This window comes from Thalassophryne amazonica, chromosome 18 (assembly GCF_902500255.1).
Source record: "Thalassophryne amazonica chromosome 18, fThaAma1.1, whole genome shotgun sequence".
In the NCBI taxonomy this organism is placed as follows: domain Eukaryota; kingdom Metazoa; phylum Chordata; class Actinopteri; order Batrachoidiformes; family Batrachoididae; genus Thalassophryne; species Thalassophryne amazonica.
The window spans coordinates 11,044,541-11,188,719 of NC_047120.1; the positions used below are offsets into that span (position 1 = coordinate 11,044,541).

General features: G+C 42.6%; 3 protein-coding genes and 1 long non-coding RNA gene across 4 annotated transcripts; 2 read left to right on the forward strand and 2 right to left on the reverse strand.

Annotated features, from left to right (window-relative positions):
* The first annotated feature begins 26,305 nt into the window (after positions 1 to 26,305).
* Positions 26,306 to 45,001, forward strand: LOC117531155. The gene is made up of 4 exons (XR_004566540.1): positions 26,306 to 26,318; positions 26,531 to 26,535; positions 29,993 to 29,999; positions 44,677 to 45,001. It is a non-coding gene; the product is annotated as an uncharacterized LOC117531155 (long non-coding RNA).
* A 14,351-nt stretch (positions 45,002 to 59,352) lies between these two features.
* On the reverse strand, positions 59,353 to 74,520 carry LOC117531546. Its single transcript, XM_034194667.1, has 2 exons — positions 74,510 to 74,520; positions 59,353 to 62,410 (listed from the first exon to the last, which is right to left on the reverse strand). The coding sequence occupies exon 2, from the start codon at positions 61,657 to 61,659 to the stop codon at positions 59,461 to 59,463; it is 2,199 nt and encodes a 732-aa protein (XP_034050558.1). The 5' UTR covers positions 61,660 to 62,410; positions 74,510 to 74,520; the 3' UTR covers positions 59,353 to 59,460.
* On the forward strand, positions 73,778 to 75,139 carry LOC117531561 (putative nuclease HARBI1). The gene is made up of 2 exons (XM_034194682.1): positions 73,778 to 74,814; positions 74,896 to 75,139. Exons 1-2 carry the CDS (start codon positions 73,778 to 73,780, stop codon positions 75,137 to 75,139), a joined length of 1,281 nt encoding a protein of 426 aa, XP_034050573.1.
* Positions 75,140 to 75,804: 665 nt separating this feature from the next.
* On the reverse strand, positions 75,805 to 78,489 carry LOC117531078. The gene is made up of 4 exons (XM_034194114.1): positions 77,709 to 78,489; positions 77,366 to 77,600; positions 77,075 to 77,272; positions 75,805 to 76,533 (listed from the first exon to the last, which is right to left on the reverse strand). Exons 1-4 carry the CDS (start codon positions 78,065 to 78,067, stop codon positions 75,880 to 75,882), a joined length of 1,446 nt encoding a protein of 481 aa, XP_034050005.1. The 5' UTR covers positions 78,068 to 78,489; the 3' UTR covers positions 75,805 to 75,879.
* Positions 78,490 to 144,179: the final 65,690 nt, after the last annotated feature.

Consider the following 144,179-nt stretch of genomic DNA (forward strand, 5'->3'; position numbering starts at 1 on the left):
TCAATAAAGTTGTCTGAAGTCTGAAATACTAGTTTAGTGATTCACAGGATTGCTAAAAAAGCAGTTTGAACATAATAGTTTTGAGTTTGTCGCGTCAACAGCAGATGCTACTATTATTGTGAACACCCCCTTTCTACTTTTTTTTTTTATTTTATTTTTTTTTTTTATACTTTTTTCCTGATTCTCTCCCTTCAGCCCCAACCAGTCCCAGCAGAAGACTGCCCCTCCCTGAGCCTGTTTCTGCTGGAGGTTTCTTCCTGTTAAAAGGGAGTTTTTCCTTCCCACTGTCGCCAAGTGCTTGCTCACAGGGGGTCGTTTTGACCTTTGGGGTTTTTCTGTAATTATTGTATGGCTTTGCCTTACAATATAAAGCGCCTTGGGCCAACTGTTTGTTGTGATTTGGCGCTATATAAATAAAATTGATTTGATTTAATGGCCCAATTTCATAGCCTTAAGAGTGTACATATCATGAATGCTTGGTCTTGTTGGATAATTTCATAGCCTTAAGAGTGTGCATATCATGAATGCTTGGTCTTGTTGGATTTGTGAGAATCTACTGAATCTACTGGTACCTTTGTTTCCCATGTAACAATAAGAAATATACTAAAAACCTGGATTAATCTTTTTAGTCACATAGCACTACTATTATTCTGAACACTACTGTACTACACAAACTAAAAAGGGAAAATCAACTGATCACGATAATTTTGATATGCCTTTGATTTAAAAAAAATATAATTGGTTGTGTCATTAAACCTTTAACTTAGATCTGTAATTTGTCATTGACGACTGGGAGATTTCCCTCCAAAATGAAAATAGCTAAAGTGATACTGCTCTTCAAATCTGGTGATAAACATGTCTTTTCCAACTATAGGCCAATCTCACTGCTTCAATTTTCAAAAATTCTGGAAAAAAGTATTCTTTAAGAGGTTAAATGATTTTATATCCAAACATCATATACTAAATGAGCGGCAATATGGATTTAGAAGTCAGACTACTTCAGTGGTGGTAAGTGATTTTGTTGAAAATACAAATGCAACTGAAAACAAACAATATAGCATAGGGGTTTTCTTTGACCAACTGAAAGCATTTGGTACTATAGATCATGCCTTGCTATTGGATAAATTATGGAAGTATGGTGTCAGGGGATTGGCTCATGATTGGATAGCTAGTTCTCTGTCCATCAGGTATCAGTATATTCACTTGGGTGGGATAAACCCAGAATTTTTGAGGTGCACTTGTGGGGTGTCCCAGGGCTCAGATCTTGGGCCTTTGCCGTTTCTTTTATATATCAATGACATGTTTGGTTTCAAAGATTGAAGCTTAAGGAATAGTTCGAGTCCAAGAAATTGTTGATTCACTTTGCCAAAACAAAGTGTATCATATTCTGTAATTAGCCCCGGAACTCATGTTGAAATTTATGTACGCAATGTTGAAATTGAACTCGTAAATGAAACTGAATTTCTGACTGTCTTTATTGACGATAATTTAAGGTGGAAAACATATAAGGGTGATTCTTTAACTACAGGCACTATTGGCCTTGTAAATGTAATTTCCACCACACCATTGCCTTACAATATAAAGCGCCTTGGGGCAACTGTTTGCTGTGATTTGGCACTATATACGTGTGCTCTGATGTCACTGTTTATCTCCATAGAAACTACCCAAACAATCTTTCATACAAACTGTTTAAAGGGACATTACAGTGTTGTGGTGGAAATTACAGCAATAGTGTGGGACAACTACATTTTGTTTTAAAAAATCACAACAGTTGTATGACATTGAATACCCCAATTATGTTTTGATTATTTTACTGATATTTTATTCAGAGATATTTTAAAACATTAGAAAAAACATTTCTTTACCATTCATTTTTATCATTGAAGATCAAAAGTCTGGGTGTGGGACAAGCACAAAACGGCAATATTTGCATATAATGATGCTGAAAAAAGGTGAAAAAGTCATCATAGACTACTAGAACAAATTACTTAACACACTTTCATTGTAAAGATAACTATAAAAGTGTGAAATTTCCCTTTTTCTGTTTTTCATACAGTATGATCAAAGGACATAAGTACCCATAGTCTAAGAATCACCCATAAATTGTTAAATCTAAAATGTCAAAGATCATTGCCATATTGTATAAAGCACAAGACGTCCTCTCCCAACACTCATTAGTTACTTAATATCATTCATTAATTGTTCCATACATGGCCTACTGTATTGAAGTTTGTGGAACTAACTGAAACTAACATAAATCCTATATGTTTACCTCAAAAGAAAGCTATAAGAATCATGAGTAAGAAACCTTATTGTGAGCCAACTAATCCTTTGTTTGTCCATTTGCATATTTTGAAATTTTGGGACTTGGTTGATTAAATCATAATATAAATTATGTTCAAAGTGACAAATAGACTTCTGTGTTTAGAATGAGGGACTCCAGTTATAATTTACAAGGAACATTATTATTTCAGAAATCAAAGATTTGAACTATCGCAAAAAGGCATTGTATTTCTGTTAAAGGTGTAAATATTTGGAATAATTGTCCGGAGAACATAAAATCACTCGGTAGTTTGGTTGCTTTTAAAAGGCTCTATGAAAGCTATTTGATTACTTGCTACAGCATGTTAAATTAGGTCTATTGATTGTTTTGTTTTTTGGTGCACTGCTGCTTGCTTCTAGCTCATGGATCAATTTATACTTTGTAATCGTATGTATAATTTTATGTACATATGTATAATTTTTATTTTTAGTTAAAAGGGTAGGCGTTTACAAGTTTTTGCTTCTGCCAACACCCTTTCGGGTGCATGGGTGCACTGTGGGATTATTTTCTTTCTTTGTAAGTTTTTTGCTGTTCTGCCCTGTGTGTGCCGAATATATTCATTCATTCAATACCAGTTGTGGTGGGGTAACAGGCCCCACCACAGCTGAAATACCTCGAGTCAATGCCTGGTCACTCTAGTGTCCACAAGGTGCAGTTACCAGCAATTAACGAGATGGTCACCATCTTGAAGAGAGCCCTTGGATACAATACCAGCAATGTTTAGGGTGCAACTACAATTTCAACATTCAAACATAATGAGGACCATTGCATTCTAGAAAGAAATCCATCCAATAAACTGAAATTCACCCAAATGCTTTTTCCTTCTTCAGTTCTAAATGGATTTTGATCATCTTGTTTTTGTTTATTTCATCTAAGTGTGATGGAGGCTGGTAGGAGGTGCTGTGCATGTGATAGTTTGATTAATCAAAACACTGTTCACAGTACTTCCATATGGAAATTTGAAATTAAACATTTTACAGAAAAATATGAATTTCTTTGCAGTGAAATTCACCCAAAATATTTCTTCTTTCTTTTTTGATGGATTTCGAGCCAGATTGTTCATTGTTGCTCACACAATTTTGAATTTTATTGTAAATAGACTAGTTGTTTGGAAAATAATAAAATTGACCCAAAATGCTTGTTTTCCTCCAGTTTCTGATCACTTTTATTTGTGATGGTTTTGTTTGATTCATCAAAGCTCTGTTCTTGAATGTAGAATTTTGAAAATTGAAGTTTGTGGAAAAATATTAACTCTTGGTCATTATATTCACCCAAAATTGATCATGTTCCTGAATTTCATGTTTTCTGATAGAAAAAACAAGACAGCATTCAAGAAAATTTACAGATTGTCATTAATTATTTAAAAAAGAACCTCAACTTCCAGCAACAATATTTCCAGAAAATTTCTGTCCCGATACAGATGACACACTGCTGTCAACATTTCAGCTGGTATGTCAGGTTTCATTCAAATATCTATTTACACAATAGTGTAAACACTAAAATTACTCTTAAAAAATTAATAGCAATTGGTAAAGAATTTTATTTGGAGTATGTCATCACTCTGGAGATGTACAGTGAGGAAAATAAGTATTTGAACACCCTGCGATCTGGGGTCTGAAATTTTCATCTTAGGTGCATGTCCACTGTGAGAGACATAATCTAAAAAAAAAATCCGGAAATCACAATGTATGATTTTTAATGATTTATTTGTATGTTACTGCTGCAAATAAGTATTTGAACACCTACAACCCCTGGCAAAAATTATGGAATCACCGGCCTCGGAGGATGTTCATTCAGTTGTTTAATTTTGTAGAAAAAAAGCAGATCAATCAATCAATCAATTTTTTTATATAGCGCCAAATCACAACAAACAGTTGCCCCAAGGCGCTTTATATTGTAAGGCAAGGCCATACAATAATTATGTAAAACCCCAACGGTCAAAACGACCCCCTGTGAGCAAGCACTTGGCTACAGTGGGAAGGAAAAACTCCCTTTTAACAGGAAGAAACCTCCAGCAGAACCAGGCTCAGGGAGGGGCAGTCTTCTGCTGGGACTGGTTGGGGCTGAGGGAGAGAACCAGGAAAAAGACATGCTGTGGGGGGGAGCAGAGATCGATCACTAATGATTAAATGCAGAGTGGTGCATACAGAGCAAAAAGAGAAAGAAACAGTGCATCATGGGAACCCCCCAGCAGTCTACGTCTATAGCAGCATAACTAAGGGATGGTTCAGGGTCACCTGATCCAGCCCTAGCTATAAGCTTTAGCAAAAAGGAAAGTTTTAAGCCTAATCTTAAAAGTAGAGAGGGTGTCTGTCTCCCTGATCTGAATTGGGAGCTGGTTCCACAGGAGAGGAGCCTGAAAGCTGAAGGCTCTGCCTCCCATTCTACTCTTACAAACCCTAGGAACTACAAGTAAGCCTGCAGTCTGAGAGCGAAGCGCTCTATTGGGGTGATATGGTACTACGAGGTCCCTAAGATAAGATGGGACCTGATTATTCAAAACCTTATAAGTAAGAAGAAGAATTTTAAATTCTATTCTAGAATTAACAGGAAGCCAATGAAGAGAGGCCAATATGGGTGAGATATGCTCTCTCCTTCTAGTCCCCGTCAGTACTCTAGCTGCAGCATTTTGAATTAACTGAAGGCTTTTCAGGGAACTTTTAGGACAACCTGATAATAATGAATTACAATAGTCCAGCCTAGAGGAAATAAATGCATGAATTAGTTTTTCAGCATCACTCTGAGACAAGACCTTTCTGATTTTAGAGATATTGCGTAAATGCAAAAAAGCAGTCCTACATATTTGTTTAATATGCGCTTTGAATGACATATCCTGATCAAAAACGACTCCAAGATTTCTCACAGTATTACTAGAGGTCAGGGTAATGCCATCCAGAGTAAGGATCTGGTTAGACACCATGTTTCTAAGATTTGTGGGGCCAAGTACAATAACTTCAGTTTTATCTGAGTTTAAAAGCAGGAAATTAGAGGTCATCCATGTCTTTATGTCTGTAAGACAATCCTGCAGTTTAGCTAATTGGTGTGTGTCCTCTGGCTTCATGGATAGATAAAGCTGGGTATCATCTGCGTAACAATGAAAATTTAAGCAATACCGTCTAATAATACTGCCTAAGGGAAGCATGTATAAAGTGAATAAAATTGGTCCTAGCACAGAACCTTGTGGAACGCCATAATTAATTTTAGTCTGTGAAGAAGATTCCCCATTTACATGAACAAATTGTAATCTATTAGACAAATATGATTCAAACCACCGCAGCGCAGTGCCTTTAATACCTATGGCATGCTCTAATCTCTGTAATAAAATTTTATGGTCAACAGTATCAAAAGCAGCACTGAGGTCTAACAGAACAAGCACAGAGATGAGTCCACTGTCCGAGGCCATAAGAAGATCATTTGTAACCTTCACTAATGCTGTTTCTGTACTATGATGAATTCTAAAACCTGACTGAAACTCTTCAAATAGACCATTCCTCTGCAGATGATCAGTTAGCTGTTTTACAACTACCCTTTCAAGAATTTTTGAGAGAAAAGGAAGGTTGGAGATTGGCCTATAATTAGCTAAGATAGCTGGGTCAAGTGATGGCTTTTTAAGTAATGGTTTAATTACTGCTACCTTAAAAGCCTGTGGTACATAGCCAACTAACAAAGATAGATTGATCATATTTAAGATCGAAGCATTAAATAATGGTAGGGCTTCCTTGAGCAGCCTGGTAGGAATGGGGTCTAATAAACATGTTGATGGTTTGGATGAAGTAACTAATGAAAATAACTCAGACAGAACAATCGGAGAGAAAGAGTCTAACCAAATACCGGCATCACTGAAAGCAGCCAAAGATAACGATACGTCTTTGGGATGGTTATGAGTAATTTTTTCTCTAATAGTTAAAATTTTGTTAGCAAAGAAAGTCACAAAGTCATTACTAGTTAAAGTTAATGGAATACTCAGCTCAATAGAGCTCTGACTCTTTGTCAGCCTGGCTACAGTGCTGAAAAGAAACCTGGGGTTGTTCTTATTTTCTTCAATTAGTGATGAGTAGAAAGATGTCCTAGCTTTACGGAGGGCTTTTTTATAGAGCAACAGACTCTTTTTCCAGGCTAAGTGAAGATCTTCTAAATTAGTGAGACGCCATTTCCTCTCCAACTTACGGGTTATCTGCTTTAAGCTACGAGTTTGTGAGTTATACCACGGAGTCAGGCACTTCTGATTTAAAGCTCTCCTTTTTAGAGGAGCTACAGCATCCAAAGTTGTCTTCAATGAGGATGTAAAACTATTGACGAGATACTCTATCTCACTTACAGAGTTTAGGTAGCTACTCTGCACTGTGTTGGTATATGGCATTAGAGAACATAAAGAAGGAATCATATCCTTAAACCTAGTTACAGCGCTTTCTGAAAGACTTCTAGTGTAATGAAACTTATTCCCCACTGCTGGGTAGTCCATCAGAGTAAATGTAAATGTTATTAAGAAATGATCAGACAGAAGGGAGTTTTCAGGGAATACTGTTAAGTCTTCTATTTCCATACCATAAATCAGAACAAGATCTAAGATATGATTAAAGTGGTGGGTGGACTCATTTACTTTTTGAGCAAAGCCAATAGAGTCTAATAATAGATTAAATGCAGTGTTGAGGCTGTCATTCTCAGCATCTGTGTGGATGTTAAAATCGCCCACTATAATTATCTTATCTGAGCTAAGCACTAAGTCAGACAAAAGGTCTGAAAATTCACAGAGAAACTCACAGTAACGACCAGGTGGACGATAGATAATAAATAAAACTGGTTTTTGGGACTTCCAATTTGGATGGACAAGACTAAGAGTCAAGCTTTCAAATGAATTAAAGCTCTGTCTGGGTTTTTGATTAATTAATAAGCTGGAATGGAAGATTGCTGCTAATCCTCCGCCCCGGCCCGTGCTACGAGCATTCTGACAGTTAGTGTGACTCGGGGGTGTTGACTCATTTAAACTAACATATTCATCCTGCTGTAACCAGGTTTCTGTAAGGCAGAATAAATCAATATGTTGATCAATTATTATATCATTTACCAACAGGGACTTAGAAGAGAGAGACCTAATGTTTAATAGACCACATTTAACTGTTTTAGTCTGTGGTGCAGTTGAAGGTGCTATATTATTTTTTCTTTTTGAATTTTTATGCTTAAATAGATTTTTGCTGGTTATTGGTAGTCTGGGAGCAGGCACCGTCTCTACGGGGATGGGGTAATGAGGGGATGGCAGGGGGAGAGAAGCTGCAGAGAGGTGTGTAAGACTACAACTCTGCTTCCTGGTCCCAACGCTGGATAGTCACGGTTTGGAGGATTTAAGAAAATTGGCCAGATTTCTAGAAATGAGAGCTGCTCCATCCAAAGTGGGATGAATGCCGTCTCTCCTAACAAGACCAGGTTTTCCCCAGAAGCTTTGCCAATTATCTATGAAGCCCACCTCATTTTTTGGACACCACTCAGACAGCCAGCAATTCAAGGAGAACATGCGGCTAAACATGTCACTCCCGGTCTGATTGGGGAGGGGCCCAGAGAAAACTACAGAGTCCGACATTGTTTTTGCAAAGTTACACACCGATTTAATGTTAATTTTAGTGACCTCCGATTGGCGTAACCGGGTGTCATTACTGCCGACGTGAATTACAATCTTACCAAATTTACGCTTAGCCTTAGCCAGCAGTTTCAAATTTCCTTCAATGTCACCTGCTCTGGCCCACGGAAGACAATTGACTATGGTTGCTGGTGTCGCTAACTTCACATTTTGCAAAACAGAGTCGCCAATAACCAGAGTTTGATCCTCGGCGGGTGTGTCGTCGAGTGGGGAAAAACGGTTAGAGATGTGAACGGGTTGGCGGTGTACACGGGGCTTCTGTTTAGGGCTACGCTTCCTCCTCACAGTCACCCAGTCAGCCTGCTTTCCCGGCTGCTCGGGATCTGCCAGGGGGTAACTAACGGCGGCTAAGCTACCTTGGTCCGCACCGACTACAGGGGCCTGGCTAGCTGTAGAATTTTCCACGGTGCAGAGCCGAGTCTCCAATTCGCCCAGCCTGGCCTCCAAAGCTACGAATAAGCTACACTTATTACAAGTACAGTTACTGCTAAAGGAGGCCGAGGAATAACTAAACATTTCACACCCAGAGCAGAAAAGTGCGGGAGAGGAGAAGCCGCCATGCTAAATCGGCTAAGAGCTAGTAGCTACGCTAAGCTAGCGGATTCCTAAAAACACGCAAAGTGAATAATGTGTAAATAATTTAGAGGTGATTCAGCAGAAGGAGTGCTTTAGTTAAGGCACGTAAAGATTACACTGGGAAACAAATCGTAATCTAGATAACTAGATCAATCTAACTGCGCAGATTAAACAGCTAACAGATACAGAAAAACACAGCTGTGCTCCGGAACAGGAAGTGATACAATACCGCAGTGAGAGCCAACCACCAGTAGAGGCAAGCCTATCTGCCTCTACTGGTGGTCACAGACATGACACAAAACTAAAGTCATTTCAAATGGCAACTTTCTGGCTTTAAGAAACACTATAAGAAATCAAGAAAAAAATTGTGGCAGTCAATAGTTACTTTTTTAGACCAAGCAGAGGGAAAAAAATATGGACTCACTCAATTCTGAGGAATAAATTATGGAATCACCCTGTAAATTTTCATCCCCAAAACTAACACCTGCATCAAATCAGATCTGCTCGTTAGTCTGCATCTAAAAAGGAGTGATCACACCTTGGAGAGCTGTTGCACCAAGTGGACTGACATGAATCATGGCTTCAACACGAGAGATGTCAATTGAAACAAAGGAGAGGATTATCAAACTCTTAAAAGAGGGTAAATCATCACGCAATGTTGCAAAAGATGTTGGTTGTTCACAGTCAGCTGTGTCTAAACTCTGGACCAAATAGAAACAACATGGGATGGTTGTTAAAGGCAAACATACTGGTAGACCAAGGAAGACATCAAAGCGTCAAGACAGAAAACTTAAAGCAATATGTCTCAAAAATCGAAAATGCACAACAAAACAAATGAGGAACGAATGGGAGGAAACTGGAGTCAACATCTGTGACCGAACTGTAAGAAACCGCCTAAAGGAAATGGGATTTACATACAGAAAAGCTAAATGAAAGCCATCATTAACACCTAAAGAGAAAAAACAAGGTTACAATGGGCTAAGGAAAAGCAATCGTGGACTGTGGATGACTGGATGAAAGTCATATTCAGTGATGAATCTCGAATCTGCATTGGGCAAGGTGATGATGCTGGAACTTTTGTTTGGTACCGTTCCAATGAGATTTATAAAGATGACTGCCTGAAGAGAACATGTAAATTTCCACAGTCATTGATGATATGGGGCTGCATGTCAGGTAAAGGCACTGGGGAAATGGCTGTCATTACATCATCAATAAATGCACAAGTTTACGTTGATATTTTGGACACTTTTCTTATCCCATCAATTGAAAGGATGTTTGGGGATGATGAAATCATTTTTCAAGATGATAATGCATCTTGCCATAGAGCAAAAACTGTGAAAACACTCCTTGCAAAAAGACACATAGGGTCAATGTCATGGCCTGCAAATAGTCCGGATCTTAATCCAGTTGAAAATCTGCAAAGCTGATCTGGCAACAGCAATCAGAGAAAGTTGGAGCCAGATTGATAAAGAGTACTGTTTGTCACTCATTAAGTCCATGCCTCAGAGACTGCAAGCTGTTATAAAAGCCAGAGGTGGTGCAACAAAATACTAGTGATGTGTTGGAGCGTTCTTTTGTTTTTCATGATTCCATAATTTTTTCCTCAGAATTGAGTGATTCCATATTTTTTTTCCCTCTGCTTGGTCTAAAAAAGTAACCGTTACTGACTGCCACAATTTTTTTTTCCTGATTTCTTATAGTGTTTCTTAAAGCCAGAAAGTTGCCATTTGAAATGACTTTAGTTTTGTGTCATGTCTGTGATCTGCTTTTTTCCTACAAAATTAAACAACTGAATGAACATCCTCCGAGGCCGGTGATTCCATAATTTTTGCCAGGGGTTGTACCAACCAGCAAGAATTCTGGCTCACACAGACCTGTTAATTTTTCTTTAAGAAGCCTTCTTATTCTGCACTCTTTACCTGTATTAATTGCACCTGTTTGAACTTCTTACCTGTATAAAAGACACCTGTTCACACACTCAGTCAATCACGCTCCAACCTGTCAACCATAGTCAAGACCAAAGAGCTGTCTAAGGACACCAGGGACAAAACTGTAGACCTGCGCAAGGCTGGGATGGACTACAGGACAACAGGCAAGCAGCTTGGTAGAAGACCGATAAAATAAGCTCGCATACTTTTTGCGTGCATCTCATATCTCTACAAGTTCACCACATGCCAGATGTCAATTTTTTTTATATAGCACATTTACAACAGCAGCTGCCCAAAGTGCTTCACAGTAAAAACAATATCAAAAACAAAGCATTAAAATTCCAAAATATACAAGGACACATAAGACCAGACACACACAGCTTAAATTGTATTAAAAGCCAAAGCATAAAAATGAGTCTTAAGAACAGATTTAAAAGACTCTAGAGTTGGAGCAACTCTGATGTGCATAGGCAAACTGTTCCAAAGTTTAGGCGCAGCCACCGAAAAAGCCCGATCACCTCGAGTTTTTAATCGAGATCTGGGCACATTTAATAAAAGCTGGCTTTCTGACCTCACTGATCTGACCAGAACATAAGGAGTCTAAAGCTCAGAGAGGTATTCGGGAGCCAAACCATTTAAACACAAGCAGCAGAATCTTAAAATCAATCCTAAATATGACTGGGAGCCAATGGAGTGAGGCTAACACAGGGGTGATGTGCTCTCGCTTCCTCGTCCCTATGAGCAGTCGTGCAGCAGCGTTCTGGACCTGCTGCAGACGCTTTAGAGACAACTGGTCCAGTCCACAGTAGAGTGAATTAGTTAATCTAGCTGAGATTGTTGGGGAAAGTGTAGTGACACGGACCCACAACAGGGGGCGCAAATGAACGGTCAATAGATGAGCCAAAAGGTAACAATTTAATGTTGTGAATGTGCACAACGAATATACAGACAATCTCAGAATCTGATAGCAGTCAATACACAAAGGTGACGTGTGGACAGGCTCGAGGATAGAAGACGTCTGTCCTGAGAAGAGCCGGAACCACACGATTTCCGCCGCCACCGAATCTGGTGAATACTGGAGCCGCCAAGTCCCGAATTCCCAGGTGATCACCGTCCCCGACTGTCGGATCTGGTACTGCTGGCGAGGAGCACAAACAGTGAGATGTGGGTGTGTGCACACCCAGTAACAAAAACAGTCAGAAGGTGGAAAGACACCTCCACCTCTAATCACACACTCATGCAGCTCCTGTTAACCACTTATCTGGTTGGGGTGTGAAGCGAAGCCGTCGCTGATCACACCAAAATGCCAATCCCACAGATAAGGAAACACCCACAGGAAAACGGCTGCAAAGAAGTTCAGACTATAAAGTCAGTGTTAAGTTCAGATACAGCAGAGAATATTACCTTCACAGGTAGATGATATCTCGGCAGCGAGGTGGAGATGACATCCGGCTTTTATGGAGTGATGAAATGATGGGTGACAGCTGTCACTCCTGGTTGTGTCCGTGGCAGCAGCGCCCTCTCGTGCCTGAAGCCCGCACTTCAGGCAGGGCGCCCTCTGGTGGTGGGCCAGCAGTACCTCCTCTTCTGGCGGCCCACACAACAGAGATGTTATAAACAAATGAATAACTCACTCAAAAATACATACTGGGAGGTAAGCCTTCACTTTTCTCAAGATTCTGAGTTGGTGGAAACTGGCCTTTACCACAGAATTAATTTGCTTGTCCATTTTGAAGGAGCTGTCAAAAAAGCTATCAGATGTGCTTCTGACAGCTGAGCCCAGGAAATTGTTCAAAGCCCTGATCTTAGTCCTTAAAAGACTGGGCCAGTCTCCACGAATAGTGCAGCAGATAAGAGAATATTTAGAGCAGAACCCCGCAAATGCTGACAAAAGCATCAAATTCGGCAGAAATACTGCTTAGACATTCCTCTTTTGAAAAAATGATTGGCCACTTGAATTTTCAGTCAGCGTTCAGGTAGAGGTCAATTGAAGAATTACACAAGGCTCAAAATTAAAAGATGCTTCAATCATATTGAAACCTATACCACATTATTTACCTGATCATAAAGATTCCAAAAAGGTATAGTTTGGACAATCTGTGACTGAATTCTATGGAGTTACGGGATAAAAATAGCAAGAATGGTGACAAAGGTCAGTGTCAGTTTGTACAGGGGTCAAAAGTTAAAGTTGCTCCAATTTTGGTAAAAAGTGATGCAAATTATTAGTTGATTTAACAGGGTTTTAAAAAGGAATAGTTTGGACCATGTATCATGCTTAGTTATCACATTACGGGGTAACATATGTCACATGTCATAGAATCTGTTGTGTGTTGGGGGGGCGTGGCTGGATGTTTTGGTGTTCTTTTCTTTTCTTTGCTCTCCAGGTGGCATGAGGGCTGATTTGTCTGTGAAGAAGGTGCTGGCTGAAGAGTCTTCACCCTCATCAACATCATGGAAAGCACCTGTGATTGGTGCTCACGTGCAACCTGGACGACTTGCAGCTGAAGCAGATAATTGGATGGCGTTCTGCATTTAAGTCATGTGTGATTTGAGCAGAACTGCCGGGAACTCGACCTTGTGACGTTCGTTTGTGAGACGCTGAGGACCGCGCCTGGGTTTTGACACATCGAGCCCGTGAAGCAGGGAGGGGTGAGGACACATGCTGTCAGCACACACTAAAGGTAATTAAGTGTTTAAGTAATTGTTGATAGTAACTTGGTGTTTTGTTACACAGTATACTGGAATTGTGAAGAGAATTGTGCAGTTTGCTTCTCATTGCTGTGGCGTGAAGGATAAGTGATCCTCCACTTGTTGTGAGAAGCTGCTCATTTGCATAAAGTAAAAAAAGGACACTGACCTGAGTGTGTTGCTGATAGCGTGTGTTTATTGGAAGATATAGTTGTATCTGTTGACTTACCTCACCTTCTCTTTGCTTCACAGAGAATCAGTTTGTCATGTCCACCTGGGGGGTGTTTGGCGGTGGTAGGAAGTCCAGGAGCGCCGGCTTTAATCCTTGCGGGCGCTGGAGAGCGAGCCACGAATCACTCCACCAGAGGGACGTTGTTTTTATGTTTTTACACTTTTAAGCACAGGTGAATAATAAATAGTTTCTGTTTGGAACCGCTTTCTGGTTATTTTTAGCGCTGGGTCCTGTCTGACGCAGGTCCGCTCCTCAACCCGCGTCGACACATAACAGAATCCAGTGGACGTTGACCTTGTTTGACCTTTAATTTGGAGACCATGCATTCAGCACTGTCAAAAGTACTCCATTTATTAATCCTATTAGCTCAACCAATAATTTGCATCACTTTTTGTAACTTTTGACCCCTGTTCAAACTGAAACTGACCTTTGTCACCATTTTTGCTGTTTTTATCCCGTAACTCCATAGAATTCAGTCACAGAATGTCCAAACTATACCTTTTTGGAATCTTTATGATCAGGTAAATAATGTGGTATAGGTTTCAATATGATTGAAACATCTTTTAATTTTGACCCTTGTGTAATTCTTCAATTGACCTCTACCTGAACGCTGACTGAAAATTCAAGTGGCCAATCATTTTTTCAAAAGAGGAATGTCTTAGGAGTATTTCTGCCGAATTTGATGCTTTTATCACCATTTGCATGATTGTTTCAGTTATCTGCTGCACTAGAAGCATCCCAAGGCTAAAAGTAATAGCTAGTAACGTTATTCTAAGAAAAATCTTAGAATTCCTCGAATTCAAAGGCATTTCTTAGAATTTTCCTTTGGTAAGATAACAGTTATTCATTAAACATTTCAAGAGACCTCGTAAGGTGAAAAACTTAAGAGGAGGGAGGAGGACTTTGAAGAAGCCTAAGAGTGTCTTAAACAGAAAAGACGGCAGAAAGACACAGAGGAAGGAGAGAGATTCTGTGTATGTTGAATGACAGTGATTCAGGAACACATTACCGGCTTGATGGTGCAGAGATGATGTTTATGGTTGACATCAGGAATGAGCTTAGTTTTCCTACCCAGCGTAGTAACGTTATGACGCCTGAGAGGAAGGTGATCACAACATCATGATACCTGGCTACATGAAAAATGTCAATTCTGTAACATTCATACAATTATTAATCTCAAAGTGAGTGATGTCAGCAGCCATAAACTAGACTCACCAGTTTGAGAAGAACTTTGCTTGTGTGCTGCAATCTCCACTCTCACTTTGGATTACAGCACGTACCAGCGCTTCTCACATTCATTGCTTGTGCACACAAGAAGAGTGAAGGACACATGGATTTGTTGGGCGACGTGCCTCTTCCCCTGTGCCATCATCCCAGGACCCAATTAACCTCTTAAAACTTTTATTCTCCTCCACGAGCTGTGCCAGCAGGAGGCGCTGCTCTTCTGTCCAGTTACCGTAAATTGTTGTTTTGGTCATTCTGCCAAATCAAACCACTTTTTATCAGGATGCCAGCAATCACAGGAATTGCTGCCAGCAGAGTCTGCGTCCACCGTTCATATCAAACACATTAAGAAGTAAAAATACCAGCATGGAGAGTAAATATAGCAATAAGATAATCAGTGTAATAATTGACGTGAATGAGGTACAGTCAAACATTTTGAAGCTGTGTAACAATTCATTTAATTTTGCTGAGTTTCATCATCATGACATTAAATGGACTGCATTTATTTTGCGCTTTTCCATCTGCATCAGACGCTCAAAAGCGCTTTACAATAATGCCTCACATTCACCCCGATGTGAGGGTGCTGCCATACAAGGCGCCCACTACACACCGGGAGCAACTAGGGGATTAAGGGCTTTCCAAGGGCCCTTAGTGATTTTCTGGTCTGGCTGGGATTTGAACCGAGGATCCTCTGGTCTCAAGCTCAATGCGTAACCACTCAACCATCACCTCACCGTTAACCCCTTAACGCCCTAATTTATATAGCTGTATATAAAAAAATTTTTGTGTGTGTTTTTGCCTTTAAGTAGTTGGTAAATAATGTTGAGATTATTAATTTCACTTTTGCACAAAAACTAGATAGTAATATTGGGTATTCTGGTAATGACTTTATGTTATAATGTTATAACAACTCAGCCACATGGGGTGTGCAGCCAGTACATTCTGAGTGCCGGTCCCAAGCCCGGATAAATGAGGAGGGTTGCGTCAGGAAGGGCATCTGGCGTAAAACAAGCCAACCCAACTATGCAGACTCAGAATCGAATTCCCATACCGGATCGGTCGCGGCCCGGGTTAACAACGTCCACCACCGGTGCTATTGCCCAACAGGGTGCCGGTAGAAATTGGGCTACTGCTGGGCGAAGACGACGAAGAAGAGGAGGAAAACGCTGCCACGAACAGCGGGAGAAGAAGAAAACTAGAAGGATGGAAATGAGAGTGGGGACTTTGAATGTTGGTAGTATGACTGGTAAAGGGAAAGAGCTGGCTGATATGATGGAGAGGAGAAAGGTAGACATATTGTGTGTGCAAGAGACCAAGTGGAAGGGAAGTAAGAGCAGGAGCATCAGCGGTGGGTACAAGTTGTTGTACCATGGTGAGGACAGGAAGAGAAATGGTGTTGGGGTCATTTTAAAGGAAGAGTATGTTAAAAGTGTGTTGGAGGTTAAGCAAGTGTCTGACAGGGTGATGAGTGTGAAGTTGGAAATTGAAGGGGTGATGATGAATATCATCAGTGCATATGCCCCACAGGTAGGTTGTGAGATGAAGGAGAAAGAAGATTTCTGGAGTGTGTTAGATGAGGTGGTGGAGAGTGTGCCCAAGCATGAAAGAGTGGTGATAGGAGCAGACTTCAATGGGCATGTTGGTGAAGGGAACAGAGGTGATGAGGAAGTAATGGGTAGATATGGTATCAAGGATAGGAATGGGGAAGGACAGATGGTAGTTGATTTTGCAAAAAGGATGGAAATGGCTGTGGTGAATACCTACTTTAATAAAAGGGAGGAGCACAGGGTAACATATAATCAATCAATCAATTTTTTTATATAGCGCCAAATCACAACAAACAGTTGCCCCAAGGCGCTTTATATTGTAAGGCAAGGCCATACAATAATTATGTAAAACCCCAACGGTCAAAACGACCCCCTGTGAGCAAGCACTTGGCTACAGTAGGAAGGAAAAACTCCCTTTTAACAGGAAGAAACCTCCAGCAGAACCAGGCTCAGGGAGGGGCAGTCTTCTGCTGGGACTGGTTGGGGCTGAGGGAGAGAACCAGGAAAAAGACATGCTGTGGAGGGGAGCAGAGATCGATCACTAATGATTAAATGCAGAGTGGTGCATACAGAGCAAAAAGAGAAAGAAACAGTGCATCATGGGAACCCCCCAGCAGTCTACGTCTATAGCAGCATAACTAAGGGATGGTTCAGGGTCACCTGATCCAGCCCTAACTATAAGTTTTAGCAAAAAGGAAAGTTTTAAGCCTAATCTTAAAAGTAGAGAGGGTGTCTGTCTCCCTGATCTGAATTGGGAGCTGGTTCCACAGGAGAGGAGCCTGAAAGCTGAAGGCTCTGCCTCCCATTCTACTCTTACAAACCCTAGGAACTACAAGTAAGCCTGCAGTCTGAGAGCGAAGCGCTCTATTGGGGTGATATGGTACTACGAGGTCCCTAAGATAAGATGGGACCTGATTATTCAAAACCTTATAAGTAAGAAGAAGAATTTTAAATTCTATTCTAGAATTAACAGGAAGCCAATGAAGAGAGGCCAATATGGGTGAGATATGCTCTCTTCTTCTAGTCCCGTCAGTACTCTAGCTGCAGCATTTTGAATTAACTGAAGGCTTTTTAGGGAACTTTTAGGACAACCTGATAATAATGAATTACAATAGTCCAGCCTAGAGGAAATAAATGCATGAATTAGTTTTTCAGCATCACTCTGAGACAAGACCTTTCTGATTTTAGAGATATTGCGTAAATGCAAAAAAGCAAATGTGGTGTGTGTCCTCTGGCTTCATGGATAGATAAAGCTGGGTATCATCTGCGTAACAATGAAAATTTAAGCAATACCGTCTAATAATACTGCCTAAGGGAAGCATGGGAAGAATGGGGTCTAATAAACATGTTGATGGTTTGGATGAAGTAACTAATGAAAATAACTCAGACAGAACAATCGGAGAGAAAGAGTCTAACCAAATACCGGCATCACTGAAAGCAGCCAAAGATAACGATACGTCTTTGGGATGGTTATGAGTAATTTTTTCTCTAATAGTTAAAATTTTGTTAGCAAAGAAAGTCATGAAGTCATTACTAGTTAAAGTTAATGGAATACTCAGCTCAATAGAGCTCTGACTCTTTGTCAGCCTGGCTACAGTGCTGAAAAGAAACCTGGGGTTGTTCTTATTTTCTTCAATTAGTGATGAGTAGAAAGATGTCCTAGCTTTACGGAGGGCTTTTTTATAGAGCAACAGACTCTTTTTCCAGGCTAAGTGAAGATCTTCTAAATTAGTGAGATGCCATTTCCTCTCCAACTTACGGGTTATCTGCTTTAAGCTACGAGTTTGTGAGTTATACCACGGAGTCAGGCACTTCTGATTTAAAGCTCTCTTTTTTAGAGGAGCTACAGCATCCAAAGTTGTCTTCAATGAGGATGTAAAACTATTGACGAGATACTCTGTCTCACTTACAGAGTTTAGGTAGCTACTCTGCACTGTGTTGGTATATGGCATTAGAGAACATAAAGAAGGAATCATATCCTTAAACCTAGTTACAGCGCTTTCTGAAAGACTTCTAGTGTAATGAAACTTATTCCCCACTGCTGGGTAGTCCATCAGAGTAAATGTAAATGTTATTAAGAAATGATCAGACAGAAGGGAGTTTTCAGGGAATACTGTTAAGTCTTCTATTTCCATACCATAAGTCAGAACAAGATCTAAGATATGATTAAAGTGGTGGGTGGACTCATTTACTTTTTGAGCAAAGCCAATAGAGTCTAATAATAGATTAAATGCAGTGTTGAGGCTGTCATTCTCAGCATCTGTGTGGATGTTAAAATCGCCCACTATAATTATCTTATCTGAGCTAAGCACTAAGTCAGACAAAAGGTCTGAAAATTCACAGAGAAACTCACAGTAACGACCTGGTGGACGATAGATAATAACAAATAAAACTGGTTTTTGGGACTTCCAATTTGGATGGACAAGACTAAGAGTCAAGCTTTCAAATGAATTAAAGCTCTGTCTGGGTTTTTGATTAATTAATAAGCTGGAATGGAAGATTGCTGCTAATCCTCTGCCCCGGCCCATGCTACGAGCATTCTGACAGTTAGTGTGACTCGGGGGTGTTGACTCATTTAAACTAACATATTCATCCTGCTGTAACCAGGTTTCTGTAAGGCAGAATAAATCAATATGTTGATCAATTATTATATAATTTACCAACAGGGACTTAGAAGAGAGAGACCTAATGTTTAATAGACCACATTTAACTGTTTTAGTCTGTGGTGCAGTTGAAGGTGCTATATTATTTTTTCTTTTTGAATTTTTATGCTTAAATAGATTTTTGCTGGTTATTGGTATTCTGGGAACAGGCACCGTCTCTACTGGGATGGGGTAATGAGGGGATGGCAGGGGGAGAGAAGCTGCAGAGAGGTGTGTAAGACTACAACTCTGCTTCCTGGTCCCAACCCTGGATAGTCACGGTTTGGAGGATTTAAGAAAATTGGCCAGATTTCTAGAAATGAGAGCTGCTCCATCCAAAGTGGGATGGATGCCGTCTCTCCTAACAAGACCAGGTTTTTCCCAGAAGCTTTGCCAATTATCTATGAAGCCCACCTCATTTTTTGGACACCACTCAGACAGCCAGCAATTCAAGGAGAACATGCGGCTAAACATGTCACTCCCGGTCTGATTGGGGAGGGGCCCAGAGAAAACTACAGAGTCCGACATTGTTTTTGCAAAGTTACACACCGATTTAATGTTAATTTTAGTGACCTCCGATTGGCGTAACCGGGTGTCATTACTGCCGACGTGAATTACAATCTTACCAAATTTACGCTTAGCCTTAGCCAGCAGTTTCAAATTTCCTTCAATGTCGCCTGCTCTGGCCCCCGGAAGACAATTGACTATGGTTGCTGGTGTCGCTAACTTCACATTTTGCAAAACAGAGTCGCCAATAACCAGAGTTTGATCCTCGGCGGGTGTGTCGTCGAGTGGGGAAAAACGGTTAGAGATGTGAACGGGTTGGCGGTGTACACGGGGCTTCTGTTTAGGGCTACGCTTCCTCCTCACAGTCACCCAGTCAGCCTGCTTTCCCGGCTGCTCGGGATCTGCCAGGGGGTAACTAACGGCGGCTAAGCTACCTTGGTCCACACCGACTACAGGGGCCTGGCTAGCTGTAGAATTTTCCACGGTGCGGAGCCGAGTCTCCAATTCGCCCAGCCTGGCCTCCAAAGCTACGAATAAGCTACACTTATTACAAGTACCGTTACTGCTAAAGGAGGCCGAGGAATAACTAAACATTTCACACCCAGAGCAGAAAAGTGCAGGAGAGACAGGAGAAGCCGCCATGCTAAATCGGCTAAGAGCTAGTAGCTACGCTAAGCTAGCGGATTCCTAAAAACACGCAAAGTGAATAATGTGTAAATAATTTAGAGGTGATTCAGCAGAAGGAGTGCTTTAGTTAAGGCACGTAAAGATTACACTGGGAAACAAATCGTAAGCTAGATAACTAGATCAATCTAACTGCGCAGATTAAACAGCTAACAGATACAGAAAAACACTGCTGTGCTCCGGAACAGGAAGTGATACAATACCGCAGTGAGAGCCAACCACCAGTAGAGGCAATATAAGAGTGGAGGAAGGTGCACACAGGTCAATCAATCAATCAACTTTTTTCTTATATAGCGCCAAATCACAACAAACAGTTGCCCCAAGGCGCTCCATATTGCAAGGCAAGGCCATACAATAACCATGAAAAACCCCAACGGTCAAAACGACCCCCTATGAGCAAGCACTTGGCCACAGTGGGAAGGAAAAACTCCCTTTTAACAGGAAGAAACCTCCAGCAGAACCAGGCTCAGGGAGGGGCAGTCTTCTGCTGAGACTGGTTGGGGCTGAGGGAAAGAACCAGGAAAAAGACATGCTGAGAAGGGGGGCAGAGATCGATCACTAATGATTAAATGCAGGGTGATGCATACGGAGCAAAAAAAGAAAGAAACAGTGCATCATGGGAACCCCCCACAGTCTACGTCTAAAGCAACATAACCAAGGGATGGTCCAGGGTCACCCGATCCAGCCCTAACTATAAGCCTTAGCGAAAAGGAAAGTTTTAAGCCTAATCTTAAAAGTAGAGAGGGTATCTGTCTCCCTGATCTGAATTGGGAGCTGGTTCCACAGGAGAGGAGCCTGAAAGCTGAAGGCTCTGCCTCCCATTCTACTCTTACAAACCCTAGGAACCACAAGTAAGCCCGCAGTCTGAGAGCGAAGCGCTCTAATGGGGTAATATGGTACTACGAGGTCCCTAAGATAAGATGGGACCTGATTATTCAAAACCTTATAAGTAAGAAGAAGAATTTTAAATTCTATTCTAGAATTAACAGGAAGCCAATGAAGAGAGGCCAACACGGGTGAGATATGCTCTCTCCTGCTAGTCCCCGTCAGTACTCTAGCTGCAGCATTTTGAACCAACTGAAGGCTTTTTAGGGAACTTTTAGGACAACCTGATAATAATGAATTACAATAGTCCAGCCTAGAGGAAATAAATGCATGAATTAGTTTTTCAGCATCACTCTGAGACAAGACCTTTCTGATTTTAGAGATATTGCGTAAATGCAAAAAGGCAGTCCTACATATTTGTTTAATATGCGCTTTGAATGACATATCCTGATCAAAAATAACTCCAAGATTTCTCACAGTATTACTAGAGATCAGGGAAATGCCATCCAGAGTAACGATCTGGTTAGACACCATGCTTCTAAGATTTGTGGGGCCAAGTACAATAACTTCAGTTTTATCTGAGTTTAAAAGCAGGAAATTAGAGGTCATCCATGTCTTTATGTCTGTAAGACAATCCTGCAGTTTAGCTAATTGGTGTGTATCCTCTGGCTTCATGGATAGATAAAGCTGGGTATCATCTGCGTAACAATGAAAATTTAAGCAATACCGTCTAATAATACTGCCCAAGGGAAGCATGTATAAAGTGAATAAAATTGGTCCTAGCACAGAACCTTGTGGAACTCCATAATTAACTTTAGTCTGTGAAGAGGATTCCCCATTTACATGAACAAACTGTAATCTATTAGACAAATATGATTCAAACCACCGCAGTGCAGTGCCTTTAATACCTATGACATGCTCTAATCTCTGTAATAAAATTTTATGGTCAACAGTATCAAAAGCAGCACTGAGGTCTAACAGAACAAGCACAGAGATGAGTCCACTGTCCGAGGCCATAAGAAGATCATTTGTAACCTTCACTAATGCTGTTTCTGTACTATGATGAATTCTAAAACCTGACTGAAACTCTTCAAATAGACCATTCCTCTGCAGGTGATCAGTTAGCTGTTTTACAACTACCCTCTCAAGAATCTTTGAGAGAAAAGGAAGGTTGGAGATTGGCCTATAATTAGCTAAGATAGCTGGGTCAAGTGATGGCTTTTTAAGTAATGGTTTAATTACTGCCACCTTAAAGGCCTGTGGTACATAACCAACTAACAAAGATAGATTGATCATATTTAAGATTGAAGCATTAAATAATGGTAGGACTTCCTTGAGCAGCCTGGCAGGAATGGGGTCTAATAAGCATGTTGATGGTTTGGATGAAGTAACTAATGAAAATAACTCAGGCAGAACAATCGGAGAGAAAGAGTCTAACCAAATACCGGCATCACTGAAAGCAGTCAAAGATAACGATACATCTTTGGGATGGTTATGAGTAATTTTTTCTCTCATAGTCAAAATTTTGTTAGCAAAGAAAGTCATGAAGTCATCACTAGTTAAAGTTAATGGAATACTCAGCTCAATAGAGCTCTGACTCTTTGTCAGCCTGGCTACAGTGCTGAAAAGAAACCTGGGGTTGTTCTTATTTTCTTCAATTAGTGATGAGTAGAAAGATGTCCTAGCTTCACGGAGGGCTTTCTTATAGAGCAACAAACTCTTTTTCCAGGCTAAGTGAAGATCTTCTAAATTAGTGAGACGCCATTTCCTCTCCAACTTACGGGTTATCTGCTTTAAGCTACGAGTTTGTGAGTTATACCACGGAGTCAGACACTTCTGATTTAAAGCTCTCTTTTTCAGAGGAGCTACAGCATCCAAAGTTGTCATCAATGAGGATGTAAAACTATTGACGAGATACTCTATCTCCCTTACAGAGTTTAGGTAGCTACTCTGCTCTGTGTTGGTATATGACATTAGAGAACATAAAGAAGGAATCATATCCTTAAACCTAGTTACAGCACTTTCTGAAAGACTTCTAGTGTAATGAAACTTATTCCCCACTGCAGGGTAGTCCATCAGGGTAAATGTAAATGTTATTAAAAAATGATCAGACAGAAGGGAGTTTTCAGGGAATACTGTTAAGTCTTCTATTTCCATACCATAAGTCAGAACAAGATCTAAAATATGATTAAAGTGGTGGGTGGACTCATTTACTTTTTGAGCAAAGCCGATAGAGTCTAATAATAGATTAAATGCAGTGTTGAGGCTGTCATTCTCAGCATCTGTGTGGATGTTAAAATCGCCCACTATAATTATCTTATCTGAGCTAAGCACTAAGTCAGACAAAAGGTCTGAAAATTCACAGAGAAAATCACAGTAACGACCAGGTGGACGATAGATAATAACAAATAAAACTGGTTTTTGGGACTTCCAATTTGGATGGACAAGACTAAGAGACAAGCTTTCAAATGAATTAAAGCTCTGTCTAGGTTTTTGATTAATTAATAAGCTGGAATGGAAGATTGCTGCTAATCCTCCGCCCCGGCCCGTGCTACGAGCATTCTGACAGTTAGTGTGACTCGGGGGTGTTGACTCATTTAAACTAACATATTCATCCTGCTGTAACCAAGTTTCTGTTAGGCAGAATAAATCAATACGTTGATCAATTATTATATCATTTACCAACAGGGACTTAGAAGAAAGAGACCTAATGTTTAATAGACCACATTTAACTGTTTTAGTCTGTGGTGCAATTGAAGGTGCTATATTATTTTTTCTTTTTGAATTTTTATGCTTAAATAGATTTTTGCTAGTTATTGGTGGTCTGGGAGCAGGCACCGTCTCTACGGGGATGGGGTAATAAGGGGATGGCAGGGGGAGAGAAGCTGCAGAGAGGTGTATAAGACCACAGCTCTGCCTCCTGGTCCCAACGCTAGACAGTCACAGTTTGGAGGATCCAAAAAAATTGGCCAGATTTCTAGAAATGAGAGCTGCTCCCTCTAAAGTGGGATGGATGCCGTCTCTCCTAACAAGACCAGGTTTTCCCCAGAAGCTTTGCCAATTATCAATGAAGCCCACCTCATTTTTTGGACACCACTCAGACAGCCAGCAATTCAAGGAGAACATGCGGCTAAACATGTCACTCCCGGTCTGATTGGGGAGGGGCCCAGAGAAAACAACAGAGTCCGACATTGTTTTTGCAAAGTTACACACCGATTTAATGTTAATTTTAGTGACCTCCGATTGGCGTAACCGAGTGTCATTACTGCCGACGTGAATTACAATCTTACCAAATTTACACTTAGCCTTAGCCAGCAATTTCAAATGTCCTTCGATGTCGCCTGCTCTGGCCCCCGGAAGACAATTGACAATGGTTGCTGGTGTCGCTAACTTCACATTTCTCAAAACAGAGTCGCCAATAACCAGAGTTTGATCCTCGGCGGGTGTGTCGTCGAGTGGGGAAAAACGGTTAGAGATGTGAACGGGTTGACGGTGTACACGGGGCTTCTGTTTAGGGCTACGCTTCCTCCTCACAGTCACCCAGTCGGCCTGCCTTCCCGACTGCACGGGATCTGCCAGGGGGGAACTAACGGCGGCTAAGCTACCTTGGTCCGCACCGACTACAGGGGCCTGGCTAGCTGTAGAATTTTCCACGGTGCGGAGCCGAGCCTCCACTTCGCCCAGCCTGGCCTCCAAAGCTACGAATAAGCTGCACTTATTACAAGTACCGTTACTGCTAAAGGAGGCCGAGGAATAACTAAACATTTCACACCCAGAGCAGAAAAGTGCGGGAGAGACAGGAGAAGCCGCCATGCTAAATCGGCTAAGAGCTAGTAGCTACGCTAAGCTAGCGGATTCCCAAAAACACACAAAGTAAATAATGTGCAAATAATCCAAAGGTGATTCAGCAGAAGGAGTGCCCCAATCAAGGCACCAAACAGGCCATGAAGCAGCACAGGCAACGCACGACAACGGTGCTAAAATAAAATAAAAATAAAAAAATAAATAAAAATGAAAGCGTTAGCAAGCTAGTTAGCCTGCCAACGCTAATAAAAGTTAGCTGATAAAAGTGCTCCGTCGCGATGTTTCGACCGTTAGAGGTCTTCCTTAGGCGTTGGAGCACAGTAAAAAGTTAAAAAAAAATTAAAAAATAAAAAAGTAAAAAAAAGTCTTGAAAAAGACTGTTAGTTCAAGTCCAAAGCAGCAGGTAGCAGTCTCTGTGTAAAGTCCCCAACACAACAGGAGATCTACAGGTGGACTACATTCTTTATAAGAGATGCAAGCTAAAAGAAATCACAGACTGTAAGGTGGTAGCAGGAGAGAGTATCACTAGACAGCATAGGATGGTTGTTTGTAGGATGACTTTAGAGGTAAAGAAGAAGAAGAGAGTGAGAGCTCAACAAAGGATCAGATGGTGGAAGCTGAAGGAGGAAGACTGTTGTGTGAAATTTAGCGAGCAGGTGAGAGAAGCACTAGTTGGAGGGGAAGCAATTTTGGACAACTGGAAAAGTACTGCAGATGTGGTGAGGGAGACAGCTAGGGCAGTACTGGGTATGACATCTGGACAGTGGAAGGAAGACAAGGAGACTTGGTGGTGGAATGAAGAGGTCCAGGAAAGCATAAGGAGAAAGAGGTTGGCGAAAAAGTTTTGGGATAGTCGGAGAGATGAAGAAAGTAGACAGGAGTACAAGGAGATGCGGTGTAAGGCGAGAAGAGAAGTGGCAAAAGCAAAGGAAAAGGCATATTGCGAGCTGTACTAGAAGTTGAATAGTAAGGAAGGAGAAAAGGACTTGTACCTATTGGCCAGACAAAGGGACAGCGCTGGAAAGGATGTGCAGCAGGTTAGGGTGGTAAAAGATGCACATGGTAATGTGCTGACAAGAGAGGAGTGTGTGATGAGAAGGTGGAGGGAATATTTTGAAGAGTTGATGAATAAAGAAAATGAGCGAGAGAAAAGGCTGGATGATGTGGTGAGAGTAAATCAGGAAGTAAAAGAGATTAGCAAGGAAGAAGTGAGGGCTGCTATGAAGAGGATGAAGAGTGGAAAGGCAGTTGGTCCAGATGACATTCCAATGGAGGCATGGAAATGTCTAGGAGAGATGGCAGTAGAGTTTCTAACCAGATTGTTTAATAAAATCTTGGAAAGTGAGAGGATGTCTGAGGAGTGGAGATGAAGTGTGCTGGTTCCTATTTTCAAGAACAAGGGTGATGTGCAGAGCTGCAGTAACTACAGAGGCATAAAGCTGATCAGCCACAGCATGAAGTTATGGGAAAGAGTAGTAGAAGCTAGGCTTAGAAAACAGGTGAAGATCTGTGAGCAGCAATATGGTTTCATGCCGAGAAAGAGCACTACAGATGCAATGTTTGCTCTGAGAATACTGTTGGAAAAGTACAGAGAAGGACAGAAAGAGTTACATTGTATGTTTGTGGACTTAGAAAAAGCTTATGATAGGGTGCCAAGAGAAGAGTTGTGGCATTGTATGAGGAAGTCTGGAGTGGCAGAGAAGTATGTTAGGGTAGTGCAGGACATGTACAAGAATAGTGTGACAGCGGTGAGATGCGCAGTCTGAATTACAGACTCATTCAAGGTGGAGGTGGGATTACACCAAGGATCAGCTCTGAGTCCTTTCTTGTTTGCAGTGGTGATGGACAGGTTGACAGATGAGATCAGACAGGAGTCCCCATGGACTATGATGTTTGCAGATGACATTGTGATCTGTAGTGAGAGTAGAGAGCAAGTTGAGTCTAGTCTGGAGAAGTGGAGATATGCTTTGGAGAGAAGGGGAATGAAAGTCAGTAGAAGCAAGACTGAGTACATGTGTGTGAATGAGAGGGAGCCCAGTGGAATAGTGCAGTTACAAGGAGTATAAGTGGTGAAAGTAGATGAGTTTAAATATTTGGGGTCAACTGTTCAAAGTAATGGAGAGTGTGGTAGAGAGGTGAAGAAGAGAGTGCAGGCAGGGTGGAGTGGGTGGAGAAAGGTGGCAGGAGTGATTTGTGACCGAAGAATATCAGCAAGAGTGAAGGGGAAAGTTTACAAAACAGTAGTGAGACCAGCTATGTTGTATGGTTTAGAGACAGTGGCACTAACAAAAAGACAGGAGGCAGAGCTGGAGGTGGCAGAGCTGAAGATGTTGAGATTCTCTTTGGGAGTGACAAGAATGGACAAGATTAGGAATGAATACGAGAGGGACAGCTCAGGTGGGACGGTTTGGAGACAAAGTCAGAAAGGCGAGATTGAGATGGTTTGGACATGTGCAGAGGAGGGACCCAGGGTATATAGGGAGAAGGATGCTGAGGATGGAGCCACCAGGCAGGAGGAGAAGAGGGAGACCAAAGAGGAGGTTCATGGATGTGCTGAGAGAGGACATGTAGGTGGTTGGTGTGACAGAGGAAGATACAGAGGACAGGGTGAGATGGAAACGATTGATCTGCTGTGGCGACCCCTAACGGGAACAGCTGAAAGACAAAGAAGTTATAATGTTATAACAATGATGGTATTTTGCAAATTTGCTACAACGGGCATACAGGTCAATTTGGTAAGTTGAGTCAGAGATTGTAGCATATATGCGACGATGGGCGTTAAGGGGTTAAATTATTTTCACGATTACACATTTTTTTAAATACAGTTCAGGTTATATGATCGGTTCATTTTACTGTTCATTCATTACTTGGAGCGAGGAGAAGATTTGATTTTTCTGATTTTTCCCTTTTTGTGACAACCAATCACAGCTCTTAGAATATTGCATCATACCTAGCAAAGGGGTCAACCCCGCCTCCTCACAAAGATAAAGGTTTATGCCCACTCCTTGCTGACAGTGTCTGTGTGGTCAGATTGGGTTGATGGACAGTGTGGTGTGCGCACCGGTGCTGATTGTGGCCCCGCCATCGTTCACCCTCTGGTGTGATCGGCGGCGGTCGGTTCCATTTGGATGACACAGGATTGCTACCAGCAGCTGAGGGTGATCATGCCTGATTGCTTCATATTTGGACCGGTGTCACCATCCAGGGTCAAGAATCATCAGTGAGAGATCTGCTGACAAATGAAATGAAGTTGACCACACAGCATGAAATATGTTGGGTTCATCCTGAGTGCAATGAAACAGAAGTCAAAGTAAATGTCAGGATCACTGTTTGTTTTCTTGTTTCATCCCAACTTTTAATTATTTGAAGTTTATGAGCTAATATTCTTTTTTTTCTGAATAGAATCACTTGTTTTATATTTAGAAAGTGACGTGTTGCCTGTAGGTAATATGTGATGATGTGATGTGAACATTTCATCTCATCATCTTATTTTTGTCTTTCTCTCTGTCCGTCTGTGATACCACACTGGGACACACTGAGGGACGCTTCTCCTTCACAGACCACCTCGTCAGCTCCATCTTGCTGCAGGGTGAATGGTTTTGTCGAGGACAACCTGGTGTTCCGTGAGGATGCACTGAGCAGCATCTGAAAAGTGAATCCGAAGCTCAGTGTTTAGTCTTATTGACAGCGAGGAAGACTTCAGATCCTGTGGTGGTGCTGTGGATCTGTTTCAGCTGTTCATGGACAACAGACTGTCAGACTCCTAAAGGTCCTCATCACCACACTCATGAGGTCATGGGTGTGGTGATGAGGACCTTTAGGAGTCTGACAGTCTCTTGTGCAGACTTTGCAGAATCTCAGAGGAGCTTCTCAACATTAAAAAAAACCCAAACATTTTGGAGAAACACTGTGACGCAGGAGAGGCTGAATGGACAAAAAGCTGCTGACAGACGACTGACTTCAGTCAGAAAGTCAGTGAAAAGTTTTCCCAGACAAAAAGAAAGGAGGGCAAAGTTCCTGGATTTGTAGTTCAACCTTCCAGCAGCCAGTAAACAAATGTCCCAGTTGTTGTGTTTATTTAAGATTTGTGTTGCCAACGTTGATTTTACATTTCTGTGTGTGTGTTTGGGGGGGGCGTCTGTCCCGTGAAGTTCTTCAGATAGTTTGATTCTGTGCTCAAGCTGGAGAAAAAAGTGTCTGTACTACTTTGTGCCCCTGTTATAGTCCCTGATGAATGTCTGTATTGTAATATGGATTATTGATGACAGAAGCATCATGGATCATCTCTTTTGAATGGGTATTTTAATGTGTTGTGTATCTCAGGTATCTTGATATCAAAGATTTTCTGCTTATTTGTCTCAAAAGATGAGTTGGTGGCCCAGTGGGAGAGGCTTAGCTCCTCCAAAGGTTCCTGTCAAAGCTGAGTCCAGGTTCCTGCTGTGAAGGCTTCATGCTGTGAGACTCGGGCTGAAAATGTAAAGTCACACTGTTTTTCTGTTTGTTTGTTTTGTTACACTCATGGATCTGAACTGGCTTGTCGTCTTTGCACAGTTGAGTTTTAAACCACACAGTCCAGCGTTTTTTCAGCTTTATTCCTCTGACTTGAGGACAGAGTGACACTGACCCTCACATAACCAGACAATAACTCCACATGTTCCATCAGAGTCAATCATATTCCTTGATGATCTTGACTTCCTGGATCATATCAGTTGTTTATCTTGTCTGTTCAAGAGTTTTAACTTGACAGGAGACGATCTGGATCAGGGAGATGAGGTCATGAACCAGTCTCATAGCCCGGTGTTGCTTTGATCTGTGGCAGAAGATCTCAATCGTTGAGATTGGGTGACCAGAAGACAGAAGCGTAATGTGGAAATCTTGATCCAGAATGTGTTTAAAGGCTCCTACTCTGATATTGGCCTCAATCACCTGTATCTTGATATGTTATGCTAAACCTAAACACATGCTATTTATTGATTTGTTTTCTGAAGCTGAATGCAAGTTTAATTAGACTCAGACTCACTTTTATTGTCACTCGACCCTTACAGGCAGAACGAAATGCAGTTTCTCCAGGTCTTGGTGTAGTTAACTGGGACAATTTTTTTTAACCTAGCCTATTGTATAAACTTTTGCAATATAATCTTTTGCATTGTACAATATGCGCACCCCTGTGGCCATAGAATATATATACAAGGCCCAGGGTCGGCAGCAGCAGCAGCAGCAGCAGCGTTATAGTATTAAGAAGGTGACAATGTGCATGTAGTGCAATGTTCACAGTTTGGTGGTGGATGATGAACTGTTCAACAGTCTGACAGCATTCAGGTAGAAGCTGTTTTTCAGTCTGGATGTTTTTGCATGGATGCTGCACAGCCTCCTTCCAGAGGGAAGGGGTGTGAACAGACTCTGCGCAGGGTGGGTGGAGTCTCGGAGCATGCAGGTGGCTTTGTCTCTACATCTGGAGATGTAGATGTTCCCAATGGGTGGTAAGCTGCATATGATGGTCCTCTGTGCAGACTTCACCACCCGCTGCAGCGCTTTCTGCTCTGCCACTGTGCAGCCACCATACCACACAGGGAGGCAGCAGGACAGGACACTCTCCACTGCACATTTGTAGAAGGCCCTGAGGGCCTCGGTGTTCAGTCCAGCCCTTCCCACTTTCCTTAAAAAATAGAGAGGGTGGGCTTTCTTGATGACAGCCGTGGTGTTGGTGTGCCAGGTGAGAGTGTCGGAGAAGTGGACTCCAAGATACCTGATGGAGGAGACGATCTCACCGCTGCTCCGTTGATGTAGAGGGGGGGCTGACCTGCGGAAGTCAACAACTATCTCCTTGGTCTTCTGGGTGTTGAGGATGAGGTTGTTGTCTCCGCACCACCATGTCAGGTTCTCCACTTCTCGCCTGTACGCTGTCTCATCACCTTGGCTAATGAGCCCGATCACTGCTGTATCGTCTGCAGACTTAACAAGATTATTCTTGTGCTGAACCCTCTGATCCAGCAGGTGGCAGTATACATCTTGAATCCTTCATGAAGCCAAAGATACAGTGCCCTCTCTGGGAAAAAAAAGTAAAGTATACAATAACAGCAAACCACTGACTCAAAATGAACAAAACAATGCTGAGTGATTGGTTTTCACGTTTCTGTAAAAATAAGAAAAATTCATATTTTATTGAACAAATTCATTTTCTCATAATAGTGTGCTTAAATTTTTTATGACCTTTGAAATAAAATCAAACTTTTCACTTGTGTCCTTGTTAATTATGATGTGAATTAACAAACGTATCCAAGTCACTGGTTTCGACAATGCAACACCCAGTCTGTGTACGCATTGAACAGATGTATGCAGTGCAAAGAAATTCTTATTTAATGTCTTCTTCACAGACAAGATGATTAACAAGCTGCACAGCATCACAATAAGGTCAATGAAATTCTGTCTGCTGGCATCAAAGTGACCATAAAAGTGAAAATGTGGAGTGCAGAGGGATTGTGCAGACTGCAGCAAGTTTGTTGTGTGTTTGAGGGAAGCAAAGTAAAAAAGCAATATTGCATATAATTGTGTGAAATACATTGTACACCGTACTGGCTTTACTTAATTTTAAATATTTAATTTCTCAAAGTGATTCACAGACATGAACTTTCTGCAACTGTTGTCATGAAAAATCAGTTATAGTTATTTCAGCACTTTTGATAATGTAAATTAAAATTTTGAGGAGTAATTTAACATCCTAGCAGAAATGGAGACTTCAGATTATAATTGATGTATATCTGAGGTCTGTTTATTTTGCAAAGTGTGTTTATAAACGCTTCAATCTTTACCAAAGAACTCAATTACATTTGTAAATATGAATGAATTTGGCTTTGGGTTTGTTTTATATATCTGTCTATATATATTTGTGTATGTGTTCCACCTGAACAATATGGCGTCACAGCACGACCCATTTCCCTTACCAATATGGCCGCCAATCTCGCGCTAGCTCTCCTGCGATCCCTCGCTTTAAAAAACAAGCGCTCTTACGTCATGACGTCGTATCATAGCAACAGCGCCACATCGTGTTTGGATCAACGAGCTGCAGCCGTTAGTTGAGGGCAAGCTGGTCTGAAAGGCAGTCTGAAATACTTTTTCTCTGAGAAATAGACAGCTTTATTTCTGTGAACCGATCTGGTAAGAACCATTTTTGTATGTTTTTTTTTTAAATGTATTTTAAGCTAGCATCACTTGTCAGTTAATCTTTAAAGTTAAGAAAACAGAAAATATATTGACTTCACTTTGTCCAAATCATGGCTTTGCTAAACTAATAAATGTTTTTAAAGCAGTTTATTGTAGATCTGCATGCTAAATGTCTGTGGCAAACTGTTTAACAATAGTTAGCAGAAGTGTTTGTTTTAATATAGTTGTTTTTGTAAAGAATAAATGTAAATATATGCTAATTTACTCATAATTTGCTTTGCATGCTAACAATGCTTTTCTATTTATTTTGTAATATTAATATATTGGAACATTTAAGGTTTTTCTTAAAGCTTATTTGCTGTTGTTAAAGAATAAGAATCATTTTAAAAAAATCCTGGCTTGATTTTAATTAGTCTTTAGTCCTGAAGATGTGTAGTATTTTATGCCCAAAATATTCAGTTTCTCCACATGAAAAAATTACATTTGGACAATGTTGGCAGGCAGTTGTTGTAAAAAACACATTTGATCCAGAGCTTCTGAAAATACATTCATTTTGTGATTCAAGAGATTCCCAGAAAGCAATGTGTTTATTTGATGATGTAAACCAAATCTCTGTCTCTGATTCTGTAAAATAAAGTAATCTGGCAAAGATTTTACTGTGACAGAGGTCGGGGATAAATTCGACCACTGGAAAAATTCACTCAGTCATAAATGGGACAAATTCTGGGAGGTCTGGAAACCAAAAAGCACAAACAAAGTCGTTATGGATAATTTGTGTATTTATATGTAAAGACACGTTACTTTCTCAAAGGCCCAGGATTACAGCTATATTTAAAAGACAAAAACTCTTAAGTAGCATGAAAATGTCTTCATCACAGACACAACATCACTTTAATTAAAGTGATAAACATTTTTGAAAACTCTCTTTGTATTTATACAATAAGTCACGCTCAGTGTGTTCCTGAAGCAGCATTTTGTAATGTTCAGAGATTGCAGCACTTTATTTTTATACATTAAATAATTTCTGCAATTGCTTTTAATAATAAATAAAGAAATAATAACATTTTGTTGTTCACTGTTTTTTACATTTCTGATATTTGCACGCTGTTTGCACCTTGCGATTTGAGTCGTGACATTTACAAAAAAACATGCATTGCGATTAATTTAGATAAATTAATCGCAATGCATGTAATTAATGACAATAATTTTAAAATGATATGAATATAATAAATACCTGTGTAACTAATAAAGTTGCCGTTAAGTCAGTGTTTGTGGAAATCATTTCACAGAATGAACTTTTATGTTGATGATAGCTGGGGAGCTTATTATGTTATAATTTCAATATTGTTCTTTTTTACATCGAAGTGATCCACTGACTAATATCATCCCTAAATGTATTGAAACACTTTCTGTCTTTGTCTTTTTCAGCTTCCACAAACAACAGCCTGATCATCACAAGTTCCACGATGACTTCCAGAAACTCTGTCAAAGGCCACGCCTCCTCAGGGAGGAAGCGCCGCAACATGTAACTAATGTTTTTCATTTATTAGCTGTTGTTTCTTTTTTAACCATTAAAATTGTGGGATCTACATAAAAGTAAGCAGCCTGTAGTTAAGCTAACTGGGTTTGTTGGTCATTGTATTGACTGGATGATGCGTTTAACCGTGAAGGGAATAAAGATGAACTACATCAGCTTTAGCTGGAACTAACTGCTGTGCCCCCCCCCCCCCCCCCACCACCACCACCTCAAAGAAAAAAAAGAAGTGAAATGTGAATGTGAGGCATTCAGAACTGAACAGCTAAAGACAACTGATGTGCTCGTTATTTATGCAGTCTCGCTGTATTTCTGCAACATATTTATGATCAGATTGACCTCAATCACTGGTAGGTCTTTATTCTTCAAAGTTTAACTCCAGACACTGTTGTAACCGTGTCCCGGCTAAACGTGGTCCTGCGGAAGACTTGTGACTGAACATTGAAGCAAATTCATGTCAGTTCAGAAGCTCCCCATCAGATTCTAAATATGATGAGGATATTGAACAGTTTTTGGTGAACTCTGAGCAGACTTTAGTGTTTCTCTGTGACTGTTTTAGTGTTTGGATTTTCTGCGTTTGTTTCTTTTATTGATGTTCAGTGTCGACTCTTTAAAACATGGAAAGATTTCCTGATTTGTGTGTTTCAGTGCTAAATAACCATGAAGCCTCTCGGTCATAAATGTTTTCTTTGTTTCAGTGAGAACAGAGAAGCTGAGAAAATCCTGGAACCTCTCGGACCCTTTGAACCAGTACGGAACCAAACCCAGTCCCACCGCACCTTTTTTCCTGCACCACTGCTTATTTGTTAGAATTAGAAGTTGAATATTTGTTTGTTATGAAGTGAACTTTCATGTGTTCTCTTTCAGAAACTGACTGGCGACATGACGGAGGAGGAGAAAATCAAAGCCGTTGTGTCATATTCTTGTTACGGTTCCACACAGTGAGTCACTTCTGTCAAGATTTCACGTCTCCTCCTTCATCCACAGCTGTGTGTCAGAACTCTGTCCCTGCTTTTTCACTTTCACACAACCTGTATATTCATTCTTTCATCTCAGCACCACCCTGGTGGACTAAATTTTGTCACCTTTAATCTTAATTTTGCCACCTGTTTTTAATTTAGTCTTTTATTCTTATGTCAAATATTCTTCTTAGTTTTAGTCATATTTAATGATTCACAAACGTTTTTATTCTATTTGAGAACTGAATGTATTTTTGTGGCAAAGCTCTCGATTTACCGATCGAGCTACGTTCCTATCCTCACCTATGGTCATGAGATTTGGCTCATGACCGAAAGAACAAGATCGCGAGTACAAGCGGCCGAGATGAGTTTCCTCCACAGGGTGGCTGGGCGCTCCTTTAGAGATAGGGTGAGGAGCTCGGTCACTCGGGAGGAGCTCGGAGTCGAGCCGCTGCTCCTCCACGTCGAAAGGAGTCATTTGAGGGGGCTCGGGCATCTTTTCCAGATGCCCCCTGGACGCCTCGCTGGAGAGGTGTTCCGGGCACGTCCCACTGGGAGGAGGCCCCAGGGAAGACCCAGGACACGCTGGAGGGACTACATCTCTCGGCTGGCTTGGGAACGCCTTGGGGTTCCCCCAGAGGAGCTGGGGGAGGTGTGTGTGGATCGGGAGGTCTGGGCGGCTTTGCTTGAGCTGTTGCCCCCGCGACCCGACTCCGGATAAAGTGGAAGAAAATGGATGGATGGATGTATTTTTGTCTCGTTTCACTCATTTCAGACTTTTTGATCAAAAACACAGATTATTTCTGATTACTATTTCATTCAACACAGTGTTTCACACATCTGAAATACTGAACGTCATCATGACCTGCCAGAATACACTTGTTGAATTATTGAAGGTTTGTGGTGTTTTTCCCTGATATTTTAAATCCACAAGGCTTCCCGTCAGATTAGACGGGAAGCTTGTGATTGTGATTCCCGTCACAATTAGACCAGCGTTCATCCTTGACTCAAAATACATCAACACATCAAACGGGAAATATCAGCTCTCCACGTTTTGCAGTGATCAAAGCCGTGCACACGCGCGCACACGTGCGTGCACACACACACACACACACAGATGCCACTTGGTCATTTTAATATAGATATGATGCACACACTTCATATTTCATCATTATTTTTTCTTATTTAATGTCATTTGTTATATATCAACATATGTATTGTTATATGTCATTTGGGAGGTGATGGTCTTGCGGTTAAGTGTTGGGCTTCAGACCAGAGGATCCTTGGTTCAAAACCCAGCCAGACCGGAAAATCACTAAGGGCCCTTGGGTAAGGTTCTTAATCCCTCGTTGCTCCCGGTGCGTCGTGACTGCTTTGCATGACAGCAACCTGACATTGGTGTGTGTTTGTGTTAATGGGTGAATGCGAGACATCATTGTAAAGTGCTTTCAGCTTCTGATGCAGATGGAAAAGTGCTATAGAAACCCATTTACCATATTAGTCATAAATAATGTTAAAAACAAATTCATATTGGATGGATAGCGTTTGCTGCTGTGTTCAAAAATCTACCCAGAGTAACTCAGAGAGCTGATCAGACACTTTAACACCACAAGACAGAGTGTAAATGTAAACTAACACACAGTAACTTTAATCTGAGTCTCAGAGAGCCGATCAGACACTTTAACACCGTGAGACAGAGTGTAAATGTAAACTAACACACAGTAACTTTAATCGTAGCCTCATAGAGCTGATCGGACACTTTAACACCGTGAGACAGAGTGTAAATGTAAACTAACACACAGTAACTTTAATCTGAGCCTCAGAGAGCCGATCGGACACTTTAACACCACGAGACAGAGTGTAAATGCAAACTAACACACAGTAACTTTAATGTGAGTCTCAGAGAGCCGATCAGACACTTTAACACCGTGAGACAGAGTGTAAATGTAAACTAACACACAGTAACTTTAATCTGAGTCTCAGAGAGCCGATCAGACACTTTAACACCGTGAGACAGAGTGTAAATGTAAACTAACACACAGTAACTTTAATCGTAGCCTCATAGAGCTGATCGGACACTTTAACACCGTGAGACAGAGTGTAAATGTAAACTAACACACAGTAACTTTAATCTGAGCCTCAGAGAGCCGATCGGACACTTTAACACCACGAGACAGAGTGTAAATGCAAACTAACACACAGTAACTTTAATGTGAGTCTCAGAGAGCCGATCAGACACTTTAACACCGTGAGACAGAGTGTAAATGTAAACTAACACACAGTAACTTTAATCTTAGCCTCATAGAGCCGATCGGACACTTTAACACCGTGAGACAGAGTGTAAATGTAAACTAACACACAGTAACTTTAATCTGAGTCTCAGAGAGCCGATCAGACACTTTAACACCGTGAGACAGAGTGTAAATGTAAACTAACACACAGTAACTTTAATCAATCAATCAATTCAATCAATTTTTTTATATAGCGCCAAATCACAACAAACAGTTGCCCCAAGGCGCTTTATATTGTAAGGCAAGGCCATACAATAATTATGTAAAACCCCAACGGTCAAAACGACCCCCTGTGAGCAAGCACTTGGCTACAGTGGGAAGGAAAAACTCCCTTTTAACAGGAAGAAACCTCCAGCAGAACCAGGCTCAGGGAGGGGCAGTCTTCTGCTGGGACTGGTTGGGGCTGAGGGAGAGAACCAGGAAAAAGACATGCTGTGGAGGGGAGCAGAGATCGATCACTAATGATTAAATGCAGAGTGGTGCATACAGAGCAAAAAGAGAAAGAAACAGTGCATCATGGGAACCCCCCAGCAGTCTACGTCTATAGCAGCATAACTAAGGGATGGTTCAGGGTCACCTGATCCAGCCCTAACTATAAGCTTTAGCAAAAAGGAAAGTTTTAAGCCTAATCTTAAAAGTAGAGAGGGTGTCTGTCTCCCTGATCTGAATTGGGAGCTGGTTCCACAGGAGAGGAGCCTGAAAGCTGAAGGCTCTGCCTCCCATTCTACTCTTACAAACCCTAGGAACTACAAGTAAGCCTGCAGTCTGAGAGCGAAGCGCTCTATTGGGGTGATATGGTACTACGAGGTCCCTAAGATAAGATGGGACCTGATTATTCAAAACCTTATAAGTAAGAAGAAGAATTTTAAATTCTATTCTAGAATTAACAGGAAGCCAATGAAGAGAGGCCAATATGGGTGAGATATGCTCTCTCCTTATAGTCCCCGTCAGTACTCTAGCTGCAGCATTTTGAATTAACTGAAGGCTTTTTAGGGAACTTTTAGGACAACCTGATAATAATGAATTACAATAGTCCAGCCTAGAGGAAATAAATGCATGAATTAGTTTTTCAGCATCACTCTGAGACAAGACCTTTCTGATTTTAGAGATATTGCGTAAATGCAAAAAGGCAGTCCTACATATTTGTTTAATATGCGCTTTGAATGACATATCCTGATCAAAAATGACTCCAAGATTTCTCACAGTATTACTAGAGGTCAGGGTAATGCCATCCAGAGTAAGGATCTGGTTAGACACCATGTTTCTAAGATTTGTGGGGCCAAGTACAATAACTTCAGTTTTATCTGAGTTTAAAAGCAGGAAATTAGAGGTCATCCATGTCTTTATGTCTGTAAGACAATCCTGCAGTTTAGCTAATTGGTGTGTGTCCTCTGGCTTCATGGATAGATAAAGCTGGGTATCATCTGCGTAACAATGAAAATTTAAGCAATACCGTCTAATAATACTGCCTAAGGGAAGCATGTATAAAATGAATAAAATTGGTCCTAGCACAGAACCTTGTGGAACTCCATAATTAACTTTAGTCTGTGAAGAAGATTCCCCATTTACATGAACAAATTGTAATCTATTAGACAAATATGATTCAAACCACCGCAGCGCAGTGCCTTTAATACCTATGGCATGCTCTAATCTCTGTAATAAAATTTGATGGTCAACAGTATCAAAAGCAGCACTGAGGTCTAACAGAACAAGCACAGAGATGAGTCCACTGTCCGAGGCCATAAGAAGATCATTTGTAACCTTCACTAATGCTGTTTCTGTACTATGATGAATTCTAAAACCTGACTGAAACTCTTCAAATAGACCATTCCTCTGCAGATGATCAGATAATCGTAGCCTCATAGAGCTGATCGGACACTTTAACACCGTGAGACAGAGTGTAAATGTAAACTAACACACAGTAACTTTAATCTGAGCCTCAGAGAGCCGATTGGACACTTTAACACCACGAGACAGAGTGTAAATGCAAACTAACACAGTAACTTTAATGTGAGTCTCAGAGAGCCGATCAGACACTTTAACACAGTGAGACAGAGTGTAAATGTAAACTAACACACAGTAACTTTAATCTTAGCCTCATAGAGCTGATCGGACACTTTAACACCGTGAGACAGAGTGTAAATGTAAACTAACACACAGTAACTTTAATCTGAGCCTCAGAGAGCCGATCAGACACTTTAACACCACGAGACAGAGTGTAAATGTAAAACCCTTTTTTCATTGTTTGTCATTGGCGTTGGATGGATTTACTCTGCAGCAAGTTTATTATTTATTTATTTTTAACAAGTCGCATGGTTTTTTATTTAATTTAAAACATTTTAGTGTTCACCTTTGACCTTTGTTCTTCTCTTCACCTCCATAGTTACCAGTTGGTTGATCATCATCTGCCAGAGAGCTACGTGTGTTTTCGCTGTGGACACGGCGGTCACCACATCAGGGACTGTCCCACCCATCAGGTAAGAACAGAGTCAGCGGCTTCACACAGATTCATCCTCAACTCCACCAAATGTGCAAGTCGTTTATCAGAGAAAAATCAGAACTTTCCAACAATATTCCACAGTAATTCTCATCCTGTGGTCATTCTGATAAGTGGCTCCAAAGTGCTGCTGTGCAGCGACTCATCCAATAAACACACTGTGGATCGATGTTTCACGCATTCACGCTGAGCACTGAAGCCACGCCCTCTTTGTGTTCTCTTGGAGCAGGATGAAAGTTTTCAGCCGCTGAAGAGGATGAAGAGGAGCTCAGGCATCCCTCGTTCCTTCATGGTGGAGGTGGATGATCCCAGCGTGGAAGGAGCCATGGTGACCACCACGGGGGAACTCATGGTTTCCGCCGTACACGCGTGAGTGACAACAAGAGTCAGGATGTGTGTTTGTGTGTGCAAATCACTGTTTCTTCTGTCTGATGGAAAACTTCCTGGAGCTGAGAGAATTTGTCAAAAAACATCAAAACAATCACTGACTGTTTTGTTCATGAATGAAATATTTATTTAGAAATGATTGCAAACAGTTAAATGTTCCTTCATGTGAGTTTTTGTTCATTTGTGTTTGATTTGAACTGCTTGGAGCAGATTGAATCTGTTCACACTGAGGACACAGATTTAAACTCTAAAGCAGCAGCAGAATGTCTTTAATCTGCTCCTTTATCTGCTTTCTGGAGACCAGAGACGATCTTTGGCCCAAATGTTTGTCAGCAGTCAGTAGTTCTGCTCTGATTCTGCACAAACACAGACAGACAGAAATCAGCGAGTTCGTCACATCAAACGTCACGTGTTCGCTCGCCGTCACCTTCAATCAAACCATCATCTGATGCTGTCAGAATGGAACTGATGACGAGTGTGTGTGTGTGTGTGTGTGTGTGTGTGTGTGTGCAGTGAGGCGTACAGCTGTAAGAAGAAGGAGAGGCCCCCGTTCCTTCCACAGGATCCGCCCACCCCCAAAAAGAAGGAGGAGCCGATACCTGAGTTCATGTGTTGTCCCGTCTGTCAGGAGCTGCTCCGAGAGGCTGTGATCAGTCCGTGCTGTGGAAACAGCTTCTGTGACCAGTGTGAGTGTGTGCAGCACCACACACACACACACACACACACGTTCACAGTTAACCACAAACAAGCACCTCGATCTCTGTCTGACAAAGTAGATTTCCTTCGCTCTCTTTGCTGTTATTCCAGTGAACAACACAGTTTTCTTTCTTTAAGTTACTTTCATAATGTACCACGTTCACGTTGTCTGTTTTTTTGTATGAGCCTCCGTCTCTGTGTCATCTTTTTTGTTGTTTTTACCCCTTTATTGGTGTCTTGGTCATGAGGTTTTGTGTCTTGTGTAGCGGGATGAAGGTCCCGGGTCCTGATTGAAAAGATGTTCCCGCTAGCTTGGCTAACGGGGAATTCCCCGTTGGCTGACCTGGTAGAGGAATGGTCTTTAGTGCGAGCCGTCTGGGGTTCGATCCCAGCGCCGTCCCGGCCACAAAGGTCTTACGGTCACACTTGATTCCAACACTGGAGCTCAAACACACACAACTTATGACGTCATCGTCATTTTCTGCTGAGTCATTGTTAACGTCATCAAACCAAAAACAGTTTGCATGAAAATAACGGAGCAGTAAAAGCTGCTGACGTCATGTGTGGTGTGAAAATCAGCACTTTGATGTGTGTTTCACTGCAGACACTCTTTGATCCTCAGTGTACTTTGAGTCGTCACACTTCAGACTTCAGCTGGAACTTTTTCTTTTTTTTCTCCTTCGCAGGTATCACTGACGTTCTCCTGGATTCGGAGCAGAACGAGTGTCCAACCTGTCAGACGTCAGTTGCTCCCGTTGCCGTGGTGACCAACGTGTGCGTGCGAAACGTGAGTGCTCAGTGTGTCCACAAGCACTTTCTGGCTGCATTTACACGATGCTTTTAATGCGATTCTGATTCTGAAATCAGACTTTGGATTTTCCACGGCCTGTGTGCACACATGACAACACGTGTTATTAGTGTGATCGATCTCGTTTGGGAGGTTTTTAATCCACATGATGTGAAAAAAAAGAAGTGAACATTCTCATGCTTTAAAAATGCTGTTTAGTTAAAAAAAAAAAAGTCATTTGAATTCTTATGAATTCGTCTAAAAATATGTCCAAGTGTTTGAGTTAAACATCAACATCTGATGTTTGCAGTTTGACAAACATTAATGATATTAATTTCTCTTGAATAAATGATCATTAATAAGATGCAGGAGTTTGCTGAAGCAAACTGCTCATTCACACTGACAGTGATTCCAGTTTGTCAGTGTGCACACTGAGTCACTTCATCCAGCCTGAGCAGATCAGATGTGACAGATGTGGTGGAACCAGCGCCTGTCAGCGCTTTTTACTGCACCTGATTGTTCATGTGAAGCTTCATGTGTCTGATCAGTGTTTCAGCTTCGTTATAGAAATGCACTGACGCTTTGTTGTCCTTCTGTCTCCTCACAGCTCGTGGACAGTTACGTCAGCGGCACAGGATATTTCAAACGCCACACCTCCCTGCCAACATGAACCATCAAAAAAATATAGTTTTATGATTGTTCTTATATAAATAATATATAAATAAAATGTACATAAAAGAAAAGCACTTTTATAACTTTATTATGATGTGTGTTTCACTGTTTTCAAATAAATTTTAAGAAATAACTAAAATGTGTTTGTTTATTTATATATTCTGATGCTGAGTGGATTTTTTTTTAATAAAATGCCACAGTGACCTTTGACCAGGGCTTAAAGAACATAGATTTGGGCTTCAACAGACGCTGACCAGTAAACTGTCACAAACACAGTGTGTGGAGTTTGGTCAGCTTTGTGCCAGGTGTCATCCTGACACCCACAGACAGCTACAGTCTAACAGAATTCCAGGTTACATGTCTGGAATGTTCAAATGACATCAGTTTAAAAAAAAATCTTAAAGAATGACCTTTAAACTCAGTGAAAACTCATCTCTACAACATGACATAAATGAAATAAAAATATCAAAGCTAAAATGATGGATTGTATAAGTAATCAGACACTTTATTGTAAAAAGTAAATCTTCACTCTGACAGTCAGTTTTCTTCAGGCAAGTGGGAATGGATCCATGAACCTTTCCAAGTCACTGGATGTGTCTTGAACTTCATTTCCCTCAGTCATTAAGAAATACAGTGTGGTACTGTGTGGTAATTCTGTGTTAAGTCGATAGTTCTCAAAAACTGAGTGACTGTGCAGGAAGGAGATGAGTGAGGAAAGCCACCAAGACACTCAGACAACCCTGAACAAGTTCTGGGCTTCTGTCACTGCAACTGGAAAAATTGTGCACAGTGCAAGTTTGCATTTTGCATCAGCAGTGTAAGTCTCCCTCAGTCACATAACGACATCTGGTTTGCACACGGAATGATGTCAGCTGGTGGCCTCAGGGTTTGTCACCAGACATCAAACATTCAGTCCCAACACAACACACTGATCCTCTCTTTGGACCAGACAGATCTCTTCAGGAGAGACAGCCTGATGTTCTGATTGAGTCACTGCATAAAGGGGCAACAGAACCGTGGACCAGCTGAAGTTGGAGTTCTGCACCTCCACAGACTGTACTGTAGCTTGCACTGGTCCAGATGATAAAGTTCTTCCTGTTAAAAGGGAGTTTTTCCTTCCCACTGTTGCCAAGTGCTTGCTCACAGGGGGTCGTTTTGACCGTTGGGGTTTTTCCGTAATTATTGTATGGCTTTGCCTTACAATATAAAGCGCCTTGGGGCAACTGTTTGTTGTGATTTGGCGCTATATAAATCAAATTGATTTGATTTATATAGAAATATAGAAATTTCTATATATAGTTATATAGAAATAACTGTTTCCTGTGAACACCTAGTGGTTCTTAAACCTCCACTTCATCCCTGTTTTATTAAGTTTAATGACAATTTGTTTCGGTCAAACCACATCTAAGCTGTGTTTTTACACAAGAAAAAAATTAAATGCAGTAAACTGCACATTTGTGTCTTTTTTCTTGAAAATATCTTATTAAATATAACATATTACACTTTTGGCAGGCCTTTAAAATACTTTTGTGGACTCTTGCTGTAATATGTTGTCAGTGGTTGAGATTGTTGCTGTAGGCATCTAAAAATGCTCATAATAGGGTGAAACCTGATAGAAATCTCTGTGGTGTGTCCTTCCCACTGTAGCCAAGTGCTTGCTCACAGGGGGTCGTTTTGACCGTTGGGGTTTTACATAATTATTGTATGGCCTTGCCTTACAATATAAAGCGCCTTGGGGCAACTGTTTGTTGTGATTTGGCGCTATATAAAAAAAAAATTGATTGATGTATGTATGTGCAAAATAAAACAAAACACTACTCCAGGTATGTTTTTGACGAGAATATAACATAACTTTGTTACAAGGTCAAACGTTGATGTTGATATTATTAAAAGTCCTTTTAATAATAACTCACTTAAAGAAATAATGGCAAAACTCACATGTAAATAAAAAAAACCCCAAAACGATTAATCGAAAAAATAATCGACCGATGAACTGATTAGTAAAATAATCGTTAGTTGCAGCCCTAGTGTTTAGGCTGAAATAAAATGTCTTTCCTAAAAAAAAATCAAAGTCCGGATTTCAAAAAAGTAGAGAAAAAAGGACGGAAAGAAAACTAAATGAGGGAAAGCAGCTGCTAACCAAATTATTTGAAAAGAGAGGTAAGCTTGAAAGCTAGCTATATTGAGTTGGGGCATCTGAGGGACCAAATTGCACCATTTTCTAGACAAATGGTGCAATTTGGTGCATTCCTGTGCACTTTAACAGATGGGAATGTTGCAATTTGGTGCATTCCTGTGCATTTTAACAGACAGGAATGCACCAAATTACACCATTTTCTAGAAAAATGGTGCAATTTGGTTCCCCAGACCCCCCAACTCAATATTTCTCCCCCAACTTTAAAAAGGGTTCTGACTCCCAGGTGTGATCTAAGGTATACATGATTTAGACCTGGTTTGACTACGCCAGGGGTGACCAAGTTCGGTCCTCGAGAGCCACCTTCCTGACACTCTTAGTTGTCTCCCTGCTCCAGCACACCTGAATCCAATGAAAGGCTCATTAAAAGTCTGCTAATGGAAAAGCGCTATATAAATGCAGTTCATTGACACCAATCAAAGTTGACACCAACAAACAAGATCACAGCCATAAACCAGTTTGCAATACCAGTGGTGACCTGTGGGTTTGGCATCATAGACCGGCCACAGCGTGAGCTTAATAAGTTGGACACGAAAAGCAGGAAGATGCTCACCCTCCACAAGGTTACATACAAAAATCAGTGCATGGACAGAATATATCTCCCTCGCAGAGAAGGCGGTCTCACTAAAATCAACCAGGCCTACAGAGCATCTATTACAAGTATTGGACAGTACTTAAAGAGCTCTGAAGAAGAAATCATGAAAAAGGTTGCCCAACATCACAAGAAGACCTTATCCGAACTGACCTCAGTCATCAAACTGGCAAAAACCTTGGCCGAAGACCTAGAAGAGAGAGGAAAGCAACAATCTGACAACTGCAACAAAATTGGCAAGACAGACCAAGAAAACAATACAGCAAAACAGAACAGATGGAAACAGCACAAAAGGGCTGGACGATTCCAAGAACTGGAAAAGGAATATATTGACGAAGTTGGATCAATACAGTGGGTTAAAAATGGAGAACTTGGTTTTAATGGAGAAAGGATTTTAGTTGGAGCATAAGATCAGGGACGTCTAACAAATGGCTTCAAAAAAAATGGCAGGGATCTCACAAAATGACAAATGCCAATTCTGTGATCCAGCTGTTGAGAGTGTAAACCATCTAACATCAGCATGCCAGATCCTCATGGCAGACAGACATTATACATCCCGACAGAACAAGATCAGTCAATATCTCCACTGGAAAGTTTGCAAGGAACTGGAGATGGAACTGTCTTCTACGACAAAGTGATCCCAGCAGGAAGACACATTGAAGGAGGTGCAATCAAACCTGACATTGTCATCTGGAACAAGCAAGAGAAAACAATCAAAATCATTGATGTGAAAGTCCCCAATGACTATGGCCTGAAACGAGCTGAAAGGAGAAAGATCACGAAATACCAAGACCTCAAAAATTTGATTTTTATTAATCTAAAGACTGGTCACAATTCTTCTTTGTGGAAATATGAAATTATGAAATATGTTTCTTTTCTTTGATTTTTATTTTGATTCAGATTACTTAGTTTGATTCTTCTAAACACTGTTCACAATTCTTCCTCACAAAATTTTGAATTTTTGTTATCATTAAATACTGTTTGGAAAACAATAAAATTCACCTGAAATGCTTTTTGAAACTAGTTTGTGATAAATTTTAATTCTGATAGTTTTGTTTGTTTCATTGAAGTTCTGGTCTTCATTGCGGAAATCTGAAATTGGGCAAAATACCAACTTTTGGTCATGAAAACCATGAAATACACCCAGAATTTACACCCAGAATTGGGTGTAACAGTGGAAACTCCTGTAACAGTGGAATGTGCCGAAAAAGTGGTATGGCCACCTCTTATGCCATTTCTGTAGTAGTCAGACGATGTCCCGGATCAACACAGCATTCAGTTTGGAAATGATCTGGTCGTTTCAGCCTGTCGATCGCCGCTCGGAGCGCAGCGCGCCCTCCGCCATTGTGCGCCATCTTTAAACCGGTTGTAACACTCCTTAATCTGTGTGATCCCCATAGAATCGTCCCTGAAAGCCGTCTGAATCTTCCGAATGGTTTCCACCTGGCTGTCTCTCACAGTTTCTGGAAAAATTTGATGCAGCGAAGCTCCAAATTGTTCAGACATTTTCCTCACAACAAAAAGCCGACAAGGGGTGTGGACCACTGCTCACTCAAAGCGTGCTCACAGGCGAATGACGCAACCGACAGGCGTGAAAAAACTCACGCATGCGCACGAAGGTTCAAGCTTGGCTGATGCAAGCACACGATTCAAATCCATATAGTTTTTGCAAAAAATAAAAAGGTCGAATAGTTTTCTAACAGACCTCGTATATATGCTGTCCATATTCTTGAGCTGCTTGGGTGGGTAGGGAGAGTTCCCATGGGTTAAAAAAGCTTTTCAACCTACCATCCCTGGTTCTCAAGACCAGGCACCGAAGTGGCTGTACTCTTTTTTTTTTTTAAAGATGTTTAGATATACTTTAGTACTGTATACAGTGGTAGAGGTCTACTTTAGATTTGGAATGTATAATAGAAGATATACCTTACTGAATTTTCATGAAGACAATTTGGCAGCAGAAATGCTGGAAGATCAACATGACAGAAGAGACGGACATGGACTGAGGACAACAGGGTGTCCAGATTTACAACGCTGCCGTTCAGCTGCTCTGATCCAGGTTTCTGACAGCTTGTTAGCTGGATGTTGGCTCCTCCTCCTCTGCATGGACATACACGCCCACCGTAATGTGTCAGCTGTGTTCTGTGGTCATTCTGTAAAACACTCCTGCATTATGTTGATGCAACTCTGTGACATCATATTAAAATGTTATCAATCAAACCTCTGTGGGGGCTGCTCACCTTTGCATCATATTTGAAAAATCCAAAAAGAAATTCATGGTGTTCTGGTTCGGCAGTGGTCAGCTTCAATGGGAGAAAAGCAGCTGATCCTCTTTTTGACGATAAACCGTCCAGACACAAACTCTGAATGTGTCTCTGGATGAGTCTCAGACAGTTGGATCGTGTCCTTCACATGGACTGAGAGCCACCTGGCATCATGGGTGTGGTCAAGAGCAAACATCCAAGGCAGAGGCAGAGTCAGCACTTATATATCCAACTCAAAGTCAGCCTGCCTCTATGACCTCACAAAGAGCAGCATGTGAATCTCCAGGGTCAGTGTTTGGAGCCAGTAGTCAAAGTGGACACTTGCTTCAGCTTGTTGGTGACCCCATATTGACCTCTGCAGGTGTTGTACTTATCAGAAATTATTTTCTCAGGTCCAGAAACATGGAAATATGTATTTAGTTTACATTTTTATCACATTTAGAGCCTGTTTCTAATTTCATGGTCAGAAATTTCACATCCCAGAGGTCAATGACCTCTAGCTGACCCCAGAGGTCAAACTGAGAACATCTCCACATCTTAAAGCTTCTATCATCAAGAACAAACCCTGAAAGTTTCAGGTTTTCATTCTGTGCACAATTGACAGATTAACAGCCCAACGAACACACTTTTTTTAAATTGAAGAGCGTCATGTAGAATGAACCTGTTAGTACTCTTATTGTGATGACTTGTTTGTAAAACACACAAACAGAAACCGAGACAAATGACACTTTTAAAGTTTGTTACATTTTACAAATTCATTCATGAACATCAAGGAAATGATTTAAACTTGGATGATCTTGGGAACGCCTTGGGGTTCCCCCGGAGGAGCTGGGGGAGGTGTGTGTGGATGGGGAGGTCTGGGCGGCTTTGCTTGAGCTGCTGCCCCCGCGACCCGACTCCGGATAAAGCGGAAGAAAATGGATGGATGATCTGTAAATTGTGTTGCCAGTCACGTTTCAGTTTGAAGTAAGAGAAGCAGTAAAATTATGAACCGTGCACCATTTTCTCTGAGACACAAACAAACAATTTGAAAAAGCAATTTAAAAACATTTTTTAAAAAGTGATGGGATTAAAATCAAAAATTTGTTTAAAAACATTATTCAGTATCAATGTTCCAAACGTAAAACTTCTCACCCTCATTAAAGTGATGGAGAAATGAAATGCAACATTAGTTCATGAATCTTAATAAAATTCTCTGTCTAACTGCCAAAACCCAAAACTAAATGCACCTGATTCAACAAACACTGGACCAGAACCGAACCAGATGTTTAATGTCCAACTTGTTACATTGATTCTAACTCCTGTTAAAATATGTAGATTTTCAAGCTGGAAGTCAGAAATCCCTAATTCCAGCTTTCCATTGAATGCAGCATGAACTTTGTGTTTATGCGTCCACCTTCATGTTGTCCCCAAGATCTCTCAGAACAAACCCACTTTAATTTCCCTGCAGTCCTGCTTTCAGCCTGAAGTCAATTTAGTCACTTTTTGTGGAAAACTGAAAGTGTCGAAACCTTTAATTATGAAGACGAGACGAGAACAATTTTAATGACAAACCATCCAGTTATCACTCACTTTGCCAAAAATGTGACCTGACTCACCTTTACACATCCTGCTTGTGCGCATGCTGCACGTGAACACCTTTCCAGCACTCACACACTCACCAGGGCTCAGATTTGACATCAGTGTTTGTTTGTTTTGGGGACCAGTGCGCCATCCACCCGCTCAAACTTGTTTTCTGCTCGCACACAGTGAATTCCTGCTTGCTTGAAGTTTATGGCGCTATGGGGGACAGAACCAGGTCGGCATCTAGTTTCTTTTATAGACAAATTAGATTTGTAAATGTTTGGTCGTCCTATATTTTCTTTTATTATTTGTAAATAATATTCAATAAGCCCCTCGTGTTCTTCTATTTGTATTTTCATGTATGCAGCTATTTCAGGATTTTCTAGAGTACCTGTTTTTATTTGGATTTGATTCATAAATAATTTAATTTTTTATTTCTTTCAAGGAGACACCATTGCCTCCTTCAGTGAGGTGGTGGTGTCATGGTTTGCACGTGATTTAAGAGGTTTTAATTTGTCATCTGATGGTTAATAATCACATTATTCCCTTTGATCTGTTTGGCTGTACAGAGTCTGTCTGCAGACATGCCGGTGTCTGGCGATGATTTTTAGGACATTCTGTAATTTATTATGAAATAATGCTGAATTTATGTGGAAGTGAAGTTTTAAGCAGAAACGAGGTGATAATCGCTTACCACCATTGTCTCCGATTGACTTCCGTGTCAGAGAGGAGGGCTGTCCTTCAGAGACAGCCAATCACAGTAGAGCCAGTGCCAACCTGGTTCCCTCCCCCATAGTGCCATAATCCTGAACCCACAGAGCCATAAACTTCAAGCAAGTGAGCAGGAATTCTCTGTGCACGAGCGGGCGGGGGGAGTGCTGGTCCCCGCGTGCAGAGATAATTTGTGCACTCGCAGTTAATAACTACGAGGGAACACATTTTTTCTAAGCACCTCATGATCCAGGAGTGTGGCACGCTGTCAAAATGCCTTTCTGTAGTCAATCCAAGCCATGCTGAGGTTTCTCCTCCTTTTTTTGCAGTCCTCCAGGATAGCTTTGTCTATCAGTAACTGGTCTTTAGCTCCTAAGCTTCTTCTGGAACAACCTTTCTGTTCATTTTCCAAGTAGCCATCAGTGTCTAGATCAGGGGTGGCCAAGTTTGGTCCTCGAGAGCCACATTCCTGACACTCTTAGTTGTCTCCCTGCTCCAACACACCTGAATCCAATGAAAGACTCGTTAGCAGACTTTTAATGAGCCTTTCATTGGAATCAGCTATGATTCCTGTCAGTCATTTGTATGTTGTTAGGCAGCAGATGGGTCTGTACTTGTTGGGAAGCTGTGTTTCCTTGGTCTTTGGAAGTAGGCTTGTGTTCCCAGTCGTTAGCCAGTCTGGAGTGTCCTTTTCGTTCAATATTTCTGTAAAAGCCACAGCATAATGGTGGTGTAATGCTGTCAGTCTTTTCAAACAAAATCTGGCATTTTGTTGATGTCAGGTGCCTTGAAGTTACTGTATTCACTCATTTTCTTTCTGATCTTCTCTTCAGTGATTACAATTGTTGGCATTTGCTGTTTGTTTTTGTTTTTCTGTTTTGTTGGTGTTGTTTTGGGTCTTCAAAGAGTGGTCTCCAGAATTTTTCAATTTCTTCTCTCTTAGGTGGCTGTTGCACTTCTATTGTATCATTTGCCAACTTCCTGTACACTAGCCTGTTTTTTTTTTTTTGCAAATTGTTTATCTGTTTTGCTTGTATTTTCTTGTCTTTGTTCCTAATCTGTGCCGCAAAAGCTTTCACTAAGGCTTGATGTTCAGCCAGCCTCCCACCCAGCTGATTATCTTCAACATTGTATTTTCATTTAATGCGATTTATTTTAAGAAGATTGTTTTTGTGGTTTTGGCTTTCCAAAAATGTTGCCATTTGGGAGATCTCTGCTCTTAGGCGGCTGATTTTTTAGTTGTAATTTCTTTTTCCATTGTGGCATGGAATTCTTTTTCTTAATTGTGGTTACTTTTCTCTCCAAATCTTGTGGGGCTAATTTACTTTGTATGTACCATGCTGCTCCATAATTTACACAGTTTAAATCTGTCAATGTGGTTCCTTTTGGGACCAGTTTAGCCCGTCCCAGGTTAACTTTTTGCAGGACAGTTTTGAATTTTTATTCTCCTTTAGTCAGTTTTGGACGCTCTTTCATGTCCATTTTTCTTGTTTCCTCAATCTTATTTGCCAATTCCTCTTGTAATTCTTGCTGTTCTGTGTCTGGGTGGCACCTATGTATTGTTTTGTGGATGAGCTGGTGAATGGCTTGTTTTTTTTTGGGGGGGGGGGCAAGTGAATGGCTTGCTTTTTCGGGGGCCGGCGCCTGGCTCGTTTTTTGGGGGAGAGGGGGGGGGCAGTACCTGATTCCTTTTTCATTGGGGTTGTGTTTGACTCGTACTTCTTCTGTGGTGTGAGAGGCTGGCTTGGTCTGGTGCTTTTTTGGGATGTATGTTTTCTGAGGACAGTCATTTCTTGGTGGTGTAATGGGTTGTCTCAGAGGGCAGACGCGGTCTGACCATTTGCCCAACCTCGTGTTGCGTCACTTGTATTTCCGCATCCGAGAAATGTTTTTGTGCGATAAAGTTGTATCTTTGGGTTGTGAGTTCCTTTCTTGGGATGCCTTTCTTACTTGGGCAGTGGTGGTGGAATATTCTTTGCCATTTTCTACATCTTTCTCTCTGGCTGTTGGTGTATTTTAGTTTTGCATATTCCATTGCCCACAGCAGTACCCACTCTTCTCTTCTTCTCTTTAATTCTTCTCTTCCAATGACTCCTTTTGAACTCATGTTGTTTCCCTTCTTCCATCGACTGAAGATCCTTTATCGCTTCTTTTTGTGCTTCTTCCTTTATTTTTTTTATGTCTTTGTTTTTTTCATTTATCTTTGTCTTTTTAATAGAATGCAGTGGGCCCCAGACCCAGGATCTAAAGTTGCACCCTAGGCTCTATAGTTATCCTAACCAAAGCTGGCATTGTACAACCCCTGGCAAAAATTATGGGATCATTGGCCTCGGAGGATGTTCATTCAGTTGTTTAATTTTGTAGAAAAAAAGCAGATCACAGACATGACACAAAACTAAAGTCATTTCAAATGGCAACTTCCTGGCTTTAAGAAACACTATAAGAAATCAGGAAAAAAAAATTGTGGCAGTCAGTAACGGTTACTTTTTTAGACCAAGCAGAGGGAAAAAAAATATGGACTCACTCAATTCTGAGGAATAAATTATGGAATCACCCTGTAAATTTTCATCCCCAAAACTAACACCTGCATCAAATCAGATCTGCTCGTTAGCCTGCATCTAAAAAGGAGTGATCACACCTTGGAGAGCTGTTGCATCAAGTGGACTGACATGAATCATGGCTCCAACACGAGAGATGTCAATTGAAACAAAGGAGAGGATTATCAAACTCTTAAAAGAGGGTAAATCATCACGCAATGTTGCAAAAGATGTTGGTTGTTCACAGTCAGCTGTGTCTAAACTCTGGACCAAATAGAAACAACATGGGAAGGTTGTTAAAGGCAAACATACTGGGAGACCAAGGAAGACATCAAAGCGTCAAGACAGAAAACTTAAAGCAATATGTCTCAAAAATCGAAAATGCACAACAAAACAAATGAGGAACGAATGGAAGGAAACTGGAGTCAACGTCTGTGACGGAACTGTAAGAAACCGCCTAAAGGAAATGGGATTTACATACAGAAAAGCTAAACGAAAGCCATCATTAACACCTAAACAGAAAAAACAAGGTTACAATGGGCTAAGGAAAAGCAATCGTGGACTGTGGATGACTGGATGAAAGTCATATTCAGTGATGAATCTGCATTGGGCAAGGTGATGATGCTGGAACTTTTGTTTGGTGCCGTTCCAATAAGATTTATAAAGATGACTGCCTGAAGAGAACATGTAAATTTCCACAGTCATTGATGATATGGGGCTGCATGTCAGGTAAAGGCACTGGGGAGATGGCTGTCATTACATCATCAATAAATGCACAAGTTTACATTGATATTTTGGACACTTTTCTTATCCCATCAATTGAAAGGATGTTTGGGGATGATTAAATCATTTTTCAAGATGATAATGCATCTTGCCATAGAGCAAAAACTGTGAAAACACTCCTTGCAAAAAGACACATAGGGTCAATGTCATGGCCTGCAAATAGTCCGGATCTTAATCCAATTGAAAATCTTTGGTGGAAGTTGAAGAAAATGGTCCATGACAAGGCTCCAACCTGCAAAGCTGATCTGGCAACAGCAATCAGAGAAAGTTGGAGACAGATTGATGAAGAGTACTGTTTGTCACTCATTAAGTCCATGCCTCAGAGACTGCAAGCTGTTATAAAAGCCAGAGGTGGTGCAACAAAATACTAGTGGTGTTGGAGCGTTCTTTTGTTTTTCATGATTCCATAATTTTTTCCTCAGAATTGAGTGATTCCATATTTTTTTCCCCTCTGCTTGGTCTAAAAAAGTAACCGTTACTGACTGCCACAATTTTTTTTCCTGATTTCTTATAGTTCCATAATTATTGCCAGGGGTTGTATCCGAGGGCTCTCTTCAGGATGGTGATTGTTCCCTTAATTGCAGACAACTGCACCTCATGTGCGCTTGGGTGACCGGGGATTGCCTCAAGGTATTTCTTCAGGTTCTTCTTCATCAGGCCTGTTGCCCCCACCACAACTGGGATGATATTGATGTCTTTCAATGACCATGTTATTCGTAGGTCATTTTTCAGGTCTTGGTATTTCGAGATCTTTCCCCTTTCCGCTCATTTCAGGCTGTAGTCATTGGGGAGGATTGTCACATTGATGATTTTGGCTGTTTTCTCTTGCTTGTTCCAGATGACAATATCAGGTTGTATGAATTATCATGTGGTGTTTCAGGTGGCTGTTTTCTCAAAATCTGCATCCACATTCAGAACACTCAAATTGTTTGTGTCTTGTATGAATTTTCATGTGTTGTTTCAGAGTGCCCTTTTGTCTAAATCTTCGTCCACATTCAGAACACTCAAATTGTTTTTGCCCTGTATGAATTATCATGTGTTGTTTCAGATTGCCCTTTAGTCCAAATCTTCGACCACATTCAGAACAGACAAATGCTTTTCGTCCTCTCTGAATTGTCATTCCTTCATTCAGAGTGCCCTCCCGTTTTTGTCTTTTACTCTGATCAGAACAGCTAAATGGTTTTCCACTTGCTTGCTTCCCCTTTTGTTGCTCTGAGTTGTTCATGTGAGCAGATGCTTGTACATGTCTAGAGCCTTTAAACTGTTTCTCGTAAGTGTTGCTTGAACTAACAATATTGCTATTTTTTTGACAGTTAAAACCTGACTGACGTTTTCTGGACTGTTTCCAGTCATAACTGTCATCAGTCTCAGTTCCAGAACTGTCTGAACCTCTGCCACTGGTGTCTGGTTGTAAATGTCTGTTTGGACCTGAGTTGCTGGCTGGTTGTGGTCCTCCATCGTCCTCTCCATCAGCTTCTGTTGTCAGTGTTCTGTGTACAGATGAGCTGCTGGCTACAGGCTCAGCCTCTGTGCTCTCATCACTTCGGCTTTGATGAAGCTGTGATGACTCTGGTTTTTCATCATCATTTTCACTCTTCACAGGGACGGCAGTGAAACCAAACTTGGTGAGATCTGCCTCCTCCAGCTGCTGAAGCTGCTCTCCCTGCTGACTTATCCACAGCTTCTCTTCTTCTTTAATGTCCTCCTGGTCAACACTCAGATTCCATTCCTGGTGTTCAGGGAGAATTTCTTCTTTAATCGCCAACAACGGCTGCATGTCTGCAAATAAACAAATTACCAATAAATGGTACAAACTCATTAAAATAAAGTATCAGAGTGGTGAGTTTGACCTGATGACAGTAAGTTTTTGCAATGATGGAACTGATAAAGTGGAAATGTACATCAGGAGGATTTATTTTACATTTTACACATTTTAATTCAGTCTTTCTCTTCCAGAATTGGCTATTGTAATGTTTTATTTTCTGGACTGTTCCAGAAGACTGAGATGTCTACAGATGATACAGGATACTGCTGCTAGTATTCTGATTAAAACCAGGAGGTTTGATCACAGCTATTCTGGCTTCCCTTCACTGGCTACATGTGACTCGAAGAGCAGATTTCAAGGATTTGTTGCTGATATAAGGCTCTAAATGGTCATAAACCCAAATACAGTGGCTTGTAAAGGTATTCGGCCCCTTGGTATTTCATGCAGTTTAATTTATTTATTGCATTTCAAGTACAAAAAGTAAATCAGGCTTCCCAAAATAATCAAAAAATCTCTTACTTAAACTCAATGTCAAAGCAAATCTCTACAATTTGATATAAACTAATTAATAATATAAAAGCCAAGATGATGGGTTGCATAAGTCATGGGCCTCTTTGGTGTAATGACTGTAAATAATCAGTTTGATTGCCAGTTTTCTTCAGACAGGTCAGGGGATGGATACATAAACATGTTCAAGTCACTGAATATGTCTTGGACTTTCAAATACGAGGAAATACAAACAGCATGGCACGCTATGGTAAATCTGTGTGGAGTAGGCAGGATTCAAAAACTGAAGCATTGCTGTTTTTCTATATACAGTGGGGAGAATAAGTATTTGACCCCCTGTCAGTTTTGCAGGTTTTCCCACCTACAAAGAATGAGAGGTCTGTGATTTTTATCGTAGGTACATTTCAACTGTGAGAGACAGAATCTAAAAATAAAAATCCAGAAAATCACATTGTATGATTTTTAAATATATAATTTGCATATTATTGCATAAAATAAGTATTTGACCCCAACCAACCAGCAAGAATTCTGCCTCTCACAGACGTGTTAATTTTTCTTTAAGAAGCCCTCTTATTCTGCACTCTTTACCTGTATTAATTGCACCTGTTTGAACTTGTTACCTGTATAAAAGACACCTGTTCACACAATCAATCACACTCCAACCTGTCCACCATAGCAAGACCAAAGAGCTGTCTAAGGACACCAGGGACAAAACTGTAGACCTGCACAAGGCTGGGATGGACTACAGGACAACAGGCAAACAGCTTGGTAGAAGACAACAACTGTTATGATAATTTGTTAGAAAGTGGAAGAAACACAAGATGACTGTCAATCTCCCTCGGTCTGGGATTCCAGACAGAGGGAGTGGATTATAATATATAATAATATAAAGTTTGTCCAGCAGAACTATAAGAGATGGACTCCACAAACTAAGTGGAAATACTTGGTTAAAAGACAAAGACATTTGAAGTCCTACATGCAGATTTGTCCATGTCGGCACATGTGTTTATCCTGTTTTTTCTGTCAGTGTCATGTCTGCAAAACTTTCCATCAGTCCATTCCTGAAAATAGTGAATGGTGAAATATGCCAATTTCCAATAATGAAAATCACCAATATCGAGCTACTATCAAGAATGTGAAATAAGGAGATCCTAAACTCTGATCACCTTTATGTTCCTGCCTGACCGCGGCTGTTCCGTCTGTCGTGAATAAATTTTGACGGCCGGCAAAACAGCACAACCCGCCATTTTACTGGTGCCGCGTATGGCGAAATACCGTCCAGTTCAACGTTGCCGAGGGCACCGCCATGTTGAAATAAACTATTCGATGATGTCATTTCAACATGCCAATGAGTGAGGAGATCCGGTCAAATAGCGCTCGGTGCGTATTTGCCGTATCCGGCAAGATATCCACTGCTTTTTTTTTTTTAAACTGTTCCTACAACTCTAATACTTCTGCTACTTTTTCAGTGTAACTGCTGTGAATTTTAATTCATTTATTTACATCTGTGTTAATCCTGTGTGAGCCTTAGGAATGGTTAGCTTATCCATTATTGGTTAGCTTGTGCTTGCTTGGCTATACTCTTGAATTTGTTTGTGCACAAAGTACACTACCTACTTTACACCCTCCGTAAATCCTGCGTGATGTTGGAACATAGGGTGGCTCTCTTAGAGAGCCGTGTCCGTAAGTTAGAGCAGCTTCTTAGCTCAGTGGAGTTAGATGTTACGGGCACTCCAGATGAGGTTAGTGTTGGGCCGGCTAGCGAGCCCATTAGCATTAGCCTAGAAACGTTGGCTGTGGAGGGTGGCTTTCAGACTGTGGCTAGACAGAGGAAGCCCCGTAGAGCTTGGTGCCCAGTAGTGGTACCCCGATCACATTCGCCACTGCGAACTGTGAATCGGTTCTCCCCCTTGGAGTTACTTGATGTGAATTCTCTGAGCCCACAAGTGACTTCCACTCATGTCTCCAGGCCGAAACACCGGACTTTAGTGATAGGGGATTCTATCACCTGCAAAGTCAGGTTACAGACGCCGGCTGACGTTAAATGTATTCCTGGGGCCAGAGCTCCTGACATTGCACCCCATCTTAGGGTGCTGATGCTGCAGAAGGGAAGACAGACTAAGGAACATGACATGAGATATAGTCACATAGTTATTCACATCGGCACCAATAATGTCAGGATGAAGCACTCGGAGGTCACAAAAATGGACATAGAGAGGACTTGTGACCTTGCCAGAAAGATGTGTCAGCATCGATTATACAACCCCTGGCAAAAATGATGGAATCACAGGCCTCGGAGGATGTTCATTCAGTTGTTTAATTTTGTAGAAAAAAAGCAGATCACAGACATGACACAAAACTAAAGTCATTTCAAATGGCAACTTTCTGGCTAAACTCTGGACCATAATTATTGCCAGGGGTTGTATACTCTGCCTCCTGTGCATCATACATCACACTCATGATATTTCTTCTAAGCCGTAATTGTAAAGCTCGGTCTTTTACGTTCCTCAACGCTGAGGCTACTTGCTGTCCAAACAGCTCCTGAGAGTCTGCATTCACTGACAGAGTGTTCTGGACCTGCTGGAGCAGTGAAATTTTTGCCATTTCGAGGCTGTGCTCAGCTGATTTTGGCTTCGGATTTTGGACTCTGTCTTTTTTTAGCAGGCTGACTTGTGACTGGTGGACTGTTTGGAATGTTTTCTTCTTCCACCATCGCTGACACTGGACTGGTGTTGTTTGAAGTACTTAAAACATCTGCTTCGATGTTCACAGTTGACACGTCATCTCCCTCCTCTGCACGTGTCCTCTGACTCTGTGCCAAGCTGTGGGAAACAAAATAGAGAGCAGACAGAGGTAAACTGATTACACAGAAGTGAAGATTTTAATCAGTTTTGCACAGGTCAGATAATGTTGCACTCTTATCACTAGGCCTAGGCTGTCAAGAGTAAGTTACATTGTATTACAGTGGCTAGCAAAAGTCCTCGGCCCCTTGGCATTTGACACATTTAACTACAAAAAGTGAATCGGGTTTCTTAGTATAAAAATTTGGAAAATTATGTTCCTTAAACTCAAACTGAAAATAAATATCTACAACTTGATATAAATTTTTTAAAAATTATAAAAGTGACTTGGGAATGCTCGTATCTATCCCCTGACTTGTCTGAAGAAAACTGGCAATAAAACTGATTATTTACAGGTATTATACCAAAGGGGCTGATTACTTATGCAACCCATCATCTTGGGTTTTATATTTTTTTATTAATTTATATCAAGTTAGAGAGATTTGTTTTCAGTTTGAAAGAACAGAATTTTCCAAATTTTTATATTGAAAGCCTGATTTACTTTTTGTATTTCAAATGACATAAACAAATTAAAAAGTGTGAAATACCAAGGGGCCGAATACTTTTGCAAGCTACTGTATATGTCCATAATTTTGTGGGTTTGCTTTGACTAAATACATTTTTAACTGTGCATTTCTTTGGACGAGAACATAATGGCCATCATTTCATGTTTTTCTCTTCATACTGTGTGAGTAGTGATATGAACTTACTGTCAGAGTGGACTCTGTGTGCCTGTGGATGACATGGGCCTTCAAAAAATCTAGGTGTAGTATCCACTTTTGCTTTGGGGTCAGAGGTTTCTGGGCACTACCGCTGGGCTTGGGTTTCAGTAATTTTCCATATTGCGTCTGGAGTGATGCCACACAGGTTTTAACCTCATTCACTGAAAAAGTAACACGTGTACTTCATGATGTATATTGCTACTCACCACCACAACAACAGCTGTTAGCCACATGTGAACTGTGCTAATTGCTAGTCTGAACAAAAACATGAACCTACCAGTTAGCTGCAGCTGAGCAGCAATCTCCCCCCAACTTTTCTCCCTGTTATTTCGGTCGTGGTAGATCTGGGAGGTAACACCGAATAAGCTCGGGTGAGCCTGCCACAGTTCTACTAGTTGTTCCTCCATAGTTTGGCTCCATGCCACACGTACCACCATGCTGCTCTCTCCCAAACACTGTGTCCACTTCCGCATCAGTGTTTGCACATGCGAGGGCCGACCAAAATATTAAACAGGTTTGATTTTCATCCGACCATACGATTCCTGATCGGGAGGTGGTCGTGAGATGTTAAACGCAGCTCGTTACTCCATGTAGACTGCATGATGCAGGACGCGCGATTAAGCTGAAACTTGGCAGGATCCAAAAAAATTCTCGCACGAGTGAAAAATGGGCTGAAAAAGGGCCAAAACTCGCAGAGTGTAAGCCCAGCTTTAGTCTGGGTGTCATTAACATAAAATCACTCATAGCTGCAAGCAACTGAAAATTTTTTGACTGAACGTTTTCCATGAGTGGACGGACTGTGAGTGCCGCAGGCGTGAAGTCATGTAGGGGGGTCCGGGGGCATGCCCCCCCGGAAATTTTGAAAAAATGGTGCAATTTTGTGCATTCTGAGTGCAATTTGGACAGTTTTCCTTTGCCTAAAACAGTACTTTTTGACTCTTATCATACTGCAAAAAAATGACTAAAGTATTAATTTCATCACAATTTATTTACTATTTTGTATGACAGTATGTGTCCGTAATAAGTTACCATCCACAAATGGAATGACTGTCTGCAATAATTTAACTGACTATAATTTCTGCTTTCATTCTACACAATTAATCAAATCCTAAGTGTGTCTTACAAAATAAATAAATTATTAGAACCTTTGTGCTATGACCTGGTAAAATAAATAATACACTTAAAGACACTTAAAGACATAAGTATTGCCAATAAAAAGTCTTTTGCCACTTGTAAGTCACTTATGCATGAATCTAATGTAACTTGCAAAAAAATCAATTACGTAACTTCTTATTAGAAATGATCAAGTCCATCATTTTTCACCAAGTCAATTTTTATTCACAACTGAGCATGTAACAGGTAGATTGAGGCTCTATGGCGTGCTGTGTATTACTTTTTGAAATATTTGAAAATGGTGCCTGTTTCACTTAATCTTTTCTTATTTGGTTGTTTAGCTGATGTAGTAGAGCCAGTGGAACATCTTGATACACCAGATGGCCTGTTTGCTGCAGAAGAAGGCTGGTTTGCAGGACTATTGGCTGAAGCAGACTGTGTAGGTGAAGGCTCTTGGGCAGGCCTTTTGGCTGAGGAGGAAGGCTGTTGGGATGGCCTGTTTGCTGACTGTTGGGATGGCCTGTTTGCTGACTGTTGGGATGGCCTGTTTGAAGAAGGCTGCTGGGAAGGCCTGCTTGATGATGATTCTGACCTTCTCTCTGCCACATCAGTATTGTGCCACACCTCAAATCTGGCTCTCTTTCTTGGATTTGTTTGTTTGGTGGCCTTATCCTCCAACCAGATCAATGCATTTTCTGCTTTTTCCTTCAGTTCATTTTGTCTCTTTTCTGCCTTTTTCTGAAGGAATGCCTCATTTGTTTTGTAGGCTGTCATGCAGTTTTGCCTCATCTCGGTTGTGACTTGCAGGTCAGTACTGGTGGTTCCTTTCGACCTCAGATAGTACTTCACCCTGGAAACAGCTTTGTAGTTTTCCACTACCATTGAGGTCCTGTCATTTTCGATGATGTCGTCCATAAAGTTGAAGGAACCTTCAACAACAGGACCTGCAAATATGCTGAGAACTGCTTTTACCAGTTTCGTAAGTATGGGGTACCTTCTCTCCTCATCAGTTTTCAGGGCAAATACTTTGGCCCACCAGTCTTTGTCGATTTGTGGGTTTACCTCTGCACTGTACTTTTCTAGCATGTCTTTGACATCACTGTCCACCATGTACCCACGCACCTCCATTGACAGGTGTCCCACCTGATTTTCACCAATGACATTGGGAAGTGCTTCCCCAAGTTCTTGAAAAGCTACTAACGTGGCTGGGGATGTAGAGAGATCAGGTCTAAGGGCTGAGAGGTTGATCAGGTTGCTATTCTGTAGTGGCAACTTCTGCAGGAGGTATCTGGCAGCAAGCTGATATCCTGTCCTCAGATTGGAATAAAACTGGTCTATCCAGTGTTTGTGCTCTGCTTGGTCCCTCAGCTTCCTCATAACTGGGTAGCAGTCTGGCCCAACAGCTAAGTTTCTGTTGCTCACCTGCAGCTGACGGTTTGCAACGTCCAACCTCACAAGATGTGACACCCTCTCCTCGGGGATCTCATCCGCTCTGATGATGAAAGTGAGGAATTTTCGTGTCAGCTCGAACATCTCCTTGTGGAGGGTGTGCACTGTTGGTGAGTCCTGTTGGTACAGCTTATCATATTTCTGGAATTCTGTGAGGATGCCTTTATACAGAGTGAGATGTGCCATGAGCTTGTCATGGTTGTTGAATAGGGCAACGAGAAGGGGATTTTTTCTGTCAGTGTTGCAGTCAGACTTGGCTGCTCTGCCTAGATTTTCCTGGATCTGAATGATCCGTGCTTGGGAGCTCTCCTCTACTGCTCGGCTCTGCATGACAGACTTCAGTTTGGGCTTATATCTTTCTTGCTCCTGTTCTGTCAAGAAGCTGTAGTAGTAGGCCAGCAGAGGATCTATCAGGTCAATGACTCTTGACGTGACATCTATCATCTGTAGAAACCTGCTGGATATTGGTCTGATGAGGCTGAGTGGTCCATCAAGATTTAGTAAAGATGAGATTTCCTGGAAGAGATCCTTTGACTTGGGCTGATTCTGCAAATCATAGTACAGATCTTCACAAATGTTTTCCACATAATGTTCAAAGGGCTTAACTAGTTCTTTTGCTGAATTATTTACAATGTGGACCGTATCTCCGTGGATGTCCATCAGGTTGGGATTCGCTTTTTTAAGATGTGCTATGACCCCAGACTTCTGGCCACGCATGACGTTGCAATTGTCCATCATGCAACTCACCACTTTTGTCCATGCAAGGCCACCTTCCTCCAGTACTGACTCCATTCCAGCAAACAGGTTTTCTGCCGTGGCCTGATTTTCTACATACGACCCAAGGTGCTCTGTCAATACCATTCCGCTTTCATCGTCAAAGTACTTTACAAGCATGTTCACCACTTTGTTTGCGTTGTTCGTGGCTTCATCCATCTTCATAGAAAAGAAACTATCAGTTTCCTCACCAGTTCCTCTTTCATCATCTTCGCTACCCCATGGGTCAGATAGTACGTGCATGCTGTCCATGACAGGGTCAGGTTGCCAAGTGTTTTTTTGTTTTCTGCCATTCTCTGGGCATATTCTACCAGGGCTGGTGCCAAACGGCCCTGAGGTCTTCTTGTCGCACAATAGCTGAGTCTGGTGCACCTACTGTCTCCACCCCTGGCAACGTTTGGGTGTTCCTCTGCTGTGCCACCATCTTCTTGTGGGTGTGGTCTGTTAGGTGTTTAGCAAAGACCTTCTTTCCATTACTTCCATACACAATGGTTTTTTTGCAGAGCAGACACCAGGCAGTGCCAGGTTTGTCCACCTTCCTCAGCCATACTCCATACTGAGTCCCCTGGCTGTCCTTCTCCTCTGTCCACTCCCACCTCCATTTGTTCTTGAGTCCCTTCTCTAGCTCATTGGTGCGATCACCTGGCACTAGGTACCGCATAGCTGAAAGCAAATATGGGAAGCATGAGCTACATCTTACTAAATATATATATTTTTTCTCTAACAGTTTTACATATTTAAGCTTGATTTTAATCACACCACCACAGCAATATGTACCTTTGAAAAAAAAAAAAAAAAAAAAAAAAAAAAAGACCATCACCAGACCAAAACCAGAAATAGTGCCAAATGCTACCACCAGACCCATTAAAAATAAATTGTATCAATGTTATAAAATGCCATCACCTCAATGCTGTGCTTTCAAATACCACCAGATGTAATCCAATAAAAATTAAGACATACAAATATACCTGTTCAGTACTCAGCACACTGCTTTAATTTCACCCTGAAGTGTTTTATTTTACAAAAATATACTTTGTTTTTCTTTTAGCAATATACACCAAGAGAAAAATGTGAGTCCATGACTTAGACTATTTACAAAGTTCATCAAATTGTTTCCGAATGTTTTGCTTAATTACAAGTGTCGAAGTGTCTTATATATACAACATCAATATAAAAATGTCCTTCAATAAAATTCTTCCTCTTCTTCCTCAATCTCAGCCTTGACAACTGCTGCCAGGTGTCGACCCTGGTCTGGAAACAGGCTCATAATATCAAGGCAAAAGGATATTGGATATTCTCTCCTGTACCCAGCCAAGACAACACATTCCCATGAATACAGGTTAGGGTGGCGATACCTGGGGGAAAATCCCAGATTTCGCATACTGCCACATGCTTTTTGCACTAGCTCCTGCGCCAGCTCAGCTGGTACACGTTCATTCCCTGTGCAGTCAAGCCAGTGCAGAAGGGGGCACTGCTCTACTTCCAATATCTGCTCTCTGGCAGACAGAGGTCCTCGTGAGTTGGCACATTCCAGCCAAACCAAGTTTGGTAAGGCTAAATTGGCTGCCAAAGACTGCTGGCCTTGTCCCCATTCACAGTCCCGAATGTTCAGGCAAACCAGCTTGGTCATTCCCGAAAGAAGGTCACTGTTGGGGAATGATGTGGTGTTACAGTACAGTTTCTGCAGATTCGGGAAGCACAACATTTCCCCGTTGTTGAAGCTTATCTCTTCTTCTGCCATGTAGGGCAAATGAAGTTCCTTCAAGTGGCATCCCACTTCCTTGGTCATAAACTCCCACACTTCTGGCAAGTACTGGTCATCAACCCTGTACATCTTCACCTCTCTCCAAAGACTTGGTGTGCGGATGGATGGCATGTGGCCGTAGGCCTTCTCCACATTGAGTAGGTCCACGATACCTACATACTTCAGCACCTCAACCTGCAGTTCTACTGGCAGCAAGTCCATGGCTGTTATTAGATTTAAAAAAAAAGGAAGTCTATGGTGGCATTCTGCATTCATGTTATCTGTGTGGCACTGCTGAGTTTTCTTTTTTAATGTTTTATTTAATTTGGAGATCACTTTTTGGGGGAAATACATTTTTTTCATAAATGAATGGAAACCTATATTTCATAGGTAAAATTCCCTGCCCAGTCCATATGGTGTGTGAATGAAAATATAAATTTCAATTATAATTTGATTCTAACATCCATTTATTTTTCCTCAAACTCATTGCTGATTAATGATCCAATTACTGATCATCACTTAGATGATTGGTTTATGTGAAACCTGGCTTAAACATACAGCTGTCCTCCCTTTAAATGAGGCCTGTCCACCAGCATATATATTTAGTCACATCCCTCGTGATGCGAAACAAGGTGGGGGGTGTTGCTCGGATTTATAAATCTAGGTTTAGCTTATTAGTTGTTGAGGTCGAAAATATACCTCGTTTGAGCATCTGATTCTCCGCTCTCCTCAGGATATTACGCAATGCCAAGGTCAGAAGAATAAAAATCAGCCGTATTACTTTGTCACTGTATACAGGTCTCCTGGCCCATATTCTGAATTCTTAGATGAATTTGGTGCATTAATCTCTAACTTGTCAACTAGTGCAGATAACATTCTGATCATTGGTGACTTTAATGTTGATATAAATAAGCCTTCTGATCCCCTCTGTAAGTCATTTATGGAAATTGTGGATGCATTAGGATTTTGGCAATGCATTCAGGACTTGACGCACATTAGTGGAAATACCCTGGATCTGGTTCTCGCACGTGGTATTGCTGTCACAAATATTGACATCATGCCTCTTACATCACTGGTCTCTGATCACTCACTTATTAAGTTTACAGTTTTGCTCCCGTGTTTAGTGGAACAACAACCTTATGTATCACTACAGTGATGCATCAACTCCTCAACTAAGACTGAACTCGAAGCTGGACTGCCTGATGTCTTAGCTTCACATTTGGCAAATACCCAATCAATAGACAGACTTGTGGATAGTTTAAACTCAGTGCTCAAAACTACACTTGACATGATTGCGCCAACTGTGTTAAAACCACACTCCACCAAATCACAGTCACCTTGGTTCAATGATTACCTGCGAGACCTCAAGCATAAGGCCGGAGGTCTAGAATGGAAAAGGCGTCATTCAAAATTAGAAGTATCCCAGACAGCAAATACATCCGGGCCGGATGTAGTCCAACATCTGGTACCAATCCTGAAAACAGATCCGGTCCAGACAGTTTTTGCACCCTGGCCAAGATCCGGCACGGCTCCGCTTTACAGTTCTGGAACAGATCCGGACCAGATCTGAACTGGATCTGCAAAAGACCAACCGTGTACAGACCATATCTGTCACGGATCTGGGGCAGATGTGGACCACATCACAGCACCGTGGCAGGAACAAGTTTTACAGGGGTAAGTTCCGTGGATCCGAGGAAACTGATTTGTATCTATAACACACAGATCAGTGTCCCTGGACTTATAAAACTTAATTGTCGTAAAGAAACAAACCGCTTTGCAATAAGCATTTAAAAAAGCCTCAGTGACGATCACGATTACAGAGTTTATAACCACTAATGGATAGTTTCTGCCGAGTGCAGATAAAATTGCTTATCGTTATGCCACATGTTCCTGCCACGGTGCTGTGATGCGGACCACATCTGTCCCAGATCCGTGCCAGATATGGTCTGTAAATGGTTTGTGTTTTGCGGTTCCAGTTCAGATTTGGTCCGGATCTGTTCCAGAACTGTAAAGCGGAGCCATGCCGGATCTGGGCCAGGGTGCAAAAACTGTCTGGACCAGATCTGTTTTCATGATTGGTACCAGATGTTGGACTACATCCGGCCCGGATGTATTTGCTGTCTGGGATTCCACCTTGCATGGCGTGATGCTATCTCAGACTATAAGCATGCATTATTGGCTACAAAGTGGGCCTATTACTCTGATTTGATCAACAAAAACAAGCATAACTCAAAGTTCTTGTTTGACACAGTGGAAACACTTATTCATGAACAACCACCTCTAGTTCGCTCTCCATTTATACCACAAGATTTCCTGGACCACTTTGAGAAGAAAATAGAAGACATTAGGTTAAACATATCCCAGCATGCCTTAACCCAGCCACTACACCCTGCTATTGAGGTGGGCGCCATTACTGAGGTACTACCTAGAATTACAGAATTTGATAGTATCTCACTAGGCATGCTGACGTAACTCATAATATCAACAAAAAGCACAACCTGTTTATTTGATCCTATGCCCACTCTTGGGCCGAATGTGCTGGAAATTATAAATCTTTCTTTAACTTCTGGATCTGTTCCTAAAAGTTTCAAATCTGCAGTAATTAAACCATTACTTAAGAAACCTAATCTTGACCGTAGTGTATTGAAAAACTATCATTTTGCTCTAAAATTCTGGAAAAAAGTGGTGTCACAGAAGCTCGTGGACTATCTTACTGAGAATAATCTCTTTGAAACACTGCAGTCTGCTTTTAGAAAATATTCCACAGAGGTGGCTCTCACTAAAGTGGTGAATGATATTCTGCTTTCAATGGGTTCGGACACCACTATGGTTCTGGTGCTATTAGTTTTCAGTGCTGCATTTGATACAGTGGCTCATCATATTCAACTTGATAGGCTGGAAAATCATTTTGGGATTACTGGGAGTGCCCTTGCATGGCTGATGTCATACTTGACCAGTCGGTCTCATTGTGTTTTGTACAGTAACATTACCTCTACCCTCAGTGACATGAAATTTGGGGTTCCACGGGGGTTCGTCTTAGGCCCTCTGCTTTTCTCCCTTTATATAGCACCCCTTGGGCACATATTGCAGCGTTTTGGGATTACCTTTCACTGCTATGCTGATGATACTCAGTTAAACATGCCGATCACTGATGGTAATCTCGTTCACATAAAATCCTTAGAAGATTGCCTTGCATCAGTGAGAAATTGGATGTCTAGAAACTTCCTACTTTTGAACTCTGATAAGACTGAAATGATGTTTTTTGGTCCAGTGCGACATCGGCATCAATTTGACCAGTTAACGCTTAGGCTAGGCTCGTGTGTCATACATCACACTGACAAAGTGAGGAACCTTGGGGTAATTTTTGATCCTACATTGTCCTTTGACCTCCACATTAGAAATATTACGAGGACTGCTTTCTTCCACCTGCGAAATATAGCACAGATTCATTCCATTCTGTCTATGGCTGATGCTGAGACCCTGATCCATGCGTTTATCTCTTCTAGATTGTACTACTGCAATCTTCTATTTTCTGGTTTACCGCAGTCTAGCATTAGGGCTCTCCAATTGGTTCAAAATGCTGCAGCCAGACTTACACGAAGCAGAAAATTCAACCACATTACACCCATTTTGGCATACATTCACTGGCTTCCTGTCCCAGTGAGATCAGATTTTAAGGTTATGCTACTAGTCTATAAAATTGTTCATGGACTGGCACCTCCCTACCATGCTGACCTAATTAAACCTTGCGTACCCTTTGCGTTCTCAGGGTGCAGAACTACTTTGTGTCTCTAGGGTGAATAAGAAGTCTGTGGGTCATAATGCTTTCTCTTATCGTGCCCCTGTTCTGTGGAATGATCTCCCTGCCTCAATAAAACACTCAGATTCTGTGGAGACTTTCAAGTCCAGACTTAAGACGCACTTATTTTCCCTTTCGTATGGCTAGCATACTGGCATAGTTTTGTTTTACGCGTTTTACTCTTTTAATTCATTTTATTAGGAAATGGAGCGTGCCGCGGCCTTAACTTTACCTAAATTCTGTGTCTTTTAGTGAAGCTTAGGGCTAGTGGTCGGCGATCACCTTAGTATTTCTTCTGTTTTCCTTGTTGTTCAATGCTGGCAAATTATTACAGTCTTTCTTGTCTTTCTGATGCCTGATTCTGTTTTTTCTTTCTGTTTAAGGTGCAGCTCCATCTAGAGATGGGAGTTGTATTTGTGCTGGCGAACCTCCTGTCCTGTGCACTAACAGCATTTCCTGTATATTCGTTTTGTGAATTGTTCTGTAGCTTGGCCCAAGCAGAGGGTCACCCCTTTGAGTCTGGTCTGCTTGAGGTTTCTTCCTCAGAGGGAGTTTTTCCTTACCACTGTTGCTCTAGGGGTTAGTAAGGTTAGACCTTTCTTGTGTGAAGCGCCTTGAGGCAACTCTGTTGTGATTTGGCGCTATATAAATGAAAATAAATTGAAATTTTTTTCTGTCACTGCCCCTAGTGACAAGATGTTAGTAGGGTTTTGCTTTTTCTTCTCTCTCAAACAATCAGTCAGTCAAACATGGCCGCTCCACAGTATGGTGCACGGACAGTTTCATCTGTGTTTTTAAGCCTTGGAGTATCTTTGTCCATAAGTTACCAAATGTTATAGTGTAACATTGTTTTAAATGAGAAATATGAGTTTTTCTATGTCAGATTTATGAATATTGTTGTATTCATTGCGACTTACCTTCTGCGTGTTGCTAGCTGTCTACTAGCTATGAGTGCATGCTAGGTTATTACAATTAAAATGCACTGTGGTCAATACATTCCTATTGCCTGTGTTAACACAAATGCAGCCCTATAAGCTAAAAATGCTACATGTTTTGGCTGAATTAACATCCACTTTACGCATTTTCTTTTAATTCATGTATTTACGGAATTTTGAATGCTTTATGTATTTACAAGATGTACATTGATACACATCTTGTGTTGTGTTTAGTTCTCCCACTTAGAAATCATGGAGGGGTCTGAAATTTTCATATGCTGCACTCTTTACCTGTATTAATTGCACCTGTTTGAACTTGTTACCTGTATAAAAGACACCTGTTCACACACACTCAATCAATCACACTCCAACCTGACCACCATAGCCAAGACTAAAGAGCTGTCTAAGAACACCAGGGACAAAACTGTAGACCTGCACAAGGCTGGGATGGACTACAGGACAACAAGCAAGCAGCGTGGTAGATGACAACAACTGTTATGATTATTTATTAGAAAGTGGAAGAAACACAAGAGGACTGTCAATCTCCCTCGGTCTGGGATTCCATGCAAGATCTCACTTTGTGGGGTAAGACACAGACATCATGGATGAGGCAAAAGGCGCAGTCAAAAAACACAAAGCAGGAGCTGGATACACGGCAAATCAAAAACAGGACATGATACAGAGCTGGTAAGTGTACAAGGACAACAAACGAGCAAGGGTGTGGTGGCAGGGAGGAGATTAAATAAGACAGGAGTTAACCAGGAGCATGTGGGGAATAATCTAGGAAGGGGTGTGGCTAGTGAACGAAGATCTAACAGTGCAAGATGGGGAGGAAGAAGAGTACACAAAGTGAAGTGATGTAACAAAGACACGTAAGCGGGTGCCAAGCGTGAGAGTGAAAGAAACGAGGCAGGTGCAGTGAACACAATCAAATATGAATGAGGGACGAAGACATGATGGGAGGTGCAGGGCAAGAGTGCGGTGATCAGAGGGAGACTGTGATATCAGTGAAGCTCGGTGTGAGAACTGAAATGAGTGCAGACAAAGACAGGATGAGACAGACAGGTTAAGTTAGTTATGAAAAGAATTACTGACATGATCAACATATAATTGATAATAATTGATCAACATATTGATTTATTCTGCCTTACAGAAACGTGGTTACAGCAGGATGAATATGTTAGTTTAAATGAGTCAACACCCCCGAGTCACACTAACTGCCAGAATGCTCGTAGCACGGGCCGAGGCGGAGGATTAGCAGCAATCTTCCACTCCAGCTTATTAATTAATCAAAAACCCAGACAGAGCTTTAATTCATTTGAAAGCTTGACTCTTAGTCTTGTCCATCCAAATTGGAAGTCCCAAAAACCAGTTTTATTTGTTATTATCTATCGTCCACCAGGTCGTTACTGTGAGTTTCTCTGTGAATTTTCAGACCTTTTGTCTGACTTAGTGCTTAGCTCAGATAAGATAATTATAGTGGGCGATTTTAACATCCACACAGATGCTGAGAATGACAGCCTCAACACTGCATTTAATCTATTATTAGACTCAATTGGCTTTGCTCAAAATGCAAATGAGTCCACCCACCACTTTAATCATATCTTAGATCTTGTTCTGACTTATGGTATGGAAATTGAAGACTTAACAGTATTCCCTGAAAACTCCCTTCTGTCTGATCATTTCTTAATAACATTTACATTTACTCTGATGGACTACCCAGCAGTGGGGAATACGTTTCATTACACTAGAAGTCTTTCAGAAAGCACTGTAACTAGGTTTAAGGATATGATTCCTTCTTTATGTTCTCTAATGCCATATACCAACACAGTGCAGAGTAGCTACCTAAACTCTGTAAGTAAGATAGAGTATCTCGTCAATAGTTTTACATCCTCATTGAAGACAACTTTGGATGCTGTAGCTCCTCTGGAAAAGAGAGCTTTAAATCAGAAGTGCCTGACTCTGTGGTATAACTCACAAACTCGCAGCTTAAAGCAGATAACCCGTAAGTTGGAGAGGAAATGGCGTCTCACTAATTTAGAAGATCTTCACTTAGCCTGGAAAAAGAGTCTGTTGCTCTATAAAAAAGCCCTCCGTGAAGCTAGGACATCTTTCTACTCATCACTAATTGAAGAAAATAAGAACAACCCCAGGTTTCTTTTCAGCACTGTAGCCAGGCTGACAGAGTCAGAGCTCTATTGAGCCGAGTATTCCTTTAACTTTAACTAGTAATGACTTTATGACTTTCTTTGCTAATAAAATTTTAACTATTAGAGAAAAAAATTACTCATAACCATCCCAAAGACGTATCGTTATCTTTGGCTGCTTTCAGTGATGTCGGCATTTGGTTAGACTCTTTCTCTCCGATTGTTCTGTCTGAGATATTTTCATTAGTTACTTCCTCCAAACCATCAACATGTCTATTAGACCCCATTCCTACCAGGCTGCTCAAGGAAGCCCTACCATTATTTAATGCTTCGATCTTAAATATGATCAATCTATCTTTATTAGTTGGCTATGTACCACAGGCTTTTAAGGTGGCAGTAATTAAACCATTACTTAAAAAGCCATCACTTGACCCAGCTATCTTAGCTAATTATAGGCCAATCTCCAACCTTCCTTTTCTCTCAAAAATTCTTGAAAAGGTATTTGTAAAACAGCTAACTGATCATCTGCAGAGGAATGGTCTATTTGAAGAGTTTCAGTCAGGTTTTAGAATTCATCATAGTACAGAAACAGCATTAGTGAAGGTTACAAATGATCTTCTTATGGCCTCAGACAGTGGACTCATCTCTGTGCTTGTTCTGTTAGACCTCAGTGCTGCTTTTAATACTGTTGACCATAACATTTTATTACAGAGATTAGAGCATGCCATAGGTATTAAAGGCACTGTGCTGCGGTGGTTTGATTCATATTTATCTAATAGATTACAATTTGTTCATGTAAATGGGGAATCTTCTTCACAGACTAAGGTTAATTATGGAGTTCCACAAGGTTCTGTGCTAGGACCAATTTTATTCACTTTATACATGCTTCCCTTAGGCAGTATTATTAGACCGCATTGCTTAAATTTTCATTGTTATGCAGATGATACCCAGCTTTATCTATCCATGAAGCCAGAGGACACACACCAATTAGCTAAACTGCAGGATTGTCTTACAGACATAAAGACATGGATGACCTCTAATTTCCTGCTTTTAAACTCAGATAAAACTGAAGTTATTGTACTTGGCCCCACAAATCTTAGAAACATGGTGTCTAACCAGAGCCTTACACTGGATGGCATTACCCTGACCTCTAGTAATACTGTGAGAAATCTTGGAGTCATTTTTGATCAGGATATGTCATTCAATACGCATATTAAACAAATATGTAGGACTGCTTTTTTGCATTTACGCAATATCTCTAAAATTAGAAAGGTCTTGTCTCAGAGTGATGCTGAAAAACTAATTCATGCATTTATTTCCTCTAGGCTGGACTATTGTAATTCATTATTATCAGGTTGTCCTAAAAGTTCCCTGAAAAGCCTTCAGTTAATTCAAAATGCTGCAGCTAGAGTACTGGCGGGGACTAGAAGGAGAGAGCATATCTCACCCATATTGGCCTCTCTTCATTGGCTTCCTGTTAATTCTAGAATAGAATTTAAAATTCTTCTTCTTACTTATAAGGTTTTGAATAATCAGGTCCCATCTTATCTTAGGGACCTCATAGTACCATATCACCCCAATAGAGCACTTCGCTCTCAGACTGCAGGCTTACTTGTAGTTCCTAGGGTTTGTAAGAGTAGAATGGGAGGCAGAGCCTTCAGCTTTCAGGCTCCTCTCCTGTGGAACCAGCTCCCAATTCAGATCAGGGAGACAGACACCCTCTCTACTTTTGAGATTAGGCTTAAAACTTTCCTTTTTGCTAAAGCTTATAGTTAGGGCTGGATCAGGTGACCCTGAACCATCCCTTAGTTATGCTGCTATAGACTTAGACTGCTGGGGGGTTCCCATGATGCACTGAGTGTTTCTTTCTCCTTTTGCTCTGTATGCACCACTCTGCATTTAATCATTAGTGATTGATCTCTGCTCCCCTCCACAGCATGTCTTTTTCCTGGTTCTCTCCCTCAGCCCCAACCAGTCCCAGCAGAAGACTGCCCCTCCCTGAGCCTGGTTCTGCTGGAGGTTCCTTCCTGTTAAAAGGGAGTTTTTCCTTCCCACTGTCGCCAAGTGCTTGCTCACAGGGGGTCGTTTTGACCGTTTGGGTTTTTACGTAATTATTGTATGGCCTTGCCTTACAATATAAAGCGCCTTGGGGCAACTGTTTGTTGTGATTTGGCGCTATATAAATAAAATTGATTGAATTGATTGATGAACACGTATGATAAAATAAACATGAACTGGCAATACAAACTCAAACAGGACAGAAAAGCAAACCAGAAGATCAACTAGATAAAAACTAAAACTAAACTGAACAGGCAGATATAAACTCTAGGTAGAACAGAAACTAAGTGATAACAAAACCTGACATTAAAGTGCTACAAATAACAGAAATGAAAACAGCAAAAATTAGCTGATGATAACTAAATGATAAATTAATGAACAATAAGTGAAAACAACTAACTGAAGAAAACTGGAACAGAACAAACGACCAAAGAAAAAAGCAACAACATAACAGAGAATAAACCAGCATGAAAATAAGCAACTAATAACAGAACTGGGGTCGAACAAGAACAGAAAGGGGGAAAAAATGGGCACAATGCCCAGATTAGGCCAAAACCATGAGAAAAAGTGCTTAATTCTTTCACCAAAACATCAAATCTAGGGTTTCATCTTAAATACAGCTTCTGGCAAATTGTAGCTGAACTTTCAGGTTTCCTTTTTAAGAAAATCCTCTCATATGGATTGGAAAACTAGAGACTTTTACAAAAATATCTAATCAAGACAACCAGCGTCTCAAAGTACTAGGGGATATTTTAATGGCGGTTCAATCAGCTAAATCACGTGGACAGTTACCAGGTTTAGCCTATCTCAACACAGTGGAGGTGGGGGGGGGGGGTTGTCTCCCTATTGTAGAAAAGCTTCCCTATGGCTTACATAAACCCTGGATTACACAGGACCATAAGTACAAGGAGAAATGTAATGTTCCTTTCCACCCTTTAGCTACTTTGCTTCATATGTAGCCAGGCAAAAACCCATAATGATCCAAGTTTTATGTTCTCTACATCCAGCGCTATGATCCATGTAAAGCCAGAGAAACCTATGAGACACAACAACAATCACATAACAGTGTCAGTGAGGAAAACTGAAGTTGTGGTTACACCTTCAGTCACAAATAGTGTATCAGAAAAGAAATCAGATGACCCAGCTGAGTGGTGCCCTGTGCACATGAAGCCACACCCCTTAGCAAAGTGCTGTGGGTTTAGAGTCACGCACTTAAACCCCGTTTACAGATAGACGGTTTTGTCGGCGGGTAGTACGTAGACCGAAGTTCGCGGTAGTTCCGGCTGTGTTCCCGGTGGAAAGGGGCGAAGCATTTCGCCGGCGTTTCGACCGCCGTACTATCCGCAAATAGGCAGATAAAACGCTGCTAAATCCGTCGAATAAAGCGGCATTTTGATGCCGTAGCATCCGGCACACGTCAGGCAACGGGGGTTAATACCCAGTTCTATCCTTTACAATCGCAGGATAAGTCACGGGTGAGAACGGCGGTGTTCTGCTGCCGCCGATACTGCCCTGTGTACCGCTGGTTAATACCCAGGTTTTTACCCAGGCAAACAGGGTAAATCCTGCGTTACTCCAGGATCATTTGAATATTAGGCACCGCCCCCAGAGTATCCTGTATAATAAGCTGGTTCTGCACACATTGTCATCATTCTGGAGTGGATAGCAGAGCTGGAAAAGGAGCACCATGGACTTCAACTTCGACATGGACATGCCCATGGGCATAGATGAAACTGAGGCCTTGCATGAGGCAACAGGCACGATGCTGCAACTTGGTCGAGGTGTACTCCAGATCGTAGAATTATACAGAGAGCTAATCCAGCCTAGGCAGGCAGCAGCTGAGGAGAGGAGGAGGATGAGGAGAAGGCAGAAGAGATGGTGGGTCAAAACTTGGCTGACAAGAAGGGTGGACCAGGGACATTATGACAATTTGATGAAGGAGCTTGAGCTGGAAGATCCTGCAGCATTCAAGAACTTTATGCAAATGGAGCCTGCAATGTTCCAAGAGATTCTGCAGAGGATCACACCTAGGATAGAGAAGCAAGACACCTTCTGGAGGAAAGCACTGGAACCTGGAGTCAAATTGGCCATCACCATCTGCTTCCTGGCAACAGGCGACTCATACAAGTCCTTGATGTATAACTTCCGAGTGCACACCTCCACCATCTGCAAATTCATCCAGCCAGTCTGTGAGGCCATCATAGCAGAGTATAGCGCCGAACTGGTATGTTGTCCTAAAAGTCCACAAGCGTGGTTGCAAGTAGCTCAGGGGTTTGAATCCAAGTGGAATCTACCTCACTGCATAGGAGCTATTGATGGAAAGCACATTGCCATGAAGTGCCCTAAGAATGGTGGCTCCTCCTTCTACAACTACAAGGGGTTCCACGCCATAGTCCTGAGGGCATTGGTTGATGCTGACTACAAGTTCCTGGCCCTGGACGTTGGTGCTTCAGGTTCTGGATCAGATGGTGGTATCTTCGAGTGTACAGACCTGAAACGGTGCATGGAAGATGGATCCATTGGCCTACCTCCTCCTTCTCCGCTGCCTGGTGGTGACAGACCTGTGGGTTACTACATTGTGGGTGACGATGCATTTCCACTGAAGACATGGCTAATGAAGCCGGTGCCTAGCAGAAACCTCATCATCGAAGACAGGATCTACAACTACAGGCTGTCCAGGGCCCGGCGGGTGGTCGAGAATGCCTTCGGCTTGCTGACTAGCCGGTAAGTTCACATATAGAGAAGCTAAAATGCAATGTACACATGGTTGGGGCCATAAGATTATTTCTAATTCTGTGTTTTCAGATTCAGATGTCTCTTAACCACACTGCCACAAGAGCCCGACAAGCTGGAGTCCATCGTGCTTGCCTGCTGTATTCTTCACAACCTCATGTGCACACGGTATCCTGCCCTGCAGAATGACATGCTGGACAGGGAGGATCCAGAGACCCACAACGTAGTCAACGGGCCTTGGCGAGAATCCACAGCAGCACTGTTGTCCCTGGAGTCTTGGATGGGCAGTCACAACGCTTCACATCAGGCCAGATAACTTAGAATGTACCTCGTACAGTACTGCAACACTTATCGGCAGCGTCCCATGGCAACAGGACAAGATTTAAATATGTATAGGACTAGATATAAGTATTTCTCATTGAATTTCTGCATGCCAGTAAAAAATGTATATATATTTCTGCATGCCAATGAAACTGTATATTCTTCCTGTTGAATGTAATAAAGTTGTCCAGTACAGATGCTGTAGTCGAAATACACATCTTTGTAGTTACATGTCCTTTGAAAGTAGGCGGACAAGAAACTCAAGTATGGCCCCAACAAGTGGTTCTTTTTTCTTGTGAATGTTGTATAATTTTTGCAATTTAGTTTACACGTTATCTGGTGATGTTAATAATGTGTAAATAAAGTATGTGAATCAAGTATGTTCAATGTACTTTTAATACAGTTTTGTGTGTGTGTGTGTGTGTGTGTGTGACAGAGGGAGAGAGTTGTGTGTGTGTGGGTGTGTGATGGGGATGACACTTTTCACAGTATTTCACTGGCCATGACACCATTTCAGAATGTTTTTCCCCCTCTACTTTGTCACTTGGGATGACACTTTTTCACAAACAATTTTTTGTCACATTATTTTGCCATGAATAAATACATATACTTTAATAAGTTATCAAAAATATTTTAATAAACAATCAAGAAAAAGCACCTACAAATACTAGAACAAATATCCCCAAAAACCCAACAAACCCATAACAAATAACATAAATAAACAATGAACAAATGTCACTGAGAGCTGGAACTGATATTCAGCCCCTTGCCGATGTCCTTCAACATGTTTTCAACACCTGAGATGGCAATCTCTGGAATCTCTATAGAGTAATTCGCTGTGCTGGTGGATGCAGCCGGCTCGTTAGATGTCCCAGGCTGGGGCTGGGACGTCGTGGGCCGGTGTGCGGACGACACATTCTGGAGGGTCTGGTACTGGGAGACAGGTACTGGGTGCTGTTGACCGTGGGTGGGTGGTGGTCCGGCGTTCCAGTAGGCCTTGGAAGGGCTGGAGTACATGTAGCTCGGGCCCCCTTGACTCGCGTAGTAGTGAGGGTACGACGTGGGCCCTAAGCCGTATATGGAGCTCACCGAGTGTGGGTGTGGTGCAGTATGTGGCGGTTGTGGTGCCATGGATGACGCCGGTGGTGCTGGTCGTGGTCCCATGGACAGCTGCTGCATCGCCTGCCACCTGCGGAACTTGTGCAGCTCAGCATTCACCACCGCTTCCAAGTCCAGGAACTGTATGTCGTCCATGGTCAGGGACTGCTCATACCAGGACTTGACGACAGCCCACCTCATCCGCGACCTTTGGTCTGCAGGGTTCTGGGGTCCAACTTGGGCATGGGCAGGCTCCAGGGACTCCATTCTGCCGATCATGTGGTCAGTCAGCTGTAACAGAAAGAGAAACCAAGTAAGATAGTATAATATAAAGTACAATATCAATTTAATATTATAATTTACGTTATTATTTACTTTATCTTAAAATTTTCAGAATTTCAAAACTTAGTGGAAGAAGTGCTTCATCAACACATGACAAAGCACAAAGGGAAAGTAGGCGCACAAAAAATGCAAGTATTGCCCCAACGAGTGGTTCTTTTATCTTGTGAATGTTGAATTTTTTTTCTATTGTTTACGCGTTATCTGTTGATGTTATTAATGTGTAAATAACGTATCTAAATCAAGTATGTTTCATGTACCTTTCATAGTGTTGAGAGAGAGAGAGAGAGAGAGAGAGAGAGAGAGAGAGAGAGAGAGAGAGAGAGAGAGAGAGAGAGAGAGAGAGAGAGAGAGAGAGAGAGAGAGTGTTGTGTGTGTGTGTCCGCAAAGGGAAATCGGAAAATGCATTATCGAAATGAAAATGCAACAGGCGGAAAACCAGACGTCCAGGTGGCAAGTGGAGGAAAGAAATGAAGGAATGTTTGATATTTACTTTGCCCAGTAGTTGCTCTGTGTCCGACACCCTCTTCCTTGCCTTGAAGGGCCCTCCCTTGCTGTCCCTCCTGGGCGTGGATGCATTGGACACCTCATCATCGAGGACCAGCACTGGAGCAGACTCGTCATCGCTGGAGATGGGCAAAGGTGGGGTGGCTCGCTTACTGGATGACGAGGCAGAACCAGGGGGTAAATCCTGCAACAGAAGACCAATTGCCATGTAAAAGCTGCAACAATGTAGTAATATCATATGGCAAATGTACAAGGCAAATTTGTGTCAAACATTTACCCCAGCTGTCCTCCCTTGTCGCTTGATCTGCTTCCCACAGCAGCTGAAGTTCCTCAGGATCCATACCTCCTTCTCCGTGACCGCTTTCGGTTGGGCGCCGGACGGAGGGGGCTTGGACAGCTTCCCAAATGCTGTCCTCATGGACTCAAGCCAGGTCTTGAGTTGCAGGGCTGTGCAGGTGGTGGCGAGGGTCCTGGCAAGGTCTCCCAGCATGCGACCCTTCAGCTGGGTGTCCCTGTTGAACAGAAATCAGAAAATGCATTATTGAAAAGTGAAAGTGCAATGGAAAAACATGATAGTAACAACATATGAATAATATGCTGAAATGTTAGCAGACACTCACTTGTACTCTTTGTGGGCTTTGTCCCAGAACATGGGATGGCTGTTGAAGAAGTCTGCTACTAACTGTTCGTCCTCCTTCGTCAGCTGCAGTTTCTCCTTCTTGGCCCGGACATGCACTTCCTCCCCAGCAGACTGCTCTCTGGATCCACCTGGCTCAAGACCTGGAGCGGCTGGAGCAGCAGGAATACATGCCTCTGCATGGGGAGGGAGAGCATCCTCAGCCTTTTCTTCCTCCCTTTCCCCCTCCTCAACATGTTGCTCCTCTGTCTCCACCACAGGCCTCCTCTCTGCTTCTAGCCTCTTGGTTTGCTTCTTCTTGCCTAAAAAGTCCTTGCCGCTGCCAACTTTCTTTGGAGGCATAATAGCCTCTCAAAAATATCTGGAACCTCATGCTTTTCTCTGCAAAAATATCTGGAGGTCCCTTCTGCTAAAATAGCTGGAGCCTCGTTCTTTTCTCTAAAAAACAATCTGGAGGATCGTTCTTTTCTCAACAAAAAATGTGGCGCCTCGTGCAATTCTCAGCAAAAATATCTGGAGCCTCGTTCTTTTCTCTGCAAAAATATCTAAAAAACCTTTTCTATTCAAAAAAAAAAAAACAAAAAAAAAAACCGGAGCCTCATTCTTTTTCCGTCTTCTTCTGGCCGAGAGACCTGCATGCGACACCATTTTTATACTGACCGTCGCCTATCGGCCGTTTAGAACGCCATTTTAACCGGGAGGTGGCGTTTAGAACAGCGTAATGTCCGCTAGCGGCGCCGTTTTGTCTGCCTGTCGCTGGTTAAAACGCCATTGAGGACGCCGATGTGGGCTCAATCGCCTTTTTACACGCCGTTGGTTAGGAATACAATGCCGGCCGCCAATTACGGCGGTGTAAACTGCGGCACTACAGGAAGGGGCAGGATGAACCGGCGATTAAAAAGTATCAAACGCCGTTGTTCGCGTTGTCTCCGTCGTCACGCGAATTCTCCTGGAGCGCTCCCGGAATTATTCGACATGTTGAATAATTTTTTCGACCACTCCCGGTGAAGCCGGAACTAAGCCACGCTCCCATGCACCGGCATTAACAACGGCGGTTGATCCTTAAGACGGCCAAAAACTCTTCCGGGACGCTTCCAGGAGCTCTTACCGTCTATGTGTAAACGGGGCTTTAGATGAAAGAAAAGCTCATCTAAGAGAGAATTTTATTCTTTGGAGGGGAACACAAACAAAAGTGAACGTTTACAAAAAAAAGAGCTAAATAATGGCCACACTTCCTTTCTTGAGCCTTGTCCGAATGCAATCCACGTAAAGGAGAAATTCAGTGCTCCCACACAGCGAACTGTAGACTACACATTCTACAACATACAATCAGCTCCACTCAAACCAACAGACAACTTAATGTATTCCAAAGAAATCCTGATGCTCATGAAACAGCCTCATCTATTGGAGGACAGAGAGGTTCATATGGACAATGATAACCACTGGGTGGCACCTCTACCATTCTGTACACCACATCATCTACTTCCCAACAACAAAGAACAGCCTCTGAAGCACCTCACTGCTCTGCTACGGCCATGACAAGACATGAGAGAACAATTCAGTGAAGTTATGCAGAAAATCTTTCATAATGACCAGGCACAAAAGGCACTCAAACCAGGTAAAGAATGCTGGTACCGGGCCAGGCAAAATACAAGTTGTGTTTGATTGAAGTGCCTCATTCAACGGTATTTCCCGAAATTACATTCAACACACTGCACGGGATTCTCCTGCTCTTTAGGCAAGAACAAATCTGCAAATAATAGAAATTATGGATGTATTAGGATTCCAGCAATACATTCAGGATTCCACGCACATTACTGGAAATACTCTGGATTTGGTTCTCACATGTGGTATTGCTGTCACAAATATTGACATCATGCCTCTTGCATCAGTGGTCTCTAATCATTCATTAGGTTTATATTTTCGCTGCCGTATTTAGTGGAACAACAACCTTATTCATCAGGGTGCCGAAACATTAACTCCTCAACTACAACTGAAAACTCAAAAGCCAGACTGATATCCTCAGCCAGATATCTTAGCTTCATGTTTGGAAAATGCCCAATCAGCAGACAGTCTTGGGGATAGTCAAAACTCAGCGCTCAAAACTACACTCGACATGACTGCACCACCTATATTAAAACCATGCGCCCCCAAAACATAGTCACCTTGGCTCAGTGATTACTTGCATGACCTCAAGCATAAGGCTAGAGGTCTAGAATGAAAATGGTGTAGTTCAGAATTTGAGGTATTCCACCTCGCGTGGCGTGATGCTATCTTCGAATGCACTACTGACTGCATGCACTAGGATGCACTACAAAGCGGACATATTACTCTGACTCTGATCAACAAAAACAAGCATAACTCAAAGTTCTTGTTCGACACGGTGGCAGCACTTACTCATGGACAACCACCTGTAAGTTGCTCTCCTTTTACAGCACAAGATTTCCTGGATCACTCTGAGAAGAAAACAGAAGCCATTAGGTTAAACATATCCCAGCATGCCTTAACCCAGCCATTACACCCTGCTATTGAGGTGGGCACCATTACTGAGGTATTACCTAGATTTACAGAATTTGATAGTATCTCACGAGGCATGCTGCCGAAACTCATAACATCTACAAAAAGCATAGCCTGCTTATTTGATCCTATACCAACAAAACTGTTTAAGGACCTGTGGCCCACTCTTGGGCCGGCTGTGTTGGAAATTATTCATCTCTGATGGGTTACCCTCCTGTGGCTTCACCACCTGCAGAGGGGGCCATGGGAGTCGGATGAAGAGAGGATTGGGTGGCGGTCGAGGGCGGGTGGCCCGGTGGCCGGCCCGGCAGTCCGGTCCATGCTCACAGCCCCTGGCTGTTGGGACGTGGAAAGTCACCTCGCTGGGGGGGGGGGGGGAGGAGCCTGAGCTTGTGCGGGAGGTTGAGATACCGACTAGAGATAGTCGGGCTCACCTCCACGCACAGCTTGGGCTCTGGTACCCAACTCCTGGAGAGGGGCTGGACGCTTCATTTTTCTGGCATTGCCCACGGGGAGAGGCGGAGAGCTGGGGTCACATTGCTTGTTGCTCCCCAGCTCATTCGCCATGTGTTGGAGTTCCAGTGAACAAGAGGGTCGCATCCCTATGCCTTCGGGTCGGGGACAGGTCTCTCACCGTTGTCTCGGCCTACAGGCCGAGCAGCAGTGCAGAGTACCCGACCTTCCTGGAGTCCCTGGGAGCGGTACTAGATAGCGCACCGACTGGGGACTCCATTGTTCTCCTGGGGGACTTCAACGCCCACGTGGGTGGCGACAGTGAGACCTGGAGGGGGGCGATCAGGAAGCGCAGCCTCCCCGATCTGAACCCGAGTGGTGTTCAGTTGTTGGACTTCTGTGCTAGTCACAGTTTGTCCATCACGAACACCATGTTCGAGCACAAGGGTGTCCATAAGTGCACGTGGCACCAGGACACCCTGACCCGGAGGTCGATGATCGACTTTGTAGCCGTAACATCTGACCTTCGGCCACGTGTCTCGGACACTCGAGTGAAGAGAGGGGCAGAGCTGTCAACCGATCACCACCTGGTGGCGAGTTGGATCTGCTGGGAGGGGAGGAAGCCGGTCAGACCTGGCAGGCCCAAACGTATCGTGAAGAGACAGGTTGGAGACATGGAGTCCGAGTGGACCATGTTCTCCACCTCCATTGTCGATGCGGACGCTCGTAGCTGTGGTCACAAAGTCTCTGGTGCCTGTTGCGGCGGCAATCCCCGAACCCGGTGGTGGACGCCAGAAGTAAGGGATGCAGTCAAGCTGAAGAAGGAGTCCTACTTATCTTTGTTGGTAGGTGGGACCCCGGAGGCAGCTGACAGGTACCGGCAGGCCAAGCGTGCCGCAGCCCGTGCGGTCGCAGAGGCAAAAACTCTGGTCTGGGAGAAGTTCGGGGAGGCCATGGAGGAGGACTATCGGTCGGCCTCGAAGAGATTCTGGCAAACCGTCCGACGCCTCAGGGGGTGGAAGCAGTTCTCCACCAGCACTGTTTACGGTGCGGGTGGGGAGCTGTTGACCCTGACTGGGGATGTTGTCGGGCGGTGGAAGGAATGCTTTGAGGATCTCCTCAATCCCATAGTCACGTCTTCCGAAGAGGAAGCAGAGACTGGGGATTCGGAGGCAGACTCATCCATTACCCAGGCTGAAGTCAACGAGGTGGTTAGAAAGCTCCTCGGTGGCAGGGCTCCTGGGGTGGATGAAATCCGTCCTGAGTACCTTAGGTCTCTGGATGTTGTGGGACTGTCTTGGCTGACACGCCTCTGCAACACTGCGTGGTGATCGGGGACAGTGCCTCTGGATTGGCAGACCGGGGTGGTGGTCCCTCTGTTTAAGAAGGGGGACCGGAGGGTGCGTTCCAACTATAGGGGGATCACACTCAGCCTCCCCAGTAAGGTCTATTCCAGAGTACTGGAGAGGAGAATTCGACCGATGGTCGAACCTCGGCTTCAGGAGGAGCAGTGTGGTTTTCGTCTTGGTTGCGGCACACTGGACCAGCTCTACACGCTCCATCGGGTGCTCGAGGGTTCATGGGAGTTCGCCCAACCAGTCCACATGTGTTTTGTGGATCTGGAGAAGGCGTTCGACCGTGTCCCTCGGGGCACCCTGTGGGGGGTGCTCCGGGAGTACGGGGTCCTTTGCTAAGGGCTATCCGGTCCCTGAACGACCGCAGCAGAAGCTTGGTTCGCATTGCCGGTAGTAAGTCAAACCTGTTTCCAGTGCACGTTGGCCTCCGCCAGGGCTGCCCTTTGTCACCGGTTCTGTTCATTATTTTTTATGGACAGAATTTCTGGGCGCAGCCAGGGTGTAGAGGGGGTCTGGTTTGGGAACCACAGAATGTCGTCTCTGCTGTTTGCGGACGATGTGGTTCTGTTGGCTTCGTCAAATCAGGACCTTCAGCGTGCACCGGGGCTGTTTGCAGCCGAGTGTGAAGTGTCCGGGATGAAAATCAGCACCTCCAAATCCGAGGCCATGGTTCTCGACCGGAAAAAGGTGCTTTGCCCTCTTCAGGTCGGTGGAGTGTCCTTGCCTCAAACGGAGGAGTTTAAGTATCTCGGGGTCTTGTTCACGAGTGAGGGACGGATGGAGCGTGAGATCGATAGACGGATTGGTGCAGCGTCTGCAGTGATGCGGTCGCTGTATCGGACCGTCATGGTGAAGAGAGAGCTGAGTAGGGGGTCAAAGCTCTCGATTTACCAATCGATCTACGTTCCGATCCTCACCTATGGTCATGAGATTTGGCTCATGACCGAAAGAACAAGATTGCGAGTACAAGCGGCCGAGATGAGTTTCCTCCGCAGGGTGGCTGGGTATTCCCTTAGAGATAGGGTGAGGAGTTCGGTCACTCGGGAGGGGCTCGGAGTCAAGACGCTGCTCCTCCACGTCGAAAGGAGTCAGTTGATGTGGCTCGGGCATCTTTTCCGGATGCCCCCTGGACGCCTCGCTGGAAAGGTGTTCCGGGCACGTCCCATTGGGAGGAGGCCCCGGGGAAGACCCAGGACATGCTGGAGGGACTAAATCTCTTGACTGGCTTGGGAACGCCTTGGAGTTCCCCCGGAGGAACTAGGGGAGGTGTGTGTGTCGATCGGGAGGTCTAGGTGGCTTTGCTTGAGCTGCCGCCCCCACGACCCGACTCCGGATAAAGCGGAAGACAATGGATGGATGGATGGATGTTGTGCTGACGATACTCAGTTATACATGCTGATAACTGCTGGTAATCTCATCCACATAAAATCCTTAGAAGATTGCCTTGCATCAGTGAAAAGCTGGATATCTAGCAGTTTCCTAATTTTAAACTCTGACAAGACTGAAATGATGGTTCTTGGTCCAGTGAGACATCGCCATCAATCTGACCAGCTAATGCTAAGCCTAGGTTCATGTGTCATAACATCACAATGGCAAAATGAGGAACCCTGGGATAATTTTTGATCCTATGTTGTCCTTTGACCTCCACATTAGAAATATTACAAGGACTGCTTTCTTCCATGAAATAGCAAAGATTCGTCCCATCCTCTCTATGGCTGATGCTGAGACCCTGATTCATGCAGTTGTTGCTTCTAGATTAGACTACTGCAATGTTCCATTTTCTGGTTTACCGCAGTCCAGCATTAGGTGTCTCCAATTGGTACAAAATGCTGCTGCCAGACTTTTGACAGGAAGCAGAAAGTTCAACCACATTACAACCATTTTGGCATCTCTTCACTGGCTTCTGCAGGCCTCCTGTCCTGTGCACCAGCAGGGACTCCCAAAATTTCCTGTATATTCGTATTGTCAATTGTGTTGGTAGCATGGCCCAAACACAGGGTCAAACCTTTGAGTCTGGTCTGCTTGAGGTTTCTTCCCCAAATCATCAGAGGGAGTTTTTCCTTACTACTGTTGCCTTTGTGCTTGCCCAAGGGGTTGGTAAGGTTAGACCTTACTTGTGTAAAGCGCCTTGAGGCAACTTTGTTGTGATTTGGTGGTATATAAATGAAAAAAAAATTGAATTGACACAATCATCCGAATTAAACATTAACATTAAAGCACAATTTGCAGCAAGAGACGGTTTCCTGATGTAAACAGAGCTATTGACTGCCCACATATTGCAATAAATGTTGTGTGGGCCGCTGAAGAGGAGGTACTGCTGGCCCACCACCACCAGTCGGCACCCTGCTTGGAGTGCGGGCTTCAAGCATGAGAGGGCGCCGAGACAGAGAGTGACAGCTGTCACTCATTTACACCAGCTGTCACCAATCACCACCATCTCTACAAAAGCCGGATCATTACTCCACCTCCTCGCCGAGAAATCAACTACCGTCAAAGGTAATTCTCTGCATTTCATACTTTCTGAAGACTAATTATTGTTCTGTGTGCAGCCGTATTCCTGAAGTCTGTAATTGGATTGGCGTGCAGTGAGAGTCTGCGACGTCTTCGCCTCTCACTCCATCCAAGGAGCAACTGTCAGGAGCTGCACAGGTGATTCTGTATCGGAGGTGGAGGTTTTCCCTCCGCGAAGACCTGTAGAAGAAGGATTACTGGGTGTGTGCATACACACTCACCATAACTGTTTTGTCATCTTCTGCCAGCAGTACCAGGGTCTGCAACAGAAGACGGTGACCACCTGGGGACTCAGGACTTGGCGGCTCCGGTGTTCTTCAGGCCGTTGGTGGTGGAAGCTGTGTGGGTCCCGGCTCTCCGATCGCCAGAGGTCTCCTATCTTCGAGCCTGCCCGCACGTCACCTTGTGTACAATTGGCATTATCTGTGTCTGTATTTAGTTGTGCGTTTCACAACATTAAATTGTTACTCTTTGTCTTATCCATTGTCCGTTCATTTGCGCCCCCTGTTGCGGGTCCATGTTACGACCCTTTCCCAACAATAAATGCACCACCACATGATGAATTTGTTTTTGTTAAAAGGAAAATATTCATTCCAGTGGTCAAATCATATGTGATGTACAAATGCATTGGGTTGGGAATAGGCTAGAAGCTGGCACGGTGCACGTTAGGTGGCTGCTTAGTGAGGAAATAGTTTAATCGTGTAAGTGTTCTACATGAAAACCAGTGCAGAGACATTTGGGCATTCAAATAGGTTTTATTATTAGTCTTTTCTTTTTCTTGATGATGAAACTAGAGCTGAGCTCCTGAGCATCGTAACAGGCCCCTGATCATCTCCCTGTGTTCAGTATTTGTCAAACACTTGTAATGTTGTGAATGTCACACTGCCAGTCGGCATACCTAATTTTTTTAATACTTCAATGTGTGTGCGTTGCTCTCAACTCACAGCGGCCACACACACACACACACACACACACACACACACACACACACACACACACACACACACACACACACACACACACACACTTTTTTACCGGTTCACGTTCCCAGGGCCAATTTACATGCATTTGCACATTTAAATAGGGGCGTGAAAAGGGAACGTACTTGGATTCATGCGTACGCACACTTTGATACATCTGGATATTTTTGTGCTTCCTCCAGTTTCTGGGTTTTGGAGTATGCCATGTTTCAATAGAGAATCCAACCAAGTCTTTGTACACGAGGCCCCAAATGTTGACACAACGCATCCTGGGTCGATTCTTCTTATTTGTGGTCGGGAGAATTCCTTTTCTATATTCAGAGTAATTAAATAGTTTCATAGCAGTGGAACACCTGCTCTCACTAACAGACGTTTCACAAAGTTCTGATCAATTCATACCTGTGTTTTGAAGAACTTGTGATGACTGTGGTATTTCATCATCATTTTCAGTCTTCACAGGGACACGGGCAAAGCGGAACTTGGTCTTCTCAGTCTCCAGCCAGTGAAGCTGCTGTCCCTCCTTACTTGTCCAGAATTCCTCTTCTTCCTGTTTAACGTCCTTCTGGTCAACACTCAGATTCAACTCCTGCTGTTCAGGGAGCATTTCTTCTTTAATCACCAACTGTTGCAACATGTCTGCAAGGAAGCAAATACAACCCCAATTCCAATGAAGTTGCGACGTGTGAAATGTAAATAAAAACAGAATACAATGATTTGTAAATCCTCTTCAACCTATATTCAGTTGAATAAACCACAGACATTTAATGTTCAAACTGATAAACTTTATTGTTTTTGCGCAAATATTTGCTCATTTTGAAATGGATACCTGCAACACGTTTCAAAAAAAGTTGGGACAGGGCAACAAAAGACTGGGAAAATTGATGAATGCTCAAAGAACACCTAACTGGAAAGAGGTGAGTGTCATGATTGGGTATAAAAGGAGCATCTGCAAAAGTCTCAAGCAAAGATGGGGCAATGATCACCACTTTGTGAACAACTGCATGAAAAAAAAAAAAAATAGTCCAACAGTTTAAGAACAATGTTTCTCAATGTTCAATTTCAAGGAATTTAGGGATTCTATCATGTACAGTCCATAATATAATCAGAAAATTCAGAGAATCTGAAGAACTTTCTACATGTAAGCGGCAAGGCAGAAAACCAACATTGAATACCCGTGACCTTCTATCCCTCAGGCAGCACTGCATTAGAAACCAACATCACTGTGTAAAGGATCTTACTGCGTGGGCTCAGGAACACTTCAGAAAACCATTGTCAGTTAACACAGTTTGTCGCTACATCTACATCCAGAAACACCGCCGCCTTCTCTGGGCCCGAGTTCATTTGAAATGGACAGACGCAAAGTCGAAAAGTGTGCTGTGGTCTGATGAGTCCACATTTCAAATTGGTTTTGGAAATCATGGACGTCGTGTCCTCCAGACAAGAGGAAAAAAAGACCATCCAGATTGTTACCAGCACAAAGTTCAAAAGCCAGCGTCTGTGATGGTATGGGGGTGTGTTAGTGCCCATGGCATGAACAACTTACACATTTGTGATGGGACATCAATGCTGAAAGGTACATCCAGGTTTTGGAGCAACACATGTTGCCATCCAAGCAACGTCTTTTTCAGGGACGTCCCTGCTTATTTCAGCAAGACGGTGCCAAGCCACATTCTACACGTGTTACAACAGCGTGGCTTTGTAGTAAAAGAGTGCAGGTACTAAACTGGCCTGCCTGCAGTCCAGACTTGTCACCCATTGAAAATGTGTGGTGCAGTAAGAAGCGCAAAACACGACAAGAGAGAACCCGGACTGTTGAACAACTGAAGTTGTACATCAAGCAAGAATAGGAAAGAATTCCACCTACAGAGCTTCAACAATTAGTGTCCTCAGTTCCCAAACGGTTACTGAGTGTTGTTAAAAGAAGTGGTAAACATACCACTGTCCCAGCTTTTTTTTGAAACGTGCTGCAGGCATCCATTTCAAAATGAGCAAATATTTGCACAAAAACAATAACGTTCATCAGTTTGAACATTAAATATTTTGTCTTTGTGGAATATTCAGACCTGTTGCCAGCCTGGCTCGTTCTCTCGCTCTCTCTGGTGGGAGTTCTTGGACATGCGCATTGTGAGGATGATACATGATCAGTGAGGAAATATGACATGCTTTGACTAAATGGCACTCTGCTCAAATCCAGCTTCAACAGAATTTGTGTGCATCTTTAAACCAAGAAAATCCTTCTGCTACATGCCGTGCCATGGAAATATGACGACATCTATCCATCAGAGCCAAAACGCAGGAGGATGGAGGATGTATCTGTGCCAGATCAGTTTCAATTTATTTTCATTTATATAGCGCCAAATCACAACAGAGTTGCCTCAAAGCGCCTCACACAGGTAAGGTCCAACCTTACCAACCCCCAGAGCAACCGTGGTAAAGAAAAACTACCTCTGAGGAAGAAACCTATGTGCACATCCACCACAGATCTGCTGAGCAGACCCCAAGTGGGGAAAAAAACCAAGGGAACAGCCAAAGGGACATACAATGTTACTGCAGCATAAATTAAACGAAAAGACGCGTGGAATTTCTCCGCACGTCTGTCTCAATGTGCCGAAAAAGTGCTGATGTCCACGTCTTCCGCAATTCCTGTGCTAGTCAGACGACGTCCCGGATAAAACACAGCGTCCAGTTTGGAAATGAACGGCACATTCCACTTTTACAGGAGTTTTTGTCATGGAAAGAGGAGCGGCGGAATTCCGCGCGTCGCGGCCGCACAACACAAAGCAACGCTGTGATGAAGCCTCACAGGACATGTTCTGGCATGTCCAGGCTCATCCACAATTTCTCGGATAGTCACACGACTGAAAAACCACCGAAAGCCGTCTGAAAGCCATCTCAAAGCCATCCTGTGAGACCAACACGGAGGTGGTTTTGTGCCGCGCCATGAACGGCTCCGTGGCGCATCCCTCCGCCTCTCTTTCCATGAAAAAAAATGAAAAAGTACTGATGTCCACGTCTCCTGCCATTTTTGTGTAAGTCAGATGACGTCCCGGATCAACAAAGCCCTCACATTGGAAATGATCTGGTTGATTCAAATCAAATCAATTTTATTTATATAGCGCCAAATCACAACAAACAGTTGCCCCAAGGCGCATTATATTGTAAGGCAAAGCCATACAATAATTACGGAAAAACCCCAACGGTCAAAACGACCCCCTGTGCAAGCACTTGGCGACAGTGGAAAGGAAAAACTCCCTTTTAACAGGAAGAAACCTCCAGCAGAACCAGGCTCAGGGAGGGGCAGTCTTCTGCTGGGACTGGTTGGGGCTGAGGGAGAGAACCAGGAAAAAGACATGCTGTGGAAGGGAGCAGAGATCAATCACTAATGATTAAATGCAGAGTGGTGCATACAGAGCAAAAAGAGAAAGAAACACTCAGTGCATCATGGGAACCCCCCAGTATAACTAAGCATAACTAAGGGATGGTTCAGGGTCACCTGATCCAGCCCTAACTATAAGCTTTAGCAAAAAGGAAAGTTTTAAGCCTAATCTTAAAAGTAGAGAGGGTGTCTGTCTCCCTGATCCGAATTGGGAGCTGGTTCCAGAGGAGAGGAGCCTGAAAGCTGAAGGCTCTGCCTCCCATTCTACTCTTACAAACCCTAGGAACTACAAGTAAGCCTGCAGTCTGAGAGCGAAGCGCTCTATTGGGGTGATATGGTACTATGAGGTCCCTAAGATAAGATGGGATCTGATTATTCAAAACCTTATAAGTAAGAAGAAGAATTTTAAATTCTATTCTAGAATTAACAGGAAGCCAATGAAGAGAGGCCAGTATGGGTGAGATATGCTCTCTCCTTCCAGTCTCCGTCAGTACTCTAGCTGCAGCATTTTGAATTAACTGAAGGCTTTTCAGGGAACTTTTAGGACAACCTGATAATAATGAATTACAATAGTCCAGCCTAGAGGAAATAAATGCATGAATTAGTTTTTCAGCATCACTCTGAGACAAGACCTTTCTAATTTTAGAGATATTGCGCAAATGCAAAAAAAGCAGTCCTGCATATTTGTTTAATATGCGCATTGAATGACATATCCTGATCAAAAATGACTCCAAGATTTCTCACAGTATTACTAGAGGTCAGGGTAATGCCATCCAGTGTAAGGATCTGGTTAGACACCATGTTTCTAAGATTTGTGGGGCCAAGTACAATAACTTCAGTTTTATCTGAGTTTAAAAGCAGGAAATTAGAGGTCATCCATGCCTTTATGTATGTAAGACAATCCTGCAGTTTAGCTAATTGGTGTGTGTCCTCTGGCTTCATGGATAGATAAAGCTGGGTATCATCTGCGTAACAATGAAAATTTAAGCAATGCCGTCTAATAATACTGCCTAAGGGAAACATGTATAAAGTGAATAAAATTGGTCCTAGCACAGAACCTTGTGGAACTCCATAATTAACCTTAGTCTGTGAAGAAGATTCCCCATTTACATGAACAAATTGTAATCTATTAGATAAATATGATCTAATTCAGCCTGTCGATCAACGCTCGGATCATAGCGCGCTCTCAGCAGCTGTGGGCGGTCTTTAAACCGGCTGGAGCACTCCTTAATCTGTGTAATCCCCATAAAATCGTCCCTGAAAGCCATCTGAATTTTCCGAATGGTGTCCACCTGGAGGTCTCTCACAGTTTCTGGAAAAAATTGATGCAGCAAAGCTCCAAATCATTCAGACATTTATTCGCAATAAAAATCCGACGAGAGGGGTGGACCACTGCTCACACAAAGCCTACTCACAGGCGAATGACGCAACCGACAGGCGTGAAAAAACTCACGCATGCGCACAAAGGTTCAAGCTTGGCTGATGCAATCACACGTGATTCAAATCCATATGGTTTTTGAAAAAAATAAAAAGGTTGGATACTTTTCTAACAGACCTCATATTACATTACATATTTCAAGGTACTTCATTTTCTACCCTATGGTGGCCAGAATCTGTATGTGTTCCCATACCACAAGCCCTTGTTATTAAGTTACATTGATATTTACAAAACATTATTATTGAAATTTCAGCTTAACTTGAATTTCAATTTTGAAATTTGTTTGAAAAAGTTTGAGAGTCACGTGGTGGCTCAGTGGTTAGCACTGTTGTCTCACAACAAGAACATCATGGGATCGCTACCACCAGTGGCCTTTCTGTGGGAGTTTGCACATTCTCCCATGTTTGCTTGAGTTCCTCCAGGAGTTCTGGCTTCCTCCCACATCCAAAGACATGCAGGTGTGACAAATTGGAAACTTTAAATTGTCCGTAGGTGTGAATGTGTCCATCTGTCTGAATGTGTGTTCCTGTGATAGAGTGGTGTCCTGTCCAGGGTGAACACCGCCTCACACCCTATGACTGCTGGGATAGGCCCCAGCCCCCCACCGCTTCATTGGAGTAAGCGAGTCCCAAAAATGGATGGATGAAAGAATTTGAGAAACAAGGCAGCTGGCCTCAGCTGAGCAATTTCATTTACTACACAGAATTTTCATTTTCTGCAACACAGATTCTTTAAGCCAAAGAAACATTAAGTATCAGTTATTTGTGCAAGTGTTGTACAAATAAATGTTAGCTTTGTTCATAGATTTACATTTGTTCACGTTGCTTTTTTCTCCTGAAGTAAAAGTAAGACCCTTCGGCTGCTCCCATGCTTGCACTCGGGGTTGCCACAGCAAATCCAAGGTGGATCTGCATGTTGATTTGGCACAGGATTTACAGGATTTACCGAGTCTAAATTACATGGACCGAGTCCAAATTACATGGAGAAATGTGGCAGCGGCGGGGATCGAACCGGAAACCTTCCGCACTGAAACCACTTGGACACCACCCCTGCAGCCTTTTTCCCACTCAAGTCTGTATTTTTTTTTTTTTTTTTTCTTCGGGTAGGTCCTTTCACCATGTCCGTGGGTTCTGCACGTGCCATATGAGCACAGTCTTTTGGGGGAGGGGGGGAGGGGGGGGCGCGTCTCTGTTAACGGGCTTCCTTTTTTGTCCCTTTGGAAAATATTTCTACTGATTAAGGACGGTTTTCTTTAAAGCGCGTTTTGCTGCCGACTTTACGACCACGATCCACTGCAGTGAACATGACAGTTCATACGTTTACAAAACAGAAATAAAGTTAACTTTGATCTGTTTAGCTGCTATGCTAACCAGCGCCAAACTAGCCCCGCTGCTAACGTCCTGCTAATTAGTCTGTTAATGAGTCCTAAGCATCCATTAGCGTCTTTTGGTTCATGTACAAATAAAGTGTGTTACCTGATGAAATGCTCCGCTCCACAGACTTGGACAAAAAAGGATAATAAAAGATGAATTTGAAACGTTGGCGAAGAATAAAAAACGTCGGTGAGCAGACTGTCTACGTCGTCTTCTTCTTCTTCGTGTTTAATGGCGGTTGGCAACCAGCTTCTACGGAGCATTACCGCCATCAACTGGACTGCAGTGTTGGTCAGGCGTCTAAAAAGTAAGTCCCTTCGGCTGCTCCCTTGTTTTGTACTCGGAGTCGCCACAGCAAATCCAAGGTGGATCTGCATGTTGAATTGGCACAAATTTTACACTAGTCCAGGGGTGGCCAAGTTCGGTCCTCGAGAGCCACCTTCCTGACACTCTTAGTTGTCTCCCTGCTCCAACACACCTGAATCCGACTCGTTAGCAGACTTTTAATGAGCCTTTCATTGGATTCAGGTGTGTTGGAGCAGGGAGACAACTAAGAGTGTCAGGAAGGTGGCTCTCGACCGAACTTGGCCACCCCTGCACTAGTCTAACATCCCCAGGGGAGTCTAACATCCCCAAAAGCAAAAAAAACCCAAACAGCCGTCGACTCATATCCTGTGTAGTAATCCTGTATTCTTCAGATATTCATAAAAGTATTTGAAGCAGATCCCACCAGACCCTAGCTGAAGCATGTTCTGTAAACTGACGACTACTTGTCTCCCTTGCAGCTGTTGTCGATGCTGTTGGTACTTCGGACACTGTAGAAGAACATGTTCCACAGTCTCCTGATTGTTACCACCGTCGCAGGTTCCGTCAACATGTTTACTAATCTTAAACAGTGAGCTATTCAGTCCTGTGTGACCAAACCTCAGTCTCGAAAACACATCCTCCTCCCTTTTGTTTCTGTGCGTGCACCTTCCCCTGCCAACAGTATGCTGAATACCATAAAAGTGGTGCCCTGTGTGCCCAGCATCCCATAGATGCTGCCACTAGCTGATGCCTTTAGCTTTGATCAAACCCTTTAGTTCAGCTCTACTGTGTCTGATGTCAGTATCTAAAGTGGACGTCCCTGCTACTTGTTTGGCAAACTTATCAGCCAGCTCATTTCCTCTAACCCCTATATGAGCTGGGACCCATATAAATGCTGCGAGAGCTCCTGAGTTTGTGAGTATATTTGCTGAGGAAACTATGCCATATACAAGGTCTTGTCGAGTGTCAGACTGTATGTTTTTACGCCGCACTTGAGTCTGATGCTATTACTGCATTCTTTATGTTATGATCAGTCACCCAGCGCAGTGCCAGCCATATCGTCAGTAATTCTGCTGTGTATACAGCAAGGTCGTCCGTGATTCATTTTGCTACCACAACAGTTAACTGAGGAATGACACAGGCTACTCCAACCCTCCCATCTGTGTGTTTTGAAGCATCAACGTAGATTACAGTAGTCTCACTGTACTTTTCACTCAGAAAGCACATGACCCTAGCATTATCCACCACACTCTCACGCCATTCCTCCAGTAGCCCTAAGTCAACTTTCGGATCTGTAAACAACCACAGAGAAGTCACTGGGAAGACTACAGTAGGTGAGACCTTAACTGTGGTTAGGTTCATATCCTCCACTTTCCATGTGATTAATCATCCAAAGCTTCTGACAGCAGCAGTCTCTCTCTCTCTCGACAGGGTGCTAACACTGGCTGGGTCATATGGCTAGCATCATGTCCCCTTAAGTTTGCCCAATACACTACAGCCAGTTGATCTCTCCTAAAGTGTAATGGCATATCTCCCATCTCAACCTGGATGGCTGCAACTTGAGTAGTTTTCCTGGCTCCGCAGCATAGACGAAGGGCTTGATTTTGAACTACATCTAGCTGTTTCAGTGACGTTGTAGAAGCTGACCCATACACCATGGAGCCATAGTCCAACACCGGCCTTATAAGACCAGTATAAATGGCCTTCAGGGCTGACCTGCTGGCTCCCCAGTCCACACCACACAAACACCTCATCACATTTAACACCTTCTTACACTTATCAATCATTTGTTTCACATGTACGGTCCATGATAATGTCCTATCCATCCATAGACCCAGGTATTGAAATGACTCAACCTTCTCCAAGTTTTTACCAGCAAGTTGCAATTTCAGGTTCGGCAGCTTTCTTTTCTTAGTAAACAGTAGAAATTTTGTTTCATCCACCAATATCCTAAAACCCCATTTAAGAGCCCACTCTTGGACTGCATTCATGGCTTCTTGCATCATATTCATAATGTAAGGTACATTCCTCCCCCTTTTCCAGATTGCCCCATCATCAACAAACAGTGCCACACTCACATAGCTTTGAATGTCAACAAACATTCCATTCACCATAATAGAAAACAATAATGGACTGATAATACTCCCCTGTGGAGTACCATTGTCTACTTGATAGCAGTTACTTAAGATCCCATTTACCTTCACTGTTATTGATCTATCAGACAGAAATGCCTTCACCCACCGAAACATTTGCCCCTTAATGCCCAACTGGTTTAATTTAATTAGAAGGCCATCCTTCCACAACATGTCGTCTGCTTTTTCTATATCAAGGAAAACAGCTATCACAGATTCTCTGTTAACTTGTGCCTTTCCAATGTCATCCTCTAAATGAAGAAGTGGATCCATTGTCCCTCTGTCTTTTCTGAACCCACTTTGGTAACTCTCCAGTTTACTGTTACGTTCAATCCAGTATGCCAATCTGTCATTTATCATTTTCTCCATAGTCAGTGCAATTGGCCTATAATTACACGGCTTCGTAGGATCTTTACCAGGCTTCTTGATGGGAATAATAACAGCCGTCTTCCACTCAATCGGAATCACTCCTGCCTCCCAAATTTTATTATACAGGCTTAGCACCACATCCCTACCTCTACCAGTCAAGTTCCTCAACATAGAGTAGCAGATTCCATCCCGTCCTGGTGTGATGTTTCCTAAGTTCCTCAGAGTTCTACTGAGCTCAGAGCTGGAGAAATTCACATTAAGAGCATCAGTTGCCCCACCTTCATCCCCAAACTCAAACCAATAAGACTTAACAGTGCCCTCTCTACTGCTTCTTTCTTCCTGGTTTAAATTATCAATACTATGAACTTCAGCGAGCGTCCTTGCAATAACTTCTGCCTTCTCTCTACTGTCAGTGATCACTTTCTGGCCATCCATCAGCACTGGGTACCCATACACTTTTCCATTGCCCTTCATTTTCCTGATCATTCCCCGGATCTTCCCCACTGGGGTCGTTTGGCCGATCAAGTTACAGAACTTCCTCCAATAGTCCTTTTTTGCATTCTTAACATTTTTCCACACCATTGCCTGGGATTTCTTATATATATTCAATTGAATACACCATAAAGACTGATAGAGTTTTCTATATATTGTCAATATTATTATCAAATATTAATGTCTTTGTCTTTACTTTGATGATTGTTAATGCCTTTACTTTGATGAACTGCCTTTGAGCTTGTTTTTGATTCTGTTCTCTATTTTCCATATATACATATATGCATGTGTAAGAGTTCATGCACCATTATTCTTCTAAATAATCACTCATTGTCAAACTGTTGAAGTAATCATTACAACTGCTCCCATGAGAAAAGTAACATTTGTTCTTTTGCTTAATGAATGCGCAGACTGTTTTGCTAGAGCTATGTTTTTGTCGAGCACAGATTAATATTTCGGCCTTGAGCAGAGAATAACACAGCCTGTACACTAGTTCGAGGCTGGTGCTGTAATGTTTCAATTTGAAGAACAATTACTATCTGTCTGAGCAAGACCACAAGGCGCCTTCCAGGTGCAAAGTGATACAAATATGAATTGACTGAAGAAACACAGCTGTGCTTGTATATTGTTCTGTAATATGTCTGTGTTAAGTGAGTGTCTGACAGGGTGATGAGTGTGAAGTTGGAAATTGAAGGGGTGATGATGAATATCATCAGTGCATATGCCCCACAGGTAGGTTGTGAGATGAAGGAGAAAGAAGATTTCTGGAGTGTGTTAGATGAGGTGGTGGAGAGTGTGCCCAAGCATGAAAAAGTGGTGATAGGAGCAGACTTCAATGGGCATGTTGGTGAAGGGAACAGAGGTTCTCTTTGAGAGTGACAAGAATGGACAAGATTAGGAATGAACATATCAGAGGGACAGCTCAGGTGGGACGGTTTGGAGACAAAGTCAGAGAGGTGAGATTGAGATGGTTTGGACATGTGCAGAGGAGGGACCCAGGGTATATAGGGAGAAGGATGCTGAGGATGGAGCCACCAGGCAGGAGGAGAAGAGGGAGACCAAAGAGGAGGTTCATGGATGTGCTGAGAGAGGACATGCAGGTGGTTGGTGTGACAGAGGAAGATACAGAGGACAGGGTGAGATGGAAACGATTGATCTGCCGTGGCGACCCCTAACGGGAACAGCTGAAAGACAAAGAAGAAGAAGGAGATCATTCCACAGAACAGGGGCACGATAAGAGAAAGCTCTATGACCCGCAGACTTCTTATTCACCCTAGGGACACAAAGTAGTCCTGCACCCTGAGAACGCAAAGCCCGGGCCGGTACGTAAGGTTTAATTAGGTCAGTTAGGTAGGGAGGTGCCAGTCCGTGAACCATTTTATAGACTAGTAGCAGAACCTTAAAATCTGATCTCACTGGGACAGGAAGCCAGTGAAGGGATGCCAAAATGGGCGTAATGTGGTCGAACTTTCTGTTTTGTGTCAAAAGTCTGGCTGCAGCATTTTGAACCAATTGGAGAGCCCTAATGCTGGACTGTGGAAAAACCATAAAATAGAACCTTGCAGTAGTCCAATCTAGAAGTGATGAACACATGAGATACAGGGGTATGATGTACAGGGGTCATATTTAAAGTTGCTCCAATTTTGGTAAAAAAAAAAAAAAAAAAAAAGCAAATTATTGGTTGAGTTAATTGGGTTTTAAAAAGTAACAGTTTGCATCATGTGTCATGCTTAGTTCATGTTACAGGGTAACATATGTCACATGTCATAGAATCCAATGGACATTGACCTTGTTTTGACCTTTACTTTGGAGACCAAGCATTAAACACTGTTAAAACTATTCCATTCATTAATCCTATTAAGCTGTTATGTGTCGGACGCAGCTCGGAGAACCGACCAGCGTTTGAAGGACCCAGTATGAAATAAGCAGAGCACGGTACAAAGGCTAACTGAATTTAATACATAACAGTGATAATATAACAAAAAGGTGCGGCCTGGCGTGGTGCGCTCCCAGCAGCGCTAACGGTCCGGAGCCAGAAGCTGTTTCGGACCCAAGGACCCCGCCGACACCCCCCAGGTGGCCGCAACAACCGAGTCTGTGAAAGAAGGAACCATTATGAGAGTCCACACTCTACACACAGAACACTTAAAGGTGTACAAACAGCAAACACTTCCTGGCTTGATTACTGATCAGCTTCCCAACCTGCAGGCATGGAACCTCCCGTTCACAAAACTCCACTGCAGTGGAAGCTGATACATGACTAACAAACAGCTCAATACAATAAGGTGTGAGGGACACCACATTTACTGACTGTATAACTGTTAGTCACAAAATCTAACGTACCTCAGGAAGTGTGCTGACGAGCGTGAGACCTCACCCCCTCCTCTTTCACAGACTGCGCATCAAACCTGGACGTTCTCAGCATCCGCTGCTGATGAGATGGCTCCCGAGACGACGATCTCACCCGTCTGGTCACAAGGTCGAGTCTCTGGCAAATACACACTGTGCACTCCAGTCTTAAATGCCAACATGTTCCACTCCATCCAGATGCACCACAGCTGTGAGTCCTGACGAGTCGCAGGTGATCAGGGTGAGGTCCTGACAGCCTCAGCAACACAGCCACTCAGTCCCAAATGCACGCCACCTGGGAGGAAAACCAAAAAACAGAAACAAACCGGCAGCCAGGCCCCCCCAGCCATATAACAGTACCCCACCCTCACGGGAAGCCTCCCGGCGACCACACACACCTGGCCCAGGAGAAACACCCCCCTCCAGGGACCATGGCTGGAAACCGCGTCTGCGTTCATCCTCCAACAGACTGGTTGAACTGGCTGCATCTTTGCCCCTGTCTCCGACAGTCTCTTAGCACAGGTGTGGCCAGGAGTTCTTACACCTGTGCGGTCAGCCTTTATCCAAACATGTGTGATTAGTCATAAAACAAAACAACCAAAACACCCCCCCCCCTCCCCAGGGGACCGTCCCATCAAACCCCAGGGAAGGGGAGAAAGGAAAAACAACCCAAACCCAAGCCTACAAACAAAAATACTAAAACACCCCCCCCCCAGAGGACCGTTCCATCAAACCCCAGGGAAGGGGAGAAAAGAAAAACCCAAACTCGAGCTCACAAACAAAAATGCCAAAATACCCCCCCTCCTCCCCCCAAACGACACGTAGGGACCAACACCCCCCAGAGGGCCACCCGCCAGCTCCAGGAGTAATAACCACGGCCGAGGTCCCTCTGGGATCCAACGTCACCCACGGGGACTACCAGCGCCTCCCAGAGGACCACTCGTCAACCCCAGGAGACGCCTCCCCTCATGACCAATGGACCCAGCCTCGGCCGTCCACGGCTAGATGGACCCAACGCCCTTTCCCCCCCAGAGGACACCAGTCAAACCCTGAGGGCGGAAACTGGGGGGGGGGGAAACAAAAAGACACCCCAAACCCCCCCCCCCTCTCCTCCCGGGTGCAGCGGCTACCTGGGAAATGCCCAGCACAACCTAACTGCACCCCTCCAGCAATGCCGACACTACGGCACACCCGGCTGGAGTCAGAGGAGAAGAGAGGGCATAACAAAAAACAAAGAGAAAAAACAACCCAAGTACCACCCCATCACCCCCCAGGGGACCGTTCCATCTAACCCTGGGGATGTGAAACAAAAAGAAATAAAAGAAAACAAACAGACCAACACACAGTCGTTTGGGTCCCTTTTTTTTTTGTTCTTGTTTTTTTTTGTTCTTTGTCAAACAGGTTGCAGGGTCACAACCCCAGACAAATAGTGAACAACAAAAAATAAAATCCCACACAAAAACCAACTCAAACAACACCCACACAAAATGAACTAACACAAAACAAATCAGTGAGTTATACCGTCAAGCTCAACCAAATGGAACACACCTGTTCCTACTCAAGAGCTTGACGGTAACGTGATTCAGTCACCACAAGGGGGAACCAGAGTGCAAAAAATGAAAAAACCCCTTTGGCGACAGAAAAAACAAACGAGCTGCTCTTATGTGCGCAGCTGAGTGCAACACACAACCAAAATGTGCTCAACTAAATAACGCCGGAGCTGATACAACAGACGCAGTAGTTACCTTTGTCCGGGGAAACGGGGCTACGACTGTAACACAGGAAGCCCAGCGACCCGTGCTAACAGAGCTCCGCCGTGCGCGTGAACCCATTACAAACGCACTCTTGCAGCTCCCGTTGACACCTCTTATCCGGTCGGAGTGTGACGCGAAGCCGTCGCCAGTTACACTCCACCACGACCCACGGATAAGGCACAACACAGGAACACGGCTGCAAGAGAGCACAAATCAGTATCCAGTAATGGGTCTCAAACACGCACCTTCCGGGCGGAGAGCCCCGCAACTGATCCGGATAACCACTGAACGTCTGCTGCCGCCTTCCCGGCGCGTTACCGTCTCTGCTACCGCTGGGTCCGTGATGTTTGGCCAGAGACTACTGTTATGTGTCGGACGCAGCTCGGAGAACCGACCAGCGTTTGAAGGACCCAGTATGAAATAAGCAGAGCACGGTACAAAGGCTAACTGAATTTAATACATAACAGTGATAATAACAAAAAAGGTGCGGTCTGGCGTGGTGCGCTCCCAGCAGCGCTAACGGTCCGGAGCCAGAAGCTGTTTCGGACCCAAGGACCCCGCCGACACCCCCCAGGTGGCCGCAACAACCGAGTCTGTGAAAGAAGGAACCATTATGTGAGTCCACACTCTACACACAGAACACTTAAAGGTGTACAAACAGCAAACACTTCCTGGCTTGATTACTGATCAGCTTCCCAACCTGCAGGCATGGAACCTCCCGTTCACAAAACTCCACTGCAGTGGAAGCTGATACATGACTAACAAACAGCTCAATACAATAAGGTGTGAGGGACACCACATTTACTGACTGTATAACTGTTAGTCACAAAATCTAACGTACCTCAGGAAGTGTGCTGACGAGCGTGAGACCTCACCCCCTCCTCTTTCACAGACTGTGCATCAAACCTGGACGTTCTCAGCATCCGCTGCTGATGAGATGGCTCCCGAGACGACGATCTCACCCGTCTGGTCACAAGGTCGAGTCTCTGGCAAATACACACTGTGCACTCCAGTCTTAAATGCCAACATGTTCCACTCCATCCAGATGCACCACAGCTGTGAGTCCTGACGAGTCGCAGGTGATCAGGGTGAGGTCCTGACAGCCTCAGCAACACAGCCACTCAGTCCCAAATGCACGCCACCTGGGAGGAAAACCAAAAAACAGAAACAAACCGGCAGCCAGGCCCCCCCCAGCCATATAACATAAGCATTCCACGTCACCAAGACCAAAGAAGGCTCGCCAAGTGCGCAGCAACGTCAAGGTGATGCTGACTGTTTTCTTTGACTCCCGCGGTGTGGTACACCACAAGTACGCACCACAGGGTCAAACAATCACCAAGGAGTACTACGGGGATGTCCTCCGTCGTCTACGTAATGCTGTGCGGCGCAAGAGGCCGGAGTTGTGGGCCACAGGAAATTGGCGCATCCATCACGACAACGCTCCAGCACATTCCTCGCACTTAATTCAGACTTTTTTGACGAAAAACCAGACTCCGGTGGTTCAACAGGCTCCTTACTCTCCTGATATGGCCCCTTGCGACTTCTGGCTGTTCCCCAACTTCAAGATGCCATTGAAAGGAATGAGATTTGAGACAAGAGAGGACATTATGGCTGCAACGACAGCGGAGCTGAACTCCATTTCAAAAGAGGCTTTTTCGGAATGCTTCCAACAGTGGCGGCACCGCTGGGAGAAGTGTGTGGAGTCCCAAGGAGACTACTTTAAGGGTGATTAGGTTTCCAACGCTCCAGGTATGCCAGTTTTTTTTTTCCCAGCCTAAGGTCCGATACTTTTCTAATAGACCTCGTATTTTATATGTGTGTAATATTTATGTCTTGTTGATCTGATATAAATCCACAAGGAAAAAGCTTTTCTTTTTTTAAAAAAAAAAGACCTGAAAGTTCAGCTACAATTTATCAGAAGAAGCCAAGATTTGATGTGTTGGTGAAAGAAAATCCCTTCTCTGTACCACTTCATCATGAAGCTGTATAACTGGGGAGGCAAAATGCAAAACATAGACTGTGCACAGTTTCTCTAATCACAGCCACAGAAGCCTATAACTTCCTCTGGGTGTCTTGGTGGCTTTCCTCACTCTTCTCCTTCTTGCACAGTCACTCAGTTTTTGAAACTGTCTACTCCACACAGATTTACCATAGAGGGCCATACTGTTTGTATTTCTTAATACTTGATGTAAATATAGTCAAAAACATATTCAGTGACTTGGAAATGTTCGTGTATCCATCCCCTAACTTGTCTGAACAAACTGGCAATAAAACTAATTATTTACAGCTAATAAACATATGTCGCGGACATGAATGAGCAAAGCTCGTCAGCATCTCACCATGTCATTTAGGTCCTTCACATGTTATCTTGAGTAAATGATTCAGGGGAGCATTAGCATGGCAAAAACCTTTCAGCTCCCCCCCCCAAATCCCCACCTTTTTAAGCATTTTTCTTTATTTGCCTCTCGCATACCTGGAAAAGCTCCTCGCCATCTAACCATGTCCTTTCGGTCCTTCAGACATTTTTCAGTAAAATGGTTCATGGGAGCATGAGCATGACTAAAACCTTTCAGCTTCTGGGGAGCTCTGCTCCCCCCAGACCCCCCGCCTTTTTAAGCATTTTCCTTATTTTGCCTTTCAACTTCTGGAGGGGCTCTGCCCCCATACTTCCCACCTTTTTAAGTATTTTTTCTCTTTTTTTGCTTTTCAGTTGACCCCCCTCCCCCCCAATTACAGCCATCTTAACCCCCTGCCACTTTAAGCATTTTTATAATGTAGATGTAAATTAATATTGAAAGTTATCAGCTAGTTGACAGTAGGGCTGTACAATATGGCCAAATTATCTTATTTCAATATTGTCATATACAGTGGGGTAAAAACGTATTAAGTCAGCTCCTGATTGTGCAAGTTCTCCTACTTAGAAAGATGAGAGATGTCTGTAATTTTCATCATAGCTACACTTCAACTATGAGAGACAAAATGAGAAAAAAAAATCCAGGAAATCACCTAGTAGGATTTTTAAAGAATTTATTTGTAAATTATGGTGGAAAATAAGTATTTGGTCAATAAAAAAAGTTCAACTCAGTGCTTTGTAACATAATCTTTGTTGGCAATGACAAAGGTCAGACATGTCCTGTATGTCTTCACCAGGTTTGCACACACTGTTGCTGGTATTTTGGCCCATTCCTCCATGCAGATCTCCTCTAGAGCAGTGATGTTTTGGGGCTGTCGCTGGGCAACACAGACTTTCAAATCCCTCAACAAATTTTCTATGGGGTTGAGGTCTGGAGACTGGCTTGGCCACTCAAGGACCTTGAAATGCTTTTTACTGAGCCACTCCTTCGTTGCCCGAGTGGTGTGTTTGGGATCATTGTCATAGTGGAAGAACCAGCCATGTTGCAGCTTTAAAACTCTCACTGAGGTTTTGGCTTAAAATCTCACGATACATGACCACGTTCATTCTTCTCTTAACACGGATCAGTCGTCCTGTCCCCTTTGCAGAAAAACATTCCCAAAGCATGATGTTTATACCCTCATGCTTCATAGTAGGTATGGTGTTCTTGGGATGCATGTCAGCATTCGTCTTCCTCCAAACACGATGAGTTGTATTTTTTCCAAAATGTTCTATTTTGGTTTCATCTGACCACACGATATTCTCACAATCCTCTTCTGGATCATCCATATTCTCTTTGGTAAACTTCAGATGGGCCTGGACATGTATTGGCTTAAGCCGGGGTGACACAGTGCCTCTGTGTGTAGTGTGTAGCCTTTGTTACTTTGGTCCCAGCTCTCTGCAGGTCATTCATCACGTTCCTCCGTGTAATTCTGGGATTTTTGTTCACCGTTCTCATGATCATTTTGACCCCACAGGAATACATCTTGCATGGAGCCCCAGATCAAGGGAGATTATTAATGGTCTTGTATGTCTTCCATTTTCTTACAGTTGCTCCCACAGTTGATTTATTCACACCAACTTGCTTGACTATTGTAGATTCACTCTTCCCAGCCTGGTGCACATCTACAATTTTCATCCTGGTGTCCTTCGACAGCCCTTTGGTCTTGGCCATGGTTGAGTTTGGAGTCTGACTGTTTGAGGCTGTGGACAGGTGTCTTTTATACAGATATCAAGTTCCAACAGATGCCATAAATACTGGTAACAGGTGGAGGACAGAAGAGCTTCTTAAAGAAGAAGTTACAGGTCTGTGAGAGCCAGAAATCTTGCTTATTTGTAGGTGACCAAATACTTATTTTTCACCATAATTTACAAATAAGCTCTTTAAAAATCCTACAATGTGATTTTGTGGATTTTTTTTTTTCGCATTTTGTCTCTCATAGTTGAAGTGTACCTATGATGAAAATTACAGACCTCTCTCATCTTTCTAAGTAGGAGAACTTGCACAATCAGGGACTGACTAAATACTTTTTTACCCCACTGTAAATTGTCATGTAAATGTCACTTATAAACATGCTGTCTATATTCTTGAGCCGCTTAGGTGGGTAGGGAGAGTTCCCATGGGATAAAAAAGCTTTACAACCTACCATCCCTGGTTCTCAAGACCAGGCACCTAAGTGGCTCTACTCTCTCTCTCTCTTTTTTTTTTTTTTTTTTTTTTTTTTTTGTTTGTTTAAAGATATTTAGGTGTACTTTAGTAAACTAGTAGAGTTCCACATTAGATTTGGAATGTATAATAGAAGATATACCTGATGAATTTTCATATCAATATGATATACGATATGACTATGATTTGACACAAAGTGCAGCAACAGTGAAAATGAAACATTCTTAAACAAAACAGTAATAATACCACACTCATTTTGCACTCATCATAAGGTTAGGGTACTGTGCCCTCCAAATGTATTGGAACACTTGAAATTTCACACATTTTAATTTGTTTATCCCATTTTAAAAATAAGAAATACACACACAAAAAAAAATAAAGAATAAAAAATTCTAAAATTATCTTCCTCAAACTCAAACTGAAAGCAAATCTCTAAAACTTGATAAAACCTGTAAATAATAATCAGTTTTATTGCACGTTTTCTTCAGACAAGTCAGGGAATGGAATCATGAACATTTCCAAGTCACTCAATATGTCTTGGACTTCTACCAAGGTGGATTAGAACTTTTTGTGGTACACAGCACAAACTACTGGACAGGAGGAACCTAGCAGTCAGTGTGACTCACTGATTTGAAAATGCAGCTCTTTCAACCAGACGTGTGGCACAGTTTTTGTTAAGGTGCCTCTGTCAAAGGTTTGTCATGTTTATTGATGAACTTGGCCACTTCTCAGTCTGATTTGATGATGTTTTCATGATATGTCCACTCGAGGTAAGCGGCTCTGCACCCACACTGAAAACAGTCTGATCTCAGAACTGCCTCCGTTTCCTGACTTCTCTGACTGTTTAACAAAACCGCTTTGAGGCCGACTAAAAGTCATTCTGTTACTACAGCACTGAGATTGGAAAAAGATACTGTTATATAATTTCAGAGATTTTTTTTATTCCAGTGAATATGAAAAAAAATCTTGGTAACTTTTGATTTGTAGGTTGGAGTGGAGCTAAACTCACACCACACATCAATGAGCTTCCCTCTGGTAAGGGCGCAATTTAGAACTAGAAATTGGGGGGGACAAAGTGCGAGGCCCGCAGGGCCGAAGCCCATAGGCCGGGGGTCTGGGGGCACTTTAGGCCCCCAGAAGCCAACGGTTTCTAGATAAGCTCAGATGCATTCTGAGCATCCAGAACAGTCATTTTAATGTTTTGAGAAGAACATAAAGTGGACACCATTTGACTTATGCAATTTGAAACTGTGGATATAAGTACTTTATTCTGAGAATAGCCAGCACTGATTTTATTAACATCCTGGTGTAAATAAGGTATCACCACATGTGTAGAATTCAAAAAAAATGATAGGTTGAGTTTTCATTAAAAAAAACGACTGAAATGTGGTAAAATGTATTCATAAATATGAAAGAACAGGCTCTTAAAAATTGTTAACTATCACATACTGTATTTTTTTCTCAAGATTTTTTTTTTTGCATAAGTTTGAAAAAACAACAGATCATAAGTTTAGGATAAATTACTTATCATGAATTTAATTTTCGAAGTGGCACTAATGACAACACTCATACTGAACATAATTTCGCTTGCATAGACTGATTTTGGAGATCAAGCAATAATTTCAGATGGGCTTTCTGAGGTCCCAGATAGCTTTTCTGATTTCCTTTTCTAACTTTCAGAATTTAGTAAATTAGCATATGGTCCATTGATACGTATGTGTAGACACTAGTCCCTAGAGGCAACTATTTTTGGTTTCAAATCTGGGCAAATGCAGTCCCAGAAAATTCTGAATGTGACAAACAAGAAACAGGTGTTGTAAACAAGTCAATGCTGCTAAAAGTACAAACTTGCAGAAACAAAGATACTATTCTGACATGGTTTTGCACATAAGACTGACATAGCATGTTTCAAGTACACACATATATGTCAGAAGGTGGGGGGACATACCATATTCTGTCCCCTCCGGTTGAAAAGGTGGGGGGAGACATGTCCCCCCATCACCCACCAAATTGTGCCCATGCCCTCTGGTTGTACTACAACACAGACTGAAAAAATGTATAGTTACGTTCTAAAAATAACCCGCGATAAGCGAAATCCGCGAAGTAGTCAGCTCTATTTTTTGCAATTATTATAGATGTTTTAAGGCTGTAAAACCCCTCACTACACACTTTATACACTTTTCTCAAACAGGCATTAACAGTTTCTTACTTTTCTCTCCTGTGTAAACACTCTATTTTTTCTTCTGGGCGAGAAAATTATAAACAGACACACGCAGAACTCTCCCTTTGCTCACTGCCTCCAGAGGTACAGATGTGGGACCCACAAAGAATCCAAGTCCTCTCTCGGTGGCTACGGAGCTCTGCGGCTGCGGTCAACATCCACATCAAAACAGCGAGCGTAGTCTCTGGACCTGTTGCCAGATTTGGCGCAGCTCCGCACAGCAGACAGGAGGGCGGTGTGAGTGGCCCGCTGCTGCGTTTACCGAGCCCGCAGACTCAGTAAGCGCATCGGAGGCAGTGAGAGCAATCGCAGTGATACCGACCTGTGACGAGACCGGCCCGCCTGATAAGGACGCTGAACACAATGCGCTGTTAAAAAAAGCATGCAAAATTGCACTACAAAAAATCTGCGAAACTGCGAGGCCGCGAAAGGTGAACCGCGTTATAGCAAGGGACCACTGTATACTTTTAAAAAAAAAAAAATTTATTATAAGAAATTTGATTACAATCTCAATAACTATTTATTTAGAGCTTGTACTGCAACTAAACTCACATCAATGAGCTCCCTCTGAGTGTACTATTAGACGTGGGTGGGAAAAAATAAACTTTTGTATAATTTTTGAGATATTTTTTATTACAATAAATTTGACTAAAATCTCAATAACTTTTTATTTATCGCTTGTAGTGCCACCAAACTTACATCAGAATCAGAATCAGGATTTCTTTATTGTCCCGTAAAGGGAAATTAATGTTGCAGCAGAAGCACACAAAGGACAAGGTACACAAAGATAACAATATCAACAGTGAAAATAAGACCCAATTAAAAGTCTAAAATCAAACATAATAATAAAAAAATAATAATAATAATAAAATAAAATAAAAACAATACCCATACAATGTCAAATATTCAATCCAGAGTCCATGCCAAAAACAAAAGTATTGCAAAAATGCAATATGTGGATGTGCAAATAAGCAATAGTAGTGCAAAATAAACAACATCAAAGGCTAATTGCCACTGAGTAATAAAATTGCACTAGGGATAAACGAGACCTGAAATCTTTTAGTCCTCCTCATAGGAGCCCTAAAACGACGGCCTGAGGGCAAAGGCTCAAACTGTTTTTTCAGTGGATGATTAGAACAATCCAGAACAGCATTAGCCTTTCTCAGGACCTGTCTGTTATAGATGGACATTACCCTGGCCTGCTGACTACCTGACATTTTTCCAGCAGTTTTGACAAGACTGCCAAGACGACTCTTATTTGAACAATTCAAATTTCCAATCCAAGCAACAATACAAAAAGTCAAGACTGATTCAATAAAACTTCTATAAAAAAGAGTCATCATCTCAGAAGAAACCTGGAAGGTTCTCATCTTCCTCAAAAAGAACAATCTTTGCTGAACCTTTTTGGAGATAACATCAACATGAGGTTCAAAGCAAAGTTTATTATCAAGGACCACACCCAGATATTTATGGCTCTCCACCATCTCAACATCAACATTTTTAATAACAGTTGGTGATGGAAAACAGGTAGACTTCCTAAAATCAATAATCATATCTTTAGTTTTTGACACATTCAATTCCAGAAAAGACTCCTCACACCAAGAGACAAAGTCATCAACAGCAGGCCCATGGTCCTGCTCATCTCCCTGAAGAAGACTAACAATAACTGTATCATCAGCAAACTTTAAGATGTGTCTGTTACTGACACTGCTGCGGCACTCATTAGTGTACAAAATAAAGAGCAGGGGTGACAAGCAGCAACCCTGAGGAGAGCCAGTAGAAGAGGAGAGCACACGAGAAAGAACACTGTTGACTCTCACACACTGTGACCTATGAGTTAAAAAGTCAGTTATCCAACTAATCAGGTGAGGATCAAGTTTAAAATGATGGAGGAGCCTATCAGCAAGCAAAAGGGGTTGGATGGTATTGAATGCTGAGGAAAAGTCTATAAATAAGAGTCTGGCATGTGTCTTCTGCCCCTCCAAATGCCTAAACAAAAAGTGCAATAATGTTACCACTGCATCCTCGACACCTCTGCCAGCTCGGTATGCAAACTGCAGTGGGTCAAGCTGTTGTTCAACATGCAACAAAATTTCTGATCTGATAATCTTCTCAAAAGTCATCATCACTAAAGAAGTCAAAGCTATAGGCCTGAAATCATTAAATACTTTGGGGGAGCCACTCTTTGCTATTGGAACAATAACCGAATGTTTCCAAGCTTAGGTACTTTGTGCAGCTCAAGAGACCGTGAAAAAATATAATGGAAAATACTGCTCAGCTGATCCGCACAAGTTTTTAATACTTTACCACAGATATTATCAGGTCCAGGGCTCTTAGCCTTAGTTTTCTTAAAAAGATTTGCCACATCATCCACATCAAGAGAAAATGCTGGAGACATTGTCAAAGTATCTTTAAAAATACCTATCTGTGCAATACAATTCTGATTTTCAAATCGAAGATAAAAACTGTTTAAATCATCTGCTAACTCTTTATCTGAAGTAAAACCATCCAATGAAATTTTGTCATTCCCCTTCCTCAGTAACCCTGTAATTGTTCTCATTCCATTCCAGGCTTTCCTCAAATTGTTACTGCTCAGTTCAGCCTCAATTTTATCTTTATACCTTAATTTTGCCTTTTTTTATTTCACATCAATCACACATCAATGAGCTCCCTCTGATTGTACTATTACACATAGGTGGGAAAAATAAACTTTTGCATAATTTTTGAGATTTTTTTATTCCAATAAATTTGAATAAAATCTCAATAACTTTTTATTTATAGCTTGTAGTGTCCCCAGACTCACATCAATGAACTCCCTCTGGTAGTACTACAACACTTAGATTGGAAAGATGTACGATTATATAATTTTGAACATTTTTTACAGTAATAAATTTGAATGAAATTTCATTAACAGTCAGTGAGCTCCCTCTGGTTGTACGACTGCACTCAGTTTCGTAACATGTCATTGTGAAAATTTTTGGAGAATTTTTAATTATTAAAATTTTCAATCTTACCAATGTTATCAGGTGTAGTGACACAAAATCTACAGCACATATCAATCAATCAATCAATCAATTTTTTTTTATATAGCGCCAAATCACAACAAACAGTTGCCCCAAGGCGCTTTATATTGTAAGGCAAGACCATACAATAATTATGTAAAACCCCAACGGTCAAAACGACCCCCTGTGAGCAAGCACTTGGCTACAGTGGGAAGGAAAAACTCCCTTTTAACATATCAGTGGTCTCCTGCTGGTTAAACGACAGCACTCAGTTTGGAACAATGTCTTTTGCATATTTTTGAAGAATTTTTCGTTGTTTAAATAGTCAAAAGCGTCGTCATTATAAAGTGACTTTGAGATGGAGAAAGTTTTCAAGGAAACTAATAAGTACTGTGAGATGGACGGAATAGTTTAGTGGTACCTTAATATAAAATATCTGGATATGAGCAGCAGTTTACATTCCCCAGCTTCATAAGTCGATCACAAAAAAAAAAAAAAAACAGTCAGATCAGTTAGCCGTCTTTTGTGTGGAACTCCTAGCAATTTTACTTTTGCTGTGGTGGGTAGAGGAGGTGAAGTTCAGTCACCAGGTCATCTGTTCAGCTTCAACAGCAGCATTAATCAGCATTTCAAATTCCTCAGGAGAAAACGTATGTCAGAATCCAGTAATGCTCCCCTCCTAAACAGTTGGTGGTGGTAGTGGACCGTGTTGGTTTGCAAACCGCCAATAAAAATCCAAAGAAGGCAAAGAAGAAGAATCCAACGAAGAAAAATTTGCTTTTGTCGTTCGAGGCTAAAGCTAGTAAGCTGGAGACGCTGGAAACTCTTCTCTGAACAGATCAAACTTCACTCTGTGATCCTCGAATATGTTTTTTGAAGAGCTCCAGAAGCACAAAGGTCGACAGTAAACCGAAAGAAGAAAAGGCGAAGTTAGCGCGCTAAGGTGGAACGGCAGAGAAGGTTGTTGAAACAGCGGCTAACTGCTGCTAATGCCGAGATATTTGAGTTGGTAGAAACAAAGAGATCCAGAGCAGGAAGAAGAAATGAGTGGGTTTAAAGAAGAGAAGAAACTAGTCAATGTGCTGGAAGCTGTTTTCAAGCCTGAATTTTGCTGGTCCAGAGCAGGTTTGTTGTTTGTGTTGGAGTTCTTATTAGGGTCATTCCATGTCAATTCAACGAATATTTGATGGGCCTCACGCACTTTGTCTCAGATTTTCTTTAAATTTTAATCAAATATTCCCAGACTATTCAGAACAACAAATCTGACGTTTGAGGCCTGTAGGCCAAGTACTTTATGAGATATGGCCAATTTAGTGTGCATGGGGTCTGCTGGTTTTTTAGTCAAAAATTATGGCAATGCAGTGAATGGGGTACTGCATGTCTGGACATGTTCAAAGCTGCTGCTGTCAGTCTGGTTGGAGTAAGAATGGCTGCACATCTTCCTCCCTGTTCTTTTTGGTCTGATGAAAGTGAATGTCATCACACTTCTTTCTGCAGGTGAATATTTTGATGATCTACATTTCAAATTTCTTTAAACAGACCAATAAACACTAAATGCAGTTTTTCTATTGGTATTGATCAGTCTTGTCAGAGTCATGTAATGCTTTGGAATAGCACTCTTCAATTTCATGGTTTCTTGTTGGAAACAAGGGGTCAAGCCCATCACAGACTTAGATGATGCAACAAGAGAACTTCTGCTTTGCAGAACAGGCACATCACACTTATCATGCAGGTGGATATAAGCCTAGTAACCGTGGAAACCTTGGGGAATCCCCCTGGCAGATCTATGTGCAAGCATTCTGGGGTGTGCCATGAATCATATGAATGCAGTGTGTGCACACAATTAAAATGAAATTGTCATTTCAGCACTAGAAATACATTTGCGAGTGCACAAATTAGCCATAATTAGATGCTTAAATTAACCAGGAAGAAGTTTCATAAAGTGTTGTGAAAGTGTAGTGACACAGACCCACAACAGGGGGCGTAAATGAATGGACCATGAAAGAGTCAAATATGAACACTTTACTGTTGTGAAAAGCACAACCAAACACAGCAGATTACAGAATATGTACAATAGTCAATTAGCAAAGGTGACGTGTGGGCAGGCTTGAGGATAGAGGACGTCTGTCCTGAGAAGAACCGGAACCACACGATTTCCTCCGCCACCGAACCTGGAGAATACTGGAGCCGCCAAATCCCGAACACCCCAGGTGGCCACTGTCTCCACGTGTCGGATCTGGTACTGCTGGCGAGGAGCAGAGACAATCAGATGTGGCTGTGTGAACACCCAGTAACAACAATGGTGGGAATTCCACCTCTAACACACACTCGTGCAGTGTCTGAGTAACCACTTATCTGGATGTGCAGGCTGAGAAGGTTACCTCCTAAGGTAGACGATATCTCGGCAACGAGGTGGAGATGACGTCCGGTCTTTATGGAGTGGGATGATGAAGTGTAGATGGGTGACAGCTGTCAAGAGCAGCCATAAACCAGTTTGCAATACCAGTGGTGACCTATGGGTTTGGCATAGTGAACTGGCCACAATGTGAGCTTAATAAATTGGACACAAAAACCAGGAAAATGCTCACCCTCCACAAAATCACATACAGAAATCAGTGCATGGACAGAATATATCTCCCTCACAGAGAAGGCGGTATGGGTCTCACTGAAATCAACCAGGCCTACAGAGCATTGATAATAAGTATTGGACAGTACTTAAAGAGCTCTGAAGAAGAAATCGTAAAAACGGTCACACAATACCATGAGGCCATAACTGAACGGACCTCAATCACTAAACTGGCAAAAAACTTTGGCGGAGAACTTCTACAAGAGAGAAAAAGCAACAGTCTCATGCCTGCAACAAAACTTGCAAGACAAACCAGAGAACAATACAGCAAAAGAGAAGGAAAACATCAAGTGGAAAGATGGAAACAGCACAAACGAGCCGGACGTTTCCAAGAAGAACTCGAAAAGGAATACATAGACAAAGTTGGATCAATGCAGTGGCTAAAAAATGGAAAACTTGGTTTTGATGGAGAAAGAATTCTGATTGGAGTACAAGATCAGGGACTTCTAACAAATGGCTTCAAAAAAATGGCAGGGATCTCACAGAATGATAAATGCCGATTCTGTCATACAGCTGTTGAGAGTGTAAACCATCTAACTTCAGCATGCCAGATCCTCATGGCAGATGGGCATTATACATCCAGACACAACAAGATCTGTCAATATCTCCACTGGAAGATCTGCAAGGAACTGGAGATGGAAGTCAAAGAACATGTCTGGGAGCACGAGCCAACACCAGTCTCATCCAACGGAAAAGTAACGATCTTCTACGACAAAGAGATCCCAGCAGGAAGACACATTGAAGGAGGTGCAATCAAACCTGATATTGTCATCTGGAACAAGCAAGAGAAAACAGCCAAAATCATTGATGTGACAGTCCCCAATGATTACGGCCTGAATCGAGCTGAAAGGGGAAAGATCTCGAAATACCACGACCTGAAAAATGACCTAAGAACAACATGGTCATTGAAAGACATCGATATCATCCCAGTTGTGGTGGGAGCAACAGGCCTGATGAAGAAGAACCTGAAGAAATACCTTGAGGCAATCCCCGGTCACCCAAGTGCACATGAGGTGCAGTTGTCTGCGATTAAGGGAACGATCACCATCTTGAAGAGAGCCCTCGGATACAATACCAGATCTGGTTAGGATAACTATAGAGCCTAGGGTGCAACTTTAGACCCTAGGTTTGGGGCCCATTGCATTCTACTAAAAAGACATCAAAGATAAATGAAAAACCAAAAGAGAAAAAGCATTTGTCTGTTCTGAGTGTGGAAAAAGATTTGGACTAAAGAAAAACCTCAACAGACACATGATAATTCAAAAGATCTCTCACTGCTTCGCTTACTCAAACTTGAGAAGTGGGGCAGGAGCTCAAAGGCAGTATTTGAGGAGAGGAAAGGTCACCATCTTGAAGAGAGCCCTCGGATACAAAGCCAGTAATGTTAAGGGTGCAGCTTTAGACCCCGGGTCTGGGGCCCACTGCACTCTAGTAGAAGGAAATTCAAGGCAAATGAAAAAAAAAAGGCAAAAGTTCCTACTGGACACGAGCCTCAAGTGTCCTCGGTCCCACTGTGAAGGGGTTTGCCAGGAGAGATCTTGGTATGCGGATGTTTCAAAAGAAACAAACCCCAGCTAAAAACTGCACAAAGCGCCTAGGCACCAAGGGTGTGTGAAGAAAGCAATGGTGCAACTTCTCCCAGTGCTGCGGGGAGATATCTCTTCTGTAGCAATACTAAGCTGGGTCATCCACCAGATCAGCGGTGTCATCTACCAGTTAGTTCTGATCCTGGACCCCAGCAACAACACCATCAAAGGGCTAAAAGAATCCAGTGAAACTGCATCATTGTAAATTGGTCCATTGGGGAGAAGAAAAAGATCTCTCACTGCTTCGCTTACTCAAATTTGAGAAATGGGGCAGGAGATCAAAGGCAGTATTTGAGGAGAGGAAAGGTCACCATCTTGAATAGAGCCCTCGGATACAAAGTCGGGAATGTTAAGGGTGCAGCTTTAGACCCCGTGTCTGGGGCCCACTGCACTCTAGTAGAAGGAAATTCAAGGCAAATGAAAACAAAAGGCAAAAAGCTTTTGTTCTGAGTGTGGACAAAGATTTAGACAAACGATTGACCTGAACAGACACATGATAATTCAGACTGGACAAAAAGCATTTGTCTGTTCTGAGTGTGGTCAAAGATTTGGACAAATGAGCAACCTGAACAAACACATGATAATTCATACTGCCCCCTCAAAAAATGAGCCATTCACCAGCCCAGCCACAAAACAATATACAGGTGCACACAGACCCAGAACAGCAGGAACTAGACTAGAAGATGAACTGGCAAATATGATTGAAGAAACAATAAAAATGGACATGAAAGAATATCCTAAACGGCCTAAATGAAAGGAAAAAAAAAATTCAAAACTATCCTGCAAAAAGTTAACCTGGGACTGGCTAAACTGGTCCCAGAAGGAACCACGTTGACTGATTTTAAACTCTATAAATTATGGAGTGGCATGGTACATACAAAGTAAATTAACCCCACAAAATTTGGAGAGAAAAATAACCTCAGTTAAGAAAAAGAATACTGTGCCACATTGAAAAAAGACATTACAATAAAAACATCAGCTGCCTCAGAGCAACATTTTTGGGAAGCCAAAACCATAAACGGAATCTGCTAAAAAATAGTAAATTGCATTAAAAGAAAATACAATGTTGAAGATAAACAGCTGGGTGGGAGGCTGGCTGATCATCAATCCTTAGTGAAAGCTTTCGCTGCACAGATTAGGAACAAAGATAAGAAAATACAAGCAAAACAGATAAACAAGCTATTTGCAGAAAACCCCAGCTAGTGAACAGGAAGTTGGTAAATGACACAATAGAAGTGCAACAGCCACCCGAGAGAGAAGAAATTGAAAAATTCTGGAGACCACTCTTTGAAGACCCAGAACAACACCAAGAGGCAGAGTGGATTGGAAAAAATAAAACAGACAAACAGCAAATGCCAACAATTGTAATCACTGAAGAGGAGATCAGAAAGAAAATGACTGAATACAGTAACTTCAAGGCACCTGGCATTGATAAAATCCCAAATTTTTGGCTGAAAAGACTGACAGCATTACACCAACATTATGCTGTGAACTATGTGAATAATTTCTTTTTCATGCATTCCTTTAATGAACATTGAATCAAGAACTGTTTCTATTGTTATGCTGTGATCCAAGGAGCACAGTTTTTACCCACGTTAACAAAATAACCATTAAAATGATCTGCTGTATCTTTGTTTTCTTTAACATTTGTGTTAGTATTTGTATAAAAATAGTCAGGATATTCTTTAACAACTTTTTTTCTTATGATTTCATTTAAAAACCTCCAAGTGCTCTTTATATTTGATTTATTTTTTCCAGTAAATCAGTATATAATACTGCCTTTTACGCCATCGCATAATGTGTTAGTTTGTTTTGTATATGTCTTATATCTTATCTCAGCTTCAATTGTTCTAAATTTTAAAAACTGCTTGTACAATTTTTTTCTTTTTACATGCATTCTGAAGTCCCTTAGTGATCCAAGGTTTATCTTTGCTTATCTTATTTCCGTCTTTTAACACACAATGGCAATGTCTATCATATGAATTGGAAATAATAGAAATGAATGAATTGTAAGATCGATCTACATCCTCAATGTAAATGTCACTCCAATTTTGCTGTATTAAATCTGTCCTAAGCTTTTCCATAGTTTCCTTTATTTTCCTTGTGAAGTTTGTAATGTTAATATGGTCAATTTTATCAACTAATGAATTGAAAGCAACAAAAACAGGCAGATGGTCACTGATATCACTAATGAGAAGGCCGCCCATTATATTTCCCATGGTAATGTTTGTCAATATATTGCCAATAAGTGTTGATGTATTCCTAGTTATCCTAGTTGGGTGAGTAATTACTGGATACAATCCAATACAAAATACAGAATTCATGAATTCATTTATATGTGATTGACTGAGGATTGAGGAAATCCACATTGAAGTATCCATAGATAAACAAAAGCTTATTATTTTTAAAAGTGTTGTGCATATCTGCCAGTTTTTCCAAAAGAATATTTCTGTTTGATCCAGGAGCTCTATAAATGCAGCTTATGATTGTTTTTTTTATGTTTTACATTTAATTTCCACTGAGACATATTCCATGACATTGTTCAAAGAAAAGGACATATTATTAACAATTTCACACTGATAACTTGAACTGACATAAAGTGCCACCCCACCAACCCGTTTATTTATCCTATTTCTATCAAAAAGATCATAACCATTGAGCCGGACCGTGTCCACGTGCTCATCCCTCAACCATGTCAACAACCCCCCACTGCTTCTCTGACTATGACCCCCTCCCCCTTGACCACATCAGATCTTCCTCAAGGAGCTTCACATGAGGATGTTTTAAATGCAATTTTGATGTGGTTGCACAAATGAGTATTTACTGTTGAAATACAACAGAGAGACGAGATGACACAGAGACGAGCCGAACCTCAGATTAACACTACTGTATATATATATATATATATATATATATATATATATATATATATATATATATATAGGAAAATAAGTATTTGAACACCCTGCGATTTTGCAAGTTCTCCCACTTAGAAATCATGGAGGGGTCTGAAATTTTCATCTTAGGTACATGTCCACTGTGAGAAAAAAGAAAAAAAAATCCGGAAATCACAATGTATGATTTTTTTTTTTTAATAATTTATTTGTATGTTACTGCTGCAAATAAGTATTTGAACACCTGTGAAAATCAATGTTAATATTTGGTACAGTAGCCTTTGTTTGCAAGTACAGAGGTCAAATGTTTCCTGTAGTTTTTCACCAGGTTTGCACACACTGCAGCAGGGATATTGGTCCACTCCTTCATACAGATCTTCTCTAGATCTTTCAGGTTTGGAGTTTCAGCCCCCTCCAAAGATTTTCTTTTGAGTTCAGGTCGGGAGACTGGCCAGGCCACTCCAGGACCTTGAAATGCTTCTTACGGAGCCCCTCCTTAGTTGCCCTGGCTGTGTGTTTGGGGTCATTGTCATGCTGGAAGACCCAGCTATGACCCATCTTCAATGCTCTTATTGAGGGAAGGAGGTTGCTTGCCAAAATCTCGCAATACATGACCCCATCCATCTTTCCTTCAATACGGTGCTGACCCCTTTGCAGAAGAGCACCCCCAGAGTATGATGTTTCCACCCCCATGCTTCACGGTTGAGATGGTTTTCTTGGGGCTGTTCTCATCCTCTAAACATGGTAAGTGGAGTTGATTCCAATAAGCTCTATTCTGGTCTCATCTGACCACATGACCTTCTCCCATGCCTCCTCTGGATCATCCAGATGGTCACTGGTGAACTTCAAACAAGCCTGGACATGTGTTGACTTGAGCAGGGGGACCTTGCTGCCCTGCAGGATTTTAAACCATGACAGCATCATGTGTTACTAATGTAATCTTTGTGACTGTGGTCCCAGCTCTCTTCAGGTCATTGACCAGGTCCTCCTGTGTAGTTCTGACCTTTCTCAGAATCATCCTTACCCCACAAAATGAGATCTTGTATGGAATCCCAGACCGAGGGAGATTGACAATCATCTTATGTTTCTTCCACTTTCTAATAAATAATCATAACAGTTGTTGTCTTCTACTAAGCTGCTTGCCTGTTGTCCTGTAGTCCATCCCAGCCTTGTGCAGGTCTACAGTTTTGTCCCTGGTGTCCTTAGTCAGCTCTTTGGTCTTGGTTATGGTGGACAGGTTGGCATGTGATTGATTGAGTGTGTGAACATGTGTCTTTTATACAGGTAACAAGTTCAAACAGGTGCGATTAATACAGATAAAGAGTGCAGAATAAGAGGGCTTCTTAAAGAAAAATTAACAGGTCTGTGTGAACCAGAATTCTTGCTGGTTGGTAGGTGTTCAAATACTTATTACAGTAACATACAAATAAATTATTAAAAAAATCATACATTGTGATTTCCGGATTTTTTTTTTTTTTTTGGATTATGTCTCTCACAGTGGACATGCACCTAAGAGCAAGGGCGTAGGTTTGGTCTCAGCTTTGGTAGGGACAATACCACCCCCCCCCCCACCCGGCCCCCCTGCTCACCACCATCACCCCCTAACCCACTCATACCATTAGACGCACAAGTACAGCATAATACATATGACGACATAATGCTGAATAATTTAACACTTTATTTACAATATTAAGTGTGTAGGCAAACAAACAAATAGCTTAAATAACAAAATTGCACCCAAAATCACGAATCTATTCTATAGGCCTACACCTGAGAGAACAAGACAACAACAAAAAATACTTGTGGAGCTAACAAAAAAAAAAAAAAAAGTTTTTGCAAACAAGATGTATAATCTATTCTCTTCATCAATAATGCAGTTGTAGGTATCTGGCAACCTAATTTGCCAAAAAAAAAAAGGGATTTCCAATGATATACAAGGGCTGTCAATAAAGTAACGGTCCTTTTTATTTTTTTCAAAAACTATATGGATTTCATTCATATGTTTTTACGTCAGACATGCTTGAACCCTCGTGCGCATGCGTGAGTTTTTCCACACCTGTCGGTGACGTCATTCGCCTGTGAGCACTCCTTGTGGGAGGAGTCGTCCAGCCCCTCGTCAGAATTCCTTTGTCTGAGAAGTTGCTGAGAGACTGGCGCTTTGTTTGATCAAAATTTTTTCTAAACCTGTGAGACACATCGAAGTGGACACGGTTGGAAAAATTAAGCTGGTTTTCAGTGAAAATTTTAACGGCTGATGAGAGATTTTGAGGTGATTCTGTCGCTTTAAGGACTTTTCACGGTGCGAGACGTCGCGCAGCGCTCTCAGCCGCCGTCGTCAGCCTGTTTCAAGCTGAAAACCTCCACATTTCAGGCTCTATTGATCCAGGACGTCGTGAGAGAACAGAGACGTTTCAGAAGAAGTCGGTTTCAGCATTTTATCTGGATATTCCACTGTTAAAGGAGATTTTTTTTAATGAAAGACGTGCGGACGGGTCCGCGCGTCGGGACGCAGCCGCCGCGACGCTCCGCCGCGACGCTCCGCCACAGGAAAAACACCTCCGTTGGAAGCCTTAAGGACAAGTTGGAACATGTCCTGCCTGTTAAACAATTTCTCATATACTCACTCCACTGAAAGCCATCAAAAGCCGCCTGGATTTTACAAATGGTTATCAACACGGAGGTGTTTTTCCTGTGCCGCCGCACCGCGTCGGCTGCGTCCCGACGCGCGGACCCGTCCACGTCTTTCATTAAAAAAATCTCCTTTAACAGTGGAATATCCGGATAAAATGCTGAAACCGACTTCTTCTGAAACTTCTCTGTTCTTTCACGACGTCCTGGATCAATAGAGCCTGAAATGTGGAGGTTTTAAGCTTGAAATAGGCTGATGACGCCGCCTGAGAGCGCTGCACGACGTCTCGCACCGTGAAAAGTCCTTAAAGCGACAGAATCACCTCAAAATCTCTCATCAGCTGTTAAAATTTTCACTGAAAACCAGCTTAATTTTTCCAACCGTGTCCACTTCGATGTGTCTCACAGGTTTAGAAAAAATTTTGATCAAACAAAGCGCCAGTCTCTCAGCAACTTCTCAGACAAAGGAATTCCGACGAGGGGCTGGACGACTCCTCCCACAAGGAGTGCTCACAGGCGAATGACGTCACCGACAGGCGTGGAAAAACTCACGCATGCGCACGAGGGTTCAACCATGTCTGACGTAAAAACATATGAATGAAATCCATATAGTTTTTGAAAAAAATAAAAAGGACCGTTACTTTATTGACAGCCCTCGTATATGGTGTATTACGGTAAACGTAAGCCTGTGATGTCATAACACAGAGGAAAAACACGGAAGTTTCACACTAGTGCGCCGCTGATTCTCATTACCGTAAGTTCTCATGTAAGCCCTCACTCTGAAAAATTTCAACACTGACAGCAAGCCAAGAACCCGTGCTTTCCAACAGTGTGCTATATGTTGCATATATTACAGTAAAGTGCGTTCGGTGACTTTTGAAACGAGGGAAAAGTATGAAAAAGAGCGCAAAAGTGACAGAAAAGTACAGAGACAGACAGCAAACATAAATGTAGTATTTTTTGAGGAAAAGGCAGGATGTTAGTGTCATTTGTGAAGGTGTGTGTGCGTGTTTGTGTGGGTGTGCAGTTTATTTTAAGTGTGGCGCACAGCATTGTTCGCAACTCCTCCCCCCCGCCCTTCTTGTTTTTCTGCACCGGAGCAGTGTTGCCAGATATGAAATATGAAACTATCGTACCAAAACCTCAAAATTATCGTATTTTGGGAGAAATTATCGTACACAAACAAAACGCATACAACGTAGCTATTTTAGCGGTTTTTTTTTTTAAATTTACAAAGAATTTTATGTCACATTTTTAAACAGTAATTATATTAATGGGGAAACTATGGCACAAAAAGAACGCAAATGCACAAGCAAATGCACTACCAGACTGTGAAGTAACACAAACGTTAATTACCAGACTAGAAAGAGTCGAATTCAACCTCGAGGTCGCTGTCGTCATCCGATGCCACTTGTGCAGATTTTGTTGAACACAGAAAAAATGTTGACACCTCCATAAGGAACTTGAACTTTTTTTTTTCTTGTATATCTCTTTGCTCTTGTATTTTGTTCGTTTGTTATTGCATTTGTTGAAATACAGTTTCGAAAAAAAAAAAAAAGATGTTGGTTGGGGAATCTTCCTGTCCTGTCCTGCAGAGATTGGATGGGAACTCATTCAAATGACTGTCCCGGCAGCCCAAAGCCAGCAGCAGCCCTGTGTGTGGTGTGTCTTTGATGCCGCCTGAGTGCAACGCCTGCAAAATGATTCTTGGGTGTCAGAGAGAGATGCGTGTTTGGGCAACCAACTGAAATTATCGTACATATTTGGGGTTTTTTCCCATTATTGATCGTACAGAGGGCAAAACTATCGTACAAATACGATAATTATCGTACATCTGGCAACACTGCACCGGAGCCACCCATCCTCTGCGCTCCGGGACCTCCCACTTTACAAATGAAGCACTGCCTGCCACGAGATGCGCTTTGTTTACGTCCACGTGAGAAGAACGTGAGCCAGTGAAATTGCAATATGGGTAACCCTGTCATTCTGGCACGTCGAAAACACAAAACGTGACGACTAAAATGATAGTATCGAGTTCGCAAAAAAATAGTGAATGATTTTGTTATATAAACAAAAATGCTAAATATTGGTAGGGACTATTTTGCCATCCCAAAATATTGGTTGTGACTTGTCCCTATGGTCCATATGCAAACCTACGCCCCTGCCTAAGAGGACAAATTCAGACCCCTACATGATTTCTAATGGGGAGAACTTGCAAAATCGCAGGGTGTTCAAATACTTATTTTCCTCACTGTAAGTAAGTTCCTTCGGGTCTTAAGTCCCTTCGGCTGCTCCCTTGTTTGCACTCGGGGTCACCAGAGCAAATCCAAGGTGGATCTGCATGTTGAATTGGCACAGGTTTTACGCCGGATGCCCTTCCTGACGCAACTCCACAGTACATGGAGAAATGTGGAAAGGGTGGGATTTGAACCTGGAACCTTCTGCACTGAAACCAAGCGCATTAACCACTTGGCCACCACCCCTGCTATTTATTTTCCTCTGTGTGTGTGTGTGTGTGTGTGTGTGTGTGTGTGTGTGTGTGTGTGTGTGTGTGTGTGTGTGTGTGTGTGTGTGTGTGTGTGTGTGTGTGTGTGTGTGTGTGTGTGTGTGTGTGTGTGTGTGTGTGTATATATATATATATATATATATATATATATATATATATATATATATATATATATATATATATATATATATATATATATATATATATATATATATATATATATATATATATATATATAGTATTCAATGCTATGAGATTTATTTTCAGAGTAATCAAGAACTTTTAGGTCAACCTCCTGTGCAGAAGTAAGTTGAAAAGAATCAATTGACGTCATAAAAGAGTTGTAATTGACAAAAAATGCGACTAAATATGGTATAACTGTTTCATATAAACCAGTATGTAATATGGATTTTGTCAAAAGTTGTCTCATAACAAAAGGAAAACAAAACAAAAATCATCACAAAAATCCCTGTAGATAAGCGATAGTGAAACAATAAGTAACATTTTTCTCCATGAGGAGCAATCATTTAAAATTATCCAAATCCGCAAGCTCTCTTATCATAATGACTTTCGCTTCCTCCGGAGCTCCGTTTAATCTGATCCACACTTTACAGTTCCTGGTCCATGTCGCTTGTATTTTTTATTTTTTTTTTCTGCTTACAAAGGACTCTGGCTTGTCCTGCAATCTCCACATTTGTCTTTGTCAAATGTTTATTTACATACATCTCTGTTCCTTTCAGATTTTTTGTTTGCCTTAACAATTCATTCTTAAACTTTCTGTTCACAAACCAAACCAAAAAATGAGGTGGGCTTCATAGATAATTGGCAAAGCTTCTGGGGGAAACCTGGTGTTGTTAGGAGAGACGGCATCCATCCCACTTTGGATGGAGCAGCTCTCATTTCTAGAAATCTGGCCAATTTTATTAAACCCTCCAAACCGTGACTATCCAGGGTTGGGACCAGGAAACAGAGTTGTAGTCTTACACACCTCTCTGCAGCTTCTCTCCCCCTGCCATCTCCCCAATACCCCATCCCCGTTCAGACAGTGCCTGCTCCCAGACCACCAACTACCAGTAAAATTCTATTTAAGCATAAAAATTCAAAAAGAAAAAAAAATAATATAGCACCTTCAACTGCACCACAGACTAAAACAGTTAAATGTGAGTTATTAAACATTAGGTCTCTCTCTTCTAAGTCCCTGTTAGTAAATGATATAATAATTGATCAACATATTGATTTATTCTGCCTTACAGAAACCTGGTTACAGCAGGATGAATATGTTAGTTTAAATAAGTCAACACCCCCGAGTCACACTAACTGTCAGAATGCTCGCAGCACGGGCCGAGGGGGAGGATTAGCAGCAATCTTCCACTCCAGCTTATTAATTAATCAAAAACCTAGACAGAGCTTTAATTCATTTGAAAGCTTGACTCTTAGTCTTGTCCATCCAAATTGGAAGTCCCAAAAACCAGTTTTATTTGTTGTTATCTATCGTCCACCTGGTCGTTACTGTGAGTTTCTCTGTGAATTTTCAGACCTTTTATCTAACTTAGTGCTTAGCTCAGATAAGATAATTATAATGGGCGATTTTAACATCCACATAGATGCTGAGAATGACGGCCTCAACACTGCATTTTATCTATTATTAGACTCAACTGGCTTCGCTAAAAATGTAAATGAGTCCACCCACCACTTTAACCATACTTTAGATCTTGTTCTGACTTATGGTATGGAAATTGAAGACTTAACAGTATTCCCTAAAAACCCCCTTCTGTCTGATCATTTCTTAATATCTACATTTACTTTAATGGACTACCCAGCAGTGGGGAATAAGTTTCATTACAGTAGAAGTCTTTCGGAAAGCGCTGTAACTAGGTTTAAGGATATGATTGTTATGTGCTGACGCGGGTCAGAGAACCGAACCAGCATCTGACAAGGGCCCAGCGCTAAATAACCAGAAAGCGGTTCCAAAAACAAAACAAATTTATTTCCCTCCTGTGCAATAATTTGTGTACAACATAAATGTTCGGTTGTCTGGCGAGGTGAAGGACGGCGCCCTCTCCAGGGCCCAAATGGATCAAAGCCCAACGCTTCTGGACTCAGATTCACCGCCGAACACCCCCCAGGTGGATACGACAAACTGACTCTGTGAAGGACGGAAAAGGTGAGGTAAGTCAACAGAGCTACAATAAATATCCTTCAAAGGCACACACTATCAGCAACACATTCAGGTCTGAATTTAAACTTTATGTAAATGAGCAACTTCTCACAACAGGTGGAGGATCATCAATCCGTACGCCACGACAGTGAGGAGCAAACTGCACAATTCTCATCAATGTTCAAATATACTGCGTAACAAAATACCAAATTACTGTTAACACTTATTCAGACAATCATCACCTCTGATGTGTGCTGACAGCATGTGTCCCTCACCCGTCCTCCTTCACTGGCACGATGTGTCAAACCCTGGTGCGGTCCTCAGCGTCTCACAAACGAACATCACAAGGTCGAGTTCCCGGCAATTCTGCTCGAATCACTCATGGCTTAAATGCAGAACGCCATCTCATTATCTGCTTCAGCTGAAAGTCTTTAAGTTTGCACGTGAGCATCATCCACAGGTGCTGCAAGTCGTTAAGCCTGCATGTGAACATCCTCCGCAGGTGCAGCCAATAGTTCTGATGAAGGTGAAGAACTCTTCCGCCAGCACCTTCTCCACAGAAAAAACCAGTCTGCATACCACCTGGAGAGCAAAGAAAAGAAAACAACACCAAAACGTCCAGCCAAACCCCCCAACACACAACGATTCCTTCTTTGTTATGTTGTCCAATGCCATATACCAACAGAGTGCAGAGTAGCTACCTAAACTCTGTGAGTGATATAGATTATCTCGTCAATAGTTTTACATCCTCATTGAGCACAACTTTGGATGCTGTAGCTCCTCTGAAAAAGAGAGCCTTAAATCAGAAGTGCCTGACTCCATGGTATAACTCACAAACTCGCAGCTTAAAGCAGATAACCCATAAGTTGGAGAGGAAATGGCGTCTCACTAATTTAGAAGATCTTCACTTAGCCTGGAAAAAGAGTCTGTTGCTCTATAAAAAAGCCCTCCGTAAAGCTAGGACATCTTACTACTCATCAGTAATTGAAGAAAATAAGAACAACCCCAGGTTTCTTTTCAGCACTGTATCCAGGCTGACAGAGTCAGAGCTTAATAACTTCATGACTTTCTTTGCTAATAAAATTTTAACTATTTGAGAAAAAATTACTCATAACCATCCCTGGTGGTTGGCTCTCACTGCGGTATTGTATCACTTCCTGTTCCGGAGCACAGCGGTGTTTTTCTGTATCTGTTAGCTGTTTAATCTGCACAGTTAGATTGATCTAGTTATCTAGATTACGATTTGTTTCCCAGTGTAATCTTTACGTGCCTTAACTAAAGCACTCCTTCTGCTGAATCACCTCTAAATTATTTACACATTATTCACTTTGCGTGTTTTTAGGAATCCGCTAGCTTAGCGTAGCTACTAGCTCTTAGCCGATTTAGCATGGCGGCTTCTCCTGTCTCTCCCGCACTTTTCTGCTCTGGGTGTGAAATGTTTAGTTATTCCTCGGCCTCCTTTAGCAGTAACGGTACTTGTAATAAGTGTAGCTTATTCGTAGCTTTGGAGGCCAGGCTGGGCGAATTGGAGACTCGGCTCCGCACCGTGGAAAATTCTACAGTTAGCCAGGCCCCTGTAGTCGGTGCGGACCAAGGTAGCTTAGCCGCCGTTAGTTCCCCCCTGGCAGATCCCGAGCAGCCGGGAAAGCAGGCTGACTGGGTGACTGTGAGGAGGAAGCGTAGCCCTAAACAGAAGCCCCGTGTACACCGCCAACCCGTTCACATCTCTAACCGTTTTACCCCACTCGACGACACACCCGCCGAGGATCAAACTCTGGTTATTGGTGACTCTGTTTTGAGAAATGTGAAGTTAGCGACACCAGCAACCATAGTCAATTGTCTTCCGGGGGCCAGAGCAGGCGACATTGAAGGAAATTTGAAACTGCTGGGTAAGGCTAAGCGTAAATTTGGTAAGATTGTAATTCACGTCGGCAGTAATGACACCCGGTTACGCCAATCGGAGGTCACTAAAATTAACATTAAATCGGTGTGTAACTTTGCAAAAACAATGTCGGACTCTGTAGTTTTCTCTGGGCCCCTCCCCAATCGGACCGGGAGTGACATGTTTAGCCGCATGTTCTCCTTGAATTGCTGGCTGTCTGAGTGGTGTCCAAAAAATGAGGTGGGCTTCATAGATAATTGGCAAAGCTTCTGGGGAAAATCTGGTCTTGGTAGGAGAGACGGCATCCATCCCACTTTGGATGGAGCAGCTCTCATTTCTAGAAATCTGGCCAATTTTCTTAAATCCTCCAAACCGTGACTATCCAGGGTTGGGACCAGGAAGCAGAGTTGTAGTCTTACACACCTCTCTGCAGCTTCTCTCCCCCTGCCATCCCCTCATTACCCCATCCCCGTAGAGACGGTGCCTGCTCCCAGACTACCAATAACCAGCAAAAATCTATTTAAGCATAAAAATTCAAAAAGAAAAAATAATATAGCACCTTCAACTGCACCACAGACTAAAACAGTTAAATGTGGTCTATTAAACATTAGGTCTCTCTCTTCTAAGTCCCTGTTGGTAAATGATATAATAATTGATCAACATATTGATTTATTCTGCCTAACAGAAACCTGGTTACAGCAGGATGAATATGAATACACTAGAAGTCTTTCAGAAAGCGCTGTAACTAGGTTTAAGGATATGATTCCTTCTTTATGTTCTCTAATGCCATATAACAACACAGTGCAGAGTAGCTACCTAAACTCTGTAAGGGAGATAGAGTATCTCGTCAATAGTTTTACATCCTCATTGAAGACAACTTTGGATGCTGTAGCTCCTCTGAAAAAGAGAGCTTTAAATCAGAAGTGTCTGACTCCGTGGTATAACTCACAAACTCGTAGCTTAAAGCAGATAACCCGTAAGTTGGAGAGGAAATGGCGTCTCACTAATTTAGAAGATCTTCACTTAGCCTGGAAAAAGAGTCTGTTGCTCTATAAAAAAGCCCTCCGTAAAGCTAGGACATCTTTCTACTCATCACTAATTGAAGAAAATAAGAACAACCCCAGGTTTCTTTTCAGCACTGTAGCCAGGCTGACAAAGAGTCAGAGCTCTATTGAGCTGAGTATTCCATTAACTTTAACTAGTAATGACTTCATGACTTTCTTTGCTAACAAAATTTTAACTATTAGAGAAAAAATTACTCATAACCATCCCAAAGACGTATCGTTATCTTTGGCTGCTTTCAGTGATGCCGGTATTTGGTTAGACTCTTTCTCTCCGATTGTTCTGTCTGAGTTATTTTCATTAGTTACTTCATCCAAACCATCAACATGTTTATTAGACCCCATTCCTACCAGGCTGCTCAAGGAAGCCCTACCATTATTTAATGCTTCGATCTTAAATATGATCAATCTATCTTTGTTAGTTGGCTATGTACCACAGGCTTTTAAGGTGGCAGTAATTAAACCATTACTTAAAAAGCCATCACTTGACCCAGCTATCTTAGCTAATTATAGGCCAATCTCCAACCTTCCTTTTCTCTCAAAAATTCTTGAAAGGGTAGTTGTAAAACAGCTAACTGATCATCTGCAGAGGAATGGTCTATTTGAAGAGTTTCAGTCAGGTTTTAGAATTCATCATAGTACAGAAACAGCATTAGTGAAGGTTACAAATTATCTTCTTATGGCCTCGGACAGTGGACTCATCTCTGTGCTTGTTCTGTTAGACCTCAGTGCTGCTTTTGATACTGTTGACCATAAAATTTTATTACAGAGATTAGAGCATGCCATAGGTATTAAAGGCACTGCGCTGCGGTGGTTTGAATCATATTTGTCTAATAGATTACAATTTGTTCATGTAAATGGGGAATCTTCTTCACAGACTAAAGTTAATTATGGAGTTCCACAAGGTTCTGTGCTAGGACCAATTTTATTCACTTTATATATGCTTCCCTTAGGCAGTATCATTAGACGGTATTGCTTAAATTTTCATTGTTACGCAGATGATACCCACCTTTATCTATCCATGAAGCCAGAGGACACACACCAATTAGCTAAACTGCAGGATTGTCTTACAGACATAAAGACATGGATGACCTCTAATTTCCTGCTTTTAAACTCATATAAAACTGAAGTTATTGTACTTGGCCCCACAAATCTTAGAAACATGGTGTCTAACCAAATCCTTACTCTGGATGGCATTACCCTGACCTCTAGTAATACTGTGAGAAATCTTGGAGTCATTTTTGATCAGGACATGTCATTCAAAGCGCATATTAAACAAATATGTAGGACTGCTTTTTTGCATTTACGCAATATCTCTAAAATCAGAAAGGTCTTGTCTCAGAGTGATGCTGAAAAACTAATTCATGCATTTATTTCCTCTAGGCTGGACTATTGTAATTCATTATTATCAGGTTGTCCTAAAAGTTCCCTAAAAAGCCTTCAGTTAATTCAAAATGCTGCAGCTAGAGTACTGACGGGGACTAGAAGGAGAGAGCATATCTCACCCATATTGGCCTCTCTTCATTGGCTTCCTGTTAATTCTAGAATAGAATTTAAAATTCTTCTTCTTACTTATAAGGTTTTGAATAATCAGGTCCCATCTTATCTTAGGGACCTCGTAGTACCATATCACCCCAATAGAGCGCTTCGCTCTCAGACTGCAGGCTTACTTGTAGTTCCTAGGGTTTGTAAGAGTAGAATGGGAGGCAGAGCCTTCAGCTTTCAGGCTCCTCTCCTGTGGAACCAGCTCCCAATTCAGATCAGGGAGACAGACACCCTCTCTACTTTTAAGATTAGGCTTAAAACTTTCCTTTTTGCTAAAGCTTATAGTTAGGGCTGGATCAGGTGACCCTGAACCATCCCTTAGTTATGCTGCTATAGACGTAGACTGCTGGGGGGTTCCCATGATGCACTGTTTCTTTCTCTTTTTGCTCTGTATGCACCACTCTGCATTTAATCATTAGTGATCGATCTCTGCTCCCCTCCACAGCATGTCTTTTTCCTGGTTCTCTCCCTCAGCCCCAACCAGTCCCAGCAGAAGACTGCCCCTCCCTGAGCCTGGTTCTGCTGGAGGTTTCTTCCTGTTAAAAGGGAGTTTTTCCTTCCCACTGTAGCCAAGTGCTTGCTCACAGGGGGTCGTTTTGACCGTTGGGGTTTTACATAATTATTGTATGGCCTTGCCTTACAATGTAAAGCGCCTTGGGGCAACTGTTTGTTGTGATTTGGCGCTATATAAAAAAAAATTGATTGATTGATTGATTGATCCCAAAGACATATCGTTATCTTTGGCTGCTTTCAGTAATGCTGGTATTTGGTTAGACTCTTTCTCTCAGATTGTTCTGTCTGAGTTATTTTCATTAGTTACTTCCTCCAAACCATCAACATGTTTATTAGACCCCATTTTATTACAATTATTATTTTATTAAAATTTTATTACAGAGATTAGAGCATGCCATAGGTATTAAAGGCACTGTGCTGCGGTGGTTTGAATCATATTTATCTAATAGATTAGAATTTGTTCATGTAAATGGGGAGTCTTCTTCACAGACTAAGGTTAATTATGGAGTTCCACAAGGTTCTGTGCTAGGACCAATTTTATTCACTTTATACATGCTTCACTTAGGCAGTGTTATTAGAAAGCCTTGCTTAAATTTTCATTGTTACGCAGATGATACCCAGCTTTATCTATCCATGAAGCCAGAGGACACACACTAATTAGGTAAACTGCAGGAATGTCTTACAGACATAAAGACATGGATGACCTCTAATTTCCTGCTTTTAAATTCAGATAAAACTGAGGTTATTGTACTTGGCCTCACAAATCTTATAAACATGGTGTCTAACCAGATCCTTACTCTGGATGGCATTACCCTGACCTCTAGTAATACTGTGAGAAATCTTGGAGTCATTTTTGATCAGGATATGTCCTTCAATGTGCATATTAAGCAAATATGTAGGACTGCTTTTTTGCATTTGCGCAATATCTCTAAAATTAGAAAGGTCTTGTCTCAGAGTGATGCTGAAAAACTAATTCATGCATTTATTTCCTCTAGGCTGGACTATTGTAATTCATTATTTTCAGGTTGTCCTAAAAGTTCCCTGAAAAGCCTTCAGTTAATTCAAAATGCTGCAGTTAGAGTACTGACGGGGACTAGAAGGAGAGAGCGTATTTCACCCATATTGGCCTCTCTTCATTGGCTTCCTGTTAATTCTAGAATAGAATTTAAAATTCTTCTTCTTACTTATAAGGTTTTGAATAATCAGGCCCCATCTTATCTTAGGGACCTCAGTACCATATCACCCCAATAGAGCGCTTCGCTCTCAGACTGCAGGCTTACTTGTAGTTCCTAGGGTTTTTAAGAGTAGAATGGGAGGCAGAGCCTTCAGCTTTCAGGCTCCTCTCCTGTGGAACCTGCTCCCAATTCAGATCAGGGAGACAGACACCCTCTCTACTTTTAAGATTAGGCTTAAAACTTTCCTTTTTGCTAAAGCTTATAGTTAGGGCTGGATCAGTTGACCCTGAACCATCCCTTAGTTATGCTGCTATAGACTTATACTGCTGGGGGTTTCCCATGATGCACAGTGTGTTTCTTTCTCTTTTTGCTCTGTATGCACCACTCTGCATTTAATCATTAGTGATTGATCTCTGCTCCCCTCCACAGCATGTCTTTTTCCTGATTCTCTCCCTCAGCCCCAACCAGTCCCAGCAGAAGACTGCCCCTCCCTGAGCCTGGTTCTGCTGGAGGTTCTTCCTGTTAAAAGGGAGTTTTTCCTTCCCAAGTGCTTGCTCACAGGGGGTCATTTTGACCGTTGGGGTTTTTCTGTAATTATTGTATGGCTTTTGCCTTACAATATAAAGTGCCTTGGGGCAACTGTTTGTTGTGATTTGGCACTATATAAATAAATTTGATTTGAAACCGGATGATGATAACCAGTTTCAACTTTTTGTCTTTTCTTGAAACTGAATGGCAGTCAGCAATATCAGTACTATTAATGTAGATGTCCTTGGAGGAAAAAACTAAACAACCTGTTGCTCCAGGGAGTGAGTTTCTTCTCGCGTGTCCTCAACATCACCGGCACCACTGCCCACAGCAGCGACCCCAGCATATGTCCGATGATTAATGTTCAGTCCTGAAACAATTACTTCCTCCATCCTCATTTGTTGCTCAAGGTCATCAACACGATTTTCCAGTGATCTAATCTTACTGTCTTTCTCTTGCAAGACTTTTTTGAGGTCACGAACCTCCTTCAATAAACAAAGCAGTTCAGTTTTCTTTTTCACCACTCCACTGAGTTCCTCTAAAATTCAAGGAGAGTTTGATCTCATCCAGATCTTCACTGCTAATGGCTTTTTTTGGCATACTGAACAGTTAGGAAGAAAAGGTTGTTCCTTATGGGCAGTAACTACACAGACTAACCGCGGAGGACTCGTCCCCGATGTTACGCCACTGCTGGATAGTGGCTGAACAAGCCTCGCCAGAGCCCGGGCCTGCTGGTAGATCAGTGCAGCCAAGCCCAGGCCAGATGGTGCCGCCGCTGTCGGCACTCGTCAGCCCACTCCGGCACTCATCAGCTCTTCATTTAAAATAATTAAATGAAATAATAAAAATAAAACCAGAATTCCTTTTCAGATTTTGTGCAAATATTTTGAAACTCCTTCCAGCTCCCACAATATGAATAGTTGTAATAAGGTGCTGAGTTCAAACAATATGTGGTAGTGTGGTAAGAGGCCGGCTTGGCCTTTTTGGCCCATTCAATTGTCTTTTGTCGTTCTACGATGTCGTTTTTTTCTTATAGCGTGGCACTTTGTGCGCTTTTACGCACGTTGTCTGGAGGCTGGGAGTGCGGCTCCACTGGGGTCTTGAGCAGACCGGTGCGTCTTCTTACTGGTGAGTTGCTGGTTTCTGTCTTTTATAAACAATTATAAATTATTTTGGTCTGTTAATGTGGTGTTTACATCACAGCGGGACCAGGCTGCACCTCCCGCGGTGGCTGCTGGGGACAGCTGCGTCGGCTTGATAATTTAGATGCTGGCCACGCCTTGCGTAACTCCTCCTGCTGCTGATTTCCTGGATCCTGGGTATTTGACCAAGCTGCATCTTGTTAATAGTCTGGTAATAAATTGGACTTTGTACAGACATTGTAGGGGTTACAAAGCCAGAGGTGAGCGAAAAAAAAAAGACAAATAACATATCGCGTGCTGGCTTTGTGATCCACATTTATCCCATACCTGTATTTTATTGAGTGTGTCGTTTTTTTTATCATCGCCCTACGTGTTTAATGTGGTTTTTAACTGTAATATATTGGTGTTTGGTTTATTTGCATGTTTTCTTTTTTTGTGGATGAGAGTTTTGTAATTTTATTGAGTTTGGGTTTCTGTTTTTTTTTTCTTCCACTTAGTGTTTTTTTTTTTCTATATTGGTAAATGGGGTGATTTTAACTAATCAAGGTTGGGAATAAATAAAGGCATATTCTTTTTATAGTTAATTCTTTTTTGGTCTCTGTTCCCCTTAATTCAAAAAGGTAAAAACGAACCTGTGTCTGCCTTGTGCAGGGTCCTAGGCCTATCCTAGGTGGCGTTGTCAGCAACTTTGTCAATCTGTTGATATTAGGTCTCCAACCTGAGCGCTATATCGCTCTCTCTCCCATCATCCTGCCACATTTTGGCGTTGTCGGCAGGATTACCAGGAAATTAAGGGGGCAGAGACTTTTTATTTTGTAGTAGTATTGGTGGTTTAAATTGTTAGATTTTTCATAAAAAGGTATCCAGAACAGCGGAGGTGGTGTTAGGACCCAAACTTTTAGGATCTCTTTTTTTTGGGGGGGGGGCTTTTGGCATCTTTCTGTTGAGAAAGGGTCGTAACACGGACCCGCAACAGGGGGCGCAAATGAACGGACAATGGATAAGACAAAGAGTAACAATTTAATGTTGTGAATCGCACAACTAAATACAGATACAGATAATGCCAATTGTACACAAGGTGACGTGCGGGCAGGCTCGAAGATAGGAGACCTCTGGCGATCAGAGAGCCGGGACCCACACAGCTTCCACCACCAACGGCCTGAAGAACACCGGAGCCACCAAGTCCTGAGTCCCCAGGTGGTCACCGTCTTCGGTTGCAAACCCTGGTACTGCTGGCAGAAGATGACAAAACAGTTATGGTGAGTGTGTATCCACACACCCAGTAATCCTTGGAACTAGTTCCTTCGGGAGGGAGAACCTCCACCTCCAGATACGTTATCACTCGTGCAGCTCCTGTTTGTCTTCCTTCTGGATGGAGTGAGAGACGAAGACCGTCGTCCTCTCACTATCCGCTAATCCAGTCTTCCAGACTTCACTGGTACGCGGCTGCACACAGATCACAGTTTAGATACACTGAATAACAACAGCAGAGAAGAATTACCTTCGATGGTAGTTGATTTCTCGGCGAGGAGGTGGAGTAATGATCCGGCTTTTGTAGAGGTGGTGGTGATTGGTGACAGCTGGTGTAAACGAGTGACAGCTGTCACTCTCTGTCTCGGCGCCCTCTCATGCTTGAAGCCCGCACTCCAAGCAGGGCGCCGACTGGTGGTGGTGGGCCAGCAGTACCTCCTCTTCAGCGGCCCACACAACACTTTCCTCAGTTGACATGGAGGAGGAATTGCAGCAGTTAAAAGATCTTGTTTCACAGCTTCAAGTAGATAATGAGCAACTCCGTCGGGAGTGTGCGGTGGCTTTGGACCCAGATGGGGGCGCCTCTCAGCCGTCTGGTTCAGCAGTAAATACAGTGTCCCCTCTTCCCTCTGTCACAGAGCGATTTGTGGTTGTACCTCGGGACCATAGGTGCCCTATGTTTAATGGAAGGACTGGGCTGGGGATAACTGGGTGGGCCGAGGAGGTTGAGATGTGCATGCGTGCCCGACATCTGGCTGCTGCTGACCGTGCTTTGTTTATTTTTGATCATTTGGAAGGAGAAGCCAAACAGGAAATTAAGTTCCGTCCACCTGCTGAACGTGGGGACTCTGATAAAATTCTTGCCATTTTGAAGGAGCTTTATGGATGTCATCAATCTTACATCACTTTGCAGCAAGATTTCTTTGCTCGGCACCAACTTGAGGGTGAGAGCCTTCCGGAGTTTTCACTAGCTTTAATGTCTTTGATGGCTCGGGTTAGACAGCAGGCACCAGATGGGATCCCTAATGCCGAGGTATTGCTTCGAGGTATTACTGAACACGTTCTTGACAGCGCCTTGCGTCGTTAGCTAAAACAACTTGTTCGTAGGCAGCCAGACATTAGATTGATGGAGCTTCGGGCTGAGGCGATGAGGTGGGAGCGCAAGGGCCTACTAGGTGGTGCTAGAGGCCGTAGTTATTCTGTTCCCTCGGCTTTTGGCCTTCAGTGTGGCGTGCAAGGCAGTGTCCAGTCAAGTAAGCAGGGTGAGCCACCAGAGCCTGGTTTAAGCGAGCTTATGGACATATTAAAGCAGCAGCAAGAACAGTTGAATAAACTTACTCAAACTGTATCATTGCAGGCCCCTTATTCCTTAGAGAGTAGCTCAGGTTCAGTTGCATTAATTTGTTGTAGGTGTTGGCAAACAGGACACTATGCTAGGAACTGTACCCGTTCTCGGGTCTTTAATCAGCATCAACCCAGGCATGATAATCTGGGCTCAGGTGGGGAACCCTTAGGCTCACAGTTGGATACCGCCAGCGGACTGATTGCGCAATGTCCAAATATAGATGTGTCAGTCGGGGGTGTTTTGGTCTCATGTTTAGTGGACACTGGTTCTATGGTTTCTACCATTACAGAAAGTTTGTTCATGAAGCATTTTGCAACATGGGGTCAGGACCGCCTCTGTTTCTGTAATTGGCTTCAGCTTAGAGCAGCAAATGGGCTGGCAATTCCTTACATTGGCTATTTAGAACTTGATGTTGAGCTTTGTGGTAAGGTTATTCCGCATTGTGGCATTTTAGTGGTTAGGGATCCCCCTGGTGCTGTTTCTTCAGTTCCTGGTGTTCTGGGGATGAATGTCATCAAGCGTTGTTATGGTTCACTTTTTACTGCACTTGGCTCATCTCTTTTTGATACACCGGCTGTTTTAGAGGCCCCTAAACCGGTCCTCATTGCGTTACAGAAATGCCATGAGGTGGGTCCAGTTGAGGATTTGATGACTAGTACGGTAAAGGTCCGGGGTAGACGAGTGGTGCGGGTGTCTGGAGGTACCATGAAGTTGGTGGCTTGCACTTGTTCAGAGGAGTTTGATGGAGAGAGTGTTTTGTTACAGCCACCAGAGACAGTGTTAGCCGCGGGTTTACTTGTCTCCCCATGCCTGGTGAGAGTGGTTCGAGGGACTGCATATATCCCTGTGGTTAATGTGGGGACGAAGGCCATCCTGCTTTACCCACGGACCACTTGGTAGTCTGGGTGTGGCGCAGATTGTGAGCTTGCCAGCTGGGGTGACTGAGGATAGAACCCTGTTGGTGTCTATAAATTCTCAGGTTGTTTCGCCCTCTGTGCCTGATAGAATAGCATCTTTGGAACTACCTGCTTTAGGAGTTCAGGATCAGGAGAGGGTGAAGTCATTGTTGCAACGTTATGAGTCAGTCTTTGCCCAGCATGAAAACGACTTGGGATGTACGACTCTTCTATCACATGACATACCCCTGATGGATGATGTTCCAATTCACCAGAGGTATCGCCGTATCCCGCCTTCTGAATATGAGGCAGTTAAGGCGCATATAAATCAGCTGCTGGAGTCTCAAGTCATTCGGGAAAGCAGCAGTCCGTACGCTTCACCAATTGTATTGGTGAGAAAGAAGGATGGTGGCCTACGCCTTTGTGTGGATTACCGTTTGCTTAACAGTAAAATGCAGAAGGACGCTTTCCCCTTGCCTCGGATCGAGGAGACACTGGATTCATTGTCAGGTGCTGTCTGGTTCTCTACACTCGATCTAGCCAGTGGTTACAACCAGGTCCCTGTGACTGAGGCAGATCGTCCTAAAATGGCCTTTTGTACCCCTTTTGGCCTTTCTGAGTTTAACTGCATGCCTTTTGGCTTGTGTAATGCCCCAAGCACCTTCCAGCAGCTGATGCAGAGGATGTTTGGTGACCAGCAAGGTCAGTCTCTTTTGCTGTACCTTGATGATATTGTGGTCTACTCCTCCTCTGTTGAACAACATCTTCAGCGTCTGGACATGGTGCTTGGGCGGCTTAACACAGAAGGCCTGAAGGCGCGGCTTGAAAAGTGCTCATTTTTCCAGCGTAAGGTGGGGTACTTGGGCCATGTCATCTTGGACCAAGGGGTGTCGACGGACCCTGAAAAGATCAACGCTGTGTCTCAGTGGGAGCGTCCTACCAATACCTCAGAGCTGCGGTCGTTCCTGGGCTTTGCCAGTTACTACTGCCAGTTTGTGGAGGGATTTGCCAGGTTTGGCGGGCCCTCTACACCGGCTGGTGGCTGAACTGGCAGGTACAAAGTCCAAAAAGGGCTCGGGCAAAGCTTTAGAGGTGGTATGGACTCCGCAGTGTGAGCAGGCGTTCCAGGCACTAAAGTCCAAGCTAGTATCTGCGCCCGTTCTAGCTTTTGCAGATTTTTCTAAGCCGTTTATTTTGGAAGTGGACGCTAGTTATAGTGGGCTGGGGGTGTTCTCTCCCAAGAGACGGACAGTGGAGTAAGACCGGTGGCCTATGTCAGCAGGGGGTTGCGGCCCACTGAGCGCAACATGGCAACTTACAGCTCCATGAAGTTAGAATTCTTAGCGCTCAAGTGGGCCATGACGGAGAAGTTTCGTGAATACTTGTTGGGTCACAAGTGCATAGTGCACACTGACAATAATCCCCTGAGTCATTTCCAGACTGCAAAATTGGGGGCTACGGAGCACCGATGGGCTGCTCAGCTGGCTGCCTTCGATTTCGAAATCAGGTACCGTTCGGGTCGAAGTAACAAATGCTGACGCCTTATCCTGGCAATATTCAGGCTCTGAAGCCCTGGTCCAACAACTGCCTCGTACTGCAGCCCCTTTAGCTTTGCAGCATGGTCCACTGTCACATCCAGTTGAGGCTGCCACTCAGTCTCTAGTTTTAGCCCTTCCAGGCTATTCCGCTTCCGACCTTAGGTCTTTACAGGAGAATGATCCTCTGTTAGAAGAGGTTCTAGTGTTTTTGCGGCAGAGAATTCAACCTTCTGCTGTAGAGAGGCGGCGTCTGTCAAAATGTGCTTTGTTCTTGCTTCGCCAGCGTAAAAGGTTTGTGTAGCAAGATGGGGTCTTTTTCCGGCAGGCTTACCATCCTGATGGTGGGGAGGAATTTCTTCAGCTCCTTTTACCAGCTTCTCTAAGGCATGAGACCTTAAATCTTCATCAGCAACATGGTCATCAGGGCATGGAATGGACTGCAGAGTTGGTCCGTCAACGGTGCTATTGGCCAGGCATGTTTAAGGATATAAGAGATTGGGTCCAGGAATATGAGTGGTGCCAAGTAGCAAAGGATGCTGGTTCAGCATCACACAGCTACATGGGTCACCTGCTTTCCTCGCGGCCCAATGAGATCCTTGCCATAGATTTTACAATGCTGGAGCGCTTGCAGAATGGGTATGAAAATGTTTTGATCATGACTGATGTGTTCAGTAAATTTACTGTGGCAGTTCCAACACATGATCAAAGGGCTTCCACTGTGGCCCACATGTTGGTCTCAGAGTGGTTCTACAAGTTTTTGCGTTCCAAGTCGTCTGCACTCCGATCAGGGACGTAGTTTTGAGAGTGCCTTGATTCAGCAACTTTGCTCACTGTACAGTGTGGAAAAATCTCGTACTACGGCCTACCATCCAGCCGGCAATGGGCAATGTGAGCGCTTTAATTGCACTCTTCATAATCTGTTGCGGACATTGCCGTTGCCGCAGAAGCAGGACTGGGCTTCTTCTTTGCCTCAAGTCCTCTTTTGTTATAACACCACACCACATCAGAGTACAGGACAATCGCCGTATTATTTGATGTTTGGCCAAGAGCCAAGGCTTCCCATTGACTTTCTCTTAGGGAGGATTGAGGAACCTAGATTAGGTGAGGTGCAAGGCTGGGTGGCTGAGCACCAAGAGAAACTTAGGGTTGCTTTTATTTGCACTCAGGAGCGGCTTCTTGCAGCTGCGAATCATAGGAAAGAGCGCCATGATCAACGTGTGCGGTATGCACCACTGTCGGTAGGCCAGTGGGTGTATGTGAGGGATTATGCTGCGCACGGGTGTCATAAAATTCAGGATTTGTGGAATTCGGTGGTCCATCAGGTGGTGAGTATTCCATTTGGGGAGGGTGCAGTTTATACCGTGGCTCCTGTTGGGAACTTGCATAAGGTCCGGACTGTGCATCGTGACATGTTGAAAGCTGTCTTGGGACCTTTGGAGGGTAATCAAGCTCCACCTTCCTCTGTACCAGAGGCAGCCTCGCTTGAGGACTCTTGTTCCTCTGATAGTGAAGTGTTGCTCTTGGTTTCAGAATCCCATCGGCCTGTAGTTTCTCCTGTTCCCTTAGTAACCCCCGCCTTCTGTGTGACCGATCATAATTGGAGTGGAGCACCTGCTCTACAGTCATCTGAACCCTCGTCTTCCGCTGATGTTGATCAGCCGAGCACCAGTGCTCAGGCCTTGCGCCGAACCACTCGTTCTACGGCTGGTCAACATTCAAATATACATCGGCTTCCTCAGCCTCTGGGTAGTAATCAGGCTGCTGAGCAGGTTGCTAGAGTTCCAGAGCAAACTTCAAATCTTCAGGTTGCTATCTTTAGGCCTTTGTCTTGACCTTTTATCGTCGGGATGACGATATAAAGGTGGGGAGTAGATGTGGTAATGTGGAGTGTGCATGCCCTCCCCTACCTGTGTTTGGAAGTTCTTGATTGTGCGCACCTGGGTTGATTATGTTTTTGCAAGCACTTGGGTTCTGATTGTGTTTGAGGTGAGCCAGGGATATAAATTCAGCATTGTTTTGTGGCTTCGTTCCTCTTTCCTGGTCTCTCCCGTGCGGCAGCATTGGAGTGGCTTTACATGCTGTGGTGACTGCGTGCATTCATCATTTTCCTTCCTCTCTGGAGCTTTGGGTGGCTCTTTATTAGTGGCTTGGAGTGCTGCTTTACTCTGAGCACCACTGCGGCTTACAGCTGCCGCTGTTCGCGGGCGTGTTTGGGCCAACAGCGTCTGATTTGGGGTAAGCGGCCGGCTTCGCCTTTTTGGCCCATTCAGTTGTCTTTTGTCATTCTACGATGTCGTTTTTTTCTTATAGCGTGGCACTTTGTGTGCTTTTATGCACATTGTCTGGAGGCTGGGAGTGCGGCTCCACTGGGGTCTTGAGCAGACCGGTGCGTCTTCTTACTGGTGAGTTGCTGGTTTCTGTCTTTTATAAACAATTATAAATTATTTTGGTCTGCTAATGTGGTGTTTACATCACAGCGGAACCAGGCTGCACTTCCCGCGGTGGCTGCTGGGGACAGCTGCATCGGCTTGATAATTTAGATGCTGGCCACGCCTTGCGTGCCTCCTGCTGCTGATTTCCTGGATCCTGGGTATTTGACCAAGCTGCATCTTGTTAATAGTCTGGTAATAAATTGGACTTTGTACAGACATTGTAGGGGTTACAAAGCCAGAGGTGAGCGAAAAAAAAAAGAGAAATAACATATCGCGTGCTGGCTTTGTGATCCACATTCATCCCATACCTGTATTTTATTGAGTGTGTCATTTTTTTATCATCGCCCTACGTGTTTAATGTGGTTTTCAATGTGGGCTGTCAATAAAGTATAGGTCCTTTTTATTTTTTTCAAAAACTATATGGATTTCATTCATATGTTTTTACGTCAGACATGCTTGAACCCTCGTGCGCATGTGTGAGTTTTTCCACGCCTGTCAGTGACATCATTCGCCTGTGAGCACTCCTTGTGGGAGGAGTCGTCCAGCCCCTCGTCGGAATTCCTTTGTCTGAGAAGTTGCTGAGAGACTGGCGCTTTGTTTGATCAAAATTTTTTCTAAACCTGAGACACATCGAAGTGGACACGGTTCAAAAAATTAAGCTGGTTTTCAGTGAAAATTTTAACGGCCGAGAGATTTTGAGGTGATACTGTCGCTTTAAGGACTTCCCACGGTGCGAGACGTCGCTTAGCGCTCTCAGGCGCCGTCGTCAGCCTGTTTCAAGCTGAAAACCTCTACATTTCAGGCTCTATTGATCCAGGACGTCGTGAGAGAACAGAAGTTTCAGAAGAAGTCAGTTTCAGCATTTTATCTGGATATTCCACTGTTAAAGGAGATTTTTTTAATGAAAGACGTGCGGATAACCATTTGTAAAATCCAGGCAGCTTTTGATGGCTTTCAGTGGAGTGAGTATATGAGAAATTGTTTAACAGCTGGACATGTTCCAACTTGTCCTTAAGGCTTCCAACAGAGGTGTTTTTCCTGTGGCGGAGCGTCGCGGCGGCTGCGAGCCGACGCTGCAATCTGTCCACACGTCTTTCATTAAAAAAATCTCCTTTAACAGTGGAATATCCGGATAAAATGCTGAAACCGACTTCTTCTGTTCTCTCACGACGTCCTGGATCAATAGAGCCTGAAATGTGGAGGTTTTCAGCTTGAAACAGGCTGACGACGGCGCCTGAGAGCAATGCGCGACGTCTCGCACCGTGGGAAGTCCTTAAAGCGACAGTATCACCTCAAAATCTCTCATCAGCCATTAAAATTTTCACTGAAAACCAGCTTAATTTTTCAAACCGTGTCCACTTCGATGTGTCTCACAGGTTTAGAAAAAATTTTGATCAAACAAAGCGCCAGTCTCTCAGCAACTTCTCAGACAAAGGAATTCCGACGAGGGGCTGGATGACTCCTCCCACAAGGAGTGCTCACAGGCGAATGACGTCACCGACAGGCGTGGAAAAACTCACACATGCGCACGAGGGTTCAAGCATGTCTGACGTAAAAACATATGAATGAAATCCATATAGTTTTTGAAAAAAATAAAAAGGACCGTTACTTTATTGACAGACCTCGTATATTGGTGTTTGGTTTATTTGCATGTTTTCTTTTTTTGTGTGGATGAGAGTTTTGTAATTTTATTGAGTTTGGGTTTATGTTTTTTTTCCACTTACAGTGTTTTTTTTTTGTATATTGGTAAATGGGGTGATTTCAACTAATCAAGGGGTGATTTTAACTAATCAAGGTTGGGAATAAATAAAGGCATATTTTTTATAGTTGATTCTTTTTTGGTCTCTGTTCCCCTTAATTCAAAAAGGTAAAAACGAACCTGTGTCTGCCTTGTGCAGGGTCCTAGGCCTATCCTAGGTGGCGTTGTCAGCAACTTTGTCAATCTGTTGATATTAGGTCTCCAACCTGAGTGGTATATCGCGCTCTCTCTCCCACCCTCCTGCCTGTCATGTCCCGGCCGTTTCCAGGCTTCAGCCCATATGGCCATTCTTCATTTAGTTCTGTTCCTTTGGCATCAGCCTCGTTTTGTTAATTACCTTTTTCTTCATGTGGGTTTTTTTTTTTCCATGTTCTGCTTTTTGCTTTGTCACCTTCTTCCTTTGTTACTTTTCACCTCAGTTATGTTTTAATCTTGTTTTGTTATTGCCTCTTTCTTCACGTTTATTCAATGTTCTCATATTGCTTTGTCACTTTCTTTCTTTGTTACTTTACAGCTATGTTTTAGTTCCATTCTAGTTTATTCAGTCTGTTTTTATGTTTCTGCATTTAGTGTTTGTTTGCTTATGTTACTGTTCTCTCTTCTGTTGAGTATTTGGGTATTTCTGGTTTTGGTTTTCAGTTTTGTTTTCTTGTAGTTTCTTCTGTCTGTTCTAAGTAGGTTTATTGTAATATTTCCCATGATTCACTTATCACGTTCTTGTATGCTTTTCAGTTTTGATCTAGTTAGGGTGGTGTTCATGGTTTTCTTTGTACTATCTTTTATTGTCATGTTTGTATCTGATCACCTTTCTCTTGCTCCTGCTTGTCAGTTTCTCATTGTTTCCACAGTCTTTTCCGGATCACTGCACTCTCAGTTCCGCACCTGCACTTTGTCCTCTCAGTCAGCCACGCCCCTTCATCTGTCATTCTCTTGCCCATTTGTCACCGCCCTTCTGCATCATTGGCCTCTTAGCTGTCACCTGACCACGCCCCCTTTTCCAGGCCTTTCCTCCTCCACGTGCACCTCATTTCCTGATTAACACCTGTCCCTATTTAACCTGCGTCTGTTCACTTCTTCCCCGCTCGTTCGTTGATTCACTCACGTACCAGCCTCTTGTTTCGTTCTTGTTTTGCCAAGCCTTGTTTTTGGACTCTGTTTTGTGTTCTGGATCCTGTTTTTTGCCTCTGCTCTGACATACCTGTTTGCTCATGTTTTGACCTTGCTTGTTCTTTGGACCACGTCTTCAGCTTAATCCTTGTCAAGTACTTTTGCTCCGTGGACTGCCTTGCTGTTATCGATCCCAAGCCTGAATAAACCACCCTTTAAGTATATTTCCTTTTGTCGAGCCTGCATTTGTGTCCTGCCCTCGTCCAGTCCTGACACTGCCACAAATATAAAACATTACAATATAGCATAAAAGCAGAATACAAAAGTTGACTCAGTCAGTCCCAATGACAATGACAGCAAATGTTTTTCCTTTTTTTTCCCCAGCAACATAAATGGAAATGGTCATTGAATACTTGTATTTGGAACAATGGTCCTTATAGAAGCAGACTGTGCAAACAAGACAACATAAAACTAAATTAGCTAAGAAACTGACATAAAACTAAAAAAGTAGGGTTCACACTGACGCAAAATCATCCAGGCTCGACATGATAAAAAATTTACTGTAATCCCAGAACACAACATCCACAAGACACATGCGCGCTATGTTCAAAAATACATTTAGAATAACGTCTCTGGTTTTTTGTTTTGTTAAGGAAACATGTTGTTATGTGGGCCGCTGAAGAGGAGGTACTGCTGGCCCACCACCACCAGAGGGCGCCCTGCTTGGAGTGCGGGCTCCAAGCACAAGAGGGCGCCAGACCCAGAAGAAGTGACAGCTGTCACTCATCCTCAGCACCAGCTGTCACTCATTCATCATCATCATCATCACCATAAAGGCCGGACTGCAACTCCACCTCCTCGCAGAGAAATCGACTACCGAAGAGGTAATTTTCTCTGCTGACTCATATCGTTGAGTGATAATCTGAACTTCTTTTGCAGCCGTTATCCTGTGGTATTCGTCCTTATCTGTGGGATTGGCGTTTGGTGTGACAGCGATGGCTTCGCCTCACACCCCAAACCAGATAAGTGGTTTAAACAGGAGCTGCACGAGTGTGTGATTGGAGGTGGAGGTGCTCCCTCCTAACTGAGTGCAGACTGTGGATTACTGAGTGTGCGGACTCACTCATTCATCTTGTCTTTGTTTTCTGCCAGCAGTACCAGGGTCGACAGCTGAAGACAGAGGCCACCTGGGGACTCGGGACTTGGCGGCTCCGGTGTTCTTCAGGCCGTTGGTGGTGGAAGCCGTGTGGGACGTGGCTTCTCTCTCGTCGGGGGTCTTCTATCTTCGAGCCTGCCCACACGTCACCTGGTGTTAATTGACTTTACAAATTTTGTGTATTTAGTTGTGTGTTGTCACAACATTAAATTGTTACTTTTTGGCTTATTCATTGTCCGTTCATTTGCGCCCCCTGTTGTGGGTCCGTGCTACGACACCTTCCCAACACACGTTTGTGTGTAATGACTGTGTGTTTAAGAAGAAAACACACTTATTAAATAAAAATAAACGTGCTGCAGAGTAAATTCATCCAACACAAATAACAATGTTGATGAAAAGAAGAGTTTGCATTTAAAGTGCCTGATGCAGCTCTGCTGTTCAGATTAAAGTTACTGTGTAAAGCCTGGGTCCCACCGAATAATGAAGGATGAATAATGAGCCACGCAGCATGTTTTCTTTGCTACGAGAGGGTTTCTTCAACTATTGTGGGAGAATAGTGGCTCTTAGAGGCATTATTGTCAGTTAACGAGGCTCCTCTGAGTGGTGCTAATTTCAAGATGTTCAAATTTTAGCAACAACAGTGTGGGGCAGTTTGTGTACGAGCAGTTGTGTAGTCTACATGAAATGCAGGTAGACGCCATCTACTCACCTAAAAAGACCGGGAATTTTCATCTACCCACTTCAAATTGCCCCGGGGAACGTGACGGTGTAAATAAAATGAGCGCTTATTGACTGTAATTTCTTCTGACGGGAGCGTGCATTGCCACTTGTCGACAGGCTGATGCGGTCAAAGTTCAATCCAATCCAACTTTCGATGCTCTGAGCTGTGACGTACCTTTGCGTTGTCCAATAGGAACGACGTGTCGGGCCAAAACACGGAAGACTAGTGGCAGAAACTGATCTCTACAAAACAAATGTGTCACAGGACTGCTCATTTATGGAGCAGTTTTCTGAAGAAAAATCCTTGGAAATGTTTTTTGTTGTTGTTACCTCAGAATTTCTAAGTTTAGAACACTTGTAATTAAAATAGCTAAATAAATCAATAAATGGTTCTTTAGAAACCTTTCATCTGTAAATTAAAACCTGTTATTTCAGATTAGATAATTTCTTGTTTAACATAAGGAACCTCAGACATTTATTTTTAGACAAAATAACATGGAAATTTGTACATTTTGTAAAGTCTGGTAGATTACTTATATCTCATTTCAACCAGAAAAACAGACACTGTAAATAAATACAAATGTTTATCATAAATGCAACAGGAAATAATTTAACAATGACTGCAGTGTGATTGTAAAGTAGGATTTCTGTGACATAAACCTCATGATGATTTTTTTAATGGTCATTTCAACTTGTAATTTTGCCAAAATATGTAATTGCCTTTAATGTTATCAGGACAGAGTCATTTCTAAAATATGAATTTGAGCACAGTAAGTGGAGAACTTCTACGTGTGCAAATATCTTTTGACTTTGATTCGT

Bases quoted from the DNA above. Each gene is read 5' to 3' on its own strand.
- LOC117531546 (XM_034194667.1), bottom strand. From the start codon at position 61,659: ATGGACAGCATGCACGTACTATCTGACCCATGGGGTAGCGAAGATGAT.
- LOC117531561 (XM_034194682.1), top strand. From the start codon at position 73,778: ATGGACTTCAACTTCGACATGGACATGCCCATGGGCATAGATGAAACT. The intron at 74,815-74,895 runs GTAAGTTCACAT...CTGTGTTTTCAG, and splicing joins TTCGGCTTGCTGACTAGCCG to ATTCAGATGTCTCTTAACCA.
- LOC117531078 (XM_034194114.1), bottom strand. From the start codon at position 78,067: ATGCCTCCAAAGAAAGTTGGCAGCGGCAAGGACTTTTTAGGCAAGAAG. The intron at 77,601-77,708 runs GTGAGTGTCTGC...TCTGTTCAACAG, and splicing joins AAAGCCCACAAAGAGTACAA to GGACACCCAGCTGAAGGGTC. The intron at 77,273-77,365 runs GTAAATGTTTGA...CTTCTGTTGCAG, and splicing joins GACAAGGGAGGACAGCTGGG to GATTTACCCCCTGGTTCTGC.